We start from the raw sequence: 121,896 nt of genomic DNA, 5'->3' as shown, positions 1-121,896 counted from the left end.
TCACCTTAAAATGGGGGAGAAGAAAGACTACTGGAACTGACCCCACACTCACCGGGGGTTACGTTGGGTCTTTGCAACAGTTAAAGACTTCACTGTTACAGAATCATTTATTGGATTAGCTCATATCAAAACCTGAAATCATTGCTGGATCGAAAGCTGCTCTAGTTTGGATCGGAATATGCACTGCTGCTGCATGACAGCTTTGCACCTTTCTGCATCAAGAAGCTCTTGTTGCGCTACTGTAGAATACATCTTTGCAAAAATTAGATCCTGCCAGGGATAGCAGCTCCATTTAGCAGACCGTTTCTGTTGCCACAGAAACCACGCCGCTGAAGTCTGCAGAGGGCAGATGTAGAGTGAGAACATCTGTGACCACTTAGGTTAATTGCCTTTCCCAACTCTTCCCCCACTTCTGGTCTCTGATGGCCCTCTGAAGATCAATGGCAGATCACCAGGCGTCTTGTTGCAGGCTTTCTGCCATCCTGCCCCATCTCCTGGGGTTATCTAAAGCTGGTTTTAAACCCGTACCCAGAAGTTCCCAAAGGACTACTTATAGAGAGTCTGCCGTCTCCTTTGTCCCTGGCTTCCTCTCTGTTCCCAGGCAGACCATTTAGGCCCTCTGTTCCTCAGATCTACAGCTGAGCAACAGCTAGGGAAGCTTCCCAGGTCTAATGCAGGGGTGCGTTATTGTCTTATGCGACAGCTCAGATACAGCTGTGATAGGGAACATGTAAGTACCTGCTTTAAATAGTTATTTTACTCTTTAACTTGCTTGCATAACAAATAAATATTTTCAGATAAAAGGGATACCAAGATATTGTATTACATTACAGATATTTCCAACATGTTACACTATGTCTTCATTGTTATTACTCTCTGATACACAGTCTTTTCTAAGAATGTTAATATTTCTAAAAAAATGAATATCAGAAAAGATATTGTCAGTGCTGATGCATGAGAATGATTCAAGCCTTACCTCCTCTGCCAATACACTTAATCCAAACTCAAGCTACGAAAAGGAAAGAAAGAAAATGAGATTTTTAAAAAGCAAGCTTGAAACCACTATCGAAAGCCACAACAGTCAAAAAAAAAACTGCAGCAAACGAAAACAAGGGCTGAAATTCATGCAGTTGCCATTGCCCCAGGTTTCATTGTGGTTCTACCTCAGTGCTACAGTGGCTTGCTAGTTTCCTTTTTGAAACTCTTCAGATGTGGGAAGAAGTTGGCTGTGGCTGTAGAGACTGGGGGCGTCAAAAGAAAGATGAGATATCAAAGCTGAAGGAAACAATCGAAACTAGTTATTTTTAGCAATGATTATTAAGTGCCAGTACAGAGATCTTCAGCAATGTAGGACCAATTTATAACAGCCTTCTGGTTTTTTTCAGGCCATCAGAGGCACGCCCAGGGACAGAGCAAACGTCCTCATTAGCTTCTTCGGGCCATTGGCAGCCCACATGTTTTAGAGGTGGCCTTCCTTCTGTGAAATAGATTTGCTGAGGCCTTGGGGATGTGCAAAAAAGCTCTGTAACTACAAAGTTGTGCTATTATGACTTTATTCTACTCCTCCCAGAGATCCAGGCTGATCAGTGACAAATGCTGCTTTTATTTTATTTTCGTATGAAGTTCTTACGGCAGTTCCTCATAAAAACTATAAAAATCAAAACTATAAAAATCTTTGGTTAGCCAGAAAATGTGAAGACACAAACTTAACTGCATTTAGGGACAAATTTCAGTACAACTGACCTTGAGACAAATTCTGGCCTGTTAAATGTATTTAAACTTTTGTTTGCATGTACATGATAAGAGTATTCTCAAGAGCTATGTGTTCCTATTAAAGTGAAAAAAAAAAAAAAGAAAACAACAAACGCTCGTTTGTTTGGAGGCTTAAATTATTTAGGGCAAATTATATGTTATTTTAACTTTTTACCAGGACTGTACTTCCTAATGATTCTTATGGCAAAATCAGAATCTTGACTGTGTACCTAATAATATACTTACAAAGTCTACATGTATTCAGACTACATATAATTTTGTCCTGTGTCTCTCATGGAAGTAAATAATCCACGGAGGCCTGTATCTGCAGTTTGTAATGACCTCAGGAATCCTTAATGCTATTGTAGTCTTATTATATGCAGCTGGAGGTATATGACTCTTACATTTTTGCCAGGTCTTTCATTTCGTTCTCCACACTACAGTAGATGTCCTGGTGCAATGAAAGGCAATAAAGACCAAGATTTTGCTCTATTTTATTCACATCTCAGCGGTCACCTGTTCCTGCGTTATTTCTGAACCTGTCACCCTTTCGCTGTTGAGAATTAAATTTGAAAATTGTGGGAAAAGGTCTCATTCAAGTTAGTGTCTGAAATTGCTACTACATTTGTGGAAGGGATTCAGGTACTGTTAAGGTGGTGGAACATCCACCCCTTCCAGCGCTGAAGTTCAAGCCAGTCACGAAATGAACCACAGACTATCCGAGGTGGGTCTGGAGGGAGCGCTGGAGCCGGGAAGCCATCCTTGTGCCGGGCTGGAGGAACTGGGGTTTCTGCATTCGCCTGGCTGCGCTGCTCCCATCCAGCACATCCCTGCAAACAGAAAGAAAAGTGGGCCTAAGCACCAGCCAGCTGGCTTCGTGGCGGAGGAGGAGGCACGTGGGTTTGGCTTCTCCAAGGCACAGAGCAACGAGTCCGTTCTGCCTGTGTGCCGGGAAGCTGCGGCTGACTCACTGCTGGAGCTCCCCTGGGGAGGGACGAGTGCCTACAAAGCTGACTGACACCTTAGTTTCCTCACTGAACAAAGTTGTCTAGTCATAAATAAACATGTCATTTCTGGCAAAAATGCAGAGAATGAGTGCTTTTCAGAATAATAATGGTGTAAGAGCTTAAGACTTGTGCTCTGCGTCTTCTCTCTTTGCCTGAACAACCAGCCAGGAACAAAACAACGGGGTACTCGCCCAGGCTCGAGCAGGGGCCTGTGCAGGTTTCTCAGAGCTGGGGGTAAGAGACCACAACCACTACCCAGAGCTTCCTATTGACACCAGTCTGTCCTTTTCACTTCCAATGCGAGGAGCCAAGGCTTCCTCCAGCCCCTCAAGACACGTATCCCAAGCAAAACGCTCCGGCTGGCTCCTGCCTCCCCAAAATGACAGCCTTCCCCTCGCTGCCTGCTGTTTGCAGCCCTCCGCAGCCGCAGAGGCTGTGCTGTTGCCACCATACGAGCCCTACTCGTGTTCTGTGACTCACGCTGGGCACCAAGCAGGGCTAACGCCGCTTGAAGCAGCAATAACTTTGTGCGTATTTCAGTGCAGGTCTCAGACAGTTTAGAGCATACTTCTTCCAGGCCATTTCTGTGCTCAGCCCATTGCCCATCTTCTGTTTTGTCTCTTCAGAGAACGCCGGGGGGATGATGGGACCATCTCTGTGGTCACATTCTCCTCCATGCAGCTCCTCAGTCATTGTCCCTGCATTTTCTCACTCAGGGGATACCAGAGGCCTGTAGTGATAACCAAACAAAATTAAACTGAGCTATTAAATGAATGAGTGACTTATTAATGTGAAAGAAGATGATAACAGTAACAACCACGGCTGAAACAACTGCAAAGCAGATCTTCAGATAACAAGAATTATTACATTATTACACATTTCTGATGAACCCACATTTTCCTATGAATTACCGACCAAAACATATTCAAATTCTAAGGCAAGAAGTCTTTCTAAGCTTTCCCTTAGTCAGTAGTGCCATTAAACACATTTAGAAGACATTTGAGTTTACACCCCTTTCTTCTCCAACCACAAGCACAGACACAAATCCATACCACGACTTGCATCAGTGGGACCAAGTAAGGGTTGCAGAGTCAGGCCCCATGCAGAGCCCGAGACACAGTCTTGCTCTTATTTGGGATAAAAGTGAATGCATTTTGATGAGCTAAGCAACCAAACTGGGTTAATATCCAGTTTGTCAAAAAACTTGTTTTGGCATGCTGGCTAGACCATGGCTGCTTACCCTGAGTCAACCTAATCTTGGATTATTTTGTTCCTGGAAAAATGAAGGACCCTGAAATTTCCCTTGCAGCTGGCAGTGCCAGCTATGTGAGGAGAGAGCTAGGAGCTCACCTCCCTTGCAAGGATTTGGGAAGCTTTGGGCTGAGGACTAGCTGGGAACCTCTGTCATTCCAGACAGAGACAAATCATGCCTGCTTAGAGCAATGTGATGCTGAATGTGCACAGAACGAGTCCAGTCACACTGCTCGTACAACGTGGGGACGTTCTCTGCCTGTGCCTACATCAGCTACTGAGGAAGAGCTGTTTTCCCAAACATCTGGCAAACTCCACTGTCAGATGACCAGTGCTGACCAGAGCTGGGGGGGCCTCTTGAGTCACACCAGAACTAACATAGCCAGAACTAAATATACTCTATTTAGTGTGCTTACCTATAAATATAGGCACATATATATAACCTATAAATGCAGGTGGTAAATAACAATCCATGCTCTTTCACAAGCATATAAGAGCTTCCCAGAGATAGACATACAGTCCACCAAGTGCCTTCCAAATTATTTTTCATAAGGGAGGTCTTTCAGAACAAGGATTGTGTTTACAGCATTCGTGAAGATGTTTACAGCCTCAGTGACAAAAATCTGTGGACATATTGCAATGGAAATCCAGGCACATTATTTTGGTTTTGGTGCAGGGGAGGTTATTTTTTTTTTTTTTTCAGATTATTTTTGGAATTTGGTGAAGGGTTTGGCTGGTTTTATAGCAAAAGTTGCTGTCGTGTAAACACTAGTAACTTCTCAAAGACAAAAATGTGTGTATGGTTCTAATTTTAAGTACATGAGGTCATCAGTTAAGTGCTCGAGGACCATGTGCCGGTCGGACACGAACGGATAGATGCGTGGCAGAGTCTTCTTGATCCGATTTCCGCTTCAAAGTGGGTAAAGGAGGCCGGCTGGCTCAGGCGCACAAATGGACGGCCCTGATTTATACAGCTGCTGACACAGAGGTTTCCGAGCCCCCAGAAAGCCCGTACCGTGCAGGCTCGGAGCCGGGCAGGGCTGCCCCACCGCTCCTTCCAAGGCCGACTACTCCTGGTCGTGGGCGAGTCACGGTGGCAACCCACTCGCCAGCCCGCAGCAGCCCTCCTCCCTCACGCGGGGGGTCGGGGGCTCCCCGGGCGACTGACCCCCCCGAGCCCCGCCGGCCTCCCCCCGGGGTCCCCTCCGCATCCCGGCAGGCTGAGGGATGCGCCCGGCCACGCCGGCGGGCCCCGAGCCAGGGGCACCGGGACGCCCCCTCCCCTCACGGAGCAGCGCACCTGCCCCGGCCCACTTCACCCCGGGCCCAGCCCTCACCCCGGCGCCACGCGTTGACGGGTGCCGCGGCGGGAGGAACGGTGGCGCCGGCGGAGGCCGCCCGCCCGCCCGCGTTTGCCGCGCCCGCCCGCACCGCCCGGCGCTTCCTGCGGCGCGGGGCGGCGGAGCCTGGCCGGTGGGGCGGGGGCGGAGGGGAGGAGGAGGAGGAGGAGAGAGACGGGGAAGGGAGCGCGGGGCAGCGGCGGCGGGAGGAGGAGTCGGTGCGGCCGCCGGATGCTGCGAGGAGGCGTCGCGGCCCCCCTGCGCTGCCGGCCGCTCACCTGAGCGGGCGGGAGGAGGAGGAGGAGGAGCCGGCGGCCGAGCTGCGCGGAGCCCGGCGGCGGCGAGGCGGGCGGAGGGTCTGTCGGCCGGGCGGGCGAGGCCATGGCGCCGGGCGCCTAGCGGGGCCGGCAGCGCGGCAGGAGGCCCCGCGTCCCGCCGTGTGCGCCCGGCAGGCGGCGGGGGCAGCCGGCAGCCTCCGCCGCGGCCTAGGAGAGCGGGCGGCCTTCTCCTCAGCGCGCCGGGCGCGGCGGCGCCGCCGCCGCGGCCCACAAGATGTCCACTCGGACGCCGCTGCCCACCGTCAACGAGCGGGACACGGAGAACGTGAGTGCCGCGCCGGGCCTCTCCCTTACCCCCCCCCCACCCCCCCGAGCCAGCCCCGCCGCGCCCCTTCTCCCGCCCGCCAGCCCCCCCCCTCCGCAGCCGTCTCTCCCCGGCACCTGGCGGCGGCCCGGCCTGTCCTGCCGCCCAGGCCAGGTGCCCGAGGGGTGGGCGGGCCGCCGCCGCCGTCCCTTCGCCCGGCGGGCCGGGCGCTCCTCAGCGCCGGGCCGGCACCGCCGCCTGCCCACGCCTCAGGCTCCTCCATGCGGCGCTGCCGGGGCGGGTCCGGCGCGATGGGCTCCACGTCGCCCCAGCCCGTCCGCGGCCCCGGGCCTCCCGCAGGGTCGGCGGGCGGCTGCCGCCCGTACGGCGGTCGGACAACCCCTTCCAGGCGTTGTTGGGCCGGGCCGGGCCGGGCCGCCCTTATATGCACTTGGCTGGAGCCGGCGGCTCTCGGCGCATACAGGCGGTTGGCTTCGGTCCCCCGCCGGGGAGAGGCCTCTAGCCCCCCACGGGCAGCATGCCGGGCTGCCCTGCCTTCGCGCCTCCCCCACCCACACCGGGCACCCTCCGTGCCTGGGTCGGGGCACCCACTCGTGGGCTTTCTAACGGCCTGGCACTCGGGCCCATCTCGCCTGTACTTGCTCTTTGTTTGGTTTGCACCTCGAAGATGGTCCCCGGCGTTGCTGTTGCTGTATTCCTTCCTCTGTTTTGCTTTGTGTTGCGTCTGAGAGAGGCTGTCGTCGTGTCCTTGGTACCTCCCGAGTTGATTGTTTGTATCTTCCTTTGTGCTCTGTTTAAACATCTTTGCGCTCTTCCTCTGCTCCGCCCGGACTTGATGGAGTAGAAGCATAGTGTTGTTCTCCGTTGTGGTGGTCTTCCTGCAGAAAATAACCAGTCTTGGTTACGATAGATGGTGTACCTGAGAAATCTTAAAATCCTGGACTGTGTCTGGTCCTGTTCATTGGTCGTGATTATTTGAATAGGCAGTAGTATGGGACGTGTGAAATTTTCGTGTTAGGTGAGGAGACCAATCTTAAAAGAGGTATGTTTGGAATGTGCGCTAGATATCATTAGTTGCCTTTGGGAAGGTGGCAGAAGGCGCAGGGGGGAAAAAAGGAGTCATACAAAATTTAATGCATGCGTCCAACTTTTATTTGGGTGAAAAATGATCAGTAAGAAACTAAGGAAGATGGCCTGGTGGGTTGAAATGGGTTGAAGAAGATGCTTTTTTGTATTGCATCCATCCATAGAGGTTCTGGCCAACACTAGGAGCTCATAATGTTTGTTACCGTACAAGCCAAAGCAGCAGTGTCTGCCAGATAGTTTACTGAATTATATGAAATGAAAATTGCATATGAAAAGAGGATTTGGAAGACAGAGGTAACAGAAATGAGATAATATAGTTAAAGAAGTGAAACCCTAGCTTGGTGTCTTATTATAATGAGCTTTTAGTATCAGTCACTCAGTATAAGTTTAATTGACGTAGCAATATCAGTTTGGTTACTAGTTAAAGCTTAAAGCAAGTAGATGCATTTGGTCTGTCCTTACTCTTCACGGACTGATGATCCTGTATTAATGTCAGAATGAAAGCAAGTCCTTGAGATGAAAATGAAAGTTTAGATTTAATTAAATAACAAAGTCCAGGTTTGAGTGATATATATTACTCTGAGTCTCAGTTTCAAATGCATATAGAAATGTGAATGAGAGATGACAGGAAGGGGTAAGAAATATTTATGCATCTCTCCAGTAATGTAGTACATAAGACTTACAAAATACGTTTACACAAGGCAAATGGAAACATTCTCAAACATCATCAACTTCTATAGAATGAAAACTTGAATAAAAGTGTTAGTAGTTCTTTTAGAAAATATTATGTTACTTTTGGATGCTCTATTTTGACAGCTAGAGATTGTTAGCGAGGATTATTTTTTATTATTATTTCAGAGACAACATTGAGTACCTTAAAAAAAAAAAAAAAAACAACACAAAAACAAACAAACCCACCCAGGTTTGTACAGGATATCAAAATACTCAAAATTGCACATTTGCTCCTAAAAATCTTGGTGTAAGTCTGTAACCTAATACTAATGAATATACTCATCTAGTCAGATAAACAGTAAAGAGCCATGCAGCCGTAATTTCCCAAATCTGCACAAGGAATTCTAGTGCTGTCATTGGGTATGGCATCTGCTGGATTTTGGAGCAGAAACCTCAAGGAGGTTGTCGCTTCTGCCCTCTGGGGTGCCTCGGGAAGCCCTCTCTGGTACCTGTGGTCTCACCTACCTAAGACCTTTTGCTAAAGTGGCAAACGTGGGATGGAGGAGGAGGTGGTCCATTGCTGACTTCCCGAAGAGCAGCATTCCTTGTTTTAAAATGGACTCTGTCAGGGTGAGGTGAGACTCTTAATTTACTTTTAATGTGCTTCCTCCTGCTAATAAACACTAATGGACCAGGTAAATGTTTATGCTGATGTGTCTTGATGCACAAAGTTTATCTAGTAAGCTCTGGGTAACTGAGGTGGTAAGAAGTTGCAACAAAAGGAAGAAGTTATTGGAAAGAGGGAGGAGTTAGAGCAGCATAAGTGTAAATGGTTTTGGCCTGGTAAATAAATCCATCTTTGTAGTGCATATTTCCAGCTCCCAAGTATTAGTAAAGCTCTCCCAAGTTCTGCAGCTAATGGTGATCTTCAGGAGAGTGCTCTTTTCATCCGTCTCGTATGCATGGCCATCTTGGCAATGTTGTTGCTCCATTGTGTGACTCTCAAGGGACAGACTGTAGCTCTGTATCCCGGAGAGAGCTGATTGATGGTTCTGAGTACAAACCTACGTACCCGTCCAGCTGTGCTTTGCACGTGGCGTGAGGTCGTTGCATGAAATCATGGGGAACTACCCTACCACCACCACCCCCTGTTTCTTGGCAGCTGCTTTCAGTGCTCTTTAAAACAGAAAATAAATAGAATTTCAGCGTATGCTTTTCCTGGTAAGTATGCAAGCATGTGTTCTGTCATTTGAGAGAAAAAAATATAGTGATCGGATATAGCACCTATCATAAGAATGTACATTCCTTGAGGAATTGTGGGAGTTCCTGGTGGGATGGGTGAAAAACGTGCATATTTCCATAATTCTTTGTGCCTTTGATGCCACAGCGCCCTTTGAAAATAGTCTAGAAGGGATAAGATCATGCAGCAGATTACTTGTTACGGTCTTATCAGAACGCTGGAGTGAAAGGTACAGGGACCGCCAACAACGGGCAAACAACAGGTGGTGGGAAACAGTGGTTGGGTTGTGAAACAGTCAGTATGTGTGTAACTGATAGGACTGCTTTATAGAAATTCACACCCTTTTTTTTTTTTTTTTTTTCTCCTCCTTTTTGCTATTCTTTATGTCTCAGGGTGCTATGTTTAACTTTTCTAGCATGTGTCCATAAATATTTTTCACTGGAAATGTTACTTCTCTTTCATGAAAGCTATGTTTAAGGAAACAGAAGAGAATACGATTGTCAGTTATTCCTATTGAATGGTTTATTGAGAAACTTAGGGAAATTAACTGGTGGAGGCAGTACAGTAAAGATTAGTTTCATGCCTATTACCAGTTTTATTTCTTTCAAATAATCTTCCTGTGTTTTGTTCTTGTGCATGTAACTATTTACAGCTTCCTCTTGATACATTTTGCATAGGCTGCAGTAGGTAATGTTTCAGTGTATTCAAATGCTTGCAGTTGGGCTTAGTCTGGGTGAACTGAGCTTCCCATCTCTGCTGAAGTTGGAGGAGGAGAGGGACAGGAATCAAAAGCTCTGAGCTAGAGTAGCTCTTTTGTTTTCATTGAGTTGGTATTAATTGAGGAGAGATGGGCTTTTATGTTTTTCCCTTCATATTGTAATGTATCTTGTCCTTAAATGGGGAGTGGTTTTCCTGAATTAAGACAAAAGAAAAGAAATAAAACAGTAATATATTTTCTTAAATGTTTTTGGGAAGCTCTGTATAAGAAAAGACTCACAGAGATTCAACAGTCGGCTGTATACTACTTGCTTTCGTAAGATTAATAAAAATGAGAATGCTGTAGTTTGCTTTTTCTGACATAAGGACCTCTTAGTCTGGCATAAGAATACATATATTTTTTCTATAGTAAGTATAATTTACTCTTGTGAAGGTATTACTATTTATTTGTGTTGTGGTGTCACCCATCTGCCTAAGTTTTAAGGTATTATTGTGCTTTGTACTTTCCAGATACATAAAAGTTGGTTAATTCTCCTGCAGAGATCTTGCATGTTTATGGTGGAGGAAGGAACAAACAAGGCAGGAGTGCTGGATGGTAACACTGGCCAGAGTCAAGGAGGAATGTGGGAATTGTGGTTTGTCTTACCTAGCTAGTGCCATATGAGAATGATTGAGATGTCACGGCAGAGGGAGTTTTAAGGAAGGATAATACAGTGACCTATGATCATGTGATTTGCTTCATTATCATACAAATAATTATAATTTTGACACGCGCACACCCATTTGCAGCCTAGCAAGTGAAGGGTGATGTCTCAGATGCCAGCTAAAGTGGGTGGGCTTTCTGATGGTGGAGGCTACTAGACAGCTGCATTTTAAAGAGGAAAAAAATTGATCAGGGCAAGAGATAAGAGGATGGAATGGAGTGATCAGGTTGGGGTAACAATAATTATACCATGTTTAATTTCTTTCTTCTTTTTTTTTTTTTCATTCTGCATTTGCTTTTGCACAATAAGAACACATGGTTTTGATTTGGACGGAGGGGGCGTGGGAGAAAGTATCTGACAAGAATTCTTTCGTTCAGTGCCTTAAGCAGAAGAATGGCCTAGTTTCCAAGCCTTATGGGTTCAAGAGTACAGCTGTATCTTTCTCATCCACAGGAGACGGGCTTTAGCAAAGTGGAGAATGCCTGTGTTTTTTCCTTGATCATAAATACACCATTAGGTTGTATGTTTGTTTGACTGGTAAGAACAGGGCATCTTCTCCTAATCTTATTTTGAAGGCTTGTGTTTTCTCTATGCAGACTTTTGTTTGTTTGTTTTGGTTCAGGTCTTGAGCAAGCTCCTATATTGTGGGGAAAAACACATGTTTAGCTAGAGCATTATGCACGGAGAGAGCAAGGTTCGTTTTGTTACAAAGTATGTTATCCATTTTGAAGTTAAGTTTCTGTGTGAATCATAAAGAGTCATGGGACAGTTGATATAGATGCTTAATTTAATTTTCCTTCTGTAAAGAGAAATATTTTGGAACAAACAATGAAAATATAGCTTCATGCTTTAGAGTTCTTTCTAGGCATCGTAAAAGTATATAGTGTAAAAGTTCAGGAAGAGTTAATACAGTTTGGTTGTACTACTTGTTTCATTTCATACTTTGTGGGCTTTTTGAGGTTCATAGGTAAACATAAAGTTAGATTGTTTGTGGTTGGTGTTCTGAAAACTGTACTTACATGGTCAGTGGAGTTAAACGCTGAACTAGAACAAGGAGATTATGTTCCATGGAGCCTTGTTATTGATAGGGCTCTACCATCATATTTTTCTGATCACATGGACTTACTGTTTATATTAGGTAGCTTTTTTAATTTTGTAACTCTGCACTTAATGTTTTAATCATCAGTAAAGACAGGATTTTTTTTTCCCGAGGACACCTAGTTATATTTTAAAGTTAATGTTTCTACTATAAATGTGGTAAGTTTCTACCACCACAATTGCTGTGGTTTAGCAGAGGTAGCTCTTGCTAACTTTTAATTGCTATCAATAGTTTAAACACAGAAAAAGTAATAATTTTGTTTTTCTTCTAACTGCAGATACAGTGATTTCTGTAAAATTATATTATCAATCAGTGATTTGTATTTGCACTTGCAGAGTTTTTTTCCTTCTTCTCACAATTTAGTATAGACTAGCCTTAATATCTTGCTGATGTTTGAGAGAGGACTTTAAACACTGTTTTCCGATAGCGCAGATTCATTGAGAAACTGTCCTGTAAAAAGGAGACATGATTTTACTATTAACGCGGACCTAGAAATCTATGGTGCAACTAAAGCCCTAAGACATATTTCTTACGAATTAGTCTAGTAACAACTTGAGAGTTTGAGCAAACTTTTCAAATGTTGTGATATCGGAAAGCACTTTATCACTTCTGTGTAAATATCGTCTTTTAGTAGCTTCAACCTTTTTTTTTTTTTTTTTTTTTTTTTTTTTTAAATATATATTTAGGCTCTCTGCTGCCCTCCAGGTTAAGTATACTGCTTGTAAGTTGCTGCAGTGACAACGTTTTACACTTAGCTTATTTGTGTTGTGGTCATGACACAAACTTTAATTTCTTTTTGTTGTTGGAAAAACAATGCTTACTTTTTGTGGTAACTTTTTTAAAAAAAAAATCTTTCTGGAATATCAGAATCACCAAAAATTTTTTATTTTTTTTTTTTTACGACTTCAGGATTTTTTCTGGGTATTCATTCTCGAATGTTTACTCCCCTCTAGATAGTGGTAAACTAAGAAGAAATGTTCTCCACAGTTGAATACTTCTTAAAACAACTATATAAGCAGGAAAGTTCCATCAAAACATTCACATCATTCAGTGTAATGAAAATAATGAGTATATAATGCAGCTGAATCTGAATTTTAATAATAAGTTCTTTTGCCACGTCAACTACCAAACCTGTTGAATTGTTAATGTTTTTCTACTTTTTTCACATTCTAAATTAACAGGTTTTTTGTGTTCTGTATGCTCAGTGCTAAATCGAGCTTTAAATTGAGCCAGTTGTATTTGATCTAAGAAAGAAAACTCCGTTTGTTTGTTTGTTTTTTCTGTGAATGACTTAGTAAAATAGTAAAATCAAAGGATTGAGATCTCAGTGTCAGTTTAAGGCTTCATAGCTGTATATTATCATGCAGCTTAGACAGTTTTGGTGAGCATCCTTGCGAATCTAAGGTTAACAATTCCAAGAGGATAAGATGGTCCTTGTTCTTAAGGCAGGTTTCCTTGTGATTGTTTCATCTTATTTTTTTTCTAAGTAGTGACCAAACATGCTACAGCTATCATGGTAAAATAGTTTAAGGCAGAAGTATTGGAAAGTGCTTTCTGTACTTACCATAATCCTCCTTCTTTTTGAACTGAGATTGCAGTTGAAAAAAAGGTGTGGTCATTTGCTTTTTGGGTTGGTTTTGTTTTGTTTTGTTTTTTCAGATGAGCATTTTGTCGAGGATTTCTTTATGTATGCTTTCAAAGAAGAACACCAACTTGTGCTGAAAGACATACGTTCACAGTCATAGGCAGCTGCACAGTTAAATTCAGCTGGGCTACAGTTAACCTTTAAAGCAATGAACTGGATCTGTTCATGGAGCAGTGCCACAGCTTAGACTGTAATGAATGATCAATAGAGTGTATTTGTGTAAAACCCAAAAGTGCAGGTTTTCTGTGCATCTTTGTAGAATGGAAGGAAGATCATTATGTTATTCTAAAATTCTGGATCTTATTGGGACAGCTGATTGACAGTCGCTTTCCATCACTTAAATCATCGTGGAAACCAGGCTCTCTTCTGTTGGAATGAACGCATTGTCTGTGTATGATCAAGTTCTTGTATTCTGTTGTTTGTTGTATATGGATCCAGGAAAAAGTAATTTTCCTTCTTTTATCTTGCTGTTCCTATGCTTGTGGGACACCTCAGATGTGTAGGCTGTGGGTGTGTGTCACTATGAGAAGTGGTCTGCACTCTGCTTGTTTGATTAGCATTAATGTGGCTTACAATCAAGATGACTTCTGTAAAGACTCCTGCTGAGCTGTTCAAGATTTAAGTACTCGGTACCAATGACTCCTGGCCCTTTGAGTGCAAACTAGTTCAAGTTTGCAACGTTTTATAAAAATGTAAGATGTTATAGAAACCTACATTCATAATATAGTAATACAACATGTTTTGAAAGAAAAGGATTATTTTTCTTCTCACGTCATTCTTCAAAAGACTGGCAATGTGTCAGAAAAGAGGAATCTTGGTTACAGTAGGCTTTAGCCAGTTTCACTGTTTTAATCTCCAAGCTGTATACCAAATCTAAAGAAGCACTTGCAAAAAAGAAAAGAAAAAAAGGCAGTAAAACATTCTTTAAATTGTTCAGTCATTTTGAATGCCCAGTAAGTGTAATACCATGGTATGTGTGTTCATAGTCCTAATGATTTCTCAGGTAAGGATTGATAAAAGTAGTTGAGTTTTACTGAGAATGAAACGTGTTTGTGACTTCAGGTCAGTGTCTGCCTGGTTCACCATGACTCTAGTGGTTTGTTAGCAGCAAGCAGAATAATAATCCTGTTTTACTTTTAAACATGTGGCCTGTAGAATTCACAAAAGTAGAAAAATGTTAATCATGTTAATCACAGCAGGGAATTATATTCAAACATGATATATTTTAATTGAGTCAACGTAACAAGCTTTGTCCAGTTGTGTTGCAGAACTGTATTTTAAACATACATAGTTGTGATATGGATAGCTTGGCTAATAAGAGAGAACTTTATTTTAACTCCGATGAAAGCACTTGTGTAGGACATCAGTGTTCACACAGCTGAACATACAGTTACTGGATAGCCCATGGCAGTCTTTTGCAAGGGCAGATAATGATAATATTACTGGTGACAAAGTCTAATTGTTTTTGTATTATGAAGTAATAGTAGTGCATGATAACTTTTAAAATCTTAAGCAGAGACAAAATTAGGCAAGGTGGTTAGAAAGAAGTGATATCTTTCATTATGCAGATTTGGTTGGAGAAAATAGATTAGATTTGGATAGATTAGGCTGTAGCAGGTCTTGCTGTAAAGGCTCCTGCCCAAGGCTAACCTTGTGGTAAAACCTGTAGTGCCTCTGCTCTACTGTGCTTCTACAGAAGGACCCATGCCTACTCATGATGCAGTAAAACACTCACCTTCTTGTATGTGGAGACACAGCCTTAGTCACTGTGATAGTGCTATTTTCAGCTCTCTTGGAAGCCTTCCTCCTGGCTTCCTCCTTTCCCCACTGTTGATTCTAATCTTCTCTATCTTAACCCAATACTTGGGAAGAAAGCAGAAGAAAAATAAAGTAAAACATCTTTTACTTGTCACCAAGTAGCCCCCTTTTTCAGAGGGGAAAAAGCCACTTATTTGTAATCGTAAAGTTAAAGGTTACCACATAGACCCTTTTTTTTATTTAGTCCCTCAAATATTTGACCAATTCCATTTTAAACCTGGTGATAGTCTATAACCTGCCATCACAGCTGCTTTATCCTTACATACTTCCCAATATCCATCCTTCTGTGATTCCATTTACTCACGTTCATTAAACTTCTGGCCATTAAATACCTGTGATTTCCTATCTTATCACATTCTTGCCCCCCTCCCTTGTTTTCCCCCCCATTTTGCTTACTAACGTGCTTTTGTGCTTGAGCTTGCGTACTAGTTGCCAACTTCCTTATGCTTCTCACTGTTTCTGGGATCTTTTCCAGTTTTGCTCATTTAATGACATAAGTAAAACCAATACAAAGCTTTGCTAAAGCTACGTAGTTGTAGGTCCTGTTTTTCCTTCAAATAATATTTTTTTTATATGAATCCCAAGCAGTATTTTAGTATGGGAATAATCTGAATTGTAAAGCAAAAGGGAGTGAAGAAATGCTTTGCTGTAGGTGGTTGGGAGGAGTTGTTTTTGGTTTGGGGGCTCTTCTTGAAATTTTTAGCAAAAAGAATTATTACAACTTTAAATACTTGTCAGTTGGACTGTATTTCCTCACTCTGCATTTCCTTCCCCCCCCCTAGTAAAAGTTACAGTGCTTTCTTCTCTCAGATAACAGCAGAGGATAACCAAAGCTTTATAATGGTTACTTAGAAAAGACATACAATTTTCTAATATTCTTTGTAGGGAGAGATTTTCTTCATAAACTCAGTAGATACATGAAGAATTTAATGTGTGAGAATTGCAGAGTTAGGGAAACAAAGTGTAGGGTGTACTGCAGTACATGTAGCAGCAGTGTAAATTACTTGTGCTTAAACAGTCAATATCTGAAATTCCTTTTGAGAGTGCATGCTTGGCTTCAGTTATATAGAAGTATCTTTCTAATTCTTAGATGTTTCTGTCATTACTTAAAATAAGCAGAGGCATAGCTCAAAAATTCAGAGAATCTCGTGTGTTAAGAAGAGGCTGATTTTTTGCTGTAGAAATTACCTTAGCCTGTTAAATGTTATGTTGAGCTCTTACAGAGGATATGGTTGTTTTCCACAAATGGATTATACATGTAATGTATTTACTCATATCTCTATTCCAGATAATATCATTGATTGAAGGTAATAGAATTCTTTAAAGCATTTTGGTTTTTATTTAGTTTTGGGGTTTTTTTAACAGTAATCAGATTTTCTCCCCCCTGCAATTATTACAGGAGAGAATGTCTACCAGTGGTTAAAAAGAATCAGAAAAGTGTCATTACTTGGTGAAGGACTAAAATAGTATTTTCTCTCGAAGATGAGACTCCAGAAGGAATAAAAATTGTAATCATTCAATACAATGAGATGTATACAGAAAAATTAATAATACTGTCTCTGAGTAGTCTTTACCAGGCGTACCTATCTATAATAACTTTTTAGATTTGCTTTTCTTAATTTGACATTAAATGAACCAGACTGGCTGCTCTTTAGAGTTCTTTCTTCCAGTGATGGATGAACGTAAGATGCACATGAACAAAGAAAATTTATGAAAGCACTTCACAATGAAACTCTTGCTCCATCTACTGCATAGTCCAGAGAAATCTTATCTACAGAAAGTTGGTATGAGCAATGAGGGTCGATCTGATATAGATGCTGGAATTAGTCAATGGAAGACATCATTATTATTAGAGAATGTATGCCTACAGCAGTGTTTGTAGACAGGCTAAGGAAAATCTAATCCCTGAACCTGTGCAAAGCAAACTGATAAAATAAAAACTACATTTAAAGGTCCTTTTTAAGAAAGCTATTCTTGCTTATCCAGTGATTGCAGGAATATAGCGCTGATATCAAAATCAAATTTGATGTTTTCTAAATATTACAAGATAAAAAATTATTATTGCTGTTATTTTTTGTGTGATGTTTTGTAAAACTGTATTTTGGTATTGTATACGAGATTTTTCACTGTTACTCGTTAAATCCATTTCCTAGTGGTGTATAATATTTTGTTTAAATAGAATTATTTTCAAAGTGTGTAGTGTCAAGCCTTCTGGAGTAGCACAGAAGAGACAAATTGGACTCCTATATCCATACGTTTGTTTTCATTTCCTTCTCATGATAGTTACTAACCTGAAGAAGCTGAATTAAATATAGCATTTGACTATTAGACTAAAGTTATTATGACAAAGTGAAATATTAATGGTGCATGAGCCATTTTCCTAATATTGTCTTTAATTGAAGATATTTCTAAGACAGCCTCAGTGGGTGATAAGCAGAAAAAAGAAGGCAAACTGGGAGACTATCAAGTATATTGGCAGGTAGTACAGTTATCATATGTTGGAGTTATGTTTACCTCCAGATAATTTTTCAGAAAGGGTAGAAAGCTGTGCCTGGTTTCAAGTCAGCTATTGAGTGGTAGAAAATGAATAGATTCTTTGTTAGCTGCTTGGTGAAACAAATAAGATATTTAACGCAATAGCTCTCATCCCCTGGGGTTGGAAGGGTTCTAGTTAGTTAGGTAAATTAAGGAAAGAAAGATACAGATGGAGTTCCTAGTGAGCTTGTGATAATTTAGGAATCGCAACATTGCATAAGGGAATATGTGTGCTTGCAGCCCAGAAAGCTAACCGTATCCTGGGCTGCGTCAAAAGAAGCATGGCCAGCAGGTCAAGGGAGGTGATTCTCCCCCTCTACTCTGCTGAGACCCCACCTGGAGTACTGCGTCCCGCTCTGGAGCCTCCAACATAAGAAGGATGTGAACCTCTTAGAGCAAGTGCAGAGGAGGGCCACTAAGATGATCAGAGGGCTGGAGCACCTCTCCTATGAAGACAGGCTGAGAGAGTTGGGGTTGTTCAGCCTGGAGAAGAGAAGGCCCCGGGGAGACCTTATAGCGGCCTTCTAGTACTTAAAGGGGGCCTACAGGAAAGATAGGGAGGGACTCTTTACCAGGGGGTGTAGTGATAGGATGAGGGGTAACAGTTTTAAACTGAAAGAGGGTAGATTTAGATTAGGAAGAAATTCTTTACTCTCAGGGTGGTGAGACACTGGAACAGGTTCCCCACAGAAGCTGTGGATGCCTCATCCCTGGAAGTGTTCAAGGCCAGGTTGGATGGGGCTTTGAGCCACCTGGTCTAGTGGGAGGTTTCCCTGCCCATGGCAGGGGGGTTGAAACTAGACAATCTTGAAGTTCGCTTCCAACCCTAACCATTCTATGAGCCTACGATATGTGATCGTATCTCCTACAGTGCTGTGGCTTTCCTCATTTCTTAAAGAGGCAGGGGGCATCTTAGGACTGTGGGTGGGAGAGGGACCTTTGGCAGGCTGATGCTGGAAGACAGAACATAACATTGCTGTTTGACCCATCCTAAGACTTGGAGTAATTCAGTGATGTCCATTTGAAATCTGCATTTTAAGGTTTTGAGGATGGATTCCCAGTTGCTAGTAGGGAGATTAATAGGCCCTGTCACCTGAGGACATTGTCCTAGGGTTCCCACGACTTCTGTGCTTTCCTGACTTTCCCTTCCTCAAGATTGAATCAAATTAATTCCTGTTTTAATATAAACAACATCTGCTTAGGTAAGCCACCTCAACTAGGGATTTCCAGACTGTAAGACACGTTGCTCTAGTGCTATCCAAACTGTTTTGGTGTCCAGCTCAGGACAGAATCAAGAGTTACCACTGCTAATGGTGGGCCGGAGGCCACCACTGCTGCTACTGGTTATTTGCTGAATCTCACCATCTAGATGAGTAAGTCTGGAAATGCCTGACTTTGACAGCTTGCAGACTGGGGTACTGTCTAAAGACCATAGCTGGGGATTTGGGATTCCTTGCCCACTGATTGTCAAGGACTCGAGAGAGAGAAAGTCATACTTTTTTTTTTTCTGTACTTTTTTCATACTGTTAGACTGGCTGCTTGTTTTAATGACTGTATTAATTTTGAATACATACTAGTTTTTGTTCTACCCTTTAATAGTAGATTCTTTGGCTTGTATTCTTAAGCTTTATTAATATATATATGCGTACATTATTTCTTCCACATCTTCTTACCTTTTAATTTTAATGGTTTGGGTAAATCCAGCATCTATTGTTTTTAATATTTCCTTTGTATCTTGTGATTTTTTTTTTTTCTTTCACTTCCTTTGCTGACTTATGTAACATGGACTATTTTACTTGTTATGCTCATTCTTTTTCTTGTGCATGGCTTTTACTTATCAGCTATACTCACGTTATTTCTGTTTATGGTTTGAATTCAGCACATTGACAGATACATGGGGTATATGTGTGATTGTTTGTATTCATTATCTACTGTATTACTGTATCTGCCAGTTTAAAGCATGTGAAGAAATACCTTTTTTTTTTCTAGCTATATTACATACTTTGCAAAATCTTTGAGGAATATTGCTGCTGTTTGCTTTTTTTTTTTTTTTCTTTTTTCAACTTAGCTTCCTAGTTGCATATATTTCTAAAGTGCTAAATTATGGTAGTTTGTGATCATAAATAATTGAAGCCCAAAGATTAAAATAGGTGGTTGCATGATTTTAGGAACTGGGGGCTCCCGGGAGATTGTAGTCTGAGCTCTGTGTAGAGTGCGCTCTTTAATAGTAAGATATGAGCTGGTCCAAGGGGCATACAATGTTTGGACAGTTTAAAGTTAAGCATAAATCTGTGCAAGGTTGGGAATATATTTGCTAAGTTGAAATGTGGTGTAGCATTATCCACATAAAGGTAAATAGTTACTGCAGCCCAGCTGAGGACATTTTATTTGATCTGTTAATTAACACTTACGTGAAAAACAGGGCAGAGACCACTCAGCAGAAGACTGTCTTCATTTTGCTCTGTTTTTTTCCTTTGAGTTCACCATGTCCCACCATTCCAGCTGGCTTGGATACATCATCATAATCTTGCTCTGTATGTAAAACATGGTTTACTATTTCAGAAGACCAACTGAGTTTAGCAGTGTCCTTATAACTTTATCTGCAGCTCCTACCATCAGATCAGACTGTGCTGGACTGTTCTTAGTAGACAAAACCACTGTAACTGAATGGTGCTTGTGTACAGGCTCATTGGTAGAAGTGTCCTACACTGTCTAAGGTGCTTCCTCCTCTTAGGAAGGTGGTTGGTTTTCCTGTGCCAAAATATTTGTTACTCCTCAAAGTCAACCTATGTATCAATGCTTATGGAAAAAAAAAAGAGTCTGCAGAATGCTGAGTCTGATTATATCCTGGCTTAAATACTAAAACTGCATCTCCTTGGCAGAAACTCTTTACTGTGAGGGTGGTAAGACACTGGCAGAGGTTGCCCACAGAAGTTTTGGATGCCCCATCCCTGGAGGTGTTCAGGGCCAGGCTGGATGGGGCTTTGAGCAACCTGGTCTAGTGGAAGGCACCCCTGCCCACAGCAGGGATGTTGGAACTAAGATGATCTTTAAGGTCCCTTCCAACCTAAACCATTCTACGATTCTATGATGATTCTGTGAAACTCAGCTGGTATGCTGTAGTGCAAAAGGCCGTGGAAGTGCTCTCCAGATCGGGAAGGATTTCCTGCCCCTCCCCTGAAGGCTGTAGCTTCTGTGGAAGGGCATGAGATAGGCCCTATTAATCTGCTGTAGGTCCATGCTTTTTTTTTCCCCTCTTCTAATTCCCCAAATTAACTGGTTGCCCAACTACTTTTAGATGCATTTATGTTGTATGTACTGTATTGTATGAAGGGAAATATTAAAGTGAGGCTCTGTACCCTTTAGATCAAACTTCCAAGGTCCTTAAAAGGTATATGTCAAAGGAATATTGGAACATCCTTCTGAATATTGGATAATTTCATTTGAAACATAGCTTGACATGATCCTCAAACATCAGAGTCCTGCACTGCACTACAGTTTCTTTTCTAGGACATGTGTGCATCAATTAGTATGTTTTGCTATCAGGTTGGATATTTTAATTGGTCATCTCATCACATTTTAGAAGCAGGCTTTACTTCAGAAAGTTAATAAAACCTTGAGGTAAAATAGTCTTCAAAATAAGATGGTGATCTGTCTTGATTCATCATTGGATCCATTGAATCAATCCAGTAATGAGGATGTAATGACTTTAGAAATGCTGTCCAGCTTGCTAAAAGAGTAACTTAATTTTCTCTTTTATGTAACAGAAATGTTAAGAGTGCTTTGCCCACACATGTCACTCCTCAAGGGTAGCTTCTTAAACTCGCATTTGTGTGCTCTGTCTTGCACACCTGTGCAGGTAAACAACACAAATAAGCAAGTCTACTTATTTGTTTGTGGGATTTCTTTGGTTTGGTTTGGGTTTGGTTGGTTGTTTGTGTTTTTTTTTTCCCCAGTCCTTCTGGGCTTTTTACCTTATTGTAGAATGGGAATAAGTATCTTGTAGCTCACGTTTCACTACTGGTGTCAACTTGCCTCTGGATTATCAATAAAAGTGGTGTGATTGGTTTTCTTTTCCATGTTGTTCCTGTCCTGACAGTGTGGTTCCTCGAGAGCTTAACGTGGAGCTGATGTGGCCCCGTCTTCACGGTGCTGGGTGTTCCCTGTCCTCCTTGGGCCTGTGCTGGTGCTTGGGAAGCTGTCTGGGGTTACACGTACTCAGAGAGCTGGAGGTTACCCTGGCAGAAGAGTTGCTAGGTTTTGTCTGGCTTGGCTCCCCGTGGCGGCTCTCCAACCTGCTGCTCCAGTGGTAGTGCGGTTGTAAGTGGGTGCGGGTATGTCAGCAGCGTTGGGTCAGCTTCAGCAGCCATCATGCCACATGTGGACTCTTCCAGAGTTGTTTTAGGTATGCAGTGGGCAAGGAAAAAATTCCCAGTTCAAAAACTGACAGAAAGGATGAGTTGGAATTCAGAGCCTGGTCCCAATTAGCTGTGTGTATGCTTTCCTTCTGTAGAAAGAAAACCTCAGCTGGCCCAGAAGACTGGTTGTTTGACCGGAGTGTCAGAGACACTTAGCACTGTAATCTGGTCACTCTTTTGTGAGTAAACCTTGCCTCTTGCTGCTGTTCTTGTCTGCAGGCAAGCCTCAGGTTTCCAGATTGTAGTCTCCAGACTGTAGAAACAGCCCTTTCCCCTCAGTTTTGAAGTTTGATATTAAAGCATTTTCCACTTGTACTCCTGCAAACATTTGAGAAGCTCCATGTGCTTGACATGATCTTGAACCATAAGTTGTTTCATGTCTCTCTTCTCCTCCCTTTCATCAGGCCAGTTGAAAAATGACCTGGCTGCATCATTTATAAGTGCAATAAAAACTCTTGCCAGTTTCCTTTGCCAGAAGTTTCGCTTTCTGGGTGTGTTCGGTGTGTTCCTGTTCTTGTTTGGTTGGTTCAATTAACTATCAACATTAACATTTCGTTTTCTTTTTGTTTTACTGAGGGCTTTTGAGCAAACTGTGAGTGCCGTGGCATTTAGCAGCAGTGCCCTATAGCTGCCTGCGTCTCCGGGTGTCCGGGTGCTGGCAGGATGTCCTGGGTGAGCTGGGAATGCTCACGGGGAGCTCTGTGCTGCCAGGTTTGAAGATCTTATTAAATAAGTCAAAAAACACTGGTGAGGTTAAACTGATCACCTCCTGAGGAAAGAGTAGTGGCTGGCAAGAAATGCTGAAAGAGTTCGCTCTGTATGAAGGGCAGTGTTTAAATGTGTCCGGGAGGAACTGTGTGCGGCAGGAATAGCCTTTCTCCTTCCTTCCCCCCCCCCCCGCCAATGCTTTTCTTCTAAAGCATGGGTTTGTGTTAGGTTTCATGGGTGAGGGACGTTAACTGTTTTATTTTGAGAAGATAGAAAATGTTTTATTCTTTTGCTTGGTAGGGTTGACTGTAGCTTCTAGTACTATACCAAACGACAAACAAAAAAATGCTGCAGCAGCTTTTAGCTGGCTTGTCTCAATTTTCATTGGGGCTACAGGGAGGGTGCAGTTTTGTTGTAGCAATTAGTGGAGATGATATGGGCCGACTGTCCTGAATTAGTCCTGGAAAATCTTGTTTGTGTGTTTGGGATGAGTCAGGAAGGAAAATGCCAGGTTGAAATAACTGTGCCAATTCTGAGTGAAATGGAACAAAGGCAGGAAGGTCCTGTTCTTCTGCACCTGCACGCCTGGCCGGGCTGAGGGCTTTGGGCTCAGGGAGAGGAGGAAACACGTTAGCCGAGTTCGGGTTACTAGACCTGATTTAATGCTGTGAAGGTATTTGTTTTTCTGAAATGTTTTGACTGACTTCTCAGGGGAGGACTGGTGCATTTATTTTTTTTTCCCATCCTTTAAATAAAAAGTATCTGTGATTTCATGTGATAATGAACTCCACCCTTTCATATGGCATAACTGTCATGTTTAAAAAAAAAAAAATTGAAAAAAATTAGATCAAGGTTACTATAACATGGACAGGATTTGTGACAGGTTAGTGTCACCATATGAAAATTACAAATACTCTGAAGAAGTTTGTGTGTGAACTTTGAAACCCATCGGTTAACTGTGTATGGCAGTGTACTGGTAGATGGTGCGCTGTTTTCTATCCTAGATTGCTCCAAGTACAGAGCTGTAAACACTGCATCCTGTGTAATCTGTGACTACAAAAACAATTCTGTCTTGAAATTGACAAACGTATTTCTGACACATCTCACAAAGCTATGTTGAGCATGTAAAAAACAAACAAACAAACCACCAAAACTTTGAAGGGGCTTAGATACCATAGTAACAAGCACAGGATAAGGTTTACTCAATGCTTCACATAAGTTTACCTATCATCAGCATATATGTATGTTTTTAGAAAGGAATCTTTATTGTGTGGACATTAAAGGATTGTACTTCATCTGGTAATAGAAATTTTTTACTTTTATCTTTGAAGTTGATTTTTTTTAAATACAGAGTATTACAATTGGGGAGAAAAGGAAAAAGATACAAAAAAAAAGTAAGGATAAGTTACTTTATAGTATCAAATGAAATGCTAAACATATTGACCTCCATGCTTATAGTTTGGATTTTTTCAAGGAAAGTTTTTTAAAAGCATTTTATAAAATGCTTTTCAGAGTTACAGCATCAGTTAACAAAATGTTTGCATATGCTTGACTGAGGCCAGTTTTATTCAAAAGCATTGTTCTTATTGCTAATAGCTTCAAGCTCTTTTGAAAGTTCATGCCTGGAATTCCTCTGTATTATGTAAATCTGATATAAACAGAAAGATGCACATGACTGTGTTTGATTATTTCTTTGTGCACGTCTGGAAAGCCTGTGTGAGCAGGCTGAAGGTTGGGTACAGGTTAAAGACAAACTTTTCACAGTTTTGTCTGATTCTCTTCTGTCTCTGCCATGCATTGGTCCCATTATCCGATTTAAAATCTGTGTATACATTTTCCATTTCCTTCACTGTGGTTTTTGTTTGTTTGGGTTTTGGGAGGATTTTTTTTTGAGCCGAGTCCTGCATACTATCCTGTTTTCAGTGGAGTTGATTGATCACTTTAAATATTTGGGGGTTTTATAACAAAATTTCAGTCATGCATTCACAGTCTGGTATGCATTTCATTGCTGATAAGAAATCATTAAAAGAATCGTGTGTTCATGCACACACATTCAGTCTTTTTAATTGTCCCCTCCAAAGCACTTTCTTACATGTCAGACAGAGAGAGTAGATAATGCTGTCTTGATGTTTTGACTCAGTTCAGAGGTGCTTTAGTAATTGTAGTATGATGTGACAGGTACATGTGGCAAGACTAATCTGTGATTTTGTGCAAATGTGAGGTTTACCTGGAAGAGGAGTGAATCCTTTTTGGCACTAACTGATCGATCAGGTACTATCATCTTGTGCAGTTCAGAGTTGCACCATGCTTCATACCTGTAAACCTGCACCTCTGGTTGGTCTTGGTATGTGATGCAGAGAAAGCTGATCTGAACATCTCTTGGTTTCTACATTGAGGTTTACCAAGATCTTTCAAAAAATTGGACTCTTCTAGTTTAGTTTGATTGTTACTTCAGCAAGAGAAAAAGACTTGCTTGAGGTGGTTTGCTAGAAGCTCCTAGGTCCTAAAGGTATAGTCAAGGACAACAAGCATGTTAAAACACGAAAGCAGCTGGACATCCAGGACGTTATTTATCATCTTTCTCCCCTTTCCTTCCCCTGTATTGTGAATCGAAGCTGTTGCAGATCATAGCCATTTAGAAGATGATCTTATAAACCCTTCAGACACCCTCTGTCAGGGCTAGCTATTTTGATTACTTTGCAAAATATGACAGATGTTACAAATGTTCATGTGTATGGCACATGCTTGAAAATGTTTGGAGTTATGAATATAAAAATTGTCTGCAAGAAACTTGAGTTCAGAACAGGAGATAATACTGAGAGAGGAAGTGTAATGATGTGCTTTTTCTAGCACCACATGTGCATACTTTGCTTCCATGGGCTGACTGTACCAAGAAACTTGGCTTGTGGTAATTTAAGAAAGGGAAAATTCAGGACTAAGATGTTTGCTTAATTGAGTGAGGTATATTTGTAGGCAGATCGATGTGTGGAAGTTACCCCATTACTCAGAGGGACTATAGAGGCCTTCAGTGTTGTTTGAGAAAGACTGTGGTTTGGTGGCCAGAATGGTTCTGGGGACTTCTTAAGACTAAGCTGTAAGAGCAGTTAATATATGTAATGATGTAATTTTAATTACAGTGTACAATCCGTGAGAATACTACCCCAGTGGCTAGCTAAGTGGCTAAAGGATGCTGAATAAGTAAAGTAGTGGAGCACACACTTTGTATCTACGTGGTGAGGTTAGTGCTTCTACACTATCTCAAAGATAATGTGTCTGGGCATCGTGTCATCTTGCTTTTGCAAAACTGCCTTGGGTAAACAAGGAAAATGATAGCTTTGAGTCTTGGGGAAGCAATGGGTCAGGTTAACTCTTGTGACTTTTAGTGCCATTGACTTGCTGTAATAACTAATGGAACGTATCAGAAATGAACCTCGCTAGGAGTAATAAATGTTAATTGAGCTCTCTTTAGTTGCAATCTAAAAGTCAAACTTTAAATTTAATTACTTTTTTGAGATTTCTGAAAAGGTGGTGGATTTTGTTTTGTATGGGTTTTTTTTGGTTTTGTTTTTTTAAGTACTTGACTAACATGCAAAATACCTAAATGGCTGCTCTAATATTACTGTTTCAGTTCTAAAATTTTGTTACTGCCTTACATTTTTTGTTTAAAATTGCATTTTATTTTAAGAAACATCTAACTTTATGTGCTGATTTCTAGACATTTTATTTAACACTGACATAAACATGACTCCCTGTATGTTCAGATTACGAGGTACTAGTAAGGTAATGTTTCCCACAAAAAATATATATATATCTTAAGATATGTTATCAAGGTATCTATAGAAGTATCAGAATCCCTAATTAAAATCCTGTGTAGGAAATGCAGGTTGTTGTCTGGAATTGTTTTTAGATGGCAGTGAACTTCAAGGACAGGGTTGGTTTTTGCAGCCCGCTTGTTTCCAGCGCCCTGACAAATTTCTCAGAATGTAGAGATTGTTCTTCTGAAATGGCATTTTTAAGTAGCCACATAGTAGCTGATACATAGTGAATGAACATACTGTAATGGACCAGGAAGATCTTAAAACTGCGTAGCCTGTCTTTCTAGACAGTGTGGATATTGCATGCTTCTGTGGAATTCAGCTTTAGCATTGTTTGGAAATAATCTCTGAGATAACATTATTTGTCCTAACTTGATTCTTTTTTCTCTCCAACGTCTTAACCTTATTATGTTTCAATTTCATTGAATGCTGATGTCTAGAAGTTGATGAGTTTCTAGTTTAAATTCCTCTATACTTTCCAATAATAGCAAGCTGTCCATGAGCAAAAGAGAGGCCTATTGCGAGACTTAAGAAGAATAACTTGAATTTCATTCAGTGCTGTTCAAATTCAGAAATTATATATGTGTGTGTCTCACAAACTAAGAAATTTGACTTTCTTTATGCATGTTTCTTGTCATCCTTGGGCGTAGCTGGGCAGAATGGTTGACTCTGGAGATAATCTGTCTAAGAGAGAATAATTAAGAAGCTCTCCAGAGGGGCTTAGTTTTTCTGTCACAAAAAGACCAAACTCCAGATTCATTACCATGAACCTTGTTACATTTTTTTCCCCCTCTTCAGGTTTGATTCTGCATTATATTGCCATTATGATTAAATAACTGCTTTCCCTGTTAAATCTGCATTAAAATGATCTGTCCTGTGAAGCCATCTTTCGCTTTGCCTATGGCAAAGGTTCTGTTTGCCTATCCAGCTGTTTAGCTAAGAGATGCCTTCGAGTATCTACTGGAAGTAAGCTAATCCTGTGAAGTGTATGATATTGGCAATTGCTATTAGGGTTGCTAATGCTTCTGGTAGGCATTGTATTTCAAGCAGTGAAGATCTAATTGTGTGCATATGTAGGCTCCAAGACTTTTAAAACTTGCTTGTGTAGCATAGTGCTGTAGATCTGGATGGAGTTCTAGGTATGGCTATAATATTTATTATTACCACCATACAAATACTGATCTTGCAGGGTGTTTTCTTAGACGAGACTTTTATTTGGGCTCCAGTTTGTTGCATGTAGGACTAGTGTCTGATGTTGAAGGCATGTTTCAAAGCCTCTTTGCCTGGAGCTGTCCTGCTGATCCTCTCTTTCCAAGAAAGTATTTTAATTATGTGCTTCTAAAGGATAGGTATTATTGCTAGCGTGTTATTTTATGGTTGAATAAATTTGTCTGATACACAGAATCTAAACATGCCTGGCTTGCTTGGTTCTGCAGTAATTTGGAAAATGGTTTAGCAGTGGGGGTAAAGTAGTATTTTTGCAGAGAAACTCTGGTAATGAAAAGACAAAGAGAAAATTATATTTAGGACCGTTCTCCTGGCCATAGTGAATAATTAATAATGCTGGAGGTGATGTAAGCAGAGTTGTGCTACATTTGGGAAGAACGTTCTGGTTGTGGTATACTTCTTGTTTTTTCCGGTTCTGTTGCAGCTGTTTGCTAGTTTTCCCAATTCTACTAGTGCTTATGTCCTGAAATAACTCTGCTTGGCTCAGTGGGACTATCTGTAAAGCCTGGGTGTTTACCAGGAGGGGATTGACTTCAATCTATAATAGATGCACACTGAAGTTGGAAGCACTGCTTTAAATTCCATTTTGTATAAGAAAATAATTACTTACATAAGGAATGACAGATGAGATAAGCATAGACCAACATTAGGCTGGGTATTGGGAGAAACAGTGAAGCCTTGCGCTGCCTTCTGACTCTGCTTTTCAGCTTCAGGTCAAAGATGTAGAAACCTGTGGTCTGTAAAGAAGCAGGCTCAATTAGTGCTCTGTACAAAGATACCAAGATACCCGCTTTTTGATTGAAACAGTGAATAAGGGGAAAATATTAAGGTGTCTTGAATTTTGTTGGTGCTTTATGCTTAGCAGGTACTGAGTGAGCTGGGAGTAAGCATGCCTTTCTGTTACAAAATTGAAAAACTGGTCTAAGACGACACTGTCTCTACTTACAGTATTTGCCTGCCTTAAAAATCTGTAACTTAAAAGATTAGAGGCTAAATTTTACCTGTTAAACATTTGTACCCATCTGCCACTAATGTTAGAAAGCATTTGAAATACTGAAACACTTAACACCCCTTTGTGACATCTTCTGTTATTTTTGGTTTCTCCTTGGAACATTTCCAAGCACCATCTGTATCTTGCCCCTTATATATTTGGAAGTTAAACAGTACAGAAGCACTGCAGATTTCAGTGACTAACATTTAATGTTGGATGATGTGTTGGCATGCATTAAAAATAACATCCTTTTAGTTCTTCAAAATTTTTGATGTTTAAAATATATTTATAAGATATCACGGGGTTTTCTTTTTAAGAATAGATTATTTTAAAATAAATATGTAGATTGTTCATTACTTGAATGAGAATTTCTGTGACTTACAAAAATATGCAAACAGGTTTGGGGAACAAAACTTACATGAAAAATTATTTTTCTCATAATGTTATTCAAGATGAATGGTTGAGTGAAACCTTGTTTCCAAATATGCCAAAATACAATATTTTTTTTTGTACTGTGTATTTTTAAAAGACTAAATTTGGTTATGATTAGACAAGTTTATTGGCGACATGGTAGTGTGATGTGTAGTTTGGCATAGTTTCATATTAAAAAACGTCTGTAATGGTTTGTTGATTACTGCCTATGTGTCTCTAGTTTTACTTTTGGAGCTGGTAAAATGTTTCTGCAAACCTTTCTTGAGAACATGCAGCAAACTCTGCCCAAAGACCGCATGTTCTGCTTAAGCTACCACCCAAAGTTATCAGTTATGCTTGTAAAAGTAAATAAATTATGCCCCTTGACACCTTTTTAAGCTTTTAGTCTATTCTACTGCAATTGTCTAAAATCCAAGTAGCTAAATTCCCAACTATTTTATCTGCCTTTCAGCATACCTCTGTGGATGGATACACTGAACCACACGTCCAGCCTATCAAGTCCAGTAGCAGACAAAACATCCCCCGGTGTAGAAACTCCATTACATCTACCAATGAAGAGCACCCTCACATTGGAAATTATCGCTTACTGAAAACAATAGGAAAAGGAAATTTTGCCAAAGTGAAACTGGCAAGGCATGTGCTTACTGGAAGAGAGGTAAGCCTTTAAAAGGAAAAAAAAAAAAAAAGCCAAATGTTTGATGTTGTCTTTATAATATTCTCTTTGTAATAAGTATTTCTGCTATTCTTTTACCTTTCTCTTCTGAATAGAAAAAGCACATTTTTTGCTGTCATAAAGGAAGATGCAAAGAGGCTGTTTCAGGATATAAGTTACCTGAGGTGCCCAAGTTTTGTCCCTCTATCCACTCACCCCTTTTTTTAAACTGTAACAACTTTGTGAAGAGATCAAAAAGTTTGTTGCATGTCAAGGGGTACTTTGGGGCTGGGAGGGGGTCCATTCATCCCCAAGTATTTACAAAACCAAAGAGGAATCTATTGATGGATAGATGTCATTGACATTGATAATCTGTTGATAGATAGATAGAACCTTGATATTGAAACCTATTGATAGATAGATCTTGTGTTTGAAGGGCCTGGTTTTGCAGTGGACAGGATAACATTGTTCTGTCCAAACACTGACAGAAGTATAAAACTGATTCCTTGGTGGTACCATCTGGTGGCAAGGTTCTGACCTCCTGCTGGTAGATCCTAATAGGTGAGAAATTTTGCTTGATGAAATGCATAAAAGCAGATATATATGCATGTCTTACAGGCATATCTGTGCTTTTGCTCACAGAGGTGCGATATATTTTTGTTCAAACGTTTTTCTGAGTTTAATAATCCATGGTTATTTGTTTTTTCCCCAAGGTTGCTGTGAAAATAATAGATAAAACCCAGCTAAATCCTACTAGTCTGCAAAAGGTAAGAATATACCATAATATCTGAAATTCTATGAACAGTTGATCAGTGTTCTTTTATATTTACTTGACAAAAATATTTGGTCTCTTTGTCTTGCTGAACAAACATCTGTGCGTATGTATGACCTTGGGAGACAGTGGTATTCTGCTGTCTTTGCTATAATGTGCATGTGCAATTTGTCCGAGGGCAGTTACTTTATGTGGTTCCTATCTAAGCATTGCTGCTTTGCTCTTCCTCCTCCAGCTTTACTGTTTGCTGACAATGACATTTATATCTAATTGGGTACACAAGTAGTTTGTCTACATACTAAATCAGGACATAATGCTGTAAAGAATGGTATTTTTCTTTAATGTAGTAATTGTTTTAGTGGACTTATAAGAGTGTCAATTTTTATGGCTTTAATGGTTGTTTATACCTTTGTTTTTATATTCTTTCAACTTTAATAAAATATTTGTTAAACCTAAGGGACATTTGGCAATTACTTTTTATGTATAGAATTGACAATGTCTGAATGTAATCAGAACATTCTTGTTTGTTTGTGCTTGTAGATAGAAATTCAGAAGTCCTTCATAACCATTGTGATAAGTGTTTTGACAAAACCCAGGTTTTTTTTGTTTGGTTTGGGGTTTTTTTACTACTTAACTGTGCATATGTTTGGTTTTGGCTGAAGCACAGAAATGTAATATTATCCTACTGGAGGTTGCCTATTATAAAGATTTGGGATATTTTTTTGTTTACAAATACTAGACTGCTGCTGTCTTTAGCTGCAGAATGAGAGAAAGGCTAGGACTTACTGCTGTTCTTTTATCTCTGGCTGCCGTTAATTTTTTTTCTAATTGTGTAATTTTGGTTATGAGGAGTTATAAACAACTTTGCTTTAATTTCTTTTTTCTTTGATTTCTTCTAATTCTTTGATTTATTTGCTTTAACTTCTGTAGTGTTTCCCTTCGAATATGGGTTCATCAGGATTTTATTTTTAATTCGACGTGCTGTGCAGAGTCCATGCAAAAGCTTTGCTATCCTTAAGCCCTATATCCTATATTAAGCAAATCTCCCTCCTAATATTTGAGCTAGTGAAGAGGGACCCACAGAGGCAGTATGTGACAGAGCATATTAGGGAATCCTGTGCTGCTCGTATAGCTTGTTTCCTACCTAGCTAGGTATTTACGCTTGAGGAGCTAGGTGAGTTTGTCTCATTATTGAGCAATGGGGGGTAAAAAATGTTAAAACTTTCTGGAAAACTAAGCATGAAAAACTTACTTCTGGGGTAATTGCTTTAATGATAAATAAGTTGTATTTCACACAAAAATATTCAATAATAAGTCAATAAATCATTCCAAGTATAAATGAAACTTTCATAGCCTACAAAAGATGCTGTCACACTGCACAAATAATACACAAAATAGTCATGTAATAGGGCATTGCTGCTGTTACTTGTTTTTTGAGTGGGAAGCTGATAACAAGAGAAACTTTTTTAGGTACAGTTAGAAGTAGCTTATAGCAGAACTAAGGGTGGAAGTTAAATTTAGTGATTTAACCACAGTTCCATTCTTCAATAACTTCTAGAAATATTTATCCCATGCATCTTCTGCTTACGCTGGAAAGTGTGGTAATCTGTTGCTGTCAAGTTTTCCTTTGTAATATCTTGCTTGTAATTTTCAGAAAAAATAATCTTTGTTTTGAAGCTCTGAATGTCTTCAGCCTCCTACAGTCTTCTGAGATTTTGAGTGAAACTGAATATTGATTCCTTGAAAGCTTTTAAGTAAGCTTAAGCACGGATTTTGCACAGTCACTCAAGCAACTGTAGAGTTTTTTAAGCAAATAAGGATGGGAGGGAGTGGTTCATTAACATCCTTAGAATTACTACTTCTGTTAGTATTTTGATAGCTCATTTATGTATTGTAAATAAAACAATTAAAAATGTTCTTGTTCTGTTCTATGAAATCAGTCATCTTTATTTTTCTTGCTGCACTGAATGATTACTTAAAATTTATGATTCTTTATGTACCACACTGTAATGTGAATTTTTGCAGTTTTGTCATCAGGGTTATACTGTACATGGGACTGTTAAGTAGTCAATTTCTTCTTCAAGAGGTAATGCTGGGAATGGGAAGTGGTGATAGTGTTGTTTTAATAGGAACTGACACTTTTCTAATTAATGTTTATAGAGGAATCCTGGAGTATGTTACTGCCATAAAAGTACCGGTCCTGAGTTTGAACCCATCTAAATTAGGGTAGTTGAGAGAACAGTCTCTAGAACTTCAAAGCTGGTAAATTGTACACAGGTCAGCAAAACTTTTAGGCCTTCAATCACTATTGATTATTATTAATCAAACAAGACAAATAAGTAGTGATCTTAGGCACAGGATCATTCACAAAACCATCCCCTTTCCATTCTCTATAATATGAAGGATACCAAGTGGAAGTAGGTTTTGCCATAGTACTTGTTACTGACCTAATTAAGTAAAATGAGTTGAGGCATCGTAGCTTTTCATGCACTGTTCTGTTTTGTAAACAGAAATATTTGAGCACATGCTTCAGTTGCTGAAAGTGTCATACAAGCTGGGTCTGTAGTTAGTCACGGGTATGAAAGCAAAGAAAGTGTTTAGTTTGTTCTGAGCCACTCTCCCATGTTATTTATGCTGTATAGTATGGACAGGGTACTTTGCAGACATAGTTATTTTCACTTAGACTGTCAAATGTTGGGAAACGACACAAGTAAGCTGACCTTGTGAATTTTTAATTTTGCATCCTTGTGCATGCATGCAATGTGATAGTCTTCAGTTAGATTTCTTGCTTCAGGACCTCTGCCTCTTTAAATAGATAAACAATGTTGAATTAAGAGCACTGCCTTATATTTTGTTTTCAATTTCGTCAGTATACAGTTCCCGTCTTACTCAGTGAGCACCTATTTAGAAGACAGAGCTGGCTTCTTTGTGAACTTCCTGTCTTGATAGTAACATATTGTACTGACTTAGCTTTTTCCACTGTCATGATTGTAATTTGTTCCCAAATGCAAGTATTTGGGTTTCATCGTAACTAGAATTTACATCAAAATAGCTGTTCTATTTTCTGCACATCTGCCACATTGAAAGCGTCTTCTTGTACTGGCTTCACTAGGGATGTTTCTGAAATAGCATTCTGCTGCTCTTCTGCAAACTGCTAGTGGAGCAGAAGGTACTTTTTTCTTAATAGTTTTGATTAGCAAGTGGCATTTCATTTCTCCCTTTTTAGGGGTTAGTGGGCTTCTTTTTATTCTTTAAACATATCTAAAGCCTCAAACTTAAGTTCTTTCTGTTGTTAAGAAAAGCAGAAGAGGAGTAAAGAAGCAATAGAAGATTTGGAACAATTTTCATGTTACCTATGGAAAGTTGTGCTTTTTTGCAACATCCCGTCTCAGTAATGATTCAGAAACTAGAGAAGCATTCAAGCACCTCTTTCAAAGCAAGAAAAAGCCTTGGTTAACTGAAGATTTTTAGTTTGATTGTAGTGACTTAAAATAGTAAATCTTAAATGTAGATGTCAACCTGACACCAAGTAGAAGTGGTTAGCAATGGTGTAACAGAAGATCTTTGCTTTCTGCAGTCTGTGCCATGAAATATGAAATTGGAAAAGCAGGAATCAAATTTTCAAGCCTTATGCCTTTTCCATAGGTACAAGTTCCATGAATTGAGTACGGTGCTGGCTGTCCTCTACTATAAGTGAAGCCATTGAGGCTACAACCCATTTGCAACAAGGAGATGCTTGTTCAAGAGCGTTTTTGAATTGTAGCACTTTGCTAAGAATTAAGAGCAATCCTATAAATGTGTGGTGGGGTGGGGGGACAGAAGTCAGGGAGCACTTATACCTTCTGAGAGCAGTACACTGCTGCTTAAGAAAATAGAAGTGTGTGTGAATTCTGAAAGTGCTTTTTTTTAATCAGTAAAATAGATCATTATATAATCCTGCAGCTTGCCTTGTCACGAAATGAGAACTACTCTCACTGTTCTGTCCAGACTTCTATAAAATTAACAAACTTGGCTTTGTAGGAGATAACTATGGTCTTGTTGCTTTAATACATCTCTTCCATTGCATATAGAGGTATCTTCCTGGGTGTTACTGAGGGGTGTGGTGGCTGTTGTTTCAAGATATCTCTATTCATAAATACATAGTTAACTGACGTAACTAGTGTTAATAACCAGCATGCTTCTGCAAGGGGAGAGCCGGGGCTGGGTGGGGGATTTCTCCTAAAGTAGGGCTCCACAGAATGCAGAGTTGCAATGTAAAATAATGTACTGTAATACTTTTGTATTGTACGTAATGCTTATTATTCAAGTGTTATCCATTGTTCAGAGACTTTCTAAATTTTCTTCTCTCTTGTGAGAGAAAATTGGAGGAGTAAGCTTTGGCATTTTCTTGATTTCTGTAAATTTGCATTTATATTGGACCAAATAAAACCCTGAATATACACCAGAACTCCAGAGAACAGTCCATTTGCCCAGTTTCCATCCTGCTCCCCCTCTGCTGTTTTGAACATCTATGTTGAAATAAGGTTTCCTGCTCTTTCTCCCCACTCCTTATTTGAGAGACCCTTACATGTCCCCTTGGACTATGTGGGCCAGGAACTACACAAAGTGTAATTTGGCTGTGTTTGTGGTCTCTACATAGTGTTGTTCCATTATTTCTGTTCTTTCAGCCTTTCAAACAATTTCTTCCTTCCTGGGTTGAAAGGTATCTGTCACGCCAAGCAGCTTTAGCAAAGCTGCTTGACTTAGTTACGTAGCAGTATTATGGAATACGTAAGTTACATCTGCCTAATTTGCGAGATGCCTATACCTGAATTACTTCAGAAAAAGGTCTGACAATGTGGGTTTCCAGGTAAACAACTGCTGGAAACTTATCAGAAGCTGATAACAACTGTGAAACAGGAACTGCAAGAAGAATGTGGATCTCCCCATGAAGAAGGCAACCATGTGTGCTGTAGTTTCAGCATTGGATGCGCAGTTGGGAGAGGAGTCTTCTAGGGAGTACAGCCACTTAGGGGTTTTTAATCTTTTCTCAGAGCGAGACATTTAGTCAGCAGGTACCTGCAGGTAGATTCCAAGACTTCAACTGTTCTTTCAATTCTTACTCTGCTGATTTCTCTCTTTCCCTGTTCTCATCCGTTTGTAAGGAGGCTGACACCATCCTGTCTATAAAAAAAAAAAAAAAAATAAAATAAAAAATAGCTGGTTCCCGTTGGATGAGCATCACCTAAGATAACTTTGTCTCCTTCAGCTTTGTCCGGTTCTTGCTCTAAGCATGCAAACACATTTCAACCAACATTAGAAGTGCCTTTGAGTCAAAATCCCCAAACAAGAAGCCCACCTCAGAGCCACTAACCAGCAAGAAAATACCCAGATTCACCTTGTGACTTTGTTGAGTTCATTTAGAATTTGTCTTAGAGTAGCTGCTTTTTTTCCAAAAGGTTGAGACTAACTACTTCCTCTTGATAAACTCATGGTGACTACCAGGAGTGTTTACCTGCTTTGGTATGAGAATATTGGCTTCAGTTTTCTGAAAAATATCTATTCAACAGGATATATAATACAAGATGATGTAAAAAATTTTACTGGTGTTTGTATGGAATAAACCTAAGCCCATACTTTTGGTGTTGATGTCTTCCATTCAGAACCAGAGCAAGTACATGTTTCTTTCATATAATAAAGTATCTGCATCAGGCTAGGTGTCATTAATGTTCTGTCTTGAGGAAAATAGACTTCTATGTCTGTTTTCTAAGAGTCTTTTTCTTTTATGGAAGACAAAATTACATATGACATGGAACAAAATTTCATGTCTTTGTAAAATCAATTTGAATCTTAAACCAATTAGTAAACTTCTAAATCCTGCAGAATATTGAATAGAATAATGCTCTTTTTTTGCGATTACTGTGCTTCACATTGCATGTAAAATTATGTTTCTTAATGATCTTTTTTCTAGATTTAAAATTATTTTATTTATAAAAGTCTAATATTTCAATCCTGCTTATGAAGACATGCCTTCATTGCTGTAACTTTTATGCCAGCATTAATACCGTTAAGTTATGAAATATCTTTCCAATCTTCTGGCAGGAATTGCAGTTTTCCACATACTTGCTTAGAAGCTCTTCTGAAGCTCTACCATGTATTGGTTTAGATTTGTTAGCTTTCTGACTAATTGATATTGATTTAGCTGAGAAACTTTTTCTTGTGCAACAAATTCAGATACTTAGAAAAACAAAAATATGCACAAATAACAGCTCAGTTTGATGGGGTTTTTTCATGGGAATAACTGACTTTATGAGGAAACAAGAATATTTGCTAAAGTTAATTCTAGTGCATAGTATTACATATGCATGTGTTGCAGTTTGTTTGTGTTCAAAATGTATCATACTGTTCATGTTTTCTCAGAGAAATGCTTTTGTAGTCTTCACTTCCTTCTGAAATTGTTTTAATGGCAACTATGGGGCAAGTGGATAGTAACTAACCTTACTTAAATAATGTAAATATAGAACTGCAATAATATTAGTTGATCAAAAGCTGAATTTCAAAAATATGTTGCTCTGTAGTCTTAACTTGTAGAATAAATGCAGAATTTTAGAAATGTTATGATTAAGTTTCACAAATGGAGTAAAAAGCCATCACTGTTGTCTAAGCAAAAGAATTTTAATTTCTCATAACTTGTAGTCTTATCCATCGTAAAATAGAAACTAAAGTGCTGCTCTTTGAGGAGGTGTTCGGTCTCTGGGTTGCATCATTGTACCCTTTTCCATAGGTAGCATCTGAACAAATGGGACTAATTTTGAAAATGGAGGGAGAGATGTCCTCTGAGACATTAGACAAGCAAAACAGCAACAGTGCACTTCTGCGATGAGCCAAGTTTCTCTATAAGGAGGAATGTAGTGCTAAGATGTTTCCGAAATGTCTAAGCATTACACTGAAGCCAGTGAACTTTTCTTCCTTCATTTCAGCATCCTACTTCAGCCTAATACGAGACTAAAGAGCATGCAGCACAGTAAATAGATTTCACAATGGGGATATGCTGTTCTCATGAAGTAAAACAGGGCAAGCTTACCAGTATTGACAGCCTCAAGTACAGAGTAACAGAACTATGTAGGCATTTTGGATTCCTTTTGTTTGCCTTCTTCCCTTTGAGCCCCTAGGTTAGTCTTACTTCACCTCTTATTTAATCAATAAACCTATGAATGCTAGAAATTTAAGAGTGGAGACCTCTTGTTTCCGGTTTTAAAAAGGAAAAAAAAAAAAAAGTAAACCCACCATTATCTTAAGTATATACACTTAGGGCTATAAGTTTGTCCAATTGTTTTTAATTATGTGACTCAGGATCATAAAGCAGACTTCCATCAATCATAAACCTTCAGGTCTTGCTGGGAGGAGAGGGGACATCACTGTTTGTGACCCAGTGTAAAATTTGGTAGTAGTGAGAAAAGTGAACTCACCTGCTTCACCTCTGCGGAGCGGCAGGACTGGGGGACATCAGGATTCCTGGTGTCTAATTCCATTTTAACATCTGTGTGTTCAACTCTTCTGTAGTACTACAGCTTGTATTTGCACCTGCAGTTATGTATGTGTTCAGGGTAGTTAGCTGAGGTTGCCAGTCACCAAAGAAATTGGAGCAAAGAGATAACAAAAACCTTGTGTGAACAGCCTGTTGGGTTTGGTCAATGTGAATCTCCAGAAGGGGCTATAAAACTTAGCTGTGTCTGTTTGTATAAAGCTTAAAAATTAGTCTGGTTTTGATATGTAGTGGGTAGTGGTTATTTTTATATAATGTATAAGATGTAGATAATGTTTTCTGGAGTTTCACTGCGCTATATTTTATGCTAATGCTGTTTTCTGTGGCTTGTGCTGCTCCTTTTTGCTATCTAAAATTGCATATCTTGCATAACTAATAAGCACGCTCTAAGAAAATTGTCTTACTTCCTTGACAGTTGTTTCGAGAAGTACGAATAATGAAGATACTGAATCATCCCAATATTGGTAGGAGTCCTGCATTTCTGCAAACTTCTTTTTTTTTGTTACTGTTTACATCTTACTCTCTTTGGCTTTATTTGAATGAACTTTACTGCTGTGCTTTTGTTCATTAAACTTTTTTGAGATAATAGGACAGTGAGCATTCAGTAAATGCTTCCTTGTCTCACCTCCTTTATTGACTCTGCTTGAAACAGGAATTTTGCTCCGAGGAGATAAACTGCTCAGTCCAGGAAAGCCTTAACACAAAGTAGGACATGCTGAGCACTCTGGTCTGTTGAGGGCCCCAACTCCCCTGTTCCATTGAAAATACTCTTGAAGCCAAAAAGCATGAGTTCCTTAGGTGAAAGCAGCAAAACTCCATTAGTTCAGTCTAGGAAAGACTCCCTCTGACTGATATTTCCAGAAAATTAGAATTACAAAGTATGTAATTTTCCCTTTCTGCTTTAGTTCTTTCACCTACCCCACAGCTTCAGGGCCCTACTTTGTGATGACAATTCTTCTGGCTGAGGAGGGCTGGACAGTCTTGTTCCAGAGACAGTTAATGGTCCTGAATCGGCCAGAGGGCTTGTTGCATACAAGGTATGGATGAGGTGTACAAGTTATTACATGCTAGGCGCTCCCTTCTCGTCCCTTGAATTGTTTGTTGCTTTTTCAGCATTCTTAGCTTCTCCTGTTTTTTGTTTTCTTGGGGGTGGGGGGTGGTGTGCGTGTTTGTTTTAAATAAGTGGTTACTATTACAATCTGAGGAAAGTGTTTCAGACTTAACGTTTCTGGTATCCGCTCGGGTTTTAGTTGGTCAGAATCTCAGATTTCTAACTGGGAGCAGTTTACTAGTGAAACAGGGAAGGTTTGTATGATCTTAAAGATGTCTGTGTCAATTTAAACACTAATTTCAGCATGAACTCGTTTGTACAGTGTGCATAAAATTCTGAGAAAATTGTGAATTAATGTGCCTTATTACCAACTGTGATTTAGAAATTAATTTTGCTTTTTTCCCCTCAAAAGAATGCTAACCTAAAGGATATACAGTTTTCATATGGTTTAGTGTTATCACTGGCCATAAATTATACTCACTTCACGAGTATAATTTTTTGTTTGTGCTGTGCTTTTGCTCCTTGCTGCAATCTCTTTCTCATTCATTTTTCTTGCAGTAAAATTATTTGAAGTTATTGAAACTGAAAAGACATTGTATTTGGTAATGGAATATGCCAGTGGGGGTAAGTGAATTCTTAATTCTGCTTTAAGGATAAACTGAAATAGGGAAAGCCATGCCGGTTGCATGCTTAGAACTGATTTAAGAATTTTATGGTTAATGAGTTATTCCAATCTGGCCTTCACAACAGACCTAGCAGATCTCCCAGGGCAGACTTTCTTGCTTGCGTCACGTTCTGTAAAGTAACCTATTAGGTTTGTGCTTAAGGTTACTTATCATTCTGAGGTTTCTGCTGGAATATCAGGAGATAATCTGGTGCTGATTCTGGCAAAAACTTGACTTGGTAATTATCTGCTATATTTAAGCAAGCACTGGTGCCTCATTTTATCTAAGTGCCAAAGCACTTAGAGAGGCAGGTCCAGAGGATGGGAATAAGGAACACCGGAAAGGGGACGAGCAGGATCCTAAAGAGTGAGAGAAATAGTGGGTGCCTGCTTGAGAAGCTGCTTCGCACCTGAATGAGAAATGTTTGAATGTAGGAAGGGAATCCAGCACAGGGCTGGTGACCAGCTAGGAAAGGCAGCTCATCAGATAGTGCAAAGATGAGGATCTGAAAGGCATTTGAATAGCTTTATTAGAAATAGAACAAGAAGGAAAAAACAGAGGTAATACAGATACTGTTAAGTGAAGCTGCTAGACATACGCAAAATTAATCTGGTACATAAGAAGTTGCCTGTTTCCCAGTGTGTCTCGTGCAATATGAATGTTTTCCATGATTAAAGTAAATTTCTTTTTTTGTTGTTGTTTCAGTGTTTAAGTAAATTTATTTTTTAAATTGAAGAAGCCTTAGTATGAAGGGTTCCATTTTTATATTTCTTAACTGTTACGTGTCTGAAAAATGAAATCCAATGCAAACAGTAAAAAGGAATTTTTCCTGGCTGCTTCTATTTCCTTTCCCTTCAAGAAGCCCGGGGGGAGGGGGAGTTGTTGTTGTCAAGCATGATTTGATTGTGCATGACAGTCAAAAATAAAACCTGGGAAATAGGACTGATGTTTTGTCCTTGTCGTGGTCAGGAGAAGTGTTTGACTACCTGGTTGCACATGGAAGAATGAAAGAGAAAGAGGCTCGTGCAAAATTCAGGCAGGTATGAAATTAAGTCACTCTTTCTTTTGTTTCTATTTATGGTGTTTTCAGATAGACATGAGTGTGAGCCTACTTCTTTTACTTTAAAAAAAATATTCATTGTTGTGATAATGTTTATTAAAGCTGGAGTGGAAAAAATCCCTGAAGAGAAAAATATCTGCTTCCTACATACTATCTAAAAATAGTAAGACGGTTTTACGTTCTTTTTTAGTGGATGTTCCTAAGAGCCACATTTTTTATTGTGACTCACTTGAGGTTTCAATCCTTCTCTGAATATTTTAGAATTTAACAGATGTTCTATCTTGACATGTTGATATGATGACGTGTATTGCTGTGTCATGTCATACTGTTTTGTATGAAGGGTATTCTGTAACAGGTTTTTATTCTTATTGCAAACTTTCTCACCTTAATCTTTTTCTTACTCTGTTTTTAGTGATTGTTTTGTGAAAAGCTTTAATTAGATAAATAAAGAAAATTTGGTATTTTTCAAAATCAAAGTCTATGATTAACAAGAAAGCAACTGCTTTTAACTTGCTGTTTCAGACTTGATTTTTGTTATACATATGTGAAATATGTATATGAAAATACTGAATGAACTATTCTGTCAGAGATATGCTGCAAATATTTCCGAAGATAAAATCTGTGATGGTATATCCGGCTCTTGGGTTGCGGGATGGAATAATTTCCTTTTAAAGTTATTGCTATTGGGTGATCTGCATTTAAAATAGATGTTTCTCCTATTACCTTGAGGAATATGTATTAAACTTCTTTTAATAAGAAAATGAGCTGCTTTTAGGGACTTTTTAGTTTTTAGTATTTGAGCTTTAATGAAACTTACATGAATATTTTCTAGAATGAAAGCTTTAATTATTAATTTCTTATGTTCTACTGAATCGTATCAGGAGCCAAGATTACTAAATTATATACAAAAACTTATACTGAGATTGAGATAAAATATTTCACTGATCATCTTGGTGTTTCAGATTGTATCTGCTGTGCAGTACTGTCATCAGAAATGCATAGTGCATCGTGATCTTAAGGTAGGCTGTTACTTATTTTTCATTTTGCTTATTGACAGTATAGACTTAATTTCATTCTATATACTTGTCCTTGCCACTGTCTCTGAACGCCTCAAACATGTGAATGAGGGAACTATCACATATATTTTATTCTCAATTTTCTGCAGCACAAAAATAATGTAGCTTGCCTGTTGGAACAGGGGAGAGACAAGAATAGAACATATGTTACTTTCATTCCAGTTTTGGCTTTAAGAAAAAGACATGCTCTCCAAAGAATCCTATCTGCTGGCATACAGATATCTACACACTGAAGCTTCAGAAGTTCAATGATACCAGTCAGCACTACTTAATTAAAATATTTTCAGTTAAAATATATTGCAAGATATATAAAGCAGTCTTTTCTTTTCTTAGTGATTCATAGGAAATATGTTAGGATTTTAATCCATTTGAACTTCTGGTTTATACTCTAGTGTTTAGTTCAGGCAGAAAAATAAATTGAAGCTAAACAGAAGTTAGTAGAACTTCCTTCTTTTGATGCTTTCTAGTAATCTGTCTGTGTAAACATACCAGACCATGTTAGAGTTCTGCAATTGCAGGTACAACTTAAGCCTTCAGTCTGAAGTTGTTTTTGTGCCAAGTTTAGGTATCATGGGACTTGGACACAAGATTGTCACCCACTTAAAAGTTGGCTTGTACTCTTGCTTTGATGTCTTTGTACGTTTACAAAGAAATCACTGGTGTATGTTCTTTTTTACTAGTGTATCAAATAGTTGTGAAAAGCTGAAGCTGAATAATTCATACGGGTTTTTTTCACCAGTATCTTTTGTCTTAAGTTTCTTATAATACACTGCAGCATGCTCTCAACCTCTCTCTTACAAATCTCTTCCCTAATACCTGTCCATCTGCCAGCTCCTGCATGTGCATATGGTGCTGGGTAATACATCCTTTTCTGCAGAGTCCTCCCTGACCCGAGACCATTGTCATCTGATGATGGAGGTGCCTGGCCAGCACTCTGAAGTCAGAATGCAAGGAAGGAAAGGGCTGGATCTTATTGAAATAGATTTAAAAAAATTCCTCCCCATCTTGCGTGGCGGTTTGGAGCCCGTGAACGTTTTGTCAAGCTCCCTGGAGCTTACTGCAGCCACTCTTGTTGAGCTTTCCAGAAGGCTGCACCTAGGGACCTATTGGCCTGGCTGGACAAGCCACTTTCAATGGTTGTCTCGGCCCTATACTTGGCTCAGAGTAGGGAGCCAGCCATCTCCTGTGCTTATCCAGCACTGGCTTGCTCAGCCCAGCTATATTATTGAGTCTTAACTGCATTAATTTAGCATCCTTCACCTCGCTCTTTCTTCCAGAGCCCATTGCAGCCTCCACCCCTCATTCATATCTTAGTTCTGTAGCATGCATACAGCTCACTGGATTGCTCACAGTACTATACAAAACTGCTTTGCAGCGTTCACGTGGGATCCCTTTTACCATATGTCACAAGTACTCTGCTGATGATCTCCTTCCTATTTGCGAGACAGGCCGGCAGGCTCCAAAATAATGTCTGTCTTTGCTTTTCTCTCTCTGTCTTCTCTCGGATGGAGTTACGCTAGACTTATTTGAAAAGTAGTGTTAGGTGTGATTGAAAGCCAGTCAACCTAGCCAATGAAAAATACGTTCCCCAAAGTAAAAAGGGCTAAACATGTGACTTTGAGGAGGTGTTCTCACTTCGTCTCTTCTTTCCAAACGTTAACGCTATCTCACTTAAAACTCTTCTCATGGAGCTGCAGAGAAGGAAGAAGCAACTTTAAAGTTGTGTCTGCATTCATATCTGCTTCTGTTGACTTTCTCCATGGTATCAGCATGCTGACCAATTGACGTTTGTTAGCACCACAAGGCAGAGGTCTAGCACCACTTTGAAGATTTTTTGATAAGCCTTTTTGGCTTTAGTACCAGAAAGGGTAAACTCGATCAAATGTAAGTTACTTCAGACTAAACCAGGAAGATGTGTAAGAAAATGTACAAGTTTGTCCAGGCTATTCTGGCAGAGGAGGAGGGAGCACAAGGCCTGTAGGTACTTAAACTGTCTCCTTTTATTTTTCTGTGATTATAAACAGCTTGCATAGAAAGGGCTATAACCAATTCCAACTTTGCTCATCCTGTGATGCACAAAACTAACTTACCTTTTCAGTGACTGTTAATACTTTTTGCTCTGAACATGTAACCAATAAGAGCATAGTCTTTCTATTTGGCATATTAAAAAGGTCTTTTTGGTGTTTTTGTTTGAAGAAGAAATGTAAAAGCATGGGGTACTTGGGTAGCAGAGTACTGTTCAACTAGGAGGACTATTGTAATCGCGGAGCAGCTGCACTGACAGTAATGTTTTCACCACAAGGAAAATGAAGTCTTTGTGCAGTAATGTAGAAGGCTGTCAAATCTGGAAAATATCTCTGTGAGTCTGTCTGCAGGCACATCAGCTGGATGAGCTGAGATTACACGTCATGAATTGGGAAAACAAAATATTTTCCAGGATAGTTTGTAAAAATGGGTTGTATTTTACTCCTGATAGAGGCTAAATTCTGTTATGCAGCTATTGGCTTGATATACTGGTAGTTAATTGTCTCCTGTTCTGTTCATTAAGTGCAAGTGAAATTATTAAAAATAAAACAAAAAGCAACAAACCCAAACAAAATCATGTTTACCCTTTTAATCAAAGCAACTAACAAATTAATTGCTGCTTCTCTGATCCTGAACTAAGACTTTTTTTATTTTCTGGGCTCAATTCTGAGTACAGCATCTGATGAGAGATGTCTGCATTTGCTATAAAACTGATGTTTGGCAATTAAGTGAATCCTCTGCTCTGGCTAATGTCTGTCCTCCTGTTCAAAAAGGAGGATTCCTGCACTGCTCAGTGCTGCTCCTGTGTTGCTGATATGTGGATCAGGAGCCAGGACCCAGATAGATGAGTAAAAGTTGCCCAATTCTGCTGCGCTCCTTGCACAGCATCCTTGCATTTTGGAAAATGCACTTTATTTTTTTCCAGGAACGTATTAGTATTTTTCTAACCTTACTCTTCAAATCTTCTGACCTGCCTGTGATACTAAGTATAAGATACTGTTTACTGACCCTGCAGGCTGCTATACTTGCATCTATGTATATGTGATGCATTGCATTCACATGATGATTGCTGCACAGGCATTAATATTCTTAGATGTATAATACATGCATTTTTTCATACACAATGTAATACTCGAGTGTTAAAAACCTTGGTGGTGTTATTGCTCAAGCAAACACTAATAATAAAGGGGAGATAATTTTTTGGTACAGAATGCTAAGATACAGCACGTACCTTGAAGTGTTTCATCTTGTAAGCGGAAGAGATCTTCTTTTAAAATCTTAAATCCCTTCTAACATTTACCCCACCGAAATGGTAGATGATGTCTGGGATTAGATTTACCCTCCTTGGCATCAGAAGCTAGCATGAACATGTCAAAAGCTGAAACTGGTATTATGACATGTCTGGATGCTTCTGTCTAGATCTAAACTAAGTTATTTCTTCCAGAAAAGAGAATCTTCATAGTTGATTCGCTAGCTGACTTTCAAGTCTGTTTAGCTGCTTTTAACAGTTATATTTTCCTAAGTAAACATAATCAATTTTCAATCTTTGTAATGTACTCAGGGAGATTAGTTTCTTTTGTTCTGTAAGAAAGATACAGATGGTGAAATACTTTAGAAAAAGAAACATTTTTGCATTTATTGATAAATGATACACTGTAATATATTTGAACTTATTCTGATATATAAATTGTCCTTTTCACCTTTTATTTTTCTCTTAGGCAGAAAACCTTCTACTTGATGCAGACATGAACATTAAAATTGCAGACTTTGGGTTTAGTAATGAATTTACGGTCGGTAATAAACTGGACACATTTTGTGGAAGCCCACCTTATGCTGCTCCTGAACTTTTCCAAGGAAAGAAATATGATGGTCCTGAAGTGGATGTGTGGAGCCTTGGAGTGATTTTGTACACACTAGTAAGCGGATCATTGCCATTTGATGGTCAGAATCTAAAGGTACAGTTACAATATGAAAGCTGGGCTTTTACTCTCTTTAAATCTTCTATGTCATTAGTAGGCTCACCTTTTAAAACTTTGTTTTAAAGGAACTGAGGGAGCGAGTACTGAGGGGGAAGTACCGCATTCCATTCTATATGTCCACAGACTGTGAAAATCTACTTAAGAAGCTCCTAGTACTGAATCCAATAAAACGAGGCAGCTTGGAAGTAAGTAATCTTATCTTGGGAAAAAAAGAGTTTTCAGGTTAAGAAAGAATAAGACAAGAATTGCCTAAGACTTCTGTATTTTTCACAATAGGTACTTTACTCCTGTTTTAAGGGCCTAAAAGTCTAGTTAAAAAAAATAAATGAGGAAATGTCCCAGAAACAGCGCACCTTGAAAACAGAAAGTGTTATTGAATGAAAGTCTAACCTTAGTTGCTGCTGACTAAACACTATCATTTAAGACCATTTCAAAGTGCAAACTGCTCCCACTTATTTCAGTCAGATAATGGAGCTAGATCAAAATGTGTGGAAAGCAGGACAAGATTGTAAATTTCTTCTGCATGGAGTTTTTTCAGAAGAAAAAAAAACCCAAAAAACAAAACCAAACAAACAAAAAAACAAACAAAATCAGCAGCAGGCAGTACCATAAGCATTTTTGTCTTAACTTACCGTTTCCAGCATGACTTCTTAAAAAGGATAGATAGTTTTTTATCACAGTTCTTCTACGTGAGGTTTTTGTTTGTTTTTTTTTAGTACCATAATACAGATAAACACTAAGAACTCTTTGAATGATAAGCTAATAATTGCTAGTTATTTCTGTTCAGTCCTTTCTTTTCCCCCTTCTGGTACCTTTTTTCTGAATAGCTGGAAAATTAACATATATAATAATACCTGCTGTGTCCCTCAAGTAAAATCAGTTTTGAGGATTTCTACTGAGTTATGATTGGGGCTTCTTTGTTAGTAAATTAGGTTTTCTCTTCAGGGTATGCAGAGAATATCTGTGCATAACTTGTGTCTAAAAGGTTCAGTGTTTTTAAGGGCCTGTTTTGTTCAAGATTTGTGGTGTTGGCATGTAATTGCTGGATAACTCTGGAGCTGATATTTAACAAATATTCTGTGTAGAGAGCACTCTAAGTGCTGCTCTGTTCTATTTTGTGAATTCTTTAACAAAGAGAGACTTTTTAAAATAACATCTACTTACCATAGAGATGGAAGTAGAGCAGAAAATAAATAGAATGGTTTTAAAATAGTATTTGCATGAGTTAATCACTAGTGACTTTTGTTTCATCTTTCTAAGCGTACTTGTGCAGCAGTGGATGGTGTTCCAGAGAATAAATCCCATTTAAGCAGCTTTTTATTTGTAGTGGCATGACTTATGCTTCCTGGCATGGATGCTACCTGTGCAAGGAAGCATGTATTTACTGAGGTCTGTCTGCGTGCAACTTATTTCAAGCTGATGCTGCTTTGTGAAAGAAACAGTGAAAGATGGCTTCTACTTTACTCATATTCATTAATTATGTTGTGTTTATTACTGTCTAGAGGAAATAATGATGAGAGCGTAGTCACTTGAAGATGGTGAAAGATCGCTTTTTTCCTGTGTCGTGTTTTAAGTTTTAGGAAAATAGATTTTCCTTTTATTGAACTTTCCTCTGGATTTTTCAGCAGTTTCTCCCCAGATCTAATTTCACTTTTCTTCTAGATATTGTAGTGTTATCCAGTTCTTCTAAAATTCCATCCTGTCCCTGGAGAGAGGTATTGGATAGCAGCCTTGTTGGAATGATGTAGCTGTCAGATTGTATGAGAGCGAGCAAGTAAATGTTATGTGTGATGGGGGGGGTCTTGAACCAGCACCAAAATTCTGATGATAATGGGCATTGATCAGTATGCTAATCTGAGGGAAAGAGACATCACAAACTTTTTAAAAATGAACATTCCTAAAATAACATGTTGTTTGAGTTAGAAAGCTATGGTACGTGTTTTGAAAAGAAATTACTATTTCTTCTGTCTGAGCACTTCTAAAAGTGTATCTTTATTAGAAGTTTCTGAAAGTGGAAAGACAATACCATCTTAGGTGGGGAGGATTTTTGCTTGTGCTTTGTCTTTTAATTATTTGCTCAGTCACAGCAATACACTTGCTCAGTTCCCATGCATGTTTTTCCCAGACCATCCAATAGGATGTTTGTCAGTGATGTTAGCATCAAAACTGAGACTGACACAGGATCAGCACCGTATTGGTTAGGCTTAGCACTCTTCCTTTGGTAAGGACCAGGCAAATTTTTATTAAAATGGTTCATCTAGACTTTTTCATGGTTGCAGCACAGAGACAAAATTGTAGAAGCAAGAGAATGTTGTTGTAAAACAGTAAATCTTCTCAGGAAGAGATGGGAAAAATGCATTGTCAGAAAATATGTGGATCCCTTAGCTATTACGATTCCAACAAATTTCTCCTTCCCCCAGTCTTCAATTCTTTGCAAGGAAACACTATGTGAAATTCCCACAGAGCAGATTTATGCTTACAAAGAGTAATAAAGTAAAGAATTTGGGGACAGACAGGTCTTGAGCCGGGCCAGATTTTTATTAGACAGTTTTCCTGAAAGTTGAGGGAAACCTCATCAATAATATCTGGTTGGTTGAAATTCAGTTTGGGTTGATCTTTAAGAAATACAGTTTGGGTCAGGTCTTTAAATACCCTGACCACAGCTGCTGCTCTTTAATCAGCTGACTGGAAGCCCAGCTGAACTTATACAGATGTAAAATTGATCCTGGAATGGGATCATTTGTGTCACTTCAAAATGCTTGATTGTAAGAGCCAGTTTTAAGAGTTGTACAGTAATTCAGTATGCCTATGAGATCATGTATTTAAAAGACAGAAGCTGGCAAAAGTTTAGATATTTAACAGATGGAAACCTAGAGCAGATTACATTGACCTATAGATCCACCTACGGAAAAGACGTGAAAAACTGTAAGTGGGAATTGTTGGGTTTGCATCTTAATTCAAGAAGGATCAAGAAAGGGAGGTGGGATTTGAGCAGTGTGATTCCTGTCATCACACCACCATTATGCTTAAACTTTAGATTTAATTAACAGTATCTTTAAAAAATTGTAACTGCAGGTACTGCGTAGTACTCTTTGGGGAGTCTACAATGTTACTGCAAGGCTACAAATACATAATCAAAGTCTATTGGCAAATAAACTCATGCTCTGTGTGCCAGAAATGCCATATAGCAGTACATGTTCACAACCCCTTTATCCCCCTCAAAAACCAAAAAATCAATTCTGTGGCAAAACTTTGAACAAATCTTTAAGTCTTATTGTCAGCAAAATGTTAGCTGGCCCAAGTACAAAGTTCTGTATTGTTCTTGTAAGAATACAGTTATTTGGGTCTGTAATTTGGCAGCAGTACTACATACAAAGAATTTGGTTATATCAATGGAAAATTGAGTCTCTTGCTCTTTGTGAGAAATAACTTAATTTGGTGTTTGCGAGGCCTATTTGGAGTTTGTGGGAAATTTGACTTGCTGGCACTTGTTTCACTCTTCTGTCAATCTAGTGAGCAATATTAGCATCTGTCCCTAAAGAGGCATGTGTCCCTGTTGCTGTAGGAGGTAAAAATGGTTTTAGCTGTTTTAAAAAGGATAATTATGTCTTAAAGAGAAATTGTGGTGGTGGTTAGGGATTCCAGCTGATCAATCTTGCAGGAATATAAAAGATCTCGGCCACAGCAGAAGGAAACTTTGCAAAGAATGCAGGAGAAATATTTAAAGTACATGCATGGCACAGAGAGAGTTAAGAGGCAGTTTTCCCTCCAGCTGAACTGTGAACATATTTAGGTCAAGTGCAGTGAGAAGATCCATAGGAAAAAATGACCAGTTGGCATCAGAGTCTTGAAACAAATGACTGTAGGAAGCATCGGCATGCTCCTGAAATATTCCTTAGTTTCTAAACACTTCCTCTGTTATTATTTGAAGGAGTTACTTATTGTGATAGAATTGGTATTGTAGTAACATCTAGGGATCCTAACCAAGATTAAGGAATGAGTATCAGGCACTTGGCAAATCGAGATTAAGAGACAGTGGAAGTGAAAGGTACAAAATGAAAGATTATTGTATGTTGGAACTGCAGGTTTTTTTTTTTTTTTCCTCGGTATTTTTTTTGATATTTTGGGCAGGGGGATTGTATTGTAAAAGGTAAATAGTAGGGGGAAATGAAATGAACTAATGGAAACAAGAGGATATGAAAGATAAAAGAAGAAATCAAGATGTGATGGGGAAAAGTAGCATTCAGATTATTATGAATTTTAGTTGGTTTTCGCCAGACTAGCCAGCACAGATTTAATCGGGTATGGCAAATGGCATATTGACCTAAAGCTCATTTCTTTTCTTAGCAAATTATGAAGGATCGGTGGATGAATGTTGGCCATGAAGAAGAAGAACTAAAGCCATATACTGAGCCCGAACCAGATTTTAATGACACCAAGAGAATAGGTAAGACTTTTGCTAGTATGCCGCATCTGATGTAGATACGGAATTTTATCTTGTAAGTCAAACTAAACTCTTATCGAATTTGAGATACAATCTCATTGTACAAGTAAAATGTTTTCTTTTTATTTAAATGAGAAATTTCATTACAATGCCCTCCTTATAACTACTGTTGTGACTTCACTGAGCTGACATGAATCTACAAGCACAGCAAAAGACAAATGAGGGCAACAATTTTTATCCGCAGTGGTCGGAGAAAGATACTGTGTTGGTCCTGTAGCTATTCATAGTTTCTGTTTGCCAGTGTTCTATTTGTTTGTTGAATATGTTTAATGTTGAATAACATTGAACTATGTTGAATAACACAGTCGAGAGTTTTCAAGAAGAAAATAACAATGAAAGAGGGGAATTGTAGCCTTTTTGATATTGCACAGCAAAGATGATGCTGGTTGAGTTGAATCCTAGTTACCTGTTAAACTATGAGGGGGTTTTATATTTTCATTGTTATTAAGTTGTTGGTAAACCCAAGCACTTATTCTTCTAATGTATCTAGCTCTTTTTACTTTTAGACATTATGGTCACAATGGGCTTTTCAAGAGAAGAAATCCATGAATCTTTAGTAAACCAAAAGTACGATGAAGTCATGGCCACTTACCTGCTTCTAGGTAGAAAACCACCTGAAGTAAGTGCTACCTAATTTACATCTTCTGTTTTGGCCTTTGTATCTGGCTGGGATGAATATTCTGTTGATGTTTTTATCAACTATTTTGTAACATCTTTTAAAAAAAATTTTGACTGGTAACTTACTAATGTCTTTCCCTTTTCATATCTTCTTGGATATCTTGTTAGTTCCCATATGAACAAATAGATTGAATACAGTATCTTCATGTGCGCTTGTAAATATGGTGAATTCTTAGCTGTTAATCTGAAGTGGTATGACTTCTAAGTGCTAAGTCTTCTTCCTGTCATATATGTTTGCAGTTAAAATCTGAAATAGTTAATTTGACTAGAGCAATTATTGTTCGAACTACTAAGATGTGACATCGTTTATTTCTCAGAAACGTACTCATACTTTCTCACTTATATACTATATTATAGTATATTCTATTATTTAATAAATAATTGCACTGTAGTAATTAATAAATTTGTGATAGAAAATCTTTTGACTGTTTTGGAACTAGAGGGATCTGTAGATCTTTTGAGACCACTGGGAATTTCAAGAAATCAAGCTGAGACCAAGGATTTCTTTTTGAAGGAGTTTTTTTTCCTGCTGTTTCCTTGGCCTTCCTTCATTTCCGAGATAGTGTAGAACTGATATGTGCATCCTTGATTGCATTTTCCCACAACATCTCTGAAAGACAGTTCCTTTGTGATGGCAGAGCATGGAGGGAATGTCTCTAAAATGATTTTGACTCAGACTGCTTGGAAGAGGATATTTGTCTTTTCCACTACTTTTGCTTAGAACTGATGCTTCTTAGATATCAACAAACCAGTGGCTGAGTTACATACCTTATAAAGATGTGTTGAAGGCCATAAAGAATCCTCGAATCAGTAGTGCTTGCTTTTTTAGCCCTGCTGACTTTATCAGATGCATTTCGAAATAGTTCTGAAGCTGTAAATGCTCTTAAAGCTTTAAAACAAACAAACAAAAAAAAGCTTAGGTTTTAAAATAGCACAGTTTTTGTTACTGTCAAGATTCTTATAATTTTACTTTGAGCATTCATTAACTAATTAGCTTTAGCTGTGTGTTTTTAAAGCATATTAAACACAGATGAAGAGATAAAATTCATCTTGAAGAAAATTAAACTATGGATACAATTTTAAATTGAAAAATAAATGCCTTTGATTGGAACTCTTGGCTTTATTATGCCTTAAAAGTACCGGTAATGTTGAATTTTGTTTATGCTTCGAAAAACTGTTTTTCTTGTAGTTTGAAGGAGGTGAATCCTTGTCCAGCAGCAACTTAGGTCAAAGGTCTCGTCCTAGCAGTGACCTCAACAACAGTTCTGTACAGTCTCCCGCTCACCTGAAGGTCCAACGGAGTATATCAACTAATCAGAAACAACGGCGGTTCAGTGATCATGGTGGGGATGACATTCCAACAAGTAAAGTAACATACACAACTTAAGTCTGAATGTGCAGTGTTTTGTGAACCTGGCAGGTCCACCACTCTGTGCATTTGTTGTGTATCTCATTGTGCTCCACTGTGATGCTTTTATTTGTATGAACGCTTCTATGGTAAATCTGGGTCAATGGAATTTACAGATTTATTTTTATGGACTTGTTACTTGGTTGACTCACTAAATAAGAGCTTGAGGATGTTTCCTGTTTAGGAACTAATGGCAAAATATTGGTCTGGGTAAACTCAAAGGCAGCAAACCCTTATGTTTATCCGTACATTTGGAGTTGGCGCCAAATTGTTTCCAAGAGACAACAATTTTACCAAGTACTCAGGAAACATTTTCAGGTGAAAGTGGTTACATCAAAAAGGTGTGCATATTTAAAACATTACATGAAGTGTGATATTTTTTTTTCTTTTTTTTTCAGAGAACTATCAAATTACTAGAAATATTTCTAAAATGTTTGGCCCTTTTCTCTGCCTAATTTACATTGTTATTTCTAATATTTTCTCCATGTGTTTTCTTTACTAGTCTCCCTCTGTGATAGTGTGGTGGTGTTTTTTTCAAAAAAGTAACCAATATTGTGAAGATCATCAGCTGATGTGATTTTATTTCAAAGGAATGTAAAATTATACTGATAGAGGATTTGTGCCAAAGCATTTTAAAGAATGATGAGGGGGAAAGAACTGTAATTTTTCCAAGTATAAATATGCTTTAAAAAAAAAGTAGTTGTAGGGCTTTCAGGGGGAAAGGATCTTTCATAGTGTTTAAAGGAAAAGATATGTGGCAAAAAGTACTAAAAAAAGATAATTTGAAAAGTATCTTCTAATTCCTTTTTTCATAATATTGGACAAATTGCATGGGTTTAAAATGAGAATTAAAATACTCTTCTAGGTTTTACATATTCATGTAAAATGGAAACTAATTCTGAACTGCAAATTGGTAATGAGGAGGGTGGGTAAAAAGAACGTAGGCTGTCAAAGCTCAATTAAATAGGTTGGTATATGTGCTGAGTTTACAGTCATGGTTGTTCAAATGCTTTTTTTGGACTCAGGGAGTTATATTTAGACTATTTTGGCCAAGAAAAATGCAGTGATTATTTTTAGGTATCTATTAAAACTGTTTTTATTTGGCAGTTGGTCCCTCAATTCCTCCTGCTGTGTCATACACAAAAAGGGCTCAGGCAAATAGTGTGGAAAGTGAACAGAAAGAAGACTGGGACAAGGATGTCTCACGCAAACTTAGCAGCACTACAGTGGGATCCAAAGCAGAGATGGCTGCAAGTCCACTTGTGGGTCCAGAAAGAAAGAAATCAACTACAGTTCCCAGTGTGAGTGTGTGTGTGCTTTTGGCTTGTTATATTTATTTTTCCCTATTTAAACCAAAACTGCAGCATAAGGTTACTATAGACATAATGGTTACTGAATAAGCCACTAAGTCTATTTCTGGTAACTTATACTTGCAGACAGAAATAGGCTACAGTGGATGTCTTTTAAAATAAACCTTTCCCTTCCCCCCACAACTTTACTTTTTCTAACACTAACGTAACAGTAAGCACAAGAATGTCTGCACTTGGGCAAACTGAAGATCTGTCAAGACAAATAGTAGATATTTAGGGAAAGAATGTAAGAACAGAGCCAATATGGAGTGCTCTTTTTCTGGTTTCTAATGCTTCTGTATCTACAAGGAAGTTAAGGGACTTCCTGAATCACAGATTCAGTCTGAATAATCCTGCGTAATATACCTCATGAACTTTTTCTCTGTGAATTTATCTATTTAGCTTTCTGAAACCACTTCATTTTGCACTTCAGAAATGGGGTGAGGTGAGGGGGAACAACCCACTCATTCCCTGGTGCGTGTGCCTGTTGATGTTATGAGTTACAACCTGATTCTTGTATTAAGAATGATTAATTTGCTAGTTCTTCTGCGATGATATCATTCGTAGTTTTGTAAACCGCTATCATATTTCTGCCTCAGACATCTTTGTTCCGAATAGGAGAGTCTCTCTCCTATTATGAAAGCATCTACTTTGCTGTGGAGGTTCATGTGCAGTAGTATCGGTGTTAGAATACACAATGAAAAAGTATTGCATAGCGTTTAAACAGCAACTTAGGAGCACGAGTTCTTGGGGGGGAAGAAATATGCATGAATCATAATTTAAGATTTAACTATACTTTTTGCTATTTAACTGTATTAAGTACAAAAATTCTGGCCATCTTTTAGTACAGTAGATGGGCAGCAGGAATTCTCATTGTCCTTTGGGATTCTACGTGCTGGCTCCCCTCTTGGATATTCTGGGAAGATGATATGTGTTTCTGCTGGAATTCTCTTTAAACAAAATAAATGCTGACGTTCATTTAACTCTTAATATTCTGCAGGCTGTGTCTGCAATACATCTGCAGATGCTTTAAACATTTATTTTATTTTATTTTTCAAATTTTAGATAGAGGTTTTTCTCCCGGCACAAAGAGTCTTTGAAATTATGGCTGCGTGGATTGCATGCAGGAACTTTTGAGTCTTCTAAGATTAGATTTCATATCTGAGCTTTCCCAAAACTATATTGCCCCAAAGCTGATTACAGTCATGTATGGTACAAGCTGATATGTCAAAAGCATTTCTCTGCTTTGTGAGAACTAATTAAATGGAGTATCTTTACTATGAAGAATGAGAAATTGATTTACTTGCTAATGGCAACTTCAGTATTTGTACATTTTTAGCTCTGTTACTATTCTGGGGACTTTGTGATGGGCATGGTTCAGGAATAGTGGTGTCTGATACTGCAACAGCAGTTAAGGTTGAGCAGCTTACACAGAAAAAAGTGAATTTGGTTTTTAAAACTCAAACATTTAAAATGAACAAAGCTAGTTTAATGTGGATAATTTTAAAATACTTTTGTGCAACTTTGAGGGTAACATGATGTTTGGGAAGGCAGGATTTCTTAAAAACATGTTTATCACCTTCAGTCATATAAGCCTAACTTACAAGAGTTTAATTTCAAAAACAGTTACTGCAGTTGCTAATCTTCCTTATGAATTGGCTTTGAAACTGTTAATTCAGTAGTCTCTGCGGGGTGATACTAATGCTGAAAAGCTGTAGATGAGGGAGGCCTAAACACACAGTAAACCTTGCAGAGTTCATGATGTCCTACAGTACTCAAGTTGAGTGTATTTGAAATCTTTTGCCAGCATGCATCAGTATGTAATGTTAGCACTTGGCAAACCTCTCCCACCCCAAATTCAATATGTACTGTATTAAAAACTGAGAATTGTACATCATGTACTGAAGGTAAGTCTTGAGCAGCAAATCTCTACGTGGCAGGGGGAGGAGGAGAACGTTTGTAGGTATTTTTTGAAGGGTGTGCAAACTGAAATTAGTAACAGAAGGTCCCATCAGATCTATTTGCCATGTTATCTGCATCATAATTTCTGGGTTGACTGACACAGATCAATAATATTTTCATTTTTTCCTCCTGAAAAATCTTTTGACAGGGGGCAACAAACTGTAAGGCTGGCGCTGTAGTTGGCGACTTAATCTGCCCAGGGAAGCCTTTTAACCAGCCAGATAGATGCGTTCTCTGGGATTCCAGTTTGTTCCTTTGATCCCAGAGACAAATAATTCATTAACACATTATGTAGGAATTGGTTAATAATGCTTAGTAAAGCAAGTGTCAGCAAAACTAAATTTCTCTAAATTTTCTCTTAGCATACTGTTAATGGTACAGTAATGAGATGGTGAATGAGCTATTGGAAAAAAAAATAGCTGATATAAATTACTTATGTCAATAGATTAACCTAGCACATTTGAAGACATTAAGAATATACGTAAACGGCTGAAACTCTATTTTGATTTGCTTCCAATGCTTACATTTTTGTACAACATAATATTTAGTAGAAGAAAGTATTTAATTTAATTTTAGTCTTCACTTTCTTCTAGAATAATGTATTTTCTGGTAGTGGAATGACAAGGAGGAACACTTACGTTTGTGAACGTTCTTCAGATCGCTATTCTGCAATACAGAATGGGAAGGACAACAGGTATTCTTCAACTTTTCTTGCTTATGAATTTGGGTACCAGAACTGAAGCAAAGAAGCAGCAGGTTATGCAATTAATACCATTACGAAGCATGGTGTGAAATATATAAAATCCAACTGTATGTTTTCATCTTGTCTTCCACTGCAGTTTCTATGTTTGTGATGAAATTTAAAACTAAATGTGTAGCTCTGCTTTCGCCTCTTTTTATGGAGCCTGATCCTTTTTCATTTCTACCAGAATCACTCAAAGTGGAAATTGTTAAGACTTGACGATCATTTTTGATACGAGTTTTTGGCCTAAATAATATTTTAGTAGTGATGGTAACCGATATGTATTGGTATGTGGGATGACAATTACGCTCAATTTAGTATGTGTTGTTAAACACACATTTAACATTGCCACAATTACTTTTTTTTTTTTTTAAAATGTTCTTTGTTTATCCTTGGTGTTAGTTAACCCCTGTACCTGACTGAAAAATAAAACATAGGCTTTAATGGAGAGTAGTAAAAACTGGATATTTTTTTTTTTAATCATTTAAAGAAATAGATCCTACTCTGATATTTTTTAAGCTGTTTAAATAAAACAATTAAGTTTAAATGAACTAAAAAAAATCCCTATCATGAAATGAATATCTAGTGAACTACTAAATATCTAGCGAACTTGAATATTTAGTAAACTTGTTTGGGTTTGTTTTCTGTCTTAGTGTTTGAATTTTTTTTAAGATGCATTTAATTTTGGAAATGGGAAAAGTATAGAGTTGTTTGATCTCTATTAAAATAATGAGCTATGGAGCATGTAAAGTGCAGCTATTTATATTGCTTTAAGGAGGTACATTAAAAAGCAGAAAACTAATTTTCAATATTTAGTTAATTTCAGATTATTAGATGGGTCTTTTCAAAAGTGTATTTCCAAACTTTTGTGTGTAGTTTAAAATATTTGAACAAAGTTTGTAACAATCCTTTTTAAAAAAGATGATAACATATTTTTTAGATTTAGGGTTAAAGTTATACTTAATTTTTCTGATCTCAAAGATTAATAACGTTTTTCTTTCAATAGATTTAATACCAAAAACACTATAATGAGAAGGGATTTTATTTCAAAGCTTTTCATTTAACTGTTTATATTTAATTTTTTTCCATAGTATTGAAAAGACAGACAACTCTTAATACCTGTTCCTTTCATGAGTGCAATGAATACACTCAATTCTTTGAGCACCTTCTGAAAAATTAAGGAGAAGAATTTTCTTTTGAGTTGTATATTTACCTTGCCTACAATACATTGTGTTGCAGTTGAATTTGGATTTGGTGTAGCTGAACGTTTTGTGTCATCAGATTATTCATCTGAAATCTGTACCTCTTTGCTATAGATATTATTTAGTTTTGGGACTGTTGTCGCCAATATATTATTAATGCAATTTAGTTTATGCTTGTAGAGGCAAAGCTGTAATTTAGCTTAAGTCATTTGACTTCTGTTTTAAAAATTAATAACATAATAGTTTTGCCACTACTTTCATCTCTTCCTCGCCACTTAGGTGAAGCAGAAATAAAAGTACTGGTTGAAGGAACTGTATTTTGAAAGGGTTGGCTCAGCCTAGCAGGGGCTGGGACGGTCCAGAGGAAAAGTACTACTTGGTCCTTTAAAAACACAGTCCCTTCCAAGTGATAATGTGACAGCAGTTCCAAATGTTTGAAGTTTTAGGTGTTTAAGTTTTAACTGAAAATCTTCATGAAAGGAGAGTCTATTTAATCAATCTGTTTAAGTCTTTTTCTGAATTTCTTTTTCAGTATTTTTTTACTGGTTTTGTATACTATTTGTAGTCTTTCTTCATTACTTTGAATAATGTGTGTGTAAGCTTTGATTTTGGAAGGAATGAAAAGGCCTAGCTAACATACCTGGTTATTTGATTTATAGATAAGCATAATTTTCTCAGAATTCTGTATTCTTTACTTTAGCTGACTAAGGCAGCCTGGTCACTCAGTCTTCTGGTTATTTAAACAGCATTTGCTATATTTTAAGAGAAGAAATTAGTTATTATTTTCCCTGTTCTCCGTGGAGGTTTTACGCTAACTTCTCCCTTTTCATTTGTCCATCCCGCCTGCCTTGCTGCCATGGTAAAAGCCTAACAGAAATGTCTGCGAGTAGCACGTCTTCTGCAGGCTCTGCAGTAGCTTCTGCTGTATCAACACGGCCTCGACATCAAAAGTCTATGTCTGCCTCTGGTCATCCTATCAAAGTTACACTGCCAACCATCAAAGATGGCACTGAAGCTTATCGACCAAGGTAATAAATTGATTACTATTTCTTTAATGCTGTGCACTTTAAAAATGTTGTTGTTCAGTTCGTGATATACTTGAATACGTTTGTAACCTATTCAAAACTGTCATGTTGCATTCTGTTTCGAAACAGTAGCTTACTCAAGTAACGTGGGTATTACAGATGATTTAAGCCTGATTTTTGTTCATCATTCATGTTTGCGTACAGTTAAAGAAGTTCCTTGACTGCCTCCCTCTGGGAGCTTCTGGAAAACTTAAGTAGTTAAAAATTTAACTAATTTGGACAGGACCGTACAACACAGGCCACCATAAATTCAATTGAAATACTGAAATGATAAGCTCTTGGTTTTGTAGATTGCTAGGCTTATTTCTGTCTAAAAGCACCACAGTATAGTTGCTTTTACTATTAACTGCCCAAATAGCTTTATATATTTGTTTGTGACAGATGATTACTTCTTAAGAAATACCTGTGAAGTTTTTGGAGTGCTTGTGTGTTAAAGGTTTTGGCGAACATATTTTTCTGAAAGAGGGCTGGGAACACTTTCAGATCTTACTACAGACTTCTACCTTTTTCCTTTGTTCTATTATTTGCGTATACTTTTTTAACTGCTCTTAATACTTGAGATAATTTGATTTTACAATGAAAATCTCTCTTGATTATTTGTAAGTATGAATCATAAAAGTGAATCAGTAGCAGATTCAGGTTTTAAAATAAAAAAGGATCAAGAGCGGGGTTTTTTATTCCTATCTTTGAGAAATGGTTGTCATGTAGGAGGGATTCTAGCATAGTCTTTCTCTTTATTTATGCTTCTGTTTTCCCAGCAGTGCAACTCAAAGAGTGCCTGCTGCTTCCCCATCTGCTCATAGTATTAGCACTACCACTCCAGACCGAACCCGCTTTCCTCGGGGGAGTTCAAGTCGAAGCACTTTCCATGGTGAGCAGCTAAGGGAGCGGCGTAATGCCACTTACAATGGACCGCCTGCCTCACCATCACATGAAACCGGTGCTTTTGCACATGCTAGAAGAGGGACATCAACTGGTATAATAAGCAAGATAACTTCCAAGTTTGCTCGCAGGTTAGTACCTCGATTTTTAAGAGAAAAAAAAAAAAAAAAAAAAAAGCCCAGCCTATAACTAGGGCCAGAATTGCAAAGTAATTGAGAATTTCCAGTTTAAGTCTGAATTAAATGTAAATTTAGTTAGAATGCTGCTTGTTTTACGCATTCGTTCCAGAACTGTCTTGTTTTACTTCTCTGTGTATATTGTAACCATTATGTTTGACCAGCTGTTCTGCTGCTTTATCTTAAAAGGAGCAAGAGAACACTTCTCAAAGGGGTTTTTTCCTCATGCTTTACAGATAAAATACAAAGACGCTACAATTAAGTTAAAACCAAATGAACTGAAATACTGAAAGTGGTGCCTTAAAAATGAGTCATTATTTAATGCTAACAATATTTTACTTTCTTAACTGGATGTAGGTGCAAGGGCTGTATTTACAACAATTTTATTGCTGTGCTTAGAGGGAATAGATATTAACAAAGTATTTCAGAGAATTCTAAAATCTGTGAATCAATGAGAAGCTTAGAAGTGGACAGAAGTCTGGATGTCTGGAAATACTAATATTTCAGTATCATGCAGCCTCTCATATCACGTTGCCAGCTTCTTCAAATGTAAGTTAAGGATTCTGAAAGAAGAAAACCCACACATCCTGGACCTGCGCTCATTCCTGTGATGATGCTAACAGTAATAATACTGTCAGGAGGAGTGTTGGAAAAGACTTTCGAATACACTGTTTAATATCAAGTGACTGTTGACTTAGCAGTTACAATAGCTTTCCCAAAAGGGGACTTAATTTTTCAGTTTCCCCTCTTTCTAACAGTGATTTACCTATAATTCTTAAGCCTACTTATGGATGTGTCCATACTGCATTATTGTCAGTTTTACAACAGAACTGTGTCTTGGAAACCTCTATTCGCTTTGCAAAACCATGCTGTTATGTACTGAATTCTATCATTTGTGTGTTTAAAAAAAAAAAATAAAATCAAAGCTAGGTTAAGCTAGTAGTAAGTAAAATATCATGAATTACATAAGGTGATATATTACAAGGGAAAAGAAGAGGGAAAGCTAGAAGAAATGCAGTGATGTTCCTCATAAAATTAATTTAACCTGATGAGCTGATAGTGTGTCAGTGTGTGTCTAAGTAATACCTCCTATGATGACCTTTAAAAAAAAAAAAAGTATGTGCACGATTTTCTTTTTTCAGAAACCTGAAGACACCAATAATGGAGGATCATAATCCTGTATCGCCAGCACTTACATAGTTGGGGATAGAGAGTTTGTTCTCTGGCTTTAAGAGAGAGAGAAAAAAAAAAAAAAAAAAAAAAAAAAGTTGCAGCAAAGTTAGTCAACTATGTTGTCAGTGTAGATTTCCAAATGGGAAGAAAGGTATTTTCTGTTAAGTAACTAACCAATTTCAGGAGCACAGGCTGTTTTTTTGCATCATAGCTCATTGTTATTTGCAAGGACTGGTATCTTGAATTTTTTTGAAGGGTCACATCAAAGAATTAATATTTCCATTATGTTAAACTACAATATTAAAATAATATTGTAAACTATGTATGTGGAATTAATATATTGTAAATTGATATATTTTTAAATGCTCTTTGCTAGAACATTTTTATTTTATTTAAAGAACATTTTCATTCAATTTCATATTATGTTTTATACTGCTAAAAATGCATTTACCTGTAGTGAAGGCCTTGTAGGGTTTTTGTTTTGTTGCTGGAGGAGGGAGGGAGTGTTGGTGTTGTGGTGTGTTTTTATTCTTTTAAACTTTGGGTTGTTTGAGACTTTTAGTGGCTGGGATTACATGGGTGGAGGTTCAGGGGAGGTTTGCTGTTCTTTTAGTTGGGTCACATAACTGCATGCCTTTTAACTTCTGTACTGTTCAGGAAATAATGGTTTAAAGCATACTTTGATTAGAAGGTGTCAAGAAAGACTTTACTATCTTTTGGCAAAGGTAAATGCCTTTTCTGGTAAGTATGTAAACTAAATGCATAATGAGAATGCTTAATGAACAGGGTATTGAAGTATTTTGTATGAATGGTTTATGTGAAATGATACTTCTGTGATTTAGCTACTAATGTATTTGTCTTTTGAAGGTATGAAAGTAATTAGCTAATTGAAATTGGGTGCATTATTAAAATGTTTGTACAGCAGCACTAGGAACATACCTAGGTGGCTTATACCATCTATGGATACTTTTCAAGTTGCTTCAGACTAAAAAGGCATAATACAAAAAAAAGTTCTTTTGGTAAAGTACAGCTCTAATTCAGCAAGATAAAAAAAGATATAGTTAAACTCAAGCTCACCGGTAATCTTAGCAAAGTCAATGTAACAGCTGATTTGCTTAAAGATAAGCAGATGTTGAAGTTACCTTTCTGACCTGGGCTCCAAACATTTGGTCTCTCAAACTCTTAGGCACATCTTATCTTTAATTATTTGAGTGTGCTTAAGCATGGGCGTGTACCTAAGTGCTTTCAGGATGGAGGTCTAAAGGCCTGGCCCAGAAGGGTGCAAGTGGAGACCCCCTGGACCACCTTGATCAACTGCTCCTCTGTGCTTGCTGGAATTGCACGTGGCCATTGCTCTTTCTGCAGTAGGTTGAGAACAACATGTTAATTTTACCATCAGTTTAAAAAAAACATTAAACAACCACATGTCAGAGCTGAAAGAAGTTAAGGTATATCATAAAGGGAAATTAAAATTGCAGCTGTGAAAAAATACTGTTAAACAGTGTTAGGCTTGACATTATTATACTGATTTTTTTTTTTTTTTTTTTTTTGTTCGGTAGCTATTTAACATTGTTCTAGATGTAGGTTTTCTTAACTTTTATTTTTCACCTTTATCATTGAATCTCAACCTTAACTTTGTTTTGAGGGATCCAAGTGAAGGCGAAGCCAGTGGCAGAACTGACACCTCAAGGTGAGGAGCCACTATTAATACTTCGCTCCTAGGTCTTTCGCATCAAGGTTTAAGTGATTTCTTAAAGATTTTTAATCAGGATGTAAAATAGAATAGTGCTTAAGTAATCTGCATTTCAAAAATGTTTTTTATTTGGGTGGGGGGGGGGGGGTTGGTGAGGTCCTTTATCCCTCACTTTTGCTTTCTTGCGAAGTATTTAATATAAAACTTCATTTAAGCGTATTCCTTTGAATAATAAAGCCCCCTGTAGGAGTTAACCAATCATTTAGGCACTTAAAATAATGTTTTGGTTTATAAATATTTAATGGTGTTTACTTTTGGTTTCAGTGGAAAATGTAGTATACTTTGTGCGTGTCTGTGTGTGTATATGTATATATTAAATTTTTACTATAGTTACATACTGTGTTCATTACTAAAGCTGCTGTTTGCCAGAAGTAAACACCTCATAGTCCCTGAGAAATGAATGTCACTTTGCACTGAGAAATAAAATAAGTGACATTCAGACAAAAAGGGTGGTAACTGCTAAATATTGAATTTGTATGGCAACCACTGTACACAAGTCTATAGATGCTTTGTTAGTGATAAAGCATTCCTTCATATGCTCATTTTCCAGTATATCTGCTCTTTTGCCATGTTTCAGCATTTGGTTCTGCATTTTTGGTGTGCTTAGCACAGTGCATAACTTTTTATTTTTATGCTCTCTAATGAACAGGCATTGTAGTTTGCATTCTAAACTGGTCACTGACTGAAAGTATCGACTTAGTTTTCAAAACAGAAAGGCTTTATTTAAAAAAAAAAAAAAAAAAAAGGCAGCACATTCTTAACAAGATACATTGTATAATACACAATGCATTTTATCTACCTTAGCCCTTTTCAATTCAAAGTCTATTAGCTGTCGAATTCTTGACATGGAAAGGGAACAGAGATTGATCAAATGTTCAAATGAAATGAAGTGTGAAGTTGCTTTCAGCTCTTGCTTTCATTCTCTAGCTTCCTCTACTTTTTGTCATCCTACAGTGTCTGTTTTGGGCTAAAAGTTGTTTGAGATCTTATCCCTGCCATGCTCTATCCCTTAATATCGATGTGGTTCTCTGGGGATCACACAGAAAGTTCAAATAAAAACACTTGTTTTGACTCCTCTCTGAATAGTGACAGTTTATAGACTATCAAAATGAGAACAGCACCTTTCCCCAGTGACGGATGGGGAAGCATCAGGCATCTTAAGTACTTGGGACAAGAACAGAAGTAGTTGGCAGTGGAATTACTTTAAAATAATTAGTGCTGTTTCTCAAAATGCTTTCTACAATGGAATAAGTAATCTATTCGGTCAGGAAGCGTCAGAGTAAGAACATTCATTGGAAATTATTCCCTGGAAATTTCATCCAAGTCGTTGTATCAAGTGAGATACTTTGTGTCTACCCATCCCGGTCTTCTGTGAAAAAGCTGCTGTCTGTGTACCCAACTGGTTGACAAACAAGCTGTTTACAACCAAATTAACAGCACAAAATTCTGCTTCATCAGTTAAAATAAAGCACGTTATTATAAGGTCTTTTTACACAGAGAGAGGTCAAAAATACATAATAAAAGCAAAAGGGGGGAAAAGCGGAAAAGGGGAGGGAATTAGCTGAAGACTTGTGAATCGCAGGGTGGGATTTCTTCCTCTGCTGCTTCTACAGTATGATTTATGCTTCAGGATTGTGTCCCTCAACTGCAGTTTTGTTGGTGTATGGCATGCTCCAGATCATGAAATCAGCAGAACTTCAGTCATGCTTTTACATAAATTCCACTTTCTTTGGAGCAGTATGGAGTAACGTGTGTCTGCTGCAGTTACCATTGCACATGTTGTCATCAGAACGTTTTAGAGCAGGGGTTTCCAAACTTGCTTTGCTTGTGTGCCACTACTGGGAGCTGCACCAGTGCCGGTCGCAGCTCCCAGTGCTATGCCGAAGCACACATGCGTGCAGGAGATGGTGCACAACTGTTCCAGCCGTATCCATCGAACTCTTTGAATTAGCTTGCGTGAGACTAGTGGTGTATCAGTCGCAGTTTAGAAACCCCTGCTCGAGAACTGTACTTCTGTCTCTTGGCTGTGCTGCTTTTATTTTTGACTGTTCTGTATGTCACTTCTTCCAGGAGTGCTTCTGGTGAGCCAAAAGACAGGGAGAAGGAGGATAGCAAAGATTCGAAGCCACGCTCCTTGCGGTTCACGTGGAGTATGAAGACCACTAGCTCTATGGACCCAAACGATATGATGAGAGAGATTCGGAAAGTGTTAGATGCTAATAACTGTGATTACGAACAAAAAGAGAGGTTTTTGCTCTTCTGTGTTCACGGCGATGCACGGCAAGATAGCCTTGTTCAGTGGGAGATGGAAGTCTGCAAACTGCCACGATTGTCACTCAACGGAGTTCGTTTCAAAAGAATATCTGGGACTTCTATCGCCTTTAAGAACATTGCATCCAAGATAGCAAACGAGCTTAAGCTGTAAAGAGAACCTAAATTTTTTGGGATCAGGGAAGATTCATACATGATCTACACTTTGAATGTACTGGTTACGCCTAATGTGATTGGCCTGTGAAAATCCCCATGTAGAAATTGCCCTAATTGCAATAAGGTTATACATAGTTATTCAGAATTGTAAAGTTAAATCCAGTATGACCTATATTAAATAACTGTAGCTAAAGAAGTTATGTTCACATGTACAGGTAAGTATATAGAGCATTCTGTTCATTTTATGTTCATAGAGTTGTATAATAAAAAGATGACTGCTTAAATTCAGATCTTGTATAGTTGTCTAGATTTCTGCACAGAAATGTATGTTTGATGCTTTGAGTTGGAAAAGTTCTTCCCTATCATTTACATTTTTGGTGGTTTTTATAAGTCTTACCTCTATCATGTGTTTTTTAAAAAAACTTGTGTCCTGAGTCAAATGCACAAAAATAGTTTTCACAACTGTAGCATGACCATTTTTAATTATTTAAAGATTGTTCATGATTTGAACCAAAAGCCGATGAAGAATCGGCTTTTGTTCTACACGAGACTGTTCCTGCTTATCTTTTGGCTCTTATCCTTGTTATTGGACAGTGTTTAGTTGGAAAAAAAAAATACAAACATGTTTACAGTGTTGGCACTTACAGTTTAAAAACTTTGTTCTGCCTTGGGCCGGCTCAGAGCTGTGGGGGAACAGAAACCAGGCGTTAAGTGATGTTCTGTCTGCACGTGACAGTGCTGACTCCCGTGGCCCATTAACAAATGTAGCACCGAAATGGAGAACCGTAATTATTTCATTTGAATATCATGGTGTAAAATATCACTTGTTTGCTGCCTTCAGAATACTATAAATTCCATTTTATGGAAATATATTAATATTGGGACTGTTTAATAGCACAAGATAATCTGAAGTGTTGACCAATTGTATGAGTTAATAATACCACCTCAGGAATTAGCTTGGCTTTTGGAACATGTGCCCCCCAAAGAGTACATGCAATTCCGCATAATATTTTACAGCTAAACATACATTGTTTATAATGATAAATCGTTGATTTATGCTTTCGTGGTTGTACAGTTTGTTCCCATGTAACCTGTTTATGTTTAATATTTTACCAGATTTCTTGTATTTATTCCACATCATTATGCCTGTAATGTGCAGCTTTGTAATTAGGCTCTTGCCTACAGAAAAGAAAAAAAAAAACACCCACATTTTTTTCCTTCATAATTAATGATTATAAACTATGTAAAACCACTAGTACTGGTACATTTTAATACTTGTTATTTTGTACTGAATTAACCATAGAGGTTGGTTGTGCAATGTTATTTAATGTCGTAATTACTGTAATATCAACATATGGGCCCCATCTGCACACTCTTGTGAAGAATAGAAAGTTCATTAAGAAATTGTCACTTTAAAAAATAAAAATTAAAAAAAAAAAGCTGTGGTAAAACTCTGTAACCCTAAGTTAGAAGGCTGTAAGTGTAGTAAATGTGCCATTCTCTAATGGCTTCTTGACCGAGATGGACTTTACATACTGTACTGTGATGTAGCTTTCCTATGTAACAGTTATGTTCGGAAATGGACGTGTATTGTTGCCTTAGAAAAAGGGTGGTGTTTGGAAAGAAAGAACTGTAGCCCCTTTTCTTTTTTTTTTTATCTGATGTTCATTGAAACAAAATCTGATGCAAGTCATCTTGATTCACTGGTGCACTCTATTAAAACTTACTTGAACAGTTCTCATACTAAAATACTTGTTGTTTGCCCTTTCTAAAAGCGCAATAATTACCGCAGGTAGCAAAATGGTCTAAAGGTGTACAGAAGACTTCATCTTCTGCATTGTGTGAATTCAGGATTAGCGTTGCATCGGTCCTGTGGTCCTGCTCCCTCCACAAAGTACTGGTGGTTTAGCACTTCTCAGAAATGCATGTCCAGGAGCTTTACCAGAAACTTGCCAAAAATGAGCTTCAGGAGGGGTTTGTGTCTGCTCAATTTACCCGTAAATGTCTGTGAATGTTCAGTTATCCTTGAAAATACACCACTAGAACGTAACCGTGATGTCAGTCCAAGATCGTGTATGAACTTAATCATGAAACAAATCCCTTTGCTTTTTCGGAAGGTTCAGTGGAAAAAATGTAAGTCATGCTGTGAGATGGTAGATGAAGTACTTCGGGTGGCTTCCCACTTTACAGGCCATGTTTTCACAGGGCTAATTTTGCCCTAGTTTGTTGCTGGTTTTCAGCGCTTCATGTAACCAGAGATGCGTCAGTGTTCCACAAAACACAGATAGCGTTTCAAGAGGACAGAGGTTATAAATTTGAGTTCAAGTCTGCCATGAAACACGGCAGCCTGAAGTGCCAATTTAATCGTTCTGTATATGGACACTTTGTAAGCGGTGTTATTTGCAGCAGCTGCCAGCAGTGTGGAACTGCCCTGGTTCCCAAGCCCTGCTCACCTTCCTCCTTTTGCCTTGTTGGAAGACGAGCCCGTTATGTTCTCCCTACCAAGTACACCAAAGTGCTTCAGCGAGAGCATGGTCTGAGTGCCAAAGGTGTAGGTGCACCCCAACCCCTCATTTGCCTTTCCCAATCTCCTGTTCCTGGCAGGAATAAGGTGGGAAGATCCGAGCAAGAGACTTTCAGAACTGCTGGTTTTACTGGCAAGCAGAGCGCACTTGGTATGGAAATGAGCAAGATGTTGCATACGGAATCCTCGGTGCCTGTTTTTTGGGTCCCTCAACAGTTGCCTCATTACGTACCTGTTACATATAAGTTAGTCCTTGCGTAAGAGTGGGATAAGGACATTTGGATCTGAAACACAGCTTGACTTTCATGTGGGAGGGAATCAGTGTGGCATTTCATCAGCACGGCTTTAACTTGGGAAATCCCAAAGGCAGTTAAATGCCATGTCATGTTCCACAGCTCCAGGAAGGGATAGGGATGTCTCGGATCTTCAGAGGGCTTACATTTTCGATCGCAACTTCTTGGCAGCGCTTCTAGGGGGCGTTTGGGGTGGGCGGAGCGGTGAGCAGTTAGACTACCGCATGGTTCTGCTGGTTTAGGTTGGGGTTGGTTTTTTTGCTTGCTTGCTTTCTTTAAGGTATACAGACACTTCCAAACTAAGTAGATCCGTTTTCGTGCAGTCCAGTTTAAAACATTAAATGACAGGACAATAAATGCTCACTCCTGCTTCTGCGGATGAAAAATAATGCTTGAGAACCAAGTGACATCATTAATGCCATATAGTTATGATGACGCTAAAACTCCACAAGCTGTTAGACCTGAGATTTCTGCTACTCAGTGTCCTACATCGAAGAGGTGCCTTGGACCTCTTAATCGCAGAACGTGTTGTGGTTCCCCTGCTGCCATGCGAGCAGAGACAGTAAATCTCTGTTGAGAGATGTATTTGCTGAGGTTTTGATAGTTGAATTCTGGAAAATGAAACAAACTTGTGAGGTACAAACCTGGTTTGTGGGGAAAGGCCCTGACCCTCTTGAGAAGACAGATTATCTTTTGTTATCTTTGCACTTCTCCTTTAGGGGCAAAGTGTACATTCAGTAGTGGATCAATAAATCAAAAAGCTAGATAGAAACACTTTTCAAAGCCCCAGGAAAATATTTAATGCTTTTGTTTGTTTTCTTTAAAAATTTTCAAGGTAGGTTGAGGTTAACAAGATGAAAATCCCATTCAACAGCTGCTGACAGATTATTGGTATTTTATTTCTTGATGCTGCTATGTAATCAGCATCAAGCCATTACTTCATCTCTCAAACTGTCTAAGAAAGTAGCACAATAAAATCTATAGCAATGTATCAGAGTGTGCAAAATTTAACTCCTATGCCTCGCAGCTTCAGGCTCCCTACCACGTGATTATTGTTAAAATGGGCACTTGGGACAGGACCTATGGCCCTTTTCTGGTTCAGTGTCTCTGTGGTGTTTGGGACACACCTGCACCTCCAGGACGAAGGGCAAGTTCAGCACTCCGCTCCAGGAGGTGGAGGAGAGAACTGGGTGGCTCAGAAACGGGCCCTGCAGGCGCAGCCAGAGCCCGGAGGAGGGAGGAGCTCCGAGGGCCACCCCTGGGCTGCGGTAGGTGCCCGCTTGGGACTGGTCCTCAGCATGAAATCCTGGCCTGGGTTTAGGTCTCTACCTCAGCTTTCTGGAGATTTAAATTAAAAACCTGATGATGGTAACAGGAGTGGTGACACCTTTAATATAAAATAGAGGAAGGGTAGAGCACTTTTCCCATAGCGGCAGACCCCAGCTTAGCTCAGGTCTTCCACCCTTCAGAGGGCTGGCCAGGCTGCCCCTTACGCAGCCTTCTGCCTGGAGCTGTGATGATGGTGCAAAGCCACGTGTGGGGCATTGCTGAGCATTAAGGGTACGTCTCGGGGAGACACAGGCTCGAGGCTTTGTTCCTCGGTAAGAAAAACCCACAGTAAAGGATTAGCCGTTATTTTGGCTATTATTAGCCAAAATATTATTATTATTTATCATTGCATCTGCTCATCCGAAGTATTTGTGTACGTATTAAATGTTGATAAGCATACCAGCTGGTTTAATAAATTATATGTACAATTTTGCTCTTCTTGACCGACCCCGGCTACCCGGGCAGCGCTCGGGAAGCGCCGTTGTTACCCTGCAGCCCACCCAGCTGCAGAGGCGCGGGGCTGTCAGCATCCCCCTGCACCTGGGCCAAAACCACTGAGAAACTTCGCCTGTAAACGCAGGGTTTGGTACGTGCCCCTTGGCCACGGGAAGCAGAACGCAGCCCTGTATACCAGAGATACTTTTCACGCGAGACTGTAATAGGAACACCTATAATAGCGGGATTACCAAGGAGTTTGGCTTTTTGTTTTATTTTGTTTTTTGGACGGGAAAAGAGTGTGATCCCCCAAACCCGCTGCCGGCGCAGCGGGTGTGATACCGTGGGAAGGAGCCATTTCACTGCTCCACGAGTGTTCGCGGCGTGGAGGTCGAAGCAGAAGGGGGGCTGCGACCCCCTGTCCCAGCGACAGGCTGGGCTGCCCCTCTCCGGAGCTGAGCCGCGGGGGCGAGTCCCGGGCTTCCCCCGGCGACTCCCCGCTTCTTCCCAAGGCGAGACAATGCTTTCCCGCACCGGGGCCGCCGGCGCCCGACGGCGCGGTCCGGACTGCGGCGGGCGGGTTTCCCCGGGCAAGAGCCGCAGGGCGGCGGGGATCGGAGCGCCGCTTCCCGCGGCCGTCCCGCCCCGGGGAGGGGGCAGCGGCCGCCTCCGGCCACACCTGTGCGGCGGCGGGGGAGGAAGCGGCGGCGGAGGGAGGTCCGCCCGCCCAGACGGGTCGGCGCCCGGCGGCACCATGACGGTGGGTGCGCGGCTGGGGGTCAAGGCGAGGGGCAGGTACTGCCGCCGCGGGCCCGGCGACGACCAGGTCTTCATCCTGCCCGGCGAGGAGGAGGAGGAGGCGGCGGCGGCGGCAGCCGGGGGCAGCGCGGCGGCCCCGCGGCCGGCGGCGCTGAAGAAGAAGAAGAAGGAGGAGGAGGAGGAGAAGGAGGAAGGCGCTGCCTGCAGGAAGGTGCGCTTCGCCCTCCTGCCCGACTCCTACGAGCCGCTGCGGCCACCGCGGGCCGCCGGCAAGCGGTCCTACGGGAAGAGGCTGAAGAAGTACGGCAAGGTGAGGGGGGCAGAGCGCTCCCGGACCGGCCGCCAACGCCGCCCGGGGCAGCCGGAGCGACGGGTGGGGAGGGAGGGAGGGAGGGAGGGAGGGAGGGAAGAGAGGGAAAGCGGCGGGGCCGGAGCTCGGCACCGGCTTTTCCGAGGGTCTGTGGGAAGTCCCCTCGGTCCTTCAGGCATTCCAGGCGCCAGTGCTTAGCTCCGAGGCGGGGGTCAGCCCGCTGACGGGGGTTGCCCTGGCCGGGGAGACCCGGTCCCGCCGGGGAAGGCACGGCACCGGCCCCCGCCGGCGTCAAAGAGCAGGAAAAATCTGCCGTTTCGGAGTGAAAATGACACTAAGCTGATCCATGTGACGGGTACTTTGCCGTGCTTTGTTCCGCACTGCCCTCGGCGTCATTGTTTTGACACCATTCCTTAAAACTTCCAGTTAATTGGCTTGCCTTTTTAAATTTTTTTTCTTCTATTTAAGTGACCGAAAGAAGGGGTAATAACATCCCTCCCAGTACACTCACTTCCCAGTTCACCTTCTCGGTGTCCCCTGAAAATCACTGCTATGAGTTAAAGAGGAAAAAAAAAAAAAAAAGAAAAGAAGCAACATGTTCTTCATTGTGTAACTACTATTTTGGCTCAAAACTGTTCTTTTGCTTTCCTGTGTGGAAAGTCACAAGTCCCGCAGTCTGGTGGTTTCTTTCTTCCCCCCCCTCCCCTCCCGGAGGGCGGGTGGTGCCTTTGAGTACAAAAGTGTGATTTGGAAGAATTCGGTTATTTTTCTCTTGTTCATGTCACTTAAATACAGGTCAGGTATGTCTTGTAGCAAAAGAATAAAATAAAATAGGCTCTGTGTTAAGAGGAAAAACCTGTCTGGTGCCTGGCATCTTTTCCTACCACAGAGATTACAGATGTCAGTACGAGACCTGACTTTCTGCTGCATTCTTTAAAAAAATGATGATTTTGGTAAAGATATTCTAGCTATGTCTGACATGCAGAAAATGCCAATCAGCTCCGCAAAGTTTGTTACTTTTGAAACTCCTAGTTTACAGATGACAGCTCGGTCATGAGCTGTCTCACAAATACTACTGTTTCATAAAGAGGTGAACAGAATATTTTGTTCTTTCGTGATGGATTTGATGCTTTGAGTTTCCAGCACTGTGGTTTCCAAGTGGCAGTAGCCACATGCAGTATAAAGCAGTCTCAAGTCCGAAGAGCTTCCAGTGCAGGCTTGATTTATACAGAGCAGTTTTGTGAGAGTGGTTATGTTCATCGCTTTGCTGATGTGCTCTTACTGTATGTGCTGTTGGTATAAGGGCGCTTATAGTAGTGTTTAGAGCACAGGGTAGTTCTTGAATACCGCGTATTCCCTTTTGTATTGGTCAGACAACATCCCCAGGGGAAAGGTTTGCCAGTTTAGCTTTGGCAGTAAAGACCAACTCGTGAAAGTGTTCGTGAGGTGCGGGTAGGTAAGTTGTATACGGTGCAGGAAGGAGGAAAGAAGTCACTAGTGTGACTTAGTAGGACGGGGGCAGATGTGGGAAGGGAAGGCACTGCGTCACCTCCTCTGTCCCCAGGCTCTGTCCCCGGGCTCCAGCTGCCTTTTTAGTTGGCTGTCCTAACTCCCTTCTAGTAAGTTTTCATAGGAGTAAATATGCAAAATTCAGCTATGCGGTGGCGTCATAACAGCTGAAGGTTTTCATGTGCCAGTACCACTGTAATCCAGCTTTAAGAAATCCTAGGAGTATAATAGCTATTGACTGGCTTTCACCAATTTCATTACATTTAAAAATATATCCTCTGTTTCAGTGTTTTCCATATTACAAGGGATAATTTGATCTATTCCCAAGCAACCATAAAGCATGACTAGCAGTTAATTCTGATACTCCTCCCAAACTGACCACATTGTATTAACTCCCCAGTCATGACCAGCCATATGAGCAAAAACTAGCAAGAGTGAAATTAAACTTAGATTAAGGTTTATAGTTGAAATTATCTGTAGCAATTTAGCTCTAATGCAGTACACAGATGAGTTCTTAAATGTGTACAGATGTGAAAGTGGGTCAAAACAGTCTTATTTTGACAAAAAAAAAAAAGTTTTGATGAAAAGCAATGACATTTCCATAAAAGTATTCTCAATGATTTATTGCCTTCTTGTTCAGTTCCAGTTTTAAACAGCTTATGTGCTTTTAAGAGTTACTAACATACTTAGAACGTGGGGAGGGGAACACTTACCTCTGTGAACTAGGTGTGAATTTAAACTAATTTTATTCTTGAATAGAAGCCCACGTAAAAGCCTGGCTTCCTGCGGAGGCTGCATCCGTTCGGTTTAACTCTACTCTGTGGGTGTGTATTTCTATATAAAAATAGATGGTAAAATGTTGTTCCGTGCCCAAGCCCTCAGTAGCTGTGGGAGAAGTTCATTTTCTGGGTCGGTGACATTGGCTGTTGGAACGATTATATCGATTTTATGTGAAGGTATTTTCTATCTCCTCTCCTTTGTTTTATCCCCTTCTCCCGTCTCTCTCTGCAGAACGTCGGCAAAGCGCTGCAGAAGGGATGCCGCTACCTGGTGGTCGGCCTGCAAGGATTAGCGACGGCTTATTCCGCTCCCTTTGGGGTGGCAGCTCAGGTGGCATCCTTCGTCCGCTAGCGCAGCTCCAAGCATCCCACGGGGGAGGACGTGAGGCCGTTGCTGCTTTCTTAGGATTAAATCTGAGACCCGCATCTGAGAAACCTCTTGGAAAACCAGTCCCAACCCCCTCGGCCAGCCCCTTCCCTCAGAGAGAGTGCTCTTCTCTGCAAAAACTTCCAGCGCTTTATAAAATCGGATCAGGGTGAAGAAATGCAAGGATGAGGAAATAATCTTCGACTAATTGAGCTGAAGTTTGTTCTCAGACATGAGTTGTTTTTTTGAAGCTTTGGGCTATGTGTGGAAGGGGGCCAAGGACAGATGGAAAAGCAAGTAGGTAAGGGAGAGAGAAATGAAGGGAAGTAGAGGATGGGGGGGCAGCTGGGGAGGTGGAGATCGAAGTCTGGCTAGTGAGAGGAATTCTCAAAGCACTGGAGGAAACAGATAATGAGGGCTCAGGAAAAGGTAGTCTTTGGTTTTCTGATGTCTGGTGGTTTGGTTTTTTTTCCCCCCGAGAGGGTTAAGATTACGAGTATACTTAAAAATATACTCGGATATAAATGGACTGTGGTCTGAGACGTGATGAGCTTTGCTGCATTGATGTTGTTCATCTGAAACCCTGAAAATCATGGGCCTTTACATTTTAAGACTGATGTAAAAATCCAGAAAGCAAATGAGGTGTGTTTGTCTTCCAATTTTGGGGCATTAAAGGTTCACTGTGATTAACATTTTAAACTTTTCCTCTGCTGCTGTGAAACCTGCATATACTTCTCTTACTGAGAACAGATTTTATATCTGACACACCTGATTCTGGAAGCTGGGGCTGTAAGAACACCCAGTTCTGTGGTGTTCACTGTAAACGAAAATGGATTACCAGCTGCATCTGGGAAAAAAACCTGCATACAGCATTTGGTATAAAAATGTACAACCGTTTTGTATAAGAATGGGGCCAAATAACCTGCCGGCTCCATCTTCATTTCCGCAGGTGGAAGTCGTAGCTAGAGATTGTCAACATCAGCTCAAGGGTGCGGATGGAGTAGCTTCCGTGTCACACCTCAAGAGATATAAATCTTGTATTGATGACACAGGAACAATGGGGTTTATAGTCCTTCAAAATTCTGTGGGTTTTTATTATTTACTTTTTTTTTCTGTCAGTCTTTCATGGCAGCAGCAAATGTTTTCCCTGCAAGTGCTTTCTCTGTATTATAGATCTTTCTAGTTTTGATAGTGGTTTTGTAATCAAGGAGTTGACTTATCTGGAAAAAAAAATGCTGTCCATTTGCTTTCTTTGCCTTTTTTTGAGTGAAGAGGTTTGCACGTCTTAGCAAACCCCACTGTATTTCTTTTAAATGTAGCAAATGAAACAAAGGTGGGATTTTTTTAAAATGCTCTTTTCTAACTGAACTGTAAATAAAAGCAACGTGATCCGCGTCTTGTGATTACCTATGCACGTAAGTAACGCACAAAGGAGGCGTTTCTCAGCCGCGGCCCGAACGGCGAGGGGAAGCTGCAATGTAAACTTCCCCGTGTTGTTCTGCCTCTGGCCTCAGCGCTCTTCCAGGAGGACGTGATTGTAGCCCGGGCTCCATGGAAACGCTCAGGGAAAGGCAAGGTGTGGGGATGAGGCTATCGAGGATCTAAGGTGCAGGAGTTGGGGTAGGAATAGCCACGCGTGGATTTCGCTCATTGATTTCATGTCTTTAGTTGTTTCTCTTGAACTTTCTTGCTGGGACAGACCCGGCCTTCCGTTCTCCCCCACCAGCGCGCCAGAGGGTATTGATAACTGCTGTGTCGTCTTCAGTAGGAACAGGGCTGTCCTAACACCCACATACCACACCAGCTTGCGTATTTTGGGATTGACTTCAAATTTTGTTACACCACGGTATGTTTTACAGTGTGAATCATTAGAGCGGTTTTTTTTTTAAATGACTAAAGCAACGCAGGGGGGATTTATGTCTCCATCTTCCCGTGTGAAATGAGAGTCCATCTATTTGTCGGTGTGCTCAGCACAGCAAAGCTGCTCCCTCATTGCAGCGCCCGGGGTTCAGCCCATTCAGTGCAGGGCCCTTCCGCAAAGGTAAACATGGACTTCAGTTTGTGAACCGCTCGGCACAATGGTTACCACTGACTTTTGCCTGCTGACCTATGGTCTCTGCTCACCTGGTGCAACGTTAAGGGAATAACCTGGCTGCCATCCATGCAGAACCCGTGTGATATGCAAATGCTGTTTCTGTGTGAGCCTGACAAAAGAAAAGCTTGATGCGTATTGGCAAGTCTGCTTCTGCTGAAGGGTGTTTCTAAAATAGACCAAAAACAATGGAAAAAAAAAAAAAAAAAAAAAGAAAGGAGAAAGAGAAAGAAAAAGTAAGCAAGGAAAGAAAAAGTAAGCAAGTAAGCCTATGCTGTTGCTATAAAACAGCTGGCGATTCATGCCAGCCTGTTTTCCTTCCTCAGAATGAACCCCTGGTTCTCACCGAGGCTGCCAATTAGCGCTGCTTATCAGTACTCCTTGAGCAGTAATTGACTCCTCAGCTGGTGGAGCGAATTTGTGAGGCGAAGCTTTGGCCTGAGGGTTTGCTGCTCTCTTCACCAGCCCAGCTGATGCAGCAGCGTCTAGAAAATGCGCATCCGGGGGGGTGAGGTTCATTTTTCAGCACGGTGGATGGCAGAGGGCCGTAGTTCCTGTCAGCCACGGCAGCGTCCCTGCTGTGTCAGGTCTGGCTTAGCTCCGACGCAAACAGGTGGGACAGGGCAGATCCTGCAGCGCTGTTGCTTAAATGTTGTCTCGGTGACGTGTGAGACAAGAGGAAATATTCCCCGACCCACTCGGCGTCGGGTGGCGGGTCATCCTGACAAGGAATGGCAACCTCCACCTGGAGCAGAGCCCTTGCGCTGGGAATCTGCAAGTGATTCGGAGGAGAGTGAGACGTCGGCGATGGTGAGGAGGCTGGGCCCTCCGGGACAGCCCTCGCCCTGACAGCGTGCCAAGCCAGGAGGGCAGTCCGGGATGAACTCTTGGCTTCTGCATGGGCTTTACGTGCCCTTGGCGAGGCTGGCCTTGGAGAAGTCACCCCAGCAGGGAGAGCTTTCAACCCACGGGTGCAGGCAGGCTTGCCTGCACCTTGTTTCCAGGTTCCTTTTAGGAATAAAGTGGACGTTTGACCCTCTTGCGGCTGGATGCAACGCGTTCCTCCCTTCAGGCACTTGCTTGGCACCTCTACCCATCGTTTCACCTCACAGGTGTTTTGTTTGCAGTGGTGTGCTACTGTGCTATGTGGTTCCCTTCAGCTTTCTACCCGTCTTTCACCGTGTCTTATAACGGACGGCAGGATAAATAAGTTTGGGAAGCTGAATACATGCAAGAGTGGCAAGAAGTAGTCAACTCATCCAAGCGTCTCTCAGGAATGAGCTCCACTAACCTGACAGCCTGGCAAGTCACTTTTAAATTAAATCCCTGGCTATTCCTAGTGCCTGCTCAGTGACTCACTGAGCAGAATAAAGCTTATTTCTGCTGTTTTTCCCAGAACATTTAATTACTACTCTGGCTTACTGTAGGCTCTGAGGAAACGGCAGAGGACTCACAGCTATTGTCCTTTGTCCTGCAACATTAGCAGCAAGGAAGCACTCTTTTACAGCTTGCTTTTGAAGTGCCGTAACTGAGGAGAGCCACACCACACCACATCACTTCGGTGCTGGCTTTGCCAGTCTCAGGCCAAGGTTCATTTCAGGGATGAACGACTTTTCTGCCCTCTGTCTGTCTGTAAGACTGCCAAGATGGCAGGTTTTGTGTTGGGGTGCTATAAAACCAGTTGTCTCTTTATTTTTTTTCTCTATCCCAAGTCCCTCGTTAGCTGGGCTCTGGCCTCTTTTGAGACAAAACTGGTCCTAAAATCTGCACCAAGTTGCTGCAGTTACCTGTACGCAGTCCGCTTTGGAAACCTTTCTTCTTCAAGGAGCAGTAGAGAGCCTAAAGAGCTTGTAGATTATTGGAGATAATTAAATTAAAAGAAAGTAATGCAAGCAGATTCTCCCCTTCCTTCTCCTTGTAGCAAAGAGCTATCAGACTGCCAGGCCTGTTTCGGGGTGAAGTCTAGCCTGGGCTCTGAGAGGGTGGTGCTTCTTCCTGAATCTTGCGTCACCTACAAGGAGATGCTCAGGTGTCTGGGCTCCCTGAGCTGGAGGAGGAAAGAAGACCTAGGAGGGACCCGACAGCAGCTTTTCAATACCTAAGAAGGGGTTGTCAACAAGATGGAGTCAGGCTCTTCACTGAGGTCGGCAGCCAGACAGCAAAGGGCAATGGTCATAAATTGAAACTGGGGAGTTTCCAGCCGGATATAAGGGTGAAAAAAAATCACTAATATGATAATTAAGAATGAGAAGAGGTTGCCTCAGGAGGCTGTGGAGTCTCTGTCCCTGCAGGCTTTCAACATGTGTCTGTACAAAGTGTTGAGCAACCCTGTACGAATTCAGTGTCGACCCTGCTCTGTGAGCAGGAGGCTGGAGGAGAGACCTCCTGGGGTCCCTCTAGCCTGAGTGACTCTCTGAAGCTATGAGTGGGATCCTGCCATGATAAGCAGAGAGCTTATATTTACCTACTGGATGGAGATGTATAAGACAGATATCCTCAGCCCTGCTAAAAGCACAGACGCTAAGAATAAAGCTTTGCTTCTGATAAGAAGGAGCGACTTGTGAAGATGGCAGTGCAAACTGCCTGCGGGACAGTTTGGCCCCCGGCGAAGTTTCCACTGTATTGCACGATTCCGACCGAAAGGCAATTGTCCTTTAGTGCCATCTCCTGGGGAAAAAAAAAAAAACAACAACAGATTTCCAGCCTTGTCATCCTGCTTTGTTGTTCTGTCTCATCTCCTGTAGGGATTTCCCGCCCGCCCCCAGGCTGGCCTCCTGGTTTGTCCAGACCCATCTTCAGGATGTTGGGTCCCAGCAGTGTGACACGTGTCTCTGCATACCAGTGTTTTCTACCCAGTTGAATCCCGAGCCTCCTGTTTGCAAGTTTTGCAAATGTAAAGCCATAGGAACATTGTTCTCATGTTGTCTTTTTATCTTCAACACCTGAAAATTCATTACACGTTGCCCTGAGGTTCTTGCTGTGCCTTAAAAACATTTGTTAAGGATGCTTCGCTGGAGGAAAGGGGGTGAGCCACAGCCACATCTTCTTCCTGAGTATCATCCTCTGCTGGAGGGATCACGGCTGCTTAGGACAGGCCATGTAATTTTGCTTAGGACAGGCCATGTAATTTCAAACACTGGGGGAACGGAGGATGGCAGACTGGAATGACCCCCCCAGGAGCTGCTTTGGACTCCAGCTCCAGCACGCCATCTGTATTTGGTTCCCGATGCTTTCTGTATTCCCCGATTTCTGTTGCCTGTACAGCAATCCTTGCTCCTTCGTTCCCTGGGACACTAAACTAACATCAGATTGCTTTTTCAGCTGTGCCTGAATAAGGGTGGGCACTTTCCTGTGAATTCTTGGTGAATCCCATCCTCCCCTGGATTTACCAAAAAAATTATCCCTTTATCTCATTGCTCTGAGTCCATTAAAAGGCATCTATCATTACTGACTCTATTTTTAATTTTATCGTCGCAAATTATTCACCTGAGATTTTTCCCTACATGAACTTCACTGAGCTCATTTCTAGTGCATGACTCACTGAACTCTGATTTCTTTGAAGATTATAAGAGGAAACAGCAATGCTTTTATCCTTCCCGCCTCTCTATAAAGGAATCTTTTAAATTTATTGTTTGTTCTAAGTTTGGAAGAAGAATATAATTTGTTTGTGTGTGTGTAATATAATTTTTATCATATCTTGCTGAAATCAGCACACTTGGCTGTGTCATCCCCTCATCCCCGCCTTTTGCTGAATTACCAGAGAGTCATCGGAAAAATACCTGGGATGTCCCTGGTGTGGGCATTTAGCCCTTATTCCTTTGCTGAGACAACCCCGGTCTTCACTGAGCTCTGTCCTAACACTCGGTCACCTAATCCAGGCAGCGTTTTGCTGTCTTTGTTACTGGGATTTTAATTTTTTTTTAATGTCCGTCCAAATCACCCCCTCAATGAAGTATTTTATGCCTTTCCAAACTACAGCACCGTGCACATAATTGAAGACCTACAAGTTCCCCAGTCACTTTTTTTTTAGTGGAAACAAGTAAAATTCTTTAAATCTTTCCTCATCATTCACTTTTCTTTGACCTCTGATCGAGCCGTTACTACAAGAGCCTAGGATTGTCTCTGGAAGAATTATCTCCAATTGCCCACTCCATCTGAAGGCAGATACGTCATTACTTTTTCCACAAAATTTGTTCCACCAGAAAATTTGTCACGTGGATGCTACTGAGCTGACAACGTGCTTTTCCAAGGTATGCCAGCATCGCCTGCTTCCACGACCAAGCGAGCCTGGCCCCAGTTTGCTGTGGGATTTGACACTGCAAATCCTCCATCCGATCAGACGCATTTTGAGCAGCCTGAGGCAAGGACCTGGTGGAGAGAATTTCAGCGCAACTGTCCTGAAGTTGGATGAAGTTATAAGCAATTGAAAAAGCGGTCATTTCCTTTTACGTGCAGGTTTCCCGTGCCAGCTATGGCTACGGCAAATACAATCCCTGTTGCACAAGAGGCTGTGTATTGTAAGAAACACAGTACCTACATTTTGTCTGAAGGGCTCTATTCCCGTTGCTTTACAGCAGGAGGAGTTGGTGGCTCCTAGGTAAGCACAGGTGTGCCTGGGATGGAGGATTAAACAAATGTGCCAGTCAAGCTATTTACTGGAGGCTTTTTGGGAGGTGCCTGGTGTATGGGTGAAGAGGCTGCAATCTTAGACCTGAAACGTTAAGCCACAACCAAGCTCTCTGCAGCTACTTCTAATTTTACGTTCCTTGTATCATAGCAGGAGAGCAGAGATTATGCAGATGCTGCCGCCTTCTGTTAGTCCTCTTTCAGCTCCTTCACGCCGTAGTCTGCAAGAAGAGTCAGGGCTGAATGTTACAGCTGCTTTTCGGGGCTGGTCTGAACAAAATCTCCTTAGGCTCCTGGCTGGTAGATTTAGGGAATAAAAGTTTAAGGTCCTGCTTGGATTTAGAAATCATATTTTCTCTAAATTAATATGCAATTGTTAGCAAAGATCAGTTATTTCTGAATTTAGTTAACAAATCCTTCAAACTGAAAGAATCTGGTTTTGCACACCATTGTGATTCCCCTAATGTATAGCTAAGGAAGAGCTGTATCTATTCACAACACCATCACACTGTATAGGTCCATACTTATCCAAATTCTCATGCTGGTAAAGTATAAATACACTCCAGACCTATTTTCTCTGGCACGCAGAAGAAGGGAACAAGCAGTAAATCACCCCAAATTTTTTCCTCTTATTCCAAATCCTGTCATTTTGATGCTTCATAGACTGAAGTTCAGAGGGCAAAAGCTTTCTGCATTTTGTAATTTGCACAGCAGAGAATACTACCAGTGCTTGAGAAATCACAAGAGATATAGTTACTCATTTTTGCCTTAAGCTTGTCAAAATAAGCATCAATGTTTGGCAGGAATGCCCATGAGCTTTAAAAAACTTGTGGCCAGCATAAATATTTTTTTTTTCATTTATTGCATTTGATACATTGCTTTTATTGCCAGATTCTAAAAACAGTTTGCGTTTTTGTGGTTTTACCCCTTTAGTACTTACATTAATTTGTTTTTATTCATGCTTGTAAGCACTGCTTATCAGACAGTGCTCACTAATTAGACAGTCATTGCAGTGTTGTTGAACATTTCCTAATACATTAGATGCCTGGTTCCCCTTACAGTGTTTTTCTGCTCCTGTGGGTGCAATTGCAGATTAAAGATCTCTGTGTGACTTCAGTTAAGTTACAAAATATTGACTCCATGTTAAATGAGAAGATTAACCGTTATCACAGAGCATGCGAGGGCTCTCAGTCTGCTCAGCAGGGCTGGCTCCCCTGTCGTGTCTGTGGCAGAGTCATAAAAGTCATCACGACTAATTCTTTTTGACTCAGTGGGTCAACAATTTGAAGGTGGCGGGGGAGGTCTGGTCAAGCCAGACCAAGCAGTTTAGCACCTATGGTTTAGGTGCACAATGGCACAATGCTGGCGGGGTTCCAGGGGTATGGAGGACAGGGTGCTTCACCGTGGGTGAGTGGTCACAGCCCGCCTGTGCTTCAGTAGGGTGGCATGTGGTAGATTCAGGCTTGCTGCCAGGCAGCTGCCACAGCTGCCACAGCTGCCGGGAGCAGTGGAGCAAGGAAAGCCCATGTGTGAGGAGATTGGCCCTGCTGGAGATACCCCTTGAGTCTCCCCTGCGTCAGTCCCATCTCCAGTACACCAGTTCTGCCCCGTTTTAGATTGGCCGCTTAGGGTTACAAGCAGGAGCAGGAGGGGAGGGCTGTACCGGTGAACGGAGGAGGAAATCTGCATCGCTCAGCACAACTCCGTGTCCTCCCCCCATGGGTATCCTGAGGGGCTTTCAGGGACCCATGATCTTGAGGCCAGACAGTGTGACAGGGCAGGATGGAAAGGAAACAACCTTCAGATGATCCCCGTGCCATGGATGCAAGACAGGTAACTTACATTGTAAAAAAAAAAACTAATTTGCTCAGTAAAGTAGAGTAAGAAGGGGTTTCAAATGATAAGGAAGGTGAGCAGGTGGCAGACTATCTCTGCACGTGCCTCCCACACAGTCCAACAGCAGCACAAGGCTCTGCTGATCAACAGTTAATCTCCAGAACAAACCAGGCTTGTTCCAGGGGCAAATTAAAAATACACAGTAAGTCCTGCTTAGGTCTCAAAAACCACGAATGGCATTACGGCATGATTTAAACAGTGAATGATGAAAAAGAGGGGAAAGGAATTAATTGCCCTCCCTGCCGCCCTTTCCCAAAGCTGATGTTATCAGAGTCCTTCACCCCAAAATCAGCTGGTATAATAACAGGGAGCAACTTCCCAAGGTGGCCGGGAGAACACTCAAGTGATACCGAGCGTCTTGATGAGGACTGTAGGTATTACTCCCTTCTGCAGCACAGCTGGTGAGGTAGACTATGAAGTGTCCCAGCACTGCTGCCTGCCCAGCAGTGCCCCCACCTGAAAGAAGCAGGCAAAGACATGTGCAACAAAATTAGGTTTATTTCCCTTCTCTGCTACAGCAAAGACTGTGCCCCTGTGCTCAGGCAGAAGTTGTCTCTTTGGCACTATTTGCTTCATGCTTTCATGCCCACAATCATATCGTGCACCTTTTGGTAGAGGGCTCCTCTGTGGACTCCCTTCTTGCCCGTGAAGACGATCAGGGCCTTGGGGGTCTTGCCCACACAGATGGATCTGCTGTCACTGCCTTTGCTTCTGACATATATCATGTAGTTTTCATCCACCAGCGGGTTGTCACGAATCACACTGCACTTTTTGCCAGCTATGGTGATTCCCGTTAGCAGGAATGTTGTCCGATCCTAGTCTGTGATCAAGCCCACTTCTTGAGCCCAGAGGGCTGTGAGGAGACCTCCTGGCTTGGTTGCCCACGTGCTTGTTGTGAGAGAGGCCCACCACAGCCACACCTTCAGTGTTCCCATCCACCAGGATGCCGTTGAAGTATTCCTTTCAGTAATCCATCGTGGCCGGGCTGTCCGAATCTCTCAGAAATGCCCAATACCCAACTTCCCTGCCTTCTGCCTGCTGGGACTTTGGCCTTGGCACACTGATCCTAAAATTATCAATTTCTGCGTTCGACCTGCAGATCCCTGCAAGCCTGAACAGGGGAGCTGGAGGGAAACCAGCAGCCAAGGCTCCTGCTTTGCCCGTGAGGATACTGGCGTTTGCCACTCCAGCCTGTTCCATGATGTTATAGTTGCCTCGCAGCCAGGTGTCCCACAGTGACTTCCCCCAGCACAGGAACAGGATGCCCAGAGAGGTTGTGGAGTCACCTTCTCTGGAGACATTCAAAACCCATCTGAGCGCGTTCCTGTGCGACCTGCTCTAGGTGACCCTGCTCTGGCAGGGCGGGTGGACTAGATGATCCCTGAAGATCCCTTCCAACCCTGACCATTCTGTGATTTCCTGTGACCGTGCTGATGAGAGGGAAGCTCTCGGAGGGGCTCTCACGAGTTTGGTACGGGCAGACGCCCCAAGGCGGCCAAACGGCAGGGCACCCCCACCCCAGCCTCAGCCGCCGCCATTTCCTGCCCCCCACACCAGCGCTTTGCTTCCAGCCACCGGTTTCCCCCCTTCTCACCCAAACGGCTGAATTTCACGTACTCGTGTTCATACTTTTCCTGCCCCGTTGCATTTCATAAAAGCCCAGATATTAAAAGAAACGCATTTGCCGCCTGCACTGGCAGCGTGCACTCAAAACCACCGCACTCTTCCTTCCACCACGGCTCTCGTCCCCGCGGAGGCCTCTGCCGGGTGCAGCGGGAAGGTGCCGGGGAAACCCCCGCAGCCAGGCCCGTTAGGCGCCGGGGCCGGAGCGCAAGCGGGGCGGCCGCCGGCCCTCGGCCCGCCCCCGGCCCCGGCCCCGGCCCCTTCAGGCGCCGCGCCAGCGCCGGGGCCCAGTCGCCATGAGCGGGGCGCGGGGCGCGCTGGGCCTCTCGCTGCGGGCGGCGCGGCCGGGCTGGCTATGGGGGGGGGCGGCGGCGCTGCTGGCGCTGGGCGCCGTGCTGGGAGCCTGGCGGTGGGCCGGCGGGTGGAGGTGGGCGGCGGGACGCCGCCGCCGCCGCCGCCTGCAGCGGGTGGGGACGGTGTTGAGCCTCTTCGTGTACCCGGTGAAGTCGTGCCGGGGGGTGGCGGTGCGGCGGGCGCAGGTGACGCCCATGGGGCTGCGGAGCGGGGAGCTGCGGGACAGGTAACGGCGGGGGCGGGCAGCGGGGCGAGGTGGGCGCCGTGCTCCCGGCCGGCCACAGCTGCGGCCGGGCCTCCCCTCCGGCTCCGCCTTTGTTAGGGGTTTTCTTCAAGAGGCACCTTGTCATACCGGGGCGGCCGGGGGAAAGGGGAGGGGGGCGCTGGGGCGGGGGAGGCCTGTGCTCGGTGTCGGCCTCTCGACCTTGTTGGAAACGCGTTTCTGTTCCCCCTCCCCCCGCCGTCACGCTACAGGTTTTGGCTTGTGACCAAGGAAGATGGGCACATGGTTACAGCTCGGCAGGAGCCGCGGCTGGTCCTCATTTCTGTCAGCTGTGAAAACGGGCACTTGACCTTGGAGGCCCCAGAAATGAAGATGCTGTGCGTGCCGGTAAAGCTCCCCAGGAAAAACCCCGTGCGGAACTGCAGGTACTGAGGAAGGGTTTCGTTCCCTCCCATCTCTCTAAATACCGTCTCTCACTTATGTGCTTTGGTTTTCAAGACTCTGTGATGGTTTCCGTTTTCTTATGCAGAAGTTGGAGGGTGAAAGTTGAGTGCTTCTGCTTCTTTCCTGTGGTGGGTCTGTCTCCCCATCTGCATAATGGAGAGAGACTTCAGACCAGGGCCTGTAGCGACAGGGCAAGAGGCAACAGTTTTAAACTAAAAGAGGGTAGGTTTAGATTAGACATAAGGAAGAAATTTTTTACAATGAGAATGGTGAGACACTGGAACAGGTTGCCCAGGGAAGTTGTGGAGGCCTCATCATTGGACATGTTCACGGCCAGGCTGGATGGGGCTTTGAACAACATGGTCTAGTGAAAGGGGTCCCTGCCTGTGGCAGGGGAGTTGGACTAGATGGTCTTTAAAGGTCCTTTCCAACCCAAACCATTCTGTGAAATTCTCTGCTGTGTGTTATATGGGAGGCCAGGATTGATTGTCATAATGAAAGGTCTAGTTTTAATTTGCTGAACACTGGTGAAAACAAATCTGAGGAAAAGATGATGCAATATTAAAAAAACGTACATTATACACCTGCCAAATGAACTGTGATCTTCAGTCTTTATGGACTGTCATGTGCACTCGTTTGTGTTTACTTCTAGTATTTTCATTTTTGCTTGGGTAAGCAATTGCATCTCAGAGCCTCAGTTGTGCATATTGATATTTCTTGGTCACAACTAGTATATATGCATCAATGTTTTTGGATACACACTGGCCAGGTGGAATTGTTGAGATGTCAGGGTTTAGATTCCCGCACTCCTGTCTGCAGGTGTTTAACTGAGATGCCTAAATTAGTAATTTGGTTGCCTGAGGCTCACCCTGTGATCACAGGGGAAAGATGGGTATCCCCAGAGAGCAAGTCATTCCCTGTAGGCTCTATCTCAAAGGGGTTTCAGGTGAATGGGTTACAAATGTAGTCATTTACCTGTGTGTGAGCCTAGTTATTTCATCCACATATTGAAGCCCATGCTGGAGAACTGAAAAAGGGAAGCAGAAAACCTTTTCTCTCTTAAAAAGTCAATTAATATGTAAGATTATTTAGTAACTGTAAATGGTGTTAGCCCCTACAAAGATAGCGGTAGGTGTTTCTCCTTTGGGTAGCAGAGCAGGTTAATGTACTAGCTGCTATAATTAAAAGACTGCTGGAAAGGAACTGCGTTCGCTAGCTTTTAGCATAAATCTGTTGCTGTGGAAACTCTTGATCAGCATAGCTCAGTATCTCTGTTTATACAAGCCATGTGCAAGTTACAAATGATAGCATTTCTCGTGGAGAAATAGGACAATCTTAAAAATATGTCTATAATGTGTATATGTTAGCTAATGGCACATACACTACAAAACCATGGTTTTCAAGATGTTACCTTTCTAAAATTTGTTGTGCCATTAGAAAAAAATATTTAAATAGACTAAATGCATTTCAGTAATGAAAAAATTATGTTGGATTTTCCAATTTTAGATCTCAGTGACTTGTTTTTCTCTTAATTTTCTTCTTTCTTCCCCTTAATAAAAGATTGCACTCTTTGGTTTTAAAATTGCTAGAATTTGGGGATGCAAATAAGCAAAAGTTAGATGCCTATAAGTGGACTATTAAAGATTACCAAGTTGTCTGGTATTGTAGGTGGTGTCATAGGATGTGAAATGAGCAATACCCATAGTTAAACATTGCCTGGTACTTTTCAGGAGGAATCCTGAGGGTTTGTATGACTCTGCTGTGCTTAAACAACTTGCCAGCTGTCAGCTCAAGGCTGATTCTTTCTGACCCATTCAGCTATTAGTGCGAATGAGGTTTGGGAATAGTACTGTATTCAGGCAATTGAAGATTTGACTTTTGTTCTGAGATTTTTCCCTTCTGGCTTGTGCGTGGCAGTAGCTCTCTTACTACACAGTACGTTCTGCTGGCAAGGCCCTCTGCACAGACTTGTGTTTATTCCACTGCTGGGTGAGCATGATGCCTTCAGATTGGTGCTGGCTCCTGCCCAGTAGTTTGGACCTAAGGCAGTCCAATAGTGCGTCTAGCTGCAAAAGGCTGTGCAGATGCTCATCTTTAAAACTAGTATGTCCAGTTGCAGATTTTATGTGTATATTTAAAAATCCTGTGTTTGGGGGAGTCAAATGTAGGACTGAAGCCATTGTGCAGGCACAGTTTCTATTTGTGCAAATATTGGAGGGGTTTTTATAGCCCTCTGGTTAAGAACCCTCGTGTTCTTCATTTGTGCTCTTTGTCAGTATATGTTGCAATACTTAAATTGCATGATCTATGCCCATGGATACCTATACTGAGTGCTGAGGATAGATCTGCATCATGGGTGGAAGACAGTAGTGTTGGAAGCAGTAAGGCCTTCACCTCTGTACTCAGAAGGCACACAGGGACTGAGAGAACGGAAGGAAGGGATAGGCAGTTGAATGCTGTCTGAGGCAATGGCATTTAGTCCCTACCTGTGCCACAGAGTTGATACTAAGATCCCAGCAAACAGAACGGCGATGTTGCTGTCAGCACCCTAATGATTCATCTCTTCCCCCATATGAGTAAAGGAGGGCTCCCTAGGATGTGGGCTCAGGCTAGGTGTTCTCTGTGCTTTAAGCTGTCCCAGGTATGATTGCAGAGGTAGAAGAAAGTGCAGTGCATTTGGGTCAAAATCGTTACTTTGAAGAGAGTAATAAAACTATTCATGACTGGTGTTGAAGTTTATTGGAAGATTGAGTTGAGATTACTTTTTCTTGCCAGGAAAGCGTTCCTTGCGTAAACATGTTTGTATTCTGCTGCCAGTGGCTTTCTATGCCCTGTGGACTTTGCTTCAGTTATAAATCTTTAACCTCTTTTAGCATATGGAATAGCTCTGTACCTTAAGTTTGAGCTTAAGAGTTTCACTCAGCTCTGGGTAAATTTTTACAGCACTAAAATCTGAAGGAAAGCTTCCCTAACAATTAGGGACATTTACAATTAGTAACATTTGTAAATGTCAATTACAGTTACTAACGTCATGAACTGCTGTTCATTTTCTGAAATTAATTACCTTTCAGTTCATTTCTGAGTAGAAATCCTTTGGTGTTGCAGTCGTGTGCAAATGCAAGAGTAGACCCTTTTTTTGGTTGAAAGTATGGCAAACAGGTTTGTTACTGGTCATTAATGTGACAGTTAGCACCTAAAGGCTGTTTCATGGCTCATTCTTTCACCAGCTGGTATTGTCCAGCCATGTCCATGTTACTTAGCTTCCAAAACAAGGTGACCATAAGGAGATTGCGCACTGGGAATGAGCCTTGTGCCAAATTCAGAAACCAACTTCCACCTTGTTATAATTCAGGCAGTTTGTTTACTGTATCTTGCTGCTACTTTGAAACAAGTTGTTTGCCTTTGAATAATAAGCACACTTGAGCCTTTGGCTTTCCAACTAACTAGCTGATGCGTCTTGTGATCCCTCAGGCTGTTTGGACTGGATATCCAAGGCAGGGACTGTGGAGATGAAGTGGCTCAGTGGATCACCACTTTCCTGAATTCAGAACCGTATCGGCTGGTGCACTTTGAGCCCTCCATGGTGCCAAGAAAGTCAAAGGACGTAATAAACCTTTTCCGAACCACAGATGAGGTAAATGAGTGTTCTTTTCTGCAGAAGTACTTTTTTAATGGTTTGCCACCCACCCACTGAAACCTACCCATTCCGTCATTGGTGATTGAGCCCAGTTTAGCAAGGTGTGTAGTCACGTGCTTAAACTACATGGATATTCTCCTTTTCTATGATGATATGACTTGCTTAAATTTTACTTTAAATCTCTTCTGACCTGTTGACCATTCTCAGCTAAAGAGTCAGATACTGATATTTGAAGAGGAACTATTACATTGCAGAATAGCATTCCTTTTGTGCCTCAGTAAATAGAAAAACGTTAGTTGCGTAGAAAACCTCTGTTCCATATTCCTTGTTAGGTCTAGGAATGTACTGATATGAGTTGTGTTACCTCGTATTTTGTTTAAAGGAACAATGCTTAACCCAGGGCTCTATAGCTGTGGGCCTAGGAATTAAAATTCAAAGAAGGTTACAGAGGTTTCTTCTCTCTCTGTTGCTGTGGGAAGAGGCTTGAAGGTGTGATACTAGAGAAAGTTAATGCAGATAGGGAAAGGAGATGTTTTGCTCAGACGTCCTCTTATCATTGGAGCCCCTGATACCCTTCTCTTTGTCTGAACAACTCTCTCTTGTGGAGATGGTTTGAACTGTACCTGATGAGTGTAAGTTTTTTAAGCGAATGTAAATTGTGAATACCTTGCCTTACCGATGTGATATTATTATCTATAAGGCATTAGTGTTTTGATTGCTGTTGCACAAAGAGAAGAAGGTATATTCAATTATGGACTGCTATACATATTATATAAGGGCACTGAGACCAATACAGAAGACTAGGTTTCAGCAAAAGGGATATCAGATTAGGAGGGGTGACGTTCAGGAATCCTAGCGTGAAAAGACGGCAGAACTGTTTGTATAGTTATTTCAACACTCTTCTTCTTGTGGTTGTAAAGGCATGTACAAGGGCTGGGGGGAAAGGATAATATAAGAGAAATACAGGAGGAGAGCTAAACTAAAGTTCTTGCCATAATTTCATTTTTTTTTTCTGTGGAACTAGCATATATAGGAGTTTTCTTTTTATATTGTTCATTAGCCTTGTTTGCTAAAATGGCAGCCCTCCCGCTTCCAAGCGAACTTAGACTGACAAATGGACAGTTGCAATTTGGCCTCTAACACCTAGAATAAATGTCTAGGGCATGCATACATTATTTTTCTGTAATAAGTTGTGGTAGCTTACATAATTTTGGTTTAATTCTATAAGTAAAAGTTTAATTTTACAATTTGAGCAAATGAAACTTGCTGTGGCTACTGAAATAGGAAAAGGCATGTTGTTTTACTTGTTAACCTACTTCCAGGAAAAGTAAAACCTGAATGCAGCAGCCTACAGTCAGGCCACTGTTTCCAACATATCTGTTCTTTTGCTATTCAGTAACTTTGCTCCTGTGCTCTTACAGCAACCTTAGGATTTGTTTGTGTTTGTTTGTGTAGGTTGCCTATCCGGACTGTAGCCCAGTCTTGATCATCTCAGAAGCTTCACTGGAAGACCTAAACACCAGGCTGGAGAAGAAAGTTAAGATACAGAACTTCAGGCCAAATATTCTTGTGACAGATTGCAGTGCTTTTGAGGAGGTAAAATAACTGTCTTAGATGTCTTTTTGAAGACTTGGTTATGTTTCTTTTTAACTCAGTTCCTTGCATGATGGTGCCTGCAAGGATGAGGAAAGCTGCTATTTTTTTTTTTATTTATTTATTTTTTTTTTTTTACAGCTGGCTACCAGAGAGATACAGTTTCTGCTCACTCAGTGCATGTGAAACATTGAGGGAGGAGTCAGGTCTCGGAATGCTGATTTAGCTTGGCAAAGGATAGTGTATTTAAATGACAGGCTGCTACTGAAAGCTCGTCTTGAAGTGTAAAGTAGGGAACGCTATGCATGCTATAACTGATCAATTAATGATACAAATGAACAATTTGTAAATTGACAGCATGATCTTTTATAGCCTTTGGCACAAGAGTAAAACTGACCCTTGCAGTACTGCAGTCTATCGCTGCATCTCTGACAATATTCTGGTAGTTCAGAAAGCACTATCCAGGAAGGTATCTGAAGTGAACCAGTGATGGTGGCTCTTAAGTGTTTTTATGTCATGTTGCCATTTTTCCAAAGCATTTGCTCTGGATAGATCTGATAAATTCCCAAATCTAAGAAGTTCCTAAAATGCAAATGGTTTTTGTTTTCCAAGAAGGATTGCGATAGGAAGCTTGTGTTAGATGAGAAATGAAAACTTACTTCCACTAAAAATTTCCTTCCTCCAAAAATGGTGACTTACCGGAGGTCACAGATCAGATTATCACATGTACAGTAAGAATAAGCTTGCTTTAGGTTCAGACAAGTGCATACTGCAGAATGGGATTTATTATTTGTATGTCTTTCTTTCCAGATATAATTACTGGTGGGTCCTGAATTGGAGGAATGCAGTGACTATAGGGTTTTTCTTAAAATAGGACCATAATATAATTGTACTTATTTTGAAGATGCAAGTAAAGGTCCTCATCTGGAATAGTACTGCTTCTTCTAGGAATGACTGTGCCACTTCTGGAAAAATGGTTGCATGTGGATGTATCTAATCTGTGCATAATGTTTACCTTTCCTCAGGACACCTGGGAGGACATTCTTATTGGCAATGTGGAGATGAAAGGGACAGTGTGTTGTGCCAGGTAAACATTTGAGACCGTTATTTTATATATATGTATAGCGATTTATAATGAGAAGCCATTATTGATTTGGCACTGTCTGTCATTGCAGGTGTATTTTAACAACTGTTAACCCAGACACTGGGGTCCTGGACAGGAAGGAGCCCCTGGAAACGCTGAAAAGGTTGTAAAAATACCAGTGCTTCTTAGGCTGTGGGAGTGGATTTAGGCTAGATCCCAACAGATGTTAGACTAGTGTTTTAAAAGTGGTTTGAAGTATGTGTGGGACATAATAATGTAGTGTAAAGGTCTGTGTGTGTTGGCTTCCGTTCTGCTTTCTGCAATTCTATATGGTAAGAAAATCCAGGAAGTTCTGTCTTCGTTCTTGCAAACTTTACATTCCCTGTCTCTTTCATCTCTGCTAGGGTGAATGCCTGGGATAACAGGTATTTAAAGTATATAAAGGTCTAACTTTGCAATTTTGGCATTTCTTTTTATAAAGTTTTTTGTATGTGTATTATACACGGATGTGTGAATACAATCAGGCTTTTTTTTCTCTATTTCAACTGCTTGGTTCTCTTAATTGTAATATTTATTTAGTTTTTAGTCTAGTATGGTGACCAAAACAGGGCATCACTATTCATGTGTCCTCTCACTCATCACTGATTCTAAAGAAGTGCTATCTCTCTGCAGTTACCGCTTATGTGATCCGTCCGAGCGACACATATACAAATCCAGCCCTCTCTTTGGAAGATACTTTGCCGTTGACAAAACTGGAACAATTCAAGTTGGAGATCCTGTGTACAAGATGATCCAGGAATGAGAGAGACTTCAATCAGAAGATGCCTTTTCACTTTGATATGCAAATTGTTTTCCCATGAACATGAACACCAGCCTAACTTTTTCTTATTAGTTGCAGTATTTTTTTTGCTATGTTCCTTTGTAAGGTGCAGGGCAGGTCATTGAGGCTATGAAGTGTCAATTATTGCAGATCTTGTAATGTACTAGCATGCCTGTAGCAACCATGTCTTTAGTTTTTCTGGAGGCTGTGATAGAAGAAACTCTAATCCAAGACAGACTTCACAGCACTACTGTGAGTGTCAGACCTCCTAAAACTTTGTCAAGCTTGATATCGGAATCCAAAATGACGTACAAGGGCTTTGCATCATGTATTGGGTACATTCAGTGTCTATAACGAACCACAAAAACAGTCATGCTAAGTGTAAAGTATGTCAGTCACGGAGCTGCCTTTGCAGGCGAACAGGGAGTGCAGATGGCAAGGCTCTGTCTTAGATTCCACCCTTCTTTGGTCCCAAGCATCTTACCTTATCTATGTCTGGAGGTACTTTCTTGCAATGTTTCCCAGCCTGCAGTTATTTCCTGAAGATTGCTGCTGTCTTTCAAGATTGGAGCAGTATCAGAAAGAGAAGGGTTGTGAGCTGACTAAATGCTACTCTAATACTCTAATCTAGTGGTGGGACCACTGGCTAATGATGTGTAAGACTGGGGGGCTTGTTTAGTTTATGACCATTATGAGTTTGAACCATCAATTCTTTCTCCTGTGAAGCATACCATAACAGCTAGGCTGTAGAGTAGTGATGCGTTTGCTAATGTATCAGTAGAACTTCCAGTTTGACTAAAAGAATTAGGTGTTCACCGGATCAGAGACTCTGTGCATGCTGGAGGGGAAGAAAACCTGTTGGGAGTGATCTGATTCCGAGCCTGCCCTGTTCAAACTGCTGTCCAGAGCTCTATGTTTGTGCATAGTTCCTCTCTGGCTCACTGAATCTCTTTCTATAGTAAGTTAGTCTGCTAAGCAGGTGTTGGGAAGCTGTGGGTTTAGACTGAGCGTGTTAACATCCTTACTGGTTACGCATTTAGATCTCTGGTTGCCCCCCATCCCTGTCCCTATTCTAAAGTAAATGTCAGCCATTTGTATAAAGCTGATAATTCTAAAGTGAATGTCAGCCATTTGTATAAAGCTGATAATTATATTTTCTGCTATATTTTACACTGCATAAAAGAGGTAGGGGAGAAAAGTAATTGGATGATAGCTGTAGTATCTTTTATTTAAATATTACACAAGTTATTTTTTATTTTTTAAAGTGGACTCCAAGACAAAAGCTAGCCATCTTTCAAATGTTTGGCTGCCTGTTGCTTTGTTATGGATTACTAGATCTAGAAAGAGCATTGAACTAGCCAAAAAAGGAATCTAATTAAGTGTGAAGAAGGACAAGTCATGACCCAATGTGGTGTTTAGATTCTTTGTTTTCCGTTGTAAATATGAAACTGGAATTTTGCTGCATGTTTACAACTCAGACCTGTAAAATGAAGAGCTGTTGTGCCTTTGAGCAAATTCAGATGGATGTATGGGACAAGCCTGAAGCAGGCATATGGGGAAGGTAGTTTTCTGTTATTTGTGAATTCAGAGTTGCTCCAAATGTCCTTTCATTAGCAGAGTGCTCTGTAAGTATTAAGTTTTCCTGTGACAGAGAAATGCTCAGTTTAGACTGCATGTTGCATATTTGTGTGGTGTTATGCCTGATGCAGCAACTAGTGGGAGGGAGTGAGAGAAAAAGCATCTTTTGACAGGGACAATAATCCTGAGGTTCACTTTTAAAAAGCATGTATTAAAGTTCCCTAATATTAGAAGCTGAAAACTTGTGGAATTCCTAATGGTATTATTAAGGAAAGAGAGCCTGCTGGCCTGCCAAAGCAATTAGTTAAGTGTGTTTCTCTTCATTAAGTCAAAGAAGTGGAAGAGAGCTGAATTTTTGCCTCTAGCCAAACATATTTTTTCGCTGTTGTTTTAGCACCACATTAGGATTTATGTAACACAAGTTGTGTGGTATAGATCATGTTGCCTCTCATTAGGCTGTTATCGATTGGGCTAGTTTGGAAATGGGGCTGTCATTCCAATGAGAAACCGCATCTGCATTCCTGTTAAGAAAATGCCATAGATCTAAGACCCTGATATATTCCTGTAAAAGCTCCGTAGAAGAATTTGGCTAGAATCATAAAACAGGTATGTGTCTGAGTACAACACATTTCACAAATGACACTTAAATCAATTATGTGATGAAAGAGGGCCATTCTGGGAAGTGGAGGGTGTAACTTATGAACATTACAATATAAATATATTCATATAAATGTTGAACTGCTGTAACTTCAGGGATGGTATTTGATTTTGCTAAAGCCATTTATGAAATTGACTGAAAACATATCAATCATCAAACACTGTTTTTTAAATTGTGTACTTAAAAATGTTAATTGCTTTTTTAACCCTAGAGGAAGAAAGCAAAAGTATAAATTTCTATTGAATCCAAACTCTTGTGTAAAATTTGTGAATCTTCTTTTTTCTTTGTTTGTTGTTTCGGCATTTAACTTCTGCTGCTCTCTCCAGGGCTTCATATATAATTAACAGTTGTGATTTTTTTTTTTTTCTTTTTAAATCTTACCTCTAAGTTCAGGAAAATATGTAGGTAATCAAAGGAAGCTATATGAGTAGGAGAGCAGAAACATGAGATCTAAGTCATCTTCAGACTCAGTTTTACAACCCTTATGATCTAGATTATGAAAAAGATGTTTACAGACTGTCCTCTTTTTTCAACAGACATATGAAAATAGGGCAAAATGGGGTTGAAAGTAGGAAAGTTTGCACGCTCAACTCAGCGCAAGGTCATGTTTCCTATTTCAGGTCTCTAAGGATAAAGCCAAATTTTGTTTTACAGTACCAACATAATTATTGCAGAAGACTGTGTGAGAGAAGGACAGTCCTTGCAGGCAGACGTTTTCTGGTTGCTTAAGATTTGAGGTGGGCACATCTTCAGCCAAGTCTGTGTCCCCATTCCACCCTGCCGCCTCCCCCCCCCCAAAAAAAAAACCCCAAAACAACAACCTACAATGGAGAAAGAGCTATGCTTCTGCGTCTTAAGGAGAAAAAAAGCCTTCCAAGTGCATTGCTCCGCTTCTCTAAGAGAGGTGCTTGGCCCTTGCCACTACAAATGGCAAAGGTTTCAGAAAGGGCTGCCACAGGGTGTTCATTTTCAGTCTGTTCTAGCACCTTAAATCGCCTTATTCTTATTTGAGATCTGTAAGAAATTCCCTGTGCTGGGCAGCTGTAGGGCTGAGGACTTTATTTCTTTTGGACAGAAGGTTCTTAAAAAATAACTCGGGCATCAAAACCATGTGTGAATCAGTCTTTTTCTCAGCTGGAAGAGAGGCAGCATTCGTACCTCATAAAGGTTCCTATTTTTACATATTCTACATAGCCTTCCTGTTAACATTAACAATATCTACTTAGAATGTTAATGTTACCAGTAATTATTTTTGCATTTTACCTGTAGAAAGTGGTGAAGTCAGTAAGGGTTTCAGACACTGGGCCTCTTCTGAAACAAATCTGTTTACTCAACATGACAATATTTGGGTTCTGGAGCCAGAATCTTCGCTTGTATTGACTTTCCTGGTGTGGGATAAGGGTTTTCACCTGTAGATGTACTTCTAATTTTCTTCACTTTTATTTATTGGTGTTCCTTTTCAAGTATCTTGAAACGGTGCCATGCCTGCCTGCCAGCTGGGCTGCTTCCTGGGCAGTGTATGAAGAAGGTGGCCACAGCGGCGAGGACTGGGTGCTGCTGTGTGACTGCATCGTGTTGCATGGGAGCATGTGGTACTGGTCAATGCTGGTGAGGCAGGGGTTCGTACCTCTGGCGCCTCAGCTGGTAAATGCATGTTTGGGATTGTTACAACCAAGATGTGGGCAGTTGAGCCTAGCAGTGATGCTTGGACTGAACTTGTGGTGAAGGTGGAGATCATCTGCCACAGCTGAGATGGGCATGAAGCCGTGAAGCAGAGAGATGAGGAGGTGCCCATCTACAGCGAAGGGAAGGATGGTGTCAGCATGGCAAGTGGCAGTTTGCTTTGTCAGGCAGACCAGGGAGCAGGAATGGTTGGAAGAGGAAAGGAGGTGAGCAAGGCTCAGCCATGTAAAGGGTGTGTGTCAGGGCCGGAGCTGCAAGAGGTGGGGCTGTGAATCAAGGCGGGGGACTGGGTGGTTGCACAGTCACTAGGCATTTCTGTGCAAACAGATTGAGAATGAGCCTTAGTTGTGGGGTAGGGTCAACTTCCAATATTTGTCACAGCTGCTTGTAGCCTGGCCTGAGGAATGCCACACTCCCCAATGGGCGACAGCTCATCATTTTGATTTCAGGAAGTCAAAACACAAGGAAGAGTAGCCTGAGCTAAACAGCAGGCCAAGACCGCCAAGACCTCATACCCTCCGAAGGCTGAGAACCACAGGGGAATGTATATTGTAGCCTGTCATCATGGACTGTCTGCAGAGCCTGTGGAGACTTTAGCTAACTGGAATATCTTCTACCCGTGCAGACCATAGACACGGAGAAGGCTGTGGTGTGTCTTTGTGAAGAGTTTGGGTGGGAGGTGGGAGCCTCTCTCGTTTTTCTGTAAGGCTAAAGCATCTTCCCTTTGCTCTCGGACCATTGTGCACTAGGCAGCTAGATGATCGAAATCTTGCTTTCCTCCAGGGCCTGCATTGCAGAGCAGAATTGTGTCTCCTCTGCTGCACGAAATTGCTCTGACAGCTTATCACCGCTTGTGTACCAGCGGACTGTTCTCACTTTCTTTAGGGGCTCGATAATAAGCACAGAGAAGCAATTATCGTGCTTCATTGATGTGCTAACCCTCGTAGCTTCTTCACTATTGAACTCCAAAACCAGCTGTGTTCGTTGTTAATTGAGATTTGTCTTCCAGAGATTCTGAAGGATGATGCTTCTTCAGTCATAGCAAGCATGATTATATGCACTGACTCATGGACAGTTATTTTTGGCAGACCTACCTATATTGCCTTTGTGTAAGTAAAAGGTGATGGCTAAGTCTCTTCAATTTACCAAAATTTCAGTTGTAGAAATGTAGGACTGAAAGAAACCAGCTGGGTCACAGGGTGCAGTCTTCTAACTGCAGAAAACAAAGCAATAGACATTAAATTCAGACTCAGTGTGTGTGTGTGGGGGGGATGGTCATGTCACCTGCCACTTGAGCTAATTGGAAAGAAGTTGATATTCCGTCATATACCTTGCTGCTTCATCTGTCTCCACGTACCGTGGGTCACAGGGCGCTTCCTGTTATGCATCAAAAACCTTAGATTTCTAGTAAAAGATTAAAAGCCAGAGTGATAGTTGGACTGCAAGAAGATCACAGGAGAGATCAAGACTCTGAACAATGTCCTAGATCCTTTCAAAGGTGAAGATTGAGCTCCTCAAAACAGAAATCTTCTACTGTGTTTACAGTTGTGTGGTTTGATGGTCAATATTAACTCTCCGTTCCTTGGGTTCATGTAAGGTATATGAAGGAATATGAAATTCTTTCCAATTAGCTCAAGTGGCAGGTGACATGACCTTTTTTTTTTTTTCCCTCAGCTCTCCTTTATTTCTTAATTTCTGTCTAATAGAGCTAAAGCTGGCTGATTTATAGTTTACTGCATCCCAGTCTGTGCGGCTGTTAGCACAACTAACTCTTTTCCTGCTCATGTTCATGTGTTCAGAAATGCGAGTCGCAAACATCCTAATTGGGGTGTGAGGGTTGCTATGTAATTAATCCTGGAAGGGCACCAGGCAGCCAAATAGGTCCATCAATCTAAACTCAGTTGTAAAAAGTCTGGGAAAATACCTGATCCTTTTAGACTTCTGTAAAAAGTATCTGCTCAACTCCAGAAGTGGTTGTAGTCTGAGTTTACTTGAAATGTGAGGGCACGTTATTGGAATCCTCCAACAACCAATTCACAAAAATGAAGGCTTTTGGACACTGTGTCTGATGGAGCAGAAGGTCTGCGCTGAACCTCACTTTTATGCAACCCCATGTCTAACTGCTCTCTAACTGGGCAAACTGTGCCATGTTGTATGACCAGAACACCTATATAAGTAGATATCTGGGATCTCGGTGCATGACTCTTCATCTGCTAAACAGGGTGGCAGTGTTGGCTGTGCCCTCTGGGACCTGTCTGGGAGCAGCTGTGCTCCAGGAAGCCCCTGTGACTTCTCAGTCCCTTGGAGGATGCTGAGAACAGATACAACTCGAGCAGCTTGCTAGGACTTCTGTGGTGCTGCTGAGAAATGGTCTCGGTTTGTCTTCTGGACTCAGCTCAGCCTTGTAGAGTCTATCTTTGGAAGCAGTGGTGGCAGTGCTGGAGTCAGCGTTGTGCATCGTGAAGGGGTAAGCGGCACATGTACTTATCTAACGATTGCCAACAAGAGCAAAGTCCATCCGATTTCTTTAATCTGAATGTGCAACCGGACCCAAGGGAAGGCAGGCAGTGCAGCAGACAAGGGAAAGCCATGAGGGTAAATAAAAATATTAGTGTGTTTTGCCTCTCATAATTCTATTGCACTTATCAACTGTTGAGAACTGCAAACATGGGTGGCGTGGGTAAATATTCTCCTTGCATGGGGAGCAGAAGAGGTTAGGTCCTGCACCCGGGCAGGCTATAGGTGGCAGCGTGTCTGAAGCACTGTGCTTCCAAAGTGTGCCTGCAACTCGGGTGCTACTGGAAACACCCTGGAGCCTCAGTGCCGGTGGCCCTGGCTGAGAGCATCTAAGACCCAAACATCACCGGAGCTGCAGTCAGAGTGTGTGCAAAGCAGGTCCTGGCTGGGGCTTCTCTGGACGCTTTGGATATGGCAGGTTTCCTCCAAAGTGGCAGGAGGCTGAACTCCAACTATATTCGGAACTAAAAAGGGGCAGCCTGGTGCCACCCTGCTTCCCGTGGGACCTCCTTTCCACGCAAAGCCCTAGTTACTTGGCCTGACTACATAATTCACTGCCACTAAAGCTTCCCCCCCCCCATTTGCTTTTCAAGAGGACAACGAAAAATATCACTTTTTTATTTGCAAAGGCATGTTAAAATAGGGTTTCATTTAACTTTAAAAAAAAAAAAAACCAAAAACAAACCACAAAACACCTCCCCCCCCAAAAAAACCCCAACCAAACAAACAAAAAACCCCAGACCCTAAAACCAAAAAACCCTGGGGTTTGCTTTTTGTTTGTTTGTTATGAAAGATTCCCAGCACCTCAGCTCCAAGCAGTAGAAAAGCTGTATTGCTGGTGAACAAGTGCAGTCCTTTACTTAATACGTGTAATCATTATGGAGCCATCTGCCAGCATCTCTTTACTAAAAATGTGCTTTCCTAAAAAGCCCCGTTGCGTTTAGCATCCTTGCAAGAGCCTTGGAACGCCAATGCTTGCCTTACATTCTTCTGACCTTTCTGCAACCCAAAAATAGCTGTTCCTACCCCACTGAACTTTCTACATGCGTAAATACATGCGATGCCAGCTACGTTTGAAGAGAATAGACTATATTTAAAGCTACTAGTTAGCATTGCAGATAGTTCGTGCCCTCCCCAGTTCCCCCCTGGGATTGTTTGCCCTTTTTAAACGGAGTAGGTTTGGACAAAGTATGTGTGTCTGGCATGTCTGTTCTGAAGGGGCCTCCCACAGATGCTATTTAATTTATCCTCCGTTAATTTGAGTAGGAGAGGTCAGTGTAGTTTGTCTGTTCATCTCGACAGAGCTGTCAAAGCAGATTTGGAGCTGGATTTGAAGACATCAAGATACGTAAATTTAAAAGAGGGGGAAGCATGCCCACAGGTGAGTCTGAATACAACCTCGCTTAGACCAAGCCCATTCGTTCCTTTTAAAAAAATAAAACTTGATTGTGCATTATTTACAATAGACTTCACATCGTGCTTTTAATTTTGTTTAGGGTTTATTTGTGGAGTGTCAATGTTTAGTCTGCATATTGTCCCCAAAATTAGATAATCCGGAAATTTTCCACAAAAATCATACCACACAAATGTGGTTTTGAAAAAGCAATTCAATTCTTCCTGTCCTTTCTCACTTTTAGTGGATAATGCAATACGACCATTGCGTTTCCCTCTCTCTTAAACCCTTACTGTAGTCAGCTGTTTATAGAACTTGCGTGTATCTGTATGTGTGTGTGTGTATATGTATGTGTGCATATTTATCCTTGAATGTACAAGAAATCATCTTTTGTTTCAAAATGGCGTGGTTTGCATTTATACTCCAATACTTTGTTTTGTCAGGCTCCCCTGCCACAAACAGATGTCTGAAGGCATCTCAAGTTGGCAAGATAATCAGCTCTGACCACTTTATTTCCATTCCTGATTGCTTACTTTTTCCCATGAGAAAATCCTTTCTAATGACATATTTAACTTGTGTAAGGGAATGGAAGCTCCATTCCTGCAAAATGTGAAGGTTCCCTGGCTCGCTCTTCTTGTGTCATGCTCACCACAACCTATTATAGATGTACACGTGGATTTTTTGTTTTCTTCCCTGGCAGGTTGCCGCCGAAAAACATGGAGGCATCACTTTTGGTGCATTCTCTGGGCTAAAAGTTCCTGGCATCTGGGAAATAAAGCAAGATGGTATGTAGTGTCCCACCCCTGGATGCAGTTGTGATGATTAGATTTTGAACCTTTAAAACGTGTCTTGTCTTTTTTTCTTTTCCTTTCTTTTTCTTGGTTTATTTTTCTTTCTCCTTTCTTCATCTTTAGTGACTGGAAAATGACCTGCTGTCAGGGACCTTAAAGGAAACTTTCTCTAAATGTTCAGCCTCGGTACTCCCTGCTGCACTTTAAGTCCCTCTCCGTCATACAGATGGCACATCCCTTAATGCATTTGAGTATGCAGTCACCTTTTCTGGGAGTTGAACGTCTTTCCTAGAGCTACAGTGGCTCTGAGACCAGTTGCTCATGTAGCCTTTCAGAATGTAGCACAGCCAGGTGGGAAGGGGGCTATGGCATAGCATTGGGACACTCTGCTCACCTTGGTGTGTAGTGAGGTCAGGGAAAGCAAAGAGAAGAAGGGCATGTAGTGGTAGGACGAGGTGGAATGGCTTCAGACTGGAAGAAGGTAGACTTAGATTAGATATCTGGAAGAAATTTCTCACTCTGAGGGTGGTGAGACACTGGCACAGCTTGCCCGGGGAAGCTGTGGATGCCCCATCTCTGGAAGTGTTCAAGGCCAGGCTGGATGGGGCTTTGAGCAACCTGGCCTAGTGGGAGGTGTCCCTGCCCATGGGAGGGGGGGCAGTTGGAACTAGGTGGTCTTTCAGGTCCCTTCCAGCCTAAACCATTCTATGATTCTAAGAACTATCATAATTCGTTAGAATAGTGAATAGTTTGGGATTTCTGTTTGCGAAGGGCCAGGGGATGAAGTATTTCTGCTGCAAAAGGGCAAGGTCTGTGAGAACGTAGGACCCTCGCTGTTGCTCCCAGGCTTCCTCATCTTACCCCAGCATGCTAAGCAGGTCCCTAGAGAGACCAATGCATGGTCATAAATGCAGCCCCGTCTTGAAAACACCAATCACCAGTGCATGGTGTGGTGCTCCTGGCTGCATTAGGTGTCTAAAGCTGGGGTGAACTGGGGTTTCCACCAAGTGTACCAGCAGCGTCTGCAAGGGAATCGCACAGGGAGGTGGGGGACAGACCCTGCAGCCTCCCCCTGTGCCGCAGAGCCAGATAGCAGCTCCGATGTGTGCACATCTATGCAGCCTTATAAAATAAGCCTCTGTGTGCTTGATGGCATCAGGTGGCATCCCCTGAAGTATCCAGGGGAACTGGAAACCAGCCTTGTGCGTGTATTAGTGACCAGCTGCAGCGTGTAGTCTGCTTTAGCTTTCGCGAGGACTGGGAGGTACTCTCTGCTGAAGGCTGTCTCCTGGCCTTCTCCGGAGACTTGCTTATCTTGGTTTTGCAACTTCAGTAAATCTTTTGCTAGCTGTCCTTACCGAGTGATCTCTTAGGTACACTGTGCTGCGACATGCAGGGTTTTCCAGGGTGATATGCTGTCCTACGTGTTGATTGTGCCCATACTGTGACAGAAGCTTTCGATTAACGTATCCCCTGGCTTTTCCATAGATGCATGCCAAATATCTACATCTTGAAGATGATATACTGAGAAAGAAAGATGCAAAATCACTTTGGGATATAGGGCATTCCAGGCTTATTGGGATGCAGTGAATGTATTTGTCTAATCCCACTGGTGTCAGGACTTCTGCTTCTCTGCTTTGAATCTTCACCCCATATTGAAATTGAAGTCTTGGCAATCAGCAGGGCCAAGAAATAAATGAGTAACTGAGATTCTTTCTTCAAACCCGTCCCAGGTGAAGTTTTGTGCATGGCTATTTTTGTTTTGGTTGCATCTGTGACTGGAAGGAGTGAGTCCTGGCCAGTGGCGTGGCGGAACAGCAGCCTGTGCTTTAGGGAGCCTTCCATCAATCGTGTGGGACAAGCCCGAGCCAGGCAGGAACACAGGAGTGACAGTACGCACGCAAAGGTTTCGCACAGATCAGCTTCTTGAAAATGCTGTGCACGCTGTCAGTCTCTGAGAAGGAATAACTACATTTGCCAAAATCTTGGCAAGCTGCTGCTCTGCTTTAAGATGCCCTCACAGATTCCGCAAGAGGGAAAACAATCACCTGGCACGGAGATCTTGGGGGCCACTTCCAAGGCAGGCATGAGAAGACATGGCAGAAATGGTGCTCCATTCAACAAAGCTGTTCTTTCAGGGAGTCTTTTCTAAAGTCAGGGCAGGATTTATCTGTAATAATTGCTGATTGCTGGATTGACGTGTGGATAGTTGAACTAACCCAGAAGGTATCTGTGAACACGTGGGCATGGAATGACTGGGCAGCGCAGCCTGAGTGAGGGTGCTGCGATAATGGTGTTCCTGGGCTGGGCGGCACTGGTGAGGGGGAGAGAGGGGGCTCCTCCTTTCCAGAACACGGCTTCTTGGAAACGGCTTTCCTTCTCATATGCTTTCCTTTTGGCCAGAAGTTCAGTATTTTTAACATCGTTCTTTTAACATCCTTTGGATGGATTGGAACAAATGGAGTCTCCAGTGTCTCTTGGTTTTTGTCTTGGTGGTAACAAGCTCGTGAAAATGTTGTCGAGTGGTGTTTCTGCAGCCAACTGGCAGAGCAGGAAACCACTCCTGAATTAGAGCCAGGAGTCACTTGTAAAATACTCCGGTGGCCGCCCCACAAAGGGCGTGCAGCACCTCGGGCACGTTAGTTCAGCCCCTGGCGGGCTTTGGGCTTCTTACAGACCTCAAGGGGAACGGGTAATCATCCCTCTCTTTCTCGGAGAGGAACAGAGTGAAACAAGAGAGGTGAAATGCTCCAATAATGACGGTCGCCTCCTGTCGGCATTTCACAGCCAGAAAGTGGTGGCTCCCTGGAGGGCTGCCAGATGTTTCTCAAGGACAGGCAGGAGCCCCTGTGTGTCGCGCGGGGCATCCGTAGTGAAACTGCAGCATCCAGGAGCCTCCAGTGTGCCGGCAGGCGGACTGCACCTAACCTGGGTCTGGAAGCCCCATGGTGGTGCTGGCCAAGGGACTCCAAGGCAGCAGTGGGTGAAGGCTGGCACTCAGGGCTTTGCTGGGTTGAGTCCAGAGTGGAGGTATGACATGAATCCTGCTGAGGACTATCACTGCTTAGTGCTCGGCTGTGCTGTGAGGAGTTTGGGTTGGTGTTCTAAAGGGTATTTTTGTCTTGTGCTTGGTTTTGTAGGGTAGAGACACCTTTAGCTCCTCTTCCCTTGGGTATGGGTTGTAGTTGTCTCCTTTTCTGAAGCAAAGGCTGGTGATAACGGTGTGTTGTCATCACGGGTAGCCAGGGATGATCCACAGCTTCTCTGCAATGGAGGGAAAATCACATATTGTTCCTTGGAGGAGGAGGGCGAAAGTCTCGGCCGGTATTTAATGCTGCCTGCTGGAACAGGAACAGGAATGGCTTCTCTGTGGGGCATCCTATCTTCCTAACTTCACTGCAGCCCAAGCACTCTGCCCTCATGAAGAGACAGGCTTTATGCAGACCCGTTTCTCTGGCAGCCCTCAGTTTGTGGGTAGCTGAGCAGCAGAGGTTGTCCAGGTTAGGCACTGGGAAAACCTTTCTGAGTGGCGAAGAGGAACAGAAGCTGGACTGGATTGTGCAGACATTGGGAGAGGCTTTGCTATTGGGGATCTTTAAGGACAAGTTGGACAAAACTTGCACAGAAATAACATAGCAGCAGACTCTACCTTAGGACAGGGATTAAGCCAGATGATTTATCCCAGTCCTTTCTACCCCCTTGTTCTGGTGTGGGTTTTGTTGTTGTTGGTGGTGGTGGTTTGTTGTTTTTTTTTTTTCATTGCTACTTTAGTCTGTAAATTCTTTCTATATGTGCAAATGTGGCACCTATGGTGGTGATGCTCTCTCCCAAGGGTGCTGGCAGCATAGACGTGTTATGACCGCCCTTTTCACTGCTTATAAAAACACGTTTGGCTGTGCTGATGCACTATCCCAAATAGAAGTGGTCTTTGGGGGATGTAGGTAAAACGTATGCGTAGGTAAAGCACAGCAGGCAGGGCCTGGAGAGGCGTTTAAGATGTTGTAGCCTATAGGTTCAGCCACTTACATTATGTATCTGGCAATGTAAGTCATTAAAAACAGATGCTAATTCCTGCCTATGCTGGAATAAATAACTTTGAACAGAAAACTCTGTACAAAAAATAAACAGACCAAAAGTAATTTAGATCATTATTGAACTCTCCTTGCACCTTCTGGGGAAAAAAAAACCCAAAACAAACCAAAAAAAGCAACCCTGGGCATACGTAATCTGTGGACACGATGAAAAGCTGAATTAGCCTCACGTATCCAGAGAGCACAACAAACCTGCATGGTTTCACTTCAGTTCTCATTTATACTTGTCGAAACTCACAGCACAATACGGTATATTTTCACCCTCATTTTCCACTGGAAACTGCTTTTTAGAGTGACTCATTTCTTATTTGTGTTCTTTTTGTGGTTCCTGACATGTTCCACGTTTCAGTAGCTCTTCATTTGAATACACAGAGCCGTAATCACTGGCATTTTTAGTTACCTTCTTTGAACTGTTACGGGTTGGTAAGCTTTAAGAAGCCATGCATCCAGCGTCTCCAAGAGCAAGACCTGAAACCGAAGAATCATTTCACCTGAATAAGGTGAGTCGGATTTGATTTGAGATCTCAGTGAGTTCCAGATGGTCTTTGCCTTTCTCCTTTCTTCAAGACGTTTTTGTTGAACAACGCTGTGGGGATTTGTGCTGGTTTTTTTGTGTGAGCTGTTTAGCCTGATAAACTTTCCACACAGGAGCATCCCTGGTTTTGTTACCATGTTATTTATATACAGAAATGCAGCACTGGAAACAGCGCTTTTGCTGCCAGACCTGGTCCAGCTGAAGTCCACATCTAAGAAATCCCGATGTGGTCTGCTGCCGTGTACCTGCTCAGTGGGACACCAGTGTGGGTAAATAAGAACTGTGTCTATAAGGGTTTTCAGTGCAAATAAACTGAACTCTGCCCATTTTCAGCCATCTTACAAAACTCAAACTTCTCCCAGATAAAAGAATTCGGCATGAGCTCTCTAGTCTGTCTTAGTACGGTGCATGAATTTTAAGCTCCCGTAAATATAACGAAGTGTAGGTTTCCAGGAAAGGGAAGCATTAATTTGAAGGACTGATGTCCTTTGCTGCATCCTGGAGGACAGATCCAGCTGAGGATCCTTCACTCCTACCTGGAGAAGCTTTGCGTTTGGCAACGTTGGGTGCGAAATCTGTGCTAGTTGTCAGCAAACTATTCTCCTACCCATATCCTTTTCCAGATGTTCAAGAAGTAAAGCTGCATTTTACTCTTATTGTCAGCTGTTTGACAGTGCTGCTGCTTTTTAAATAAATACAAAAGATAAGATCTTAAATCACCAATAAAGTATAAATACACTTTAAAACCACACTTGAACGGAGCCGCTGTTGCTCACCTGTCAGGGCTCTGTTGCTATTACTGGAGCTCAGATCACCCTCGGCTGAAGGTTTCGGGGAGCTTTGCTTTGCTCCACTTATTATATAGGTGTTTTGATAGTTCTGGAAACGCAGCTCTTTCGGCTGGGGTCTTGGGGAGAGATGGCCCTCTCCCACGTGCTGCTTGTGGTGTTCCCACAAGCACACCACGGGTTGTTTTACTCTTGAATTACCCGCCCTGTGTATCAGTGGAAGTTTTGCCATTGTTTTCAATAGCCAGAGGATCAGGCCTTTAAGAGTTCGACATTTTATGTGCTTTCCTTATTTTACAGCGTTTCAACTGGCTCATTGAACCCGAGGAAAAACGTATAATAAAACTGGTGAAAGATGCTAGGCATACAGGGCAACCTGTAGCCTTACAAATTCCCACCGACATACTTCCCCGCTCCTTGCAAATCCAGAAAGCACCCAGCTCCTTCGGTACCAAGTGCGGGGTTTCTAGTGGTGAGCTGGGAGAGAAAGCAGGGCTTTGCATATCCACAAACAGGCGTTGCGGGCACGTTATACTCTAATATGTTAAACCCTTTTCTGTTGCCGGGGGAGGGGGGGGAGAAAAGTGCCAGCTAAAAACCATGCTTTAGAAATGGTGGTTCTGCTTTGTCATGGTGAATTTAACTTTTACTGGTACTTGAGGCACAACTTAAGTGATCCTTCTCTGAATCAGCTTAACAAACTGGTTTGACTTCCAGTGAGGGTCTTTCTTAAAGCATCGGCTGCTTGGAGGTGCGTTTCGGTGTGGAGATGCCTTCTCGAAAACTTCCCACCTGGCTGCAGGGTCCAGCAGAGGAGTCTGGATTTAGTGACGCCAAACCACCCTCAGAACTGCCTCTCTCTTTCTCCTAACTATGAAGCAAGCAAAGACAATCTGGTACATGGTGCTGGGTGGGGGGAATCCAGGCTCCCACTTACGAACTGAGCAAGGAAATACACTTTCAGCTGTCTGACAATATTTTTTTTCTGAATCCACGTTTCTGAAATAACTACCGTATTCCCTTCCCTTCTGATTTGGGGTTTGTGTCGCATAGACATCTGGAAAAATATTATCCCTATACAGATCTTACGACTTGCCAAACTTTATTTATTCTTTCCTGTTATGTCACCAGGTGATATATTGGTGATCGGTCTTCAGGTTTTCTTTACAGCCTGAGCTTGCTCCTTTTAATAGAACAACAGTCCTAAAATGAATATGAAGTATATTTTAGACCGTATATTTTATCTGATCAGCAGAGTAATGAGGCAGAAGGGATATGACAAAAAAGGCAGTTCTTGTTTACTGTACTTTTTTTAGCAGACCAAGGTAACTAGATCACGGTTCGGTTAGATGAGAGGGGTGGCATGGCTTTGCTTTCTTTTCTGTGCCACTAGAGCTTGGACAACGTCCTGAAAAAATATTGTCAAGCAGAAGGAATGTTGTAAAATGGCTGTGGTGAGTCATTTCATCATGAGCATCACTATCTGTACTTATTCGTTTGCTTTCCTCACCACCCATCTCCTCTCCCTACGGTAATCTGTCCTTGGTTTACTTCATCTTTGCCCACTGGTGCTCGTATGGTTCTTCCTTGCCCGTGCTCTCTTTCCGAATAACCATGCTTGGTGGTGGATAATTCCTGCTCAGGCTCCCACTGACTTCGACAAGACCTTGTTTCCACCCGCTTTTCCTAAAGGGGCAGGTACTACGGCGAGTGCTACGGTGTCATGGCACTGGGCTCTGGTGTCCCTCTTAGCGGTGCCCAGCAGGTCCTTGGATGGGGCTTGGCGAGCTGGAGCTCGCTGCGCCTCTGTGTGAGCGCCGAGAGGAGATGCGCCCACCCGCAGCCTGCCCATCCCTGCCGCTTCAGAAGACCCTAAAGCAACAAAAGTGGCTCTGTCTGTGAGTGCAACCACGCGCAGGAGAAAGGAGGGAAAAGGCAGCGTGATCCAGCAACAGGATATTTCAACAAGAAATGCCGAGTCAGCATTTGATATCTAGTGATTCTATTATCGGAGCAGCTTTTATCAAAAACGGAGCTGGAAACTCTTCCGAGAAAGAAATTAAAAACTAGGCTTCACGCTGAGCCGGCGGACTCAGGATCTCCCAAAGTCAGAACCAGCGCGCAGCGTGGTAGCAGGTGTGGGTATCAGTACTGGTTTCCAGAAATTATGAATACGTTGGGGCAGCAATTGTCTCCTGCCGTGTCGCTGATGTGCCACGTATCGTCAGCCCTTTCTCAAACTGGGCTGCTGGAAAAGAGGGTGGTCGGAGTACCGGAGAGGTTTAATCATCTGGTACAAAAGTGGGTATGGGAAGGTGAAATAAACCAAAAGAAGATTTAATTTACATTATCCCCAGTCAGCCTTTTTAGGAAAAGAAAGTGAAGGCAGCAATTTTATCTTCATGCTAGTACAGCTACATTAGCGTAGCATTATTGGGTTCCATTAACTTATTAGAATTACATTGGAAATAATATTGTCCAGTCATTATTACCATTGAAAATTAATTAATTAATATAGAGGATCAATTTTCCACCTAACTGCATAAAATGGTGTACAGTCGGTAGCAGATGGGACTGTAACTGAGATGTTCAAAAGGTGGAGACTCTTTTGAGGATCTGTTACCTTGGGAAGGTTCAACATTTTGTGAGTGATAGCTCTCTATTTTTTTACTCATGATTGCTTCATTCTTTTATCTGAATAAACAGCTCAGACCTTGTATAAATGAGCACTGTTTCCGTGAAGTGTGTGTATTTATAGTGCATTTCATGTGCAAGGGTTCAAATCAAATGAAATGCTGAAAAGTTTGCTTAAATAAGATTATTTTTTTTTTTGAAGGAGTTTAGCTATACATGACTTCATGTTATGGGTTTTCATTTTGATCATCTCCTGGTCTTTATGTTGTATGTTTTGTACACCTCCATCCCTAAACTCATGTATGCAGCTGGAAAACGAACAGACCAACCAAACCACAGTTCTCAGGTGTCAGTTACACGCTTGAAAAAACGGGGGGTTGCTTTTAGAGGTATGTCTATCAAAAGCAACATTGACTAGATTCCTTCTACACAGACTTTTGTATTAGATACTTAACTACCTTGAGAAGTAGCTCATGCTAATAGAGATAAATGTATCGGAAGGGTGGTGGTGCACATTTTATCCACCTGTTTTCCGGCTGTAACTTCATGATGGGAATCAGGATTTCCCTGTTCTCCTGAATCTCCTCTTTGCAGTGACTAATGCAGAAGAGCTGATACTCTTGTTCGCTTTTTGTTTTGTTAATGGTTATCTCTTCATTTGTCTTTTAGTGAAAGTAGACAGGTGGGATTTTACCTATAGGCAGCCTATAGTTTATAGGACTGGTATAATCGTTTAGAGGAGAGCAGCGGAGCGAAATGGATGAGGCTTTTGTTTAGACAGGGGTTCTGTTCCTAGCTCTGCCTAAAGTGACCCTGCGTGGCCCTTCTGAGCCTCCCATGTTTCATCTCTGACATGGGTGGATTCATACTTGCTTTCCTCATAAAGTGGGAAGACGGAGCTGCGCTTAGTAATAAACTGTCTGAAGAGTCAGTATCGTTAGGCACAATCAGGAGAAGATGCAAAAGTGGGACTCCTGGGTCCCCTCCAAGCCTTTCCCTGGCTAGCGAGGCACTCCAGCAATCCCAGCTGCTCTTCCAGCAAGTGCTAGGGGTTGCTGGTTTCGTTCGGTTTTTTTTAGAAATGATGGAGGAGGCGCAGTGGGTTGAAGAAACTTGCTCAGAGTGGGTAGGTAAAGCCTCTTTACAAGTGCTAAAAAAGCAGACAAAGAGTGATGCTCTTCTGTTTTTCAGTGAGTGGATTTCACAGCAGTGCCGCACCACCTCTCAAATCCTGCTGGACCCTCTTCTTGTCAGAATCGGAATTCCTACTACAAACCCTAGAAATATAACAAGCTTGTTAAAGGTATGCTGTTAAAACAGTGTAGTTTTTACTGTCCTTATTTCTAGAAGTAAATGCAAATCAATGCGAAAGGTGAAAAGTTTCCTAAAGCGTGCACGCATTTTTTGCGTTCAGGCTGAAAAGGAAAACAAAAATCAACTGAGGCTGATTGATCAAGGTAAATATCAAAAGGTTAGGGTAGGGGGTTTGATTTGCTAGCAGTTTTGAAAAAATCAAAGTCTCTGACTCCATGATCACTTCTTTTTGGTATCGCAGATGGCATCATGAGAATCTGGGCCTGAATACAATGGAAATGTCAGCATGAAAGGCTTCACCGATTCAGGTTTTTCTCAGTTGTGTTTCATCTGGAAATATTAATGAAGTTCAGATGTAATTCGGCGGAGTCCCGCATAAATCATTTTCCTGCTGTCTGCATTTATTCTAAGCTTTAATGTTCCTCATCAGCTTTATCATGTAGAGGAAACACTTTAAATTAAAAAAAAAATAATAAATCTTAGCTCTACTCAGATCAGATCTTTTTATGTGCTTGTTTTGCACTCGATTACGCTGTGTTTATGTCCAGATTTTCTCAGTTCCTTTTGTATGGCAGTTTTCCCTGGTTTGGATGGTTCTTTCGAACCAAAAAAGGCAAAAAGAGCATATATTAAAGAGAGTTGAAGGTGTGCTATTTAAACCTCTTTAAATCTTACTCATTTGTGGCTGAAAAAGATTTCAGCGATACAACTTTGTTAGGGTCTGGGGTAAACAACCACTACAAAATGAGAAAAAATGTGATTAATCTGCTCTAACTGATTAAATGACGTGTATTAATGTGACCAAAATGTGTATATGTATCCTCAATACGCCATGTACAGGAACGCTTAGTGGGGATTTATGTACTGAATTTTGAGCAAGAGAGAGATTTTGGTCGCTTGAGCGTCCTTTTCCCTGCCCCCGTCTCCCATCTTATCATCACCCCAGCCCTCGGTCTTTGATATTTTGACACCTGCTGGGTCTCAGGTTGAGCCCAGTTAATTAGTCCATATGTTGTTGTTTATTTCAATAAAAATACCAGATTACTTACAGAGAAATTAAGCAATCTTTTCAGCCTCTGAGCACAGCCTCATGGGACAGCCAAGGACAGCTGTAAAGTTCTTCTTTTTAAGAAGTTCTGGTTAATGTCAGCTGAGAAAGCTCTCAGTAAACAAATGAATAATTGATTGCTCAGCTTTCACATAGCTACTGCGTTTCTGGGCTCACATGACTCATTTGTGAACCATTCCTGTCGTCCTAATGCCATAACATTGGAGAAATGATGATTGTTTCTTGGAGGATTCTTCTGTGGACATAGTTGCCAAGACCAAAGCTGTAATGGTTTGTTATTATGACCTTTGTTATTCCATTAGGCTCAATAGCTTTAAAAAAAATGATGTGTGCATACTTTAGGAAAGTTTTTAGCCTTTACATTGACCTGACATCATAGTTTATACTACGAAATGTATTAATGACAAAGTAGTGTTTTCATGTCAGGAGGACAAATTTTAACAACTATAATCTGCCCTTAGTCATCATAAATACAAATGTATTGGTAAAACAGACCTTGTTAATGCAGCCAAGACAAATGCTAGACCATATTTCAAATCAATTGAAGCACTAGTCTATACACTCCACAATTTTTTGTGTAGCTTCAAATACATTATTGTCAAACCGCTGTTAACATGCGTTTTCCAGCGGGTATTGTAGAACAGTAATGACCCATCAGATGCAAACAATCTAGGTCGTTTTTCTCAATTACTTGAAGATGTGTAAATGTCTTTGAGGATATGGAAGGGCATAGGGAGCATTCAATTAATATTGTTTTGATGGTTTTTTAATACTTGAAAAATCAACAGTAAAAAACCTTGTGAGCATGACAGTGCTTGCAAATTGCCTTGTACAGTAAACAGTTTAATTTGCAATAAATTCTGTGCGTTATAGTTAACTGAAGTACACCCTAGGCAGTACCCCCTAGCTCACTGCGGTGATGATATAAAGTAGGCTCACTATTTTCAATTGCTCTGGTTCTTCAAAGCCAATACGCTCTCCATAAGTGCTCCTTTCGGGTTCTGCTTCCATCGCTTCGTTAACTATATGCTAAAGGCAGGTTTGCTTTCTTCCTCGGCTTACACCTTTCCTTGGGCACAGAGGTCTCTCGGGGGCAGAACGGGACCCTGGAAGAAGCTATGAAACATAAAAGCTGCCTGCTTTCTTCCAGCTCCCGTTTGTGTTTTCTAGCGAGTGTTTGAAGAGCTCTTGTGCTGTGGCTAGACCTGCTCTGAGATGTCCTGAAGAAATGTGTAAGAAACTCTTGGTTTCTGTTTTTTTTCCCAGGGCCTTTCTGGAGGGCAACTGCCTGTCACATCTCTTGACACCAGCGTGCTACCAACACAACTGAGTCTCCTCGTGGAGACTTTGCTGTAAGGAATTCATGCAGAGAAGGGAAATAATGAACCTTCAAAACTCTTTCACAGATTTGCAAGGAAGCAGAAGCAGAATCGAGGCAAATCCGGGTGTTCGTGCGCGGGGTTGGGGCAAAGGGAAGTTTCTTCACTCTGCTTGCAGGAGATGTCAAGCTGACCAAAGAGAAGCTTACAGGAGAAATGCACCAGAAGGTCTCACTCCTGTTAGCAGTGGTACTGAAGAAATGTTTCTATCGCTTAAAACAACACTGCAGTGTAAGGCAGTGAGAATACTTGTCCTACCCAGAATGTAAGTTGAGGAACAGGTATTTACTGCTACAAAAAGTGATGAGTAATTCTTAAAACCAGGGAGCAAGAAGAAACTTAGCTTAGCATCTCTCTGCAAGGAGAAAACATCCAGCGCGTGCTGTTATCCTGTGGAAATGGATAAGAGCATATTTAGAGACTCATTTTTCTGGTTTTAGACCTAAATCCTTGTGGAAAACAGTATGCCCCTTAGGAATCCTGGATGCAAAATTATCATGCTTCTGCTTGGTGCTGTTTAACTGCCAAATTAATCAAGCACAATTGCTTAAGGCCCTGGAGGAAAGGATGTAATAAATCTTGGGAGTATTTGTTCTGGTTTATGGCTGGGAGAAGCTGCGTAACATTAAATCAGATGTTATAAACATTTGCAATGGCACATTTTCCTTACTCGGGGCATCGTGGCATGAGTCTTGAGAAACTAAAGAGGGTATGTCCTGGGGGCTGGATGCATTTCTTCCTTTATTTTTTTTATAATTTTTTTTTTTTTTAATATAATCGACAGCACTGCTTTGCCAGGGGCAGGATGGGGCCGGGTTGCTCGGCGAGCCGCACGCTGTACGTCCGGCGCCGTCGGGTAGAGGGCAGTCGGATACAGCGGACGGTGCGGGGAACCCCGCTCCGGGCTGAGCCTGCTGCCTGCTTCCCCGGCCTGCCTGCCCTTCCCCAAATAAACTTCCACTGAATTGGAGAGACAGGGGGATTGACCCATAGTACCTAGAATCTGGTATTCCGCTGGAGTTGGACAAATTGCTGATGGTACGCGGAGCTTCTCCGTCGCGCCCGGAGCAGGAACTGCAGAGACAGGCAACCACCGGTTGCAAAATTGTCCTCCCTTAAACTTGTACGTTCCCGAGTTTAAAACGGAGCGGCCTTGAGTTGTTTTGCTCGCTGCGGTGGGGGACAGTCCCAGCGTGCTGCGCCGGGCAGAACGGGTGCTGTTCTCGTGCCCAGCACGTCCTGTCCTCAGGGACCTCGGTCGCTGGAAGCAGAGCAAGGAGGCAGATCCTCTTCTCCCAGAAAAGGCGCGTGCCTGCCATTCCAGCAAAGGGAGCTCTGCCTCCACTTCAGGGGACACCGTCCTGAGACGATTGTGGGGTTTTTCTTCTCAGCATTTACAAGTACCTTAACAGGCCGGTTGCACCACCCTTGCTCACTGCAGGCTCTGCTCTGAGCCCTTCGAGGATGCTTAGGACCTTTGGGAAGTGTAAATGTTGTCAGCCTGGATGAGGGGCCAAGGCTGGATCCCTCTTCTCCCAGGGAAGGAAGGGTGAGCTGAAGTGTCTGGGTGAGCCCTGAAGGGCCAGCCCTGCTCCTGCTGCAGCCAGGGATGGGTGAGGAGCTGCTGCTCCTGCCCCCTGCGCCCCAGCCTCCCCCCGCACGAGCCGCTCGCTGACTTGCTGGGTGAAGCAGGGAGACGGGCTGCGATTATTGTAGTGCCCTGGTAGTCCGCAGCCCTAGACCTGGTGCCAAAAATGGGTGGTGGTTGGTGCTCTGAGGTCACCATCATAACCGTGAAGGCCTGGGCTGTTCCTCAGGGAATACCAACAAACGGCGTACCCCGAGGAACCGTACCCCGCAGTACAAGGTCTTCTTGCTCAGATATTTGAGAGACTCTAGGCGATGGGAGGATGCAGCTGCTTGTATTGCTGGAAGGGGTCCCTTGTGAGATGGCTGCAGAAGCTGCATTGCAGAATTTGAGCTTTTATTGTTCCACTTGTTTAAAGGGAGGCCGAAAAGGAAAGGCGACCAGGCTTTTGCGGTGGGGAAGAACACAGCGATCCCAGTATAAATCACTGTGTTGTCATAAGTCTGAGTGTGCAGCCAGCCTGAAACAAGAAGCAAGTAGCTCTGTTTACCGCAGGGCTATTTAAAAAAAAAAAAAGTCAGTGCTGTCCCTTGGCTTACTGCTGAAAGGCGTAGCTGTTGCTTCAAGTGTTTTGGTGGCCACGAGGTGGATGATGGGCTGGGCGACCAGGGTCAAGTGTGTGCTGCTGAGGCTGAGTAGATACCGTTCACCCATCCCCTTGGACTGTAAAAGCCCTTCAGGGACCAGTGGCATTGCCTTGCTTGTGCCAATTCCAAGTCTGGTCCCAGTGCTCCACCGTGTGCAGGGCCACCTCACCCAGTTTCTGTGGGCTCCCCAGACCTTCCCAGTAGGAGCTGCAGGGTCACCATGCAGCGTATCAACAGGGAAATCAGCCGTGCTTTAAAAATGCAGCTGAAAGCATGAACGATGTGGGACAGAGCTGCATCTGGGGAGGGAGCTGGGGGGCTCTTCTGCTTCACGTCGTGCAGTGGCTGCGGCGTAAAGCCCATCTCCAGAGCTGCGCGGGGCAGCCTTGCAAACACACCGGCCAGCCGGCTGCTTCCCAGCTGGTGTTGGAAATCTCATCAGGAAAGTGTTCCCAGCTGAGGGGCTTTTACTCATCAGAGTGGTATTTTTGTCGTGCTTCCTATGGGGCTGGTGTGTCCAGATGCTCGTGAGCTGTGCTCTCGCTTGGGCAGCGGAGGAACCTTCCCCTTTCGGGCAGCAGCAAAGGCGGCCAGGCAGGAGTTGCAAAGCCTCAGGGTTTGCCTATCACAGCCTCAAATCCAAACAAATACATTCCTGGCTCTGGTTCCGGCAGTGCTGGGGACGCCGCTGGTGCCCATGGGAGCAGCTTCAACCAGTGCCACCATCTCTCTGCTCCCCGGCGCCTGCCCACCTCGTACCAGCACATCTGGACTGGCTGAGCCACGCGTGTGCATCTCATACGTGGTGCCTCGCTCCTGACAGCTCAACGCCGCACCGGTTTTGTTTGCAACAGCTGTAGAGAGCAGCAAGGCCACACCGTGAAGTATAATCATTTTTTTATTAGAACAATTTCCTGGGGAGGTTTTTTTTTCTTTTTCTTTTTCTTCCCCCCCCCCCCCCTCTTTTTCCTTCTGTAACGTTGCTTTAGGTTTTAAGAGGGGAAGGAAAATAATAAATAGCCTAGAGAAAATAGATTGGCGGGACCGTGTCATATAACACTGGAACAAAGGGGCATTCAATGAAATTAAAAGGTGGCAAATTCAAAACAGATCAGAGGAAGTATTTTTATATGACCTGTGTTCAGGCTGAGGAGCTCCCGCTGCAGGAGATAGTGAAGGGCAGCAACGTGGTGGGTTTTGAAAAGGGCTGATGTTTGGATGGGCAGTGTGAATGCTGAGACTTGGCAAAGCCAAGAGAGGGCGCGTTGTATTAATTGGGTAGAAATACTAAGCTTTCAGGCAAAAGATGGCCTCTGATTATCGCAGGCTGGGATCTGAAGTGGGGCGGGTTACTTCAGCACTTGGTGGGACTCCAGGAGCAGATCGGAACCTCCCTGGGACGCACCAGTGATGTGGAGAGGGTCATGCAGGGAGCTTGCGGCAGCACCAAAATATGAGCACGGGGCCACCCTTCCTCTTGCAGCCAGGCTCTGGCTTTCAGAGGTGCTCTTCATGTGCACAAGGTGAGCAGGGCTTGGCCACAGGCACTCTGGGCTTGCCTCTGGTGAGAAATCATAATTGCGAGTGTCAAGAAACTTGGGTTTTATTCCTCTGCTTCAACGTTGTTATAAAAATAAATCTCTTTGGAGATATTCATAAAAGTTAATGGAAGTCTTGAATAGGGCTTTTTTTTTTTCCTCCTACCAACCTAATAAAATGTATTGCTTTTTCTCCCAAGTATTTTTATATTAGCAGGCGGTGGCTGCCGCTGGAGGAGAACCGTTCTAGTGCTATAAAATGACTCCAGATGGAGACCCTCTTGCCGGCCGCTGACTTCAGGCCCAAGCAAAGCTGAAACGTAATGCTTGTCCTGATGGTCACCATCCTCGGTCAGGAAATAGCGGAATGCGTTTGGCTCAGGGAACAGCAGCGTTCTCCCCTTACGACGTCTGATTTATTGTATGTCTGCTAAAACAATAGTTTCGGAATAATTTTTCGATTCGCTTTAAGAAGAGGAAGAAAATGAAGATGAATGAAATGGGACTGGTGCTCTGGGCTTGACAGGAGTAGCATAGAGATCGGTCCCGGTGGACTTGGTGCTAAAAGTCACGCTGAGCGTCTGGATCCAGCGCTCCTGGCGGATCATTTTTCCATCTGCTTGGGAAAGTCATTGCTGCTCTCTCCCAACAGCTGATGCGGGGATGCAGCCAAAGCTTCCTCCTGGCAGGCTGAGCCTGTGAGGGATGTGGTGCCCACCGCCATTGGGACCAAACACCATCAAAAAAAATTAAAAACGTAAAACTTGAGTGGTGGCCGCTGTGCAGGGAAAGAAGAGAAACCTTTTCCCTGCGTGCAGAGGTCCACCACTGCTGTGGTGGCAGCAAGGCCGGGGGCTGAGCAAGCCCAAGAACGAGCTCAGCCCTGCTCAGGACATCTCCGCAGAGCATCTGGTGTCCAAACATGCTGCTGCAGCACCAGGAGGGCATCCAGGCTGGAAAGATGATACCACCGCCAGGATACGCAGCAGCAGTAATGGGATAAGGATTTTCTGTGCCTTAGCGCTGAAATGCTTCAGGGTTTACCTATCACGCTCTCAAATCCAAACAAAGAAAATCCTGGCTCTGGCGCGGCAGCGAACAGACGCTGCCTCTTGTTCCTTCTGCTCTGGAGAAGGCAAGGGAAGTTATCTATTAGCTGATCCAAGCTCAAGTGGGTAGTACAAAGGATCTTTGCGTCATTCCCCAGTTTGACTCTTGCAGAAAATCCACCCTTTCTCGTCTAGCAGACAATTTGTGCTTGCTGCGTGCTTTCTTTGGAAACGGCTCCCGCTGCACTAAATTTTGATTCTCTCTCTTTTTCTGTAGCCTGCCAGGTTCTCTGCGCTTTTCTAAGTGACCCGCACTTCAACAGCTTGTCCTGGCTGCCGTGCTATTGTTCCGCACGCATGTGGTATTGCCGCTATTGCCGCTGGACTGTTTGTCTTTTGATTACGCGTGGCTTGAAGATTAAGCCTCAATAAGCCGTTGGGTTCGCGTGAGTTTTCCTCTCCTGCAGCAGCTCAGCCTGGCAGGTGACTTGGGCATTGTTGTGCCGTGTGGGGCTACGTACACGCGTAGGAAGTTCACAGGGGAGATTTTTCTAAGCTTTCCTTTCCTGGTGAGTGATCTGTAAACAGGGTCTCAAAGCCAAGCACTTGATTTTTCTGTTGTCCTCATGGCAACACGCTGAGGATCAGCTGTGCGCCACCGTCTTCCCCTCCCCCTTCAGAAAAATCAGAGATTTCAAGGAGGTGAATTGTCATCTGTTGTTGGATTCCAGTTCTGTCGGGTTTTCTTCTCCGCTGAAAACAGCCGACAGGAAAGTAATTACAGGAGCAGATGTGACGCGTGACGTAAATGTTACTTACTTCTGGCCTTTCTTTTATTTTTTTTTTTAAGCAATCCAATGGGATGATTCCAAAGCAAGTCAACTGGTACGTGAGTCACATGAGCTTATGGTGATAATTTCAAGCTTTTCCTTGACTCAATCAGGCCCAGGGACAGTTTACAATACCTTAGAAGTCACTTTTTCAAATGAGATTAGCAAGTAAGACAAATTTTCGGAGCAGCTTCAACGTGTGCATCCTGTGTAACTGCCTGCGTGAATCCCAACGCTCTATCCGCTGACTTACTGATGTCTCTGTCCTGAGCAAGATATTGAAGTGCTGCTCGTAATTCCTTTGGAGTAGTAAATCAGCAAGTATTTTGCATCTCACATTTCTCTTGAAGACAAGTTAATTCCACAGTCTAAAATCTGGAAATAGTGATGGACCGAAATGCTTAGGTCTTTTAAATCACCTCATTTTCGGGATGTCATGTAATTTCTGCTGAATCAGATGCAGTTGTAACAGAGTGAGTGTGTTTGTAACCCTTCTAGATGGTCCCTGGCCCAGGTGGTTTATAAGGATAAGCCCAGTGAGCTGTCACGTTTGATGTCCCTCTGTGCCCATGTCAAGGCCAGCAGTCTGGATGACCACTGGCCCCTTGGCACAGCCCCTTTCCTGAGCAGTCTGGTCTCAGTAGGTCACCCCGGAGCTGTGAACTGTCCCCCCAGGCAGCTGCAACCCCACAGCTTGTGTCTTCCTGCACCAACAGCTGGATGTGTCCCTGAGCTTCCTTGGTGCCAACGCAGCAGTGCCTCCGTGCCTACACACAACTTCTGGAGCCCTGGGAGTCGGGCCCTGAGGATGCTCATCTCTTTATGCACAAGACTTTTAATTCTTCCCAAACTCGCCCGGTAACATCTGCCCAAAGCTCACGTGTCAGCTGGAAAATGGAAACACAGGCTACTGCTGACTGGTGCACCATCAGCCGGTGGCAGAGCCAGGAGTAATGGGTATCCATCTCGTGTGGAGGCTTGGATCAGTGCATGTCCTGGGGTGAAGAGAGCACGCTTGCTGCTGACCTTGCCACTGCCCAGTGCCCAGCACCGTAGAGTCCCTCTCTCTGCCCACAGCCCCTGAGCGCCGCAGCAGCGCAGAGGCAGCATAAATAGTAGTGGACATCATACCCTCACAAAGTAGGGCACTCTGAAGCTTAATTTATTTCACTGAATCATAGAATGGTTTGAGTTTGAAGGAACCTTTAAAGGTCATCTAGTCCAACCCTCCTGCAATGAGCAGGGACATCAACTAGATCAGGTTGCTCAGAGCCCCATCCAGCCTGGCCTTGAATGTTTCCAGGGATGGGGCATCTACCACCTCTCTGGGCAACCTGCTCCAGAGTTTCACCATCCTCATTGTAAAAAAATTCTTTCTTATGCATAGTCTGAATCTACCCTCTTTTTAGTTTAATGCCATTGCCCCTTGTCCTATTGCAACAGGCCCTGCTAAACAGTTTGTCCCCATCTTTCTTATAAGCCCCTTTTAAGTACCAGAAGGTCTCCCTGGAGCCTTCTTTTCTCCAGGCTGAACAACCCCAACTCTCTCAGCCTGCCCTCCTAGGAGAGGTGCTCCAGCCCTCTGATCACTGTTGTGACCCTCCTCTGGACACACTCCAACAGGTCCATATCTTCCATGTGCTGAGGGTCCCAGGGCTGGATGCAGTATTCCAGGTGGGGTCCCACCAGAGCAGAGTAGAGGGGCAGCATCACCTCCCTCTCCCTGCTGCCCACGCTGCTTTTGATGCAGCCCAGGATATTCTTGGCTTTCTGGGCTGCGAGCTCATGTCCATTTCGTGCCCTTCACTGGCAAAGGGTCTGCTTTCATGTTGTGGAGTGGTGGCAAAGGACAGGAGGTGGATGGCTTCTCTGGGGCAGGAGGAGGGTGACAGCCACAGCTGGCAGGGGTGGCTGCCAAAGCGCTGCAGCTCCGAGTGGCACCTGTTTATATGAGGGCTGACTTTGTCTCACGTGAAGTTATTCATACGCTCTTATTTCTGGCCAGAAAAAATGTTCTTCCCAAATGTGCCCTGCCTCATTAATAGCCCCCACCCAGGGACCTCCTTTCAACTTCACCCAGCTTCCCAGCACCTCGCCGCGGGGACCGGTCGGGGACACAATAGCTCTGGCGTGTTTATTTCATTTCACTTTTCCTCTCCGCTTGGCCAGCAGCCAGCAGAGATGTTCTTTGCAAAGATAACAGTTTCAACTTAATCACTCACCTCTTATGTGTCTAAAAGGAGTTAAGGAGACTGGAAGTTTCCAAGAAAAATAAATGAACAGAACTCATTCGAGGGGGCCTCTTTAAGGCTGTTTTATTGATTTTAAAAAAAAAAAAAAAAAAAGGAGAAGCAGCAAGCTGTTCCTGCACATCACCCATGCCCTATTTATTTTTTAAATGCGTGTTTAAATTTGGAGGGACGGTCATGAATAGAAGGATTATGAAGTGTTTCTCTTTGGAAAGGGATTTGCAGCGTGTTTGGAGAGATGGCTCCAACGCGAAATTCTAGTCATGCTCATTTTGGAGGTTGTAGAGCTGGATCAGGACCTTGGGGGACTCCTTCCTAGGCCTGCACGTGGGTGACAGGCAAAACCTCACCCTTTTATTTGGTTTTGCTTGTTTGTTTTTAAGGGGACTGTGATTCTGTCTGGTTCCTTTTGGGGTTGTTCATTTTGTCACACCCTAAAGGTCTGATGTTTCAGGAAGGCGGAGGACACAGTCCCTTATTGATGGATCCCATTGTGTTGTCTCTAGTTAAGCAGCCACTATGACCAATTTCTTTTGGAAATAAGCCCTTCGTTTAAGCCACGGAAAAAACACCTTCCTTCCACCTGGCCCAGAAGAGGGACAATGATTAAAACCCAAATATTTCTCACTCGCATAGCCTGTCCGTAGAGCTGTTGAGAACATGCACGTCCTTGGGAACTGTTGATAAAAATTAGAGGTTTCTCTTTCAACAGCATTTAACATGGACTCCTTCCAGTTTTACTGAAAACCTGAAAAATGGGATGTTTCTGGTGAAGAAGCAAGAGAAATCCCTGCTCGCTTGTAGCCGGGGGTGGATTAAGACACCAGCAGTAAGCCTGAACCCGAGGAATGAGCTCCTACATCGCGTGACTTCAGGGGAATCCGGACTTCCATTTAACCATCAAACCAAAAGCGATATTACAGTTGGGCCTAAATCATAGGAACGTGCCCTGGGAAGAAACGAATGCCGGCTGGAAAGACCCGGGGGGCTGCCCCAGGCTCAGGACAGGGAGCCCCACAGTGGGGGCTGCTTTTCTCCCCGCTCAGGTTTCCCGGCTGTCTGGAGCAAGGTGGTGGGTGGCTTCTCCAGAGCATCTCCAAGAGGAGAGAGCGGTCCTGCAATCCCACAGCAGGGACCTACTGTAATCCAGTCGAACTGGTAACACAGATGGATCCCTCCTCCCCTGCTGTGTCTCTCTGTGTTTTTCCCTGCCTTGAAAGAAGCTCCTTTCTGGAAAAAGAGTGAAATACCTGAATCCATTCCTCCCCTTTCACCACCCCAGCTCCATCCTCTGAGCAAAGCATCTGTGCAGTGCTCTGGGCTCTCCGGTGCGGTGCTGCCCTTTCCCCACACACATGTATGTATATGTGAATGTATAAGTACTTAGCACCCTCTCCCCACAGGTATGGAGGGTGCCTGCCTGATCCCACCTTTGGAAAGCGGGCTTTCTTGTGGGTACAGATTGGAGGACTCACTTAAATCTCCGTAAAATAGTGGAAAAAGGAATAAAGTTGTAACTGTCATCACCTATTCAGCAAAATTCCTGCAGCACAGACACCCATTTTCCAGCCTTTGATGACCAGAGGAAAAATTATCTTGCCAGGTGGAGTGCGATTTCTAGTTCTTCTCTTCGGCAGACGAAGAGCTGGATTTAGCAAGTGT

General features: G+C 42.0%; 3 protein-coding genes across 5 annotated transcripts; all 3 read left to right on the top strand.

The window, feature by feature from the left end:
* The first annotated feature begins 5,822 nt into the window (after nucleotides 1-5,822).
* MARK1 (microtubule affinity regulating kinase 1) lies at nucleotides 5,823-66,949 on the top strand. Of its 3 annotated transcripts, none has more exons than XM_082480199.1 (18): nucleotides 5,823-5,953; nucleotides 29,512-29,715; nucleotides 30,426-30,479; nucleotides 38,425-38,473; nucleotides 39,619-39,684; nucleotides 40,695-40,765; nucleotides 41,748-41,804; nucleotides 45,605-45,841; nucleotides 45,931-46,050; nucleotides 50,213-50,312; nucleotides 50,876-50,988; nucleotides 52,237-52,390; nucleotides 53,563-53,756; nucleotides 56,360-56,460; nucleotides 58,577-58,738; nucleotides 59,557-59,808; nucleotides 62,672-62,716; nucleotides 64,850-66,949. In XM_082480199.1, the coding sequence occupies exons 1-18, from the start codon at nucleotides 5,903-5,905 to the stop codon at nucleotides 65,202-65,204; spliced, it is 2,385 nt and encodes a 794-aa protein (XP_082336325.1). In that variant the 5' UTR covers nucleotides 5,823-5,902; the 3' UTR covers nucleotides 65,205-66,949. The 3 variants fall into 3 exon arrangements, with proteins under 3 accessions (XP_082336325.1, XP_082336324.1, XP_082336326.1); XM_082480198.1 differs by having other exon boundaries at nucleotides 59,554-59,808; XM_082480200.1 differs by lacking the exon at nucleotides 62,672-62,716.
* A 3,536-nt stretch (nucleotides 66,950-70,485) lies between these two features.
* LOC309669788 (required for drug-induced death protein 1) lies at nucleotides 70,486-74,894 on the top strand. Its single transcript, XM_082480562.1, has 2 exons — nucleotides 70,486-70,856; nucleotides 73,377-74,894. Exons 1-2 carry the CDS (start codon nucleotides 70,542-70,544, stop codon nucleotides 73,494-73,496), a joined length of 435 nt encoding a protein of 144 aa, XP_082336688.1. The 5' UTR covers nucleotides 70,486-70,541; the 3' UTR covers nucleotides 73,497-74,894.
* Nucleotides 74,895-84,044: 9,150 nt separating this feature from the next.
* Nucleotides 84,045-94,528, top strand: MTARC2 (mitochondrial amidoxime reducing component 2; the record flags this gene model as incomplete). Its single annotated transcript, XM_082480810.1, has 7 exons — nucleotides 84,045-84,328; nucleotides 84,577-84,750; nucleotides 88,241-88,403; nucleotides 89,862-90,002; nucleotides 91,025-91,086; nucleotides 91,175-91,246; nucleotides 91,756-94,528. 7 exons carry the CDS (start codon nucleotides 84,045-84,047, stop codon nucleotides 91,883-91,885), a joined length of 1,026 nt encoding a protein of 341 aa, XP_082336936.1. The 3' UTR covers nucleotides 91,886-94,528.
* Nucleotides 94,529-121,896: the final 27,368 nt, after the last annotated feature.

The sequence above is a fragment of the Vanellus vanellus genome (genome assembly GCF_965231255.1).
Source record: "Vanellus vanellus genome assembly, chromosome: 3".
Classification (NCBI taxonomy): Eukaryota; Metazoa; Chordata; class Aves; order Charadriiformes; family Charadriidae; genus Vanellus; species Vanellus vanellus.
This window is presented reverse-complemented; position numbering and strand designations above follow the sequence as displayed.

What these genes read in the sequence shown, in the direction of transcription:
- MARK1 (XM_082480198.1), top strand. Translation starts at nt 5,903, where the DNA reads ATGTCCACTCGGACGCCGCTGCCCACCGTCAACGAGCGGGACACGGAG. An exon ending in ACTGAATCATCCCAATATTG is followed by an intron (nt 38,474 to 39,618) that starts GTAGGAGTCCTG and finishes TTTTTCTTGCAG; the next exon opens with TAAAATTATTTGAAGTTATT. An exon ending in ACGGCGGTTCAGTGATCATG is followed by an intron (nt 52,391 to 53,562) that starts GTGGGGATGACA and finishes TTTATTTGGCAG; the next exon opens with TTGGTCCCTCAATTCCTCCT.
- LOC309669788 (XM_082480562.1), top strand. Translation starts at nt 70,542, where the DNA reads ATGACGGTGGGTGCGCGGCTGGGGGTCAAGGCGAGGGGCAGGTACTGC. An exon ending in GGCTGAAGAAGTACGGCAAG is followed by an intron (nt 70,857 to 73,376) that starts GTGAGGGGGGCA and finishes CTCTCTCTGCAG; the next exon opens with AACGTCGGCAAAGCGCTGCA.